The sequence below is a fragment of the Molothrus aeneus genome, chromosome 2 (genome assembly GCF_037042795.1).
Source record: "Molothrus aeneus isolate 106 chromosome 2, BPBGC_Maene_1.0, whole genome shotgun sequence".
NCBI lineage: Eukaryota > Metazoa > Chordata > Aves > Passeriformes > Icteridae > Molothrus > Molothrus aeneus.
In genome coordinates, this window is record NC_089647.1 from 112,361,408 (window position 1) to 112,482,003 (window position 120,596).

At 44.8% G+C, this 120,596-nt stretch overlaps 2 protein-coding genes across 2 annotated transcripts; one reads left to right on the forward strand and one right to left on the reverse strand.

Annotated features, from left to right (window-relative positions):
- The first annotated feature begins 26,428 nt into the window (after positions 1 to 26,428).
- On the forward strand, positions 26,429 to 29,953 carry LOC136571423 (trefoil factor 2-like). Its single transcript, XM_066571799.1, has 4 exons — positions 26,429 to 26,606; positions 27,524 to 27,670; positions 29,068 to 29,217; positions 29,946 to 29,953. The coding sequence occupies exons 1-4, from the start codon at positions 26,429 to 26,431 to the stop codon at positions 29,951 to 29,953; spliced, it is 483 nt and encodes a 160-aa protein (XP_066427896.1).
- Positions 29,954 to 39,079: 9,126 nt separating this feature from the next.
- On the reverse strand, positions 39,080 to 98,950 carry ABCG1 (ATP binding cassette subfamily G member 1). Its single transcript, XM_066545539.1, has 15 exons — positions 98,866 to 98,950; positions 95,694 to 95,937; positions 61,629 to 61,746; positions 60,757 to 60,889; positions 59,317 to 59,367; positions 57,161 to 57,306; positions 56,290 to 56,413; positions 54,580 to 54,694; positions 53,594 to 53,742; positions 53,329 to 53,430; positions 52,068 to 52,236; positions 51,196 to 51,296; positions 49,545 to 49,703; positions 47,436 to 47,554; positions 39,080 to 46,097 (listed from the first exon to the last, which is right to left on the reverse strand). Exons 1-15 carry the CDS (start codon positions 98,905 to 98,907, stop codon positions 45,869 to 45,871), a joined length of 2,001 nt encoding a protein of 666 aa, XP_066401636.1. The 5' UTR covers positions 98,908 to 98,950; the 3' UTR covers positions 39,080 to 45,868.
- Positions 98,951 to 120,596: the final 21,646 nt, after the last annotated feature.

Below are 120,596 nucleotides of genomic sequence, written 5' to 3' on the forward strand. Positions count from 1 at the left end.
TGTCTGAGGAAGCCAAAGTGACTTCTGAGGGGTGATGTGGTATTTTTTGGGGTTCCTCGTGGCAGGAGGAAAGATGGATCTGACTCTATGTTTTTAGAAGGATATATTATATTATATTATATTATATTATATTATATTATATTAACTATACTAAAGAGTAGAGAAAGGACACTTACAGAAGGTTTAACAAGATACTAACATAAAACCTGTGACTCTCTCCAGAGCCTCGACACAGCTGGCTGTGATTGGTTATTAAGTCAGAACAATTCACATGAAACCAATCCAACAATGACCTGTTAGTAAACAATGTCTAAACTACATTCTAAAGCAGCAAAACACAGGAGAAGCAACCAGATAATTATTGTTTTCATTTTTCTCTGAAGCGTCTCAGCTTCCCAGGAGAAGAAATCCTGGTGAAGGGATTTTTCCAAAAATATGACAGTGACAGGGTGACATGCATTTAACTTGCAATTGAAATGCTTTTAATACATCCTGCACTGGGTACATCCCAGCACAGAGGTGAGGATCTGCCCAGCTCTGCTCTTAGGGGAAGACTCAAATCTGTAAATGCAAATTTAAGTACTGCAAATTTAAAGGTACTTTTTAAGTACCTTTAAAGCAAAAGCACCTAAATGTGGCTCTTCACTTCTTAGAGTGCCTCCAATACCCAAACAATGCAGGTTGAGAGCTTTCACTCTAAGGGCTGCACTGTGCATCCTGCTGGTGCTGCTTCCAGCCTGGTTGGATCCCTGGAAGCTGCACACACATCCAGCATCTCTGGGAGAGCAGCACTGGTTTGAGACCTGCAGGCCAAATTTATTTCCTCCAACAAAAAGCCCTGTTAGAAGCAGTATCAGAGTTGTGAGCACCAAGAGCCCCAGATTACATAAAGCACAGTAAGAAAGGAGCTTGCCTGGTGTGTTTGACTTTAGGGAAGGTACAAGGAAGTGTTTCTTATCTGGACTGCAAGAGCACATTTGATCATTGCCTCTAATCTCTCTTTTGATGTGTTTAACACCAGCAGAGGCTTCCAAGTTTGTTTTGTTGCTTTTGTCACACTTTGTTTTCTTGCTGGTGGAGCTCCAGCTCCAGCAGAGGACAGCAGGCTGTGGCCCCAGCATCCCCACCAGGTGTATGAGTAAGTTTTTAAGTAGTTTGCATCATTTTTGGCAAGGGAGAGGTAAAAAAGGCAACCAATCTTATGGGTTGTCAAAATACAACCAGACCAGTATTTCTTGATCAAAAGAAAACTGACTCCATCACCAATTCATTTCCCTGAAGAGAGCTTTGATAGTCTGAGCAATGCAATTGTAAAATGCAATGAGCAAGAGGAAAAAAGATTATTGATTTCCCCACCTCCTAATGCTGGAGTGTATTTACTCAAGGTAGATGCAGGCACAGGGCTGGCAGCTGAGACAGGAGCCTGGCTCTGCCTCAGGCACCCACGTCAGAGCTCTGCTCTGAGGCTGCCAACCTTAACTTGGTCCCCCTGGAGCTTTCAGGTGAGACAGGGAAGGCAGGGAGGGGGGAAAATGATAAGGGAAGAGAAAAGAACAAGAATGCCTTGAAGCACCACAGCATGAAGCACTTAGAGGAAATAATTTGCCCTTAAAAGCACCAGTAAATCATAATTCATTCCTACACGTTTCTCACTGTTTGAAGGATGTTTTGCATAGGGGGTCAAGTGGAAAGGGAGTTTTAGATCCTTTTCATACAACTCCATGTGTCATTTGTTTGGCCACCTTTCCTCTAAGCAGCATTATCTCTGTCAGAAACAAATTTGAAATGCTCATAATCATGTGAAGCCCACAGCAGATGGCAGCATACAGCAAAACTTTGCCTCCATCCTCTGTTAACAAATAAATAAATAAACGGTGCCCAGTTCATGCCCCAGCCAGCAGCAGTGGACAATGCAAATGCAGTCACAGCACTTGTCACATTTTTGGCTGCTTGAGGAGAGGTTACTGAGGAGATGGAGCTCCCCCAGCAGAGGAGGGGACTCTCAGGCACCTGGGAGTGTGGTCAGAGCATCCCCAGCCCTCCCCAGGTCTCCTCTGGTGGGTGCTGGCCCCAGATCCCCAAACTGTGTGAGTGCTGTGTGCTAGTGCTGCTGGCTTCTCATGCTGTGGGATGCCCTGGAAATCACAGCCTCAGCATTCCTCGTGCTGTCATATATTGTTATTTTCAAAATATTAAAAAAATTACAGTGGAATAGCAGTAAGATGTCACTGCAGAGCTGGCTCTGATCCAGAGAGATCTGTTGAGCAGTTTATTATCCACATCTCCAAACACCTGTCTATTCCCATTGGAGGCTGACTTTATAATTGGACATGAACAGTGAAAAAGAACCTTCTCCTTAGAAATTATTTTGTCACTCACCAATGACAGGAAGAAAAAAGTTTATTTAGAGGTTTAGCAACCTTCCTTTTTATTAACACTGTTAGTGCACACCTAGCACTAGAACTGGGATGGGATCACAACTTACAGGCCTCAGGGCAAAATAAGATAACATCACATAAAAATATTTCTGCACAGGTTCCTGATGCTAGACACTTACAGCCAGGTACAGATAATTTTAAGAAGCTGTTAGGGAAGTGGAAGTTAAACTTTAGAAACAAAATACTTCATTGTACCGTGGCTGCAATGAAGAGGGAAGAGAAAGGTGACACCTATTCAAGATTTCCTTTACCTCCTCCTGTCACTGTCAAATTTTCTGAAAAATCCTCTTTGCCCAGGATTTTTCTCTTGAGAGGCTGAGAAGCCTCTGAGAAAAGGGAAAACAATATTATCTCATTTTGCTTCTCCTGTGTTTTGCTGCTTTGGAATATGGTTTGGAGATTGTTTACCAACTGGCCATTGTTTGATTGGTTTCATGTGAATTTTTATCCAACTGGTCATTGTTTGATTGGTTTCATGTGAATTGTTTTTACTCAATGACCAATCATGGTCCAGCTGTGTCGAGGCTCTGGAGAGAGCCACAGTTTTTAATTAGTATCTTGTTAAGCCTTCTGTCTGTATCCTTTCTCTATTCTTTAGTATAGTTTTAGTATAGCATTCTTAAATATAAAATAACATCATAAAATAATAAATTAGCCTTCTAAGAACATGGAGTCAGATTCATTCCTTCCTGCCACGGGGGACCCCAAAAAATACCACATCCTTCTCCTGCTTCTCCTGCAGAAAGAGAAAAGGATGCCCATGGCAGCTGGAGGCTCTGTGTCCCTGTCCCTCCCTGGCTCTGCATCCCCACATCACCCACACAGGATAATCCCTGATTTTTATAGCCCCTCCTCTGCAATACCCCAGATCCTCTCCACCTCTCAGACACCTTCTTGCCTCACAAGCCCTTTGCTTTCTCCACAGGTCTGTGTCCCTAAATGCCAACCTTCCCTCTGCTGGCTGTCCCTCCTGTCCCCTGGCCAGGAGGCAGGGCAGGCACCAGACCCCCAGCCCAGCAGCTGGTGCCAAGGCAAACCTGCCACATCCCTGCTTTTCCCTCAGTGGGAGCTGGCACAAAACTTGGCAGATGTTGGTGTCACCGTTTCAGGAGTTTCTCCTGCAGTTTCTGCCTCAAATTCTGTCCAACAGGATGAGGGGTGTTGTGGTTTGACTCCAGTCCCACGCAGCTGCCTCAGGACGAGGAGAATCAGAAGGAAAAGGTGAAAATGTGGGTTGAGATAAGAACAGCTTAATAGCTGAAAATAATAATATTAATCAAAGCAACAACAACAGTGAAAAGGAGAGAGGGAGAGAAATAAAACCCAGGAGAACCAAGTGATGCCCAGTGCTCACCACCCAGTGACCGATGCCCAGTGCTCACCTCCCAGTGACCAATGCCCAGCCCAGCCCCAGCCCCTCTCAGACAGCTGCCCCCAGTTTCTGCATTGAGGATGAGGTTCCACAGCATGGAATATCCCTTTGGCTTCCTCAGATCACCTGTCCTGTCCCTCGTGGCTCCTTGTGCAGCTCCTCACTGGCAGAGCATGGGAGACTGAGAAGTCCTTGTTTTAAAGTGATCACTACTTAGCAACAGCCAAAACATCCGTGTGTTATCAACATTATTCTGCTGCTAAATTCAAAACACAGCACTCTACCACCTACTGAGGAGAAAATTAACTCTGTCCCAGCCAAATTAATTCTGTCCCAGCCAAATCCAGGGCATGGAGTGACTGGGGGACTGGGCAGCCCAGAGGGAGGAGGGCAGATGTGCTCCCCACTTGCAAGAAACAGGCAGAACCCCAAGGTATAAGAAAACTTCAAGCCTTCATTCCCTTCCTAAGGCAGTGTCACTGTCATATTTTCTGGAAAAATCCCTTCACCAAGATTTCTTCTCCTGGAAAGCTGAGAAGCCTCAGAGAGAAATGAAAACAATAATTATCTAATTGCTTCTCCTGTGTTTTCTGCTTTAGAATGTGGTCTAGAGATTGTTTACTACCAGGTCATTGTTTGATTGGTTTCATGTGAATTGTTTTTACTTAATAACCAATCACCATCAGCTGTGTTGGACTCTGAAGAGTCAGTCACGAGTTTTTCATTATTCTCCTTTGTAACCTTCTGTCTGTATCTTTTCTCTATTCTTTAGTATAGTTTTAATATAAATACATAAAATAATAAATTAGCCTTCTAAGTACATAAAGTCAAACTCATCTCTTCACCTCGTCCTGGGGACCCTACAAATACCTCAAGGCAGCATCCTCACCTCCTCACCCATCTGGCATGGAGCCTCTTGTCACTGTCACAGCCCCAGTCAGTCCTTGAGCATCCCTGGGCTTGTCCTCCTGTCCCTGCACAGGTGTCACTGCAGCAGATCCCGTCCCCTGCTCCTTCCCAAGGGATCCACAGCCCCCCTGGCCACCTCACCCTTCACTCTTGGGGAACTGAACCTCCTGGGGGGTGTTTGCAGAGAAAGGAGGGAGGCAGAGAAAGGAATGGAGCCTCGAACTGCAGATAGGATTGAAAACAAACGCCTTGGAAAAGTGAAAGAGCTTTGAGTTTGTGGTTTATATCCAGGACCTTCTGCTCCATCTTTCACAGTCCAGGAGCTCCCAAAAGGCTGTGTTTGGTGGAGATTGGGCTCCACAGAGAAGCTCAAGGCCAGGTCAGTGGCTGCAGAGGCAGAGCACACCTCACTGCCTCGGGGGCTGTGGGCACTCAGAGCTGCTCCCCTCCCTGCCAGCAGCAGATGGAGCAAACTGGGAGCATCCCAGGTTGTGTGATGACAAATGCCAGGCCTTTCCTCTGGCAGCCCTGCCTGCTGTGCAGTGCCAGATGTGCTGCACCTCTGGATCAGCCCTTCCCAGCTTTCTGTGCAGTGCCAGATGTGCTGCACCTCTGGATCAGCCTTTCCCAGCTTTCTCAGCTAAGGGTCACAGTCATTTGAAACAAAGTCAGGACCACCTTGGACCATGCAGCCAAATGATTTTTTATTTACAAGTAGAGATGCTCCTTTATTTATGGGACTGCCCTTTTCCTGTTCACCCATGTGTATGCATGGACACCTGTTCATATTTATAAAGCTTTCCTTTCTTTTTCCTTTTCTCCTTTTCCTTTCCTTGAAATTTCCTTTCCTTGAACTTTCCTTTCCTTTCCTTGAAATTTCCTTGAAATTTCCCATCATTTCCTTTCCCTGAAATTTCCTTTTCATTTTTGGCAGCTGCTGTGCTGGCCAGCAACAGCTGTGGTCACTGACAGATTGGGACTGGAAATTCAGAAATGCTGCTTCAGGTAAATAATTAATCCCCTTCCCACTGCAAAGGCTGATTCTGGGACCTGAAAAATCCTGGTCCCTGCCTGAGCTATGGATTTGCTGGCGAGGGGGGTGATGACTGCTGTTCCTGACAGCCCTGTGAGTGCTGCCAGCATCCCTTTGTGAGACACCAGGGGTGTCACTGTCAGACCTGTCCTCACAGGGACCTGCATGACAGGGGGATTTGTCACTCATGAGAATCACACAAACACACACAGCTCAAGTGTGAGCCCTGCAGCAGAGCAGGGATGGAGCCAGAGCCATCCCAAGGACAGGGAAGCTGTTGGGAGAGAGCTCCCAGCCCACAGGGCATCCTTCCCCTCAGGAAGGGCTCCTGCAGTCCAGCAAGGGCTGCCTGTTCCCAAAAGGGCTGCCTGTTCCCAAAAGCTACCTTCTCCTAAAAACTGCCTGTTCCCAAAAGCTGCCCTTACCCAAAAGCTGCCTGTTCTCAAGAGCTCCCTGTTCCCAAAAGCTGCCTGTTCCCAAAAGCTCCCTCTTCCCAAAAGCTGCCTCTTCCCAAAAGCTCCCTGTTTCTAAGGGCTGCCTGTTCCCAAAAGCTGCCTGTTCCCAAAGGCTGCCTCTTCCCAAAAGCTCCCTCTTCCCAAGGGCTATCTTTTCCCAAAAGCTACCTTCTCCTAAAAGCTGCCTGTTCCCAAAAGCTGCCTGTTCCCAAAAGCTCCCTCTTCCCAAAAGCTGCCTCTTCCCAAAAGCTCCCTGTTTCTAAGGGCTGCCTCTTCCCAAAAGCTGCCTCTTCCCAAAGGCTGCCTCTTCCCAAGGGCTATCTTTTCCCAAAAGCTGCCTGTTCCCAAAAGCTACCTTCTCCTAAAAGCTGCCCGTTCCCAAAAGCTGCCCGTTCCCAAAAGCTGCCCGTTCCCAAAAGCTGCCTGTTCCTAAGGGCTGCCTGTTCCCAAAAGCTCCCTCTTCCCAAGGGCTATCTTTTCCCAAAAGCTGCCTCTTCCCAAAAGCTGCCTGTTCCCAAAAGCTCCCTGTTTCTAAGGGCTGCCTGTTCCCAAAAGCTACCTTCCCCTAAAAGCTACCCATTCCCAAAAGCTGCCAGTTCCCAAGAGCTGCCGGTTCCCAAAATCTCCCTGTTCCCCAGGGCTGCCTGCACCCAGCTGGTGCCTGCCTGGGGTGACCCCTGCACCCCAAAGCTTGGCAGGCAGCAGTGTCACCTTTTGTACCCCACTGACGTCACCAGCCCTGCAATGTTGACTGAGCCCTAATCAGTCCCTATGGATAGCAATTACTGCAATGAGTGTAGCATTTAATGAGCTCTCTTCAGGCCCTCTGGAAGTTCCCAGGAAGCAACAGAAACCACAGGCACACACGGGAATGGGGCTTCTGCCAGGCTTTTTTTGTCAATGATGGTTTTGCTGCTGAACTGCAGCTCCCCCAGATCCAGAATCCCAATTTCCCCAGTGCTACAACCTCTGCAGATTATCTAGCAAGGCAGGGAGAGCCTGGAATGGAAGGACTGCACCACTGCTCTGCCTTTTACCTGAAAGCACAGGGACCAAATCCACCAAACACTGGTAAAAGAAAGGAGGTATAATAACAAGCCCCTCTGCAAATCCTGTCTCATTTGGGGCTGCACATATTTGCCTCACAAAGAAAAAAACAATTTCTTCCTTTTCCCCCCCATCACTTGCAGCCCCTGTTCATTTTGTCCCCTGGATCGCCATCACTTGCATAATTTAAGAAGCAAATAGAAAATATTGCTGCACACACATATAAAAGCATTGATCTGGTGATTCACTGTATTGGAGAACTTATTTAGCAGCTGGCAGAGCACACACCCAGTGATAAATGAGAGCCAGGCTGGTGAGAATGCCCAGCTTGATGGTTGAACTTCCCTTTGCCCAGGATCAGCCACTTGCCTGCTTTGAATGTGCTAAAAACATGTTAATCAAAAGTGATTAAAAAAATTAAAACAATTAAAAGCTCCACAATTAAAATCAGTGTGTTTGAGTGAACACAACCAGTGTCAAATAAAAGCCTCAAAAGGGATTTTTTTCCTTTGGATACATGTCCTGCCCAAAGCCTGCAGATGGGCATTATCCTGAATCTCTGAAAACTCAGGAGTTTCTCTATCAGCATCCAGGAAATGTAAAACCCAGCATCTGAAATTAGCCTGGACTCCTGCATAACACTTCATAGGGAAGTGATGCTTCACTACCAAGAAATATTAAACATTAAGTGAAGATTATGCTTATAGCTGTAAAGTTATGTGCAAAGGTGAAATGTAGCTCAGTACAGGACCATGGTGGACATGATGGACACAGCAAATGAAGAAAATTTGAGCACTGTTCCTCAGAAAAGGAGGGGGGTAAAGGTTGGGACACCAATGATTTGGGTTTCTCTGAGCTGTGGTAGCACAGTCACACAGAGATCTGCTGTCCCAGCAATGCTGCTTGTTGAACAGATCAAAAATCACATTTTTCTGAATCAGATTAGGAATTATTGGAGCTTCTTTCTTTCTTGAGTTGGTGAAAAGCTGATTTAAACCATTCAGTAGCTCAAAGGGAGCAGCCTCATCCTACCAGCAGAGAACTAGGGAGTAAAGCTGTGTTGATGCTTTCAAATTCTGTATGGGAGCCTCTCACTCTGTTGTGTATGTGACATCAGGAAAAATAAAGTGGCTTTGAGAACATACCCCAAGGACTGTGCTACAAAAGATCAAATCAATTTTCATTCTCCAACATAAATGAACTCAAAAAACAAGCCAATATTCAGAAGGGAAAAGAGATTTCCTAAAGGTTTAGTTAATCTGCAAACAGTGTAAGGTTTATTTAAATAAGTTCCTGGGGCATCATCCTGTATAATCCGTGCTTTACACAGCTCAGAAGGGTTTCTTATGGAGAAAGCTTTAAGGTTTCTTATGGAGAAAGCTTTAACTTTAAGGTTTCTTATGGAGAAAGCTTTAACTTTAAGGTTGTGGTGGTGTTCGCAGGGGTCCCAGGATGAGGGAAGAGACGAGAATCTGACTCCTTGTTGCAGAAGGTTTGATTTATTATTTAATGATATATATTATATTAAAACTATACTAAAAGAATAGAAGAAAGGCTTTCATCAGAAGGCTGGCTAAGAATAGAAAAAGAAGGAATGATAACAAAAGCTTGTGGCTCAGACACTCTGTCCAAGTCAGCTGACTGCGATTGGCCATTAATTAGAAACAACCCCACGAGACCAATCCCAGATGCACCTGTTGCATTCCACAGCAGCAGATAACCATTGTTTACATTTTGTTCCTGAGGCCTCTCAGCTTCTCAGGAGGAAGGATCCTAGCAAAAGGATTTTCCATAAAAGATGCCTGTGACAATAACCTATTTCACTAGGCAGCCCTTTGCTCAGAGGATTGACCTGTGTTGTTCCATTTCTAGTGACAGTGCAGCCCTGGGCTTGTGGCTGCTTTGGATCCAGGTTTGGATCCATCAGTGCAAGGGCAGGTGTGGCCCTGACAGGAGCAGAGGCACCAAGGAGAAGCTGACAGCAGGACCCTGTGACATGGCAGTGGTTTGGAAACAGATGATCTTTGAGGTTCTTTCCAAGCCAAAGCAGTCAACGATTCTGTGACATGCAGCCTTCAGGGGACAGCCTGTGCTGTGGTGTCCCTTATTCCAGGGCTGTGGCATGGGAGGAGGACTTGGGAATACTTGGGGAGGCAAATGCCAGTGTGTGCCCACAGCAGAGATCTCCTGAGCATGGCTGGGGAGCAAGAACAAGGGCTAGGAGGAGCTCAGGGTAATCCTGGAAGAAAAACAACCCTACCTCCAGGTCATTAAGTACACAAATTAACCAGAAAAAAATCAATTCCTTTCTGCTGCAGCAAGCTCAGGCATGGATGTGCTCAGATGCTGGTGGAGGGAGGAAGGGGAATGGGAAAATTTGTCCTCTCAGCACCCCTGGATTATGGGAATCTTTTAAACAGCAGCATTGTCCCAGCTGTGCACAGGAACCAGGGCAGGGCAGAGAGGCTGGGCATGGATGGGGATGCTCACACTGGGGTGCTGTGCACATCCCCCAGGTCCTGGCTGGTGCTGCAGATGCCATGGGCTATTAAGGGTGCAGACAACCAAACTGAGCCCTGAGGAACAGCACTCAGGGACTTGGGCATACCCAAACGTGCTCAGTTTGCCAAGAAAACATAAAGACCTCTGTCTCTGGTAATTAATCCCTTTATATTCCTGTCCCAATACTGCTGAAGAAGAGGAAAGCTGGAGGAAAAATGGAGTTTGCAATTATCAGCCCCTCCCATGCAGCCCTCAGGACTGGCTCCTCCAGGTCAGAGATGGCCCCAAACCAGGGACAGGCAGGGCCCAGCCATGGCTGGTGCAGGTTCTGCCCTCCCTGTGGCCCACTCAAAGCTGAACTCCTGCTCCTTTATCCCTGGGCACTTCTGGTTTCAGGAAAAATGGGGGAAAAGTGCTGGGCTGTGGCTTCATCCCTCCCCATCTCCTGCAGGAATCTCACATCTCAGATGGGTTTTACTCCCATGACTTCAGCTCTGAACAATCAACCACACCCCACAGCACGTGGAGGAGAATTTTTTGGACTCCATGATCTCAGAGGTCTTTTCCAACCTAATTAATTTGTGATTTCAAAGCCAGTTTTGCTAACTTTTAGGTTTGTTATGGAGGACTGGAGAGGAAAGACACCATCTGAGTTTAGCTGGATGGCAAGGGGGTGAAGCAGAGAACCTGCTGAAATCTGCTTTCATCCTGCTGCTTTGCTGACTCTCCTGTGAGGAAAATGAGGTAGGAGCAAAAGGCTGGCTCCCAAAACCAGGGCAAGAGGCTGATCCAGCAATTCCAGCCTCATTCCTGCAGGATCACACACTGACCCAGCACAAATGAGGGGCTCAGGAGAGCCCTGCTGCCTCCTGGGGTGTGTAGGGAGGTGAAAAAGGGGTCTGGCCACCTCAGTCTGGGGTTGTTGTAGCATTTTCCTGGAATCAGGGGTGGGGCTTTGGCTGGGCTGTTTTCCCTGGTGACCATGAGCAGTCACACCAAGCCATCAGTGACCCACACTGAGCTTCAGGGGACTTGGAGTCAGAGGGGTAACCTGCAGTGCAGGAATCCTGAAGCTGTTAAAGCAAATATTCACTAGGGCATGAGCAGTTTTTTAATTTTAAAATGTCTAGAAAGGCAAAAGGATGCTAAGAGAAAATGATTTCCTTCTCCTAAATCTCACCCTCCTTTGAGCTGTGGCATGAGAGGGATGAGTTCAGAACAGGAATGGCCCAAACTTTAGTAAAGGACAGGATTTAAGGCACATCTGCTTTGTAGGGGTCTCTATGCACAAAGCCCAGTGGATTTAACCAACTACAAAGAGGAAGAAAGAGAGGAAGAGGTTATTTAAGGGTTCATTTTCTCTCTACCAGTCCCACAGACAGGTGACTCACATTTTTATATCCCAGAGGAACATAAAGATGACAGATGGAGCACACAAAGCCCTTTGTCCTCATCCTGTCCCCACTCACCCCCTTTGCTGCCACCATGGCACAGGAATTGGTCTCTCCAAGGACACAAGCAAATTTGTTTTCTTTCTTTCTATTAAAGGGTGAAATGAATGAGGTCAGGAAAGTCCCAGAAAGTCCTGTTGGCACTAGGATGACCCACCTAATGTGAATGGCAGCCAAATGTTCACGCCAGGGTGGTCCCTGACCCTGGTGACATCTAAAGCAAATTAATTTCACCTTTCCATGTCCAGACAGGCTCCTTCAAAAAGGGAGAAAGCTTCATTGCCAGGGTTGCCCTTTAAAGACCTTCCCAGCTGTCCTCTCACCTGAAATCTGTTTGGGAGCTGTTTTTCAGGAGCATTTCAGCTGAGGGTATCTCATCCTTTCACACCATCTGCAGGTCTGTGCTTCCCTAAGGGCAGCAATGGGCATCCCTTGCTTTGAACATTGCAAATCTCATTGAGAGCAATGCAAACCAAGAAATTCACCAAATTAGGGCTTGCAGTAGTGATTATTTTGTTACATCATGCAGTTACAATGGCCAAGTTTAGATCCAACACGGGAAGAAAACCTCTGACTAAAAATTCCTGACCAGTGTGTTCACTCCCATAACTGGTAGGGAACGTTCTAATCAAAGTTTGTATAAAACTACTCTTAGGAATAGCAAACAAAGCATTTACTAAATAACAGTTACTCTGAACAGATCCCAGCACACACAGCAGGGCTTGTAGAGGTGGCAACAAATAATTTAAATCATTGGCAGGAGTTTTTTTCTTACTGCTAATGCAATTTTATTAAGTAAAAATATCTTTAAGGGGTAAAGGGACTGAGCCAGGCATTTAACTCCAGTCTAGAGGAGAGAATGAGGGGAAAAGCTCCAATCCTGAAACCCTCAGGTGAGAGCAGCAGGCTGGGGCTCCCAACTTCCAAGGCTTCATTCTGGCTCACACAATTCCCCTCTCAGCTTCTCCCCTTCTTAACGCCAACAATTAAATGGGCTTTAGGTGAAGGTGGCTGCTCCTGTTGCCAAATGAGGAGGAACATCCAGCAGGCAGGGAAGGGTTCCTCAGAAATCAGTCCCCTATTTTTACAGGGGCCTCATGTTCTCCACATTTCCAAACCTCTCCTCTGTTATCGAGGAGGTGAATAAAGAGGTTTTGAACCACTCCAAACAAAGTCCAACCAGGCTGGGACTAAAACCCAGAAAGAGCATTTGTACAGCAGAGGAACAGTGGGTTCCAACAAGCAGAAACTCATAGTTCAGGTTATTAGCAATTAATCCCCACTGGCCTCAGTGGGTGCAAAGCCCTTCACAGGATGGGTCAGGCTCATCTGGTCCCTCCTCCCTGCCCAAGCAGGGGCATCCCAGAGCACAGAATTGTGTCCAGTGCTCTGGAATATCTCCAGTGAGAGACCCTTGGCTGCACCGTGCTGTGTGCCTGGGCTCTGCACTGGTGCCAGCTCAGAATTTAACCCAGTGGCTCTCTAAAGCTGCAGGAGGGGGACTTTTGCCACCAATTCAGCATTTTCAGTGGGACAGGGCTGGTGAAAGAGCTGGGCTGCTTTCCTTTGTTTACCTGCCTGGCATGAGCATGCCTGTAATGCTGGGCCAGAGCCTGCTCCAGCTTTGAGCAAACTGGTTTAACTTTGGGAGAAAAGCAGAGTTTGTTCTGTGGCTGCTGAAATGAGAAGTGCTGTGAACTCCCCCTGAATCCACCAGGTTTCCATGCAGTTCATCAGTAGCAAAGCCTGCTCTTAGCACATCTGTTTGTCCTCACAGATGCTGCTGCTGCTGCTGTTGCCCTTCCAGAAGCCTCAGTGGCTTTTACCAGAGCCACTGGATGTCACCAGCATGGGCTGACACCAGCACATCCCTAGCTGTGATAGATGAGTAATGTGATGATTGACTCTCACAATTACCAGACAAATATCAGGTATATAGGTTAAAAAAAAGGGGGGGTTTTTTTCACCTCCTGTGTAGTTATCAAGGGACAGCTGGAGTTGGGATATTTGGGAGGGTTGGCTTTTCACTTTGGTGACATCTGACCTCCAGTCAGGATTTGAGGAAGCAAACTCCACCATTACCCTGTCTCAGTGTCCCAGTTCCTTACCCAGGTGTACCTATAACCCCTCCCTTCCCATCCCTTGCCCCTGCTAAGTGCTGTCCATCAATCTTAACATTCCAGCAAGGGCATCCTCTGACTGGCAGAGTTCAAAAGATGCCTCTCAGCCCTGGGGACATTGGGCATCCAGGTGTCATTTGTCCCTTGAGACTTCCCCTCCCTTACCTGGTTGGTGGGACCCCTACCCCTTCCCTGCCCCTGTCCCCGGGGTTAAAAGACACAGCGACCACGTGGCCCTTGGGTTCTGTTGGAGCTGGTGCTGCATTCAGAGGCCTGGGTGCCAGGAATAAAGCTCTGGATCAAAACCCTCCAGCAGGACCCATCTCCTTTTCCTTCACCATCGCCTAAGGCCTTTCCACCAGAGGTAAACCTGAGCTCCTGCTTGCCTGGACTTGTCCCAAGCGCCAGCTGCAGCATCCAGCCAGCCAAAGGTGTCTCTGAGGTGAAACCACCACAGCTGCCACCCTTGGTCAAGCACCGAGGGTCAGACGAGCCCAGGCACGTTCCATCCAGCAATATTGGGATTCAATCCCACTGGACAGTGAAGGAGTCAATGGACAGGATTTTGGGGGGGGCTAAAGGGTTAAAAGGCAAAACCTCCATGGTGTGGGTGAGCATGTGGTGGGGAAAATACTTTGCTCTCAGCACCATAACATTTTCTCTATTCAGTCTTCTGTTGTATTTTTGATAAGATTTAATAAACCTTTCTAAATTAAAGTGAGTAGCTATTTCTCACACCAGCCCTGACCCTTCCCCAGCCTCCCTGCACACCACCCCAGCTGCCTGAAACCATGCCTGTGGTGGTGTTCACAGGGGTCCAAGGAAGAGGGAAGAGACGAGGATCTGACTCCATGTTTCAGAAGGCTGATTTTTTATTTTATGATATATATTATATTAAAAATATACGAAAAGAATAGAAGAAAGGATTTCATCAGAAGGCTAGCTAAGAATAGAAAAAGAAAGAATGATAACAAAAGTTTGTGGCTCGGACTCTCTGTCTGAGCCAGCTGACTGCGATTGGCCATTAATTAGAAACAACCACATGAGACCAATTAAAGATGCACCTGTTGCATTCCACAGCAGCAGATAACCATTGGTTACATTTTGTTCCTGAGGCCTCTCAGCTTCTCAGGAGGAAAAATCCTAAGGAAAGGCTTTTTCAGAAAATATCATGGCTCCACATGCCCAGCCTGCTGCCCAGTTATTTTTGCTCTCCCAGTTCCTTTTCCTCTCTATTCTGACTTGCAGCCCTTCATCATCAGCTCCCACAGGACTATCAGTAGCATATCTGTCTGACACAGGCAGTTCCACTGCTATAAATTCTCCACAGCCCATTGAATAGAGACCTTTTAATTAGGTTTTAAGAATTTTCTCATTAGTGGAGAGACATTGAGAATTCAGGTCTCATTTATGAAAAGCAAAATATGTTAGAGAGGGAAGCTGCTTGGTTTACTGCAGTGTTAGAATTTCCTCCCCATATTTATGGGCATGGATTAATTGCTGTTTTGCTGCTGTGGACAGAAATCCATTTGAATTCATATTGAATATCTTTAATTTCATTTTATTATGCTACAAATGATAGATTTAACCCAGTGATCCAACGTGAGAGCCCTCTTGGGTTACTGCATTGTCTGTTTAACATATAGAGAAAATGTGAAGAAAATCTTTCATCATTAACATTTGATTGCTCTGCTGTTTGCACCAAACTAGCTTTATGTTCTCACTACCAAAGAGGTTTTCTGGCTTTCACTTTGCCCTTGAGAAAGGACTTCATATGAGAGTGGGGAAGGTTGAGGCAGTGCCACACCCTTGGCAAGTTGTTGGGAAGGATGAAAGTTTGACAAGAAAGTCTCACAGATATGTATGCTTAGCAGAAAGATTTTTGAACGTAGAATCTGATGAAGGAATAGAGATGGAAGCAAGTTTTGATAGAGAAGAAAAGAATTGCTGGGCCAGTCTGACTGGATAACCAAGGAGGCACAGGGTGTGTTAGTTAGAAGGGGTTTTATGGCTTAGAGCAAAGGATAAACCCACCCCAAACAAGAAGATGTTTTTACCAAGCAGAAAGACAGCACAGGCAAACAAGGCAGCAAAGTTGCAAGTAGAAAAAAGGTCTCAGAATTTTCCACTGCAAGAAAACTGAAAAACATCTTCTAGCTTAAACTGCAATGTACTGACTTTTAGTGATTGGAGAACAGTAACATGAATATGGTAATTACAGTAGTTATGACAGGCTATAGATAAAAGTTCAGGTATAGATTGGTTGTACTGCATGAAGATGCTCAGCAAAGAACAGTCTATAATGCATTGGAACCTAAACCAAAGGGTCTCCAGGCCTGCCTGCAGCTGGAGCTGACAGCTGTAGGCACAGCTCTGTCACCCACCACCCTGGGCTGCTGCAACCTCTTGGATGGAATAAACTGCATTTTGGAGAGTGCCTGGAGTCCTGCATCCCTCATTTCAGCTCTTACAGCAAGCGTGGACGGGCAAAGCTGTGCTGCCTTGGGCCCTGGACACACTTTAGGCCACAGCAAGAGGGGAAGTGTCCCCTTCTCGTGTCCTCCCAGCTGCTGCTGCCACAGACTCAGGGAATTCATGAACCAGCTGTGATATTTTTGGTCTTTAAAAGCCCAGATGGATTTTCCCTCCCAGGAACTGTTGCAAATGGCTTTTTGTTGAGGTGACAAGGACCCCTCTTGTTTGCCCTATCCCAAAACACCTTCAGGAGGGGAAGGGCTGTCACAGCTCTGTTCTGCCAACACAATCCTTGCAGGCCTCAAGTTTCTGCTTCAGTCCACTCATCCTGACAAAACTTCATGTTGGAGAGCCCCCAGCCAGCTCTAGCAGCCGAATTTTGATCCTGCTGGGTGCATTTGGCCCAGCCCTTGCTCCTCAGCTGTAGATCAGAGTGGCTGCAGCTCTTTTCCTTTCCTGGGGTTACTCCAGGTAAGCAGGACACAGCAAGGGCAGCCTCAGGTGCCCTTTCCTGTGCTGGGGCATCCTTCATCCCAGCTGGAAATCTCCAATGTGCTCCTCTAGGCTGAGCTCTGGCTTCTGCAATGCTCTCACCTGCAGTAACTTTTTGTGAAAAAACCACAGTAAAATAAGACGTTCTTGTTAAGATTTTTCTGTCTCGAGAGATTTTTTTTTTCTTTTCTGATTCTTGCCAGAACTTTACATTTGTTCATTTTGTATGCCCAGTCTCTTTAAAATCTTTAAAGTGAAGATTTCAAAGGAATTTCATAGCTAGCCTTTCTTTTTTCTGTTGAAATTTCTACTTACTTTCTTTCTACTTTCTACTTTATCATTATTTTGTTAAATCCCTTGAAGAATTCAACTGAATAGAGACCCAGTTTTCCCCTGAAGTAGCTCTCCCAGGAATTATCATATATCAACTCTTGCTAACACTGGAGCTTAATATTTCTCCCTCTATTTTTAACCACATTGAATTGATGCAGAAAAACACTTCCTAGCCAATATTTCCTCCCCTCACAGTCATCAATGAAAAGAGCAGTAAGTGAAACTTGCTAAAAACAGCAATAATCTCGACTGCACTCTGCCAGCTCTGTAGGTAATTTTTGCTATCAGCTCAGCTGAGCCAGCCCAGGTCACTTTCTGACCTCAATTCTTTCCCAGACCCTGTCACACTGCACGTCCCTCTCAGCCTTTCCAGTCCTCACCATCAGCAGTTCAAGCAATATCTTTTTGCTGCCCACTTTTGAAACCACTAGAGCAAAACTCCTCTGAAATGACCTTTTCCTCCCACACAGGGTCTTAGGCTCACTGATTATTTCCTAAGTCTCCTGCTTCTCCTATTTCAGGCATTTCTCATTCGTATTTATCTCTTTAGCTATTTGTATCAGAAATAACCTTGCAGCCCTTTGCCTGCATTGCCTGGTTTTCAAAGTTTTGATCATTGTTCCCATTGTAGCAAATGAGAGCCATGGATTTTTTTTTTTTTTTTATTTCATGTGTCCCAAATAATATTCAGTCCTTGACATGTGAGGTGAAACCCAGAGCTCTCAATCTGCTCTAAGAAACTGCCAGAAAAGGAAAGGGGTAACATTTCCTTTCAGCTGGCAGGGTGAATGGCTGCTGACCCCTGCCTGCTCCTGTTTACACTGCTAATTGCTCTGACATTAATGAATGAATTATGCTAAAGTCATGTGTGAAAAACGCCAATCACTTGTTTTTAAAATTCCATAAGTTTAATGATAATAAAATGGTTATAAAAATAATAATATAATTAGAGTAATAATAATTTGGACAATTTGCATTAGGACAAAACAAGACAATAGAGACAAAGAATTACAGACAGCCTGGGTACCCTTTTCTGGGCAGCATAAGCCCGAGAAAGGACACACTTTAACAGAGGATTAACCCTTAAAAACAACAGCCTGTTGCATATTCATACATCTCATACATGATGCATAAATTCCATTCAAACACAGGATTCTGTCTGGTCAGTGTCAGCTTCTTCCTCTTTATCCTGACTGTATCTTCAGGGCTGAACAAGGCAGGAAGAAGTTCATTTCTTCTGATAATGGAGCAATAAATTCTCTTTCTCTGACAGATTCAGGTGTCCTGTGGCTGCTATCTTGGTGTGAGTCCTTTCTTTAAAAAAAGTATCTTACATTGCATAGTTTCTATTTTAACATTATGTTATAATCTCAAACTATACTTAACACACTACTTAAGAAAATGAATACAGCATAACTTTCTAACATAACACACATAATATTCATTTGAATGTTTGCGAAAAGCCAATCACAAAATACTCCTTTTTCACAGATGCAATATGGGCAATGTGTATCAGCTGTTTGATGCCATTGCCCTCAGAACATCAGTGTTTGGGGCTGCTGGGTGGTCTCAGTGACCCCCTGGTCCCTGTCCCTGTGTGCAGTGAGAGGGGCTGGCTCAGTCCCTTGCAGCTGCTGCTCTTTCACTGCACTGTAAGAATCCCTCCAGTCACTGTGGAAGGGAACAGACCCAAAAGCCTTCTCCACGTCACAATTGATGCTGGATTTGGGTCTTTCTTCTGGGAATCACAGCCAATCCACAGATGTGGGGTTTGCTTCAGGTTTTGGTGAGTTTCTGAATGATCTGTGAAGCCTCACCCATCAGTGTCGCAGACATCTTTCATGAAAAATCCTTTCTTAGGATTTTTCCTTGTGAGAAGCTGCAGTTTCAGCAACCAAAAGTAAACAATGGTTATCTGCTGCTGTGGAATGCAACAGGTAGACCTGTGATTGGTCTCCTGTGGGTGTTTGGATTTACTGACCACTCATGGCAGAGCTGGCTCTTGCTCTGTCTGAGACACAGATCTTTGTTATTCATTCTTGTCTATTCTTAGCTTAGCTAGCTTCTGAAGAAACCTTTTCCTTTCTATTTCTTTTTAGTATAGTCTTAATGTAACATATATCATAAAATAATAAATCAAGCCTTCTGATCATGGAGTCAACATTCTCATCTCTTCTTCATCCTGAAAACCCTTGTGACCACGGTCACACATCAGCATTTTACATTCTCCAAACCAGGACCAAATTTTACCAGATTCAGTATTAAACTCAAGCTAGATTATCTTGTCTTTGAGCTTGAAACTTTCACTAGATGATTTGAAAAGGTGTCCTTGAGAAATGGTGAAAATCAAAAGATGCAATGATAAAATCGTGGGATTGGCCAAACTAAATCAATCCCTCCCTAGCCCAGTTTCCTGAGCCAGTTACAGGTGCTCACAGGAGATCTTCAACAAGAAGCAAAGATAATCCAGTCATACACTACATAATTCTCATTTCCCAATCCTGCTCCATCATTTTATTAAATGCTTTCTGGTTGTTTTATTCTGAGAAACGATGAGTAACTTTTGCTCAAGTCCAGCCAGCCACAGGCAGTGACACTTTCCAAAAAATACCCTTCCAACCTCCAAGGATCTGCAGCTTAGACATTTCCTGAGATAGATGTGCAGTTTGGGGATTTAACAGCCCCAAACAATATTTGTTCAATGAATTCATCCAAGTCAAAAAACAAACAGACTTGTGGGAAGTTTTAGCATCCACAGCTGAATTGCATCGTATCCCTGTGCTGTGTGATGAACCATCTTCCTTCATGTGCTTCTAACTTACCACTGAGACTTTTATGTTAGATGAGACCATGAGCTGTGCCCCCTGTGACCTGTCTGGACCTGGAGAGGCCTGGTGTACACAAATATTCCTGATGGGCATGCTGGCCCACACTGCTGTCCCCTTTCACAGGGACCTTTTACAGGCTGGAGATTGAGAGCACAGGATGAAAAAGTAGACACAGAGTGGGTTTATAAAATGGAAAAACTTTGTAAATCTGTGATTCTCAATTCCTTGCCTAAGGATTGTTAATCTGGCATTTTCTTTTGTCATGGTTGCTAAGCACTGAGCTGTTGTTTTCTCCAAACTCCCTGTTATCCTCCATGTGCTCCTGCCATCCTCACCCTGCACTCACAGGAACCTCAGTGTCACAGACATCTTTTATGAAAAATCCCTTTCCTTAGGATTTTTTCTCCTGAGAAGCTGAGAGGCCTCAGGAACAAAATGTAACCAGTGGTTATCTGCTGCTGTGGAATGCAACAGGTGGATCTGTGATTGGTCTCATGGGGTTGTTTCTAATTAATGGCCAATCACAGTGAGGGGACTCGGACAGAGGGTCTGAGACAGAAGCCTTTGTTATCATTTCTTCTTTTTCTATTCTTAGCTAGCCTTCTGATGAAATCCTTTCTTCTATTCTTTTAGTATAGTTTTAATGTAATACATATAATAAAATAAAAAATCAGCCTTCTGAAACATGGAGTCAGATCCTCATCTCTTCCCTCAGCCTGAGACCCCTGTGGACACGGTCACACTCAGTGATCACAGCCAGCTCAGGGTCCTTTGCTGGAGCTGAAAAGGTGGGATTGCCCCTTTCCCAGGTGTGCATCACTCCACATTTCCAGATGTGATGCCTCACATGCCACCTGTTAGAGATGGATAATGAGATGATTGGCTCTGGCAATTAAGGGATAACTATTGTGTGAATATTAATAAAAGCTTTAGTGATGTATGGTTATGTTATTGTGGTTTAGATGTCCTCTGTTCTCCCCACAGTTCCCTTTCCCCCCTGTATCGTTGCCATCAGACAGCCTGGGCTGTCCAGGACAGGTACAAAGAAGCTGCACAGGTGTCCCTTGCATGGGGCAGCTGGGAATGGAAAAGCTTGGGGGTGCTCAGGGGGTGGGCATGGCAACACCTGAGCTCCAATCCAGTGACAAGAAAGCAGTTTGCACTGATAAATGGCACAGAAGAGCTGACTGACAGACTCTGGGAGGGCCAGGGCTGGCTGATGCAACCCCCAGGGGTATAAAAGACTGAGCATCCATCCTGAAGATGAACTGGCCATGTGGTGTGCACGAGGGGCAGTTCCCAGCACTGCAGCTTTTTCCTTATGTAGTCCTTTGTTGTATTTCTGTCAAGGTTTAATAAACCTCTTTAAATTTTCAAAGTGAGCAGTTGTTTCACACACATCCAACCCTGCAGTCATTCCATTTTGCACAATCCATCAGAGCAGCTGCCCCATATTTTCACTGCCACTGAAATCCTATGTCACCAACAGATTTTACTCTCTCACCTCCTCTTTCAGAGGTTTTTGAGCCCGTTAGGCTGCAAAGGTCCCAGCATAACTCCCTGCAGGAGCCCTCTCATGACCTCTCCCTGCAGTGAAAACCATCCTGCTCTCTGCTTGTTTTAATCCAGGAGAAAATTTCCCCATCTGGCCTGGGATGATTTAGTTTCTAAGATCCCAACTCTCTTCAAAACATTTTTCCATAGCTCACTGCTCTCATGAGCCAGAGGGCTTTTCTCAGCATCTCTTCTAATTGCACTGTCTCCTTTTTAACCCAGGGCAGCCAGAACGTCACAAAGGGACTGGGACAGAACCAGAATTGTGTTTTCTCCTTTGTGCTCCTTTCCTAATAACCGCTGAAAGCAATTTGCCTTTTTTTCACTTTGAATATTCAGCTGGCACATGCACAGTGATGGGAAGCCCTGTGAGTGACAGCAGCTAATTTGCAGCCCATCTTGGTGATTATATCTTAGGTTACTCTTCCTCTCTGCACTTTGCTTTTTATTTCATTTACCGTTTATCACCCAGTCAATCTTGTAAAATATTTTCACCCCTGTTCAGCTAGCTGCACTTAAAAAAAATATGAAAAATAATTCTGAATCATCAGCATATTCATTGCTTCATTATTCACCAAGCTTTCCTGATCATTTATGAGTATGTTGAGCAAAAATCCTCTCCTCTCCCCTGTGATTGCTGGCCTTTGTCTCCTCTCTGAAGTTATTTGTTTACCTCTTTCTGAATTTACTTCTCTGCAGTATTTTTTTCTATTATCTTTATTTTACTTTTAAAAAAAATCTTTTTTCTTCTAGTATCTTCCTATACTCTCTCATTTAATTATTCTGGGTCTATATGTGTGCCTGAGGACATCCTTCTCATATTTTTTGTTTGATGGTAAATATTTACTGAGTTTTTCAGATTGTGTCTTTCAATAGCACCCTGCTGTTTACCAACACCTCACACATTTCACTCTTCCTTTAAGCCCAATTTAATAAGTCTTCTTGATTTATTTTTCCCTTTTTAGATGGTAGCAGGTCAGGATTTGGGTTCCCTCATTGCCTGTGGCATGGTAAACTGGAATGCATCATAACCATTATCATAACAAGACCTTTCAGAGGCCACATTTTGAACCAGATCTGCATTTTTTAGGAGTTTCTTTCCTTCTCTGGGTCACTACATATCTGATGGGGTCTAGAAAATAAACAAAATACATATTTCCCTGCTTTGCTGGCTCCAGCCAGTGTGTCCTCTTCTCCACAGGCTGGTCCCCACCTCATTTCAGGAAGGATAAGGATTTTCTGGGGTTATTTTGGTGCTCACAGAAAATGATGGCAATGCTGAGATCACGGACTGCTTGGAGATCCCAGAAGCATTAGGGAAAATTACTGGCTCAGATCAGTATTTCTGAGCTGGCACTGGGCTTTGCAGTCACAATCAGACCTTTTTGTAGTGTATTGGATGCTGAAATTCAGGCTTTTAGATCTGACTCAGCTCTGAGTTACACATTTGATTCACTTCAGTAATTAAATCTTTCTTTTCACCTTGGGCAAGGATGTTTGCCACAGAAATGTGACAAAAGTCCTCTTCCAGCACTGTCTGTGGTTTGCAGGAATGACATATTCTTTGAAAAAAATTCCCCTGAAGGAGTTTGAGCTCACAAAGTTCAAGTTGATTTTGACAACTGCATGAACACATCTGTGGCATGGATCTTTATCAAAGCCAGGGATCTCAGGGGTCATTTTGAACTGTCCATTTTCAAAATGAAGATGTAGGGTTTTCTCTGTTTGTTTTTGACCCCTCAGTGTTATCTGATATAGATATTGTCCTGGTTTGAGGAACTCCATGTGCCAACTTAATATTTTCTGTGCCTCACACAGCTGGAAGGAGCAAATTGCAGACACCCCTTTCCTTTGCCGCTGATTTTTTTTCTCTGTTATGATGATTTATTTTAGAGAGCACTAAAAACTTGGGATTTACTTTGTGGGCTGATCAGCAGTGATGTTGGCCCAGTGACAGATTTCTTCATGTCAGCATCCAAACGAAGAGTTACCACAAAAAGAAATTCCCTTCAGGGAAAAACACTCCCTTCAGGATGAAAATCAAAGTTGTACTGTTTGCTTGTTATTTTAAGTGAAAAGAGATAGGAAAAAAAACCACCCTTATCCTTCAAAAATTCTGGATTAGGAGAATAAAGAGTTGTAGGCTGCCACCATTCCACAGCAAGATCCAGCTGTGGTTTCTCCTTGCTGGGGAGGAAATGAGAGCACCCCAGTGCAGCTGAAAGGGACCAGGGGAGGATGATGAGGGAGGATCTCGGGTTTGGTGTTGCTGGAATGGCTTTCAAGGTATTAAAGAGTCTTTTTTCTCAGCTCTGCCACTGAAGAAGTCAAGATTCTTCAGCTTTGGTTTTTCAGGTTGTTTATTTTTTCTTATCTAATTTTTTTTTTTTTTGACTTGCTGAGGTCTGTCCAGCAGGTTGGGTTGAGGCACACTGACCGCCCTTGGGGTGGTGTTAACTTTTTATACTAGAAACTACATGTATTTTATTTACAATATTTTTTACTTATTATTTTTTATTTTTATTTTTATTATAAATATTTTTATTATTAAATTGTTTTATTTATTGTTATTATTATTATTATTACTACTTATAAGTAATACTTATTACTTATGTTAGGCAGTTTCTCTCTACTTTAAACTAATCTAAAATTGTCACTGTTGCAGCAGGTGATGGAGGAAAAGAAGAAGAAGAAACAGAGAACACTTAGATTCAACACACTTAGATTCTTTTATTTTGCTTCTTGAACTCCAAAATTCCACATTTTTACTTTGTGATAAATTCACTAACATTCTGTTCAAACTTTTGTGGTTTGTAACTCTTCACACAAAGCTGGTGATTGTTTCTGTGGGTTAAAATCAAAGGCACAGCTGTCTTTGACTTTGAGCTTCCTGCCAGGGTCTCGAGTCTTCTAGGGCAGCCAGAGGAATGGTTTGGGTTTTGACAGGAGGACACAGAGCCTGGAGAGGAGGAAGGAGCCTGGAGAGGAGGAAGGAGCCCTCCAGGCCCCTCCTGGCCACGGGCACCTGCAGAGCCCGAGCTCCATCACAGAGTTACCGAAAGCTTTAGGCAGGTGCCGGCCTCTCAGAAGGAAACACATTTACAGGGAAACCCCAGATAATTTTCAAGGCTTTGCTATATAAACATATTAAAGATCTTTAAGTAATCCCCTGGCAGAAAGCAGGCAGCCCATTCCCTGTGCTGTGTTTGCTCTGAGATGCCAATCAAACGCTCTTTCCGCAGCGAGAGCTCGGGGCCAGATTTGCCTTTGTGCCCGCAGCTGGGATCGGGCCCAAGGGGTGACAGCCAGCAGATAAGGGCTTGATTAATGTCCAGAAAGGAGCAGGACCAACAAACTTATCTGCAGTTTCAGCTGACTCACACGATGGGCTGATAATCTGCTGAGAATTCCATGGTCCTCCTCAGGATCGGGATCGCTGCTTTCCTCCTGCAGCCACCCTCACTGCCCATCTCCCAGGCTCTGGAAAAGCTCCCCATGATTTCTCTGCACAAGGCATCATGGTGGACCTCTGCACATCAGGGGAAAACTGGATTTTAAAGTTTTCAGTCCATTTTCTCTAAGTGATGGAGGTGAAAATGTGATCTGTGCTGCTGAGTGATGGAGCTGCTGCAGCTCCAGCTGCCTCTTCTGCCCCTTCTCCTCCATGTCCCTCTTCTCCTCCATGTCCCTCTTCTGCCCCTTCTCCTCCATGTCCCTCTTCTCCTCCATGTCCCTCTTCTGCCCCTTCTGCTCCATCTCCTTCTTCTGCCCCATGTCCCTCTTCTGCCCCTTCTGCTCCATCTCCCTCTTCTGCCTGCAGCCTGGGCTCTTGTGACATGGAGGATACTAAAATATCTAATTTACAATTACTACAAAATATCTAATTTATCAATTGTGGCTGTCAATGAGAAATGCCTCCCATGTCTGAAATAGGGATGGATATAAATAGAGTTCACACAAGTATTGAATAAGTTCACCTTTAGGAAAAAGAACCCTATTATTTTTTTCCCTTGTAGGACAAAATCCCTCCCACTTTGTTGGAAATACTTTTCAACAAATAAACTTCCTCCAAAACACAAGCATAAGAAGCTGAAAGTTCTCACTTTGAGCTTTGTAATGGAAAGATGCACAAAACTAATTCATATGTAATATTCAAAAGCAAAAAGACACAATTCTGTCAAAGATGCAAAAAGTGCATTGAATCTCTTTATTTTGGTGATGACCAGGAAGGGTCACCTGGTGGTTTTCCCATAGGAAAAGTGATGCTGCAGAGCACCCAAGGGGCTGCAGCCTGCCCTGCCTGCTCTGCAGGTGCCTCCTGTGGGGAGATGGTTCCACCATCCCACTGCTTCTCCCCCCTCCCTGGCCCTGCTCTGATTGTTTTTAAGAGCTGACAAGTAGCTAGAAGTTAAGAAATGTTACAGTAAATGGTAGGAAATTGTCCTACCATAAGGAAGATAAAAGCCTTCAGCAGTCCAAGTCCTAAGGCCTGTTGTGCCAAAACAACCCAAAGGCTGCCTGGGAGGCCACCTTTGAAACCAGGAGAAAAGCAATCAGGAAATTATTAGGTCAAACACGGTGCTTCAGAAGTTTGGTTTTGTCAAAACCAATGCAGGTGGTGTTGGATGGGTTGGGAAATGCTGCTCCTCTCTGGGGATCAGGCAGAGGTGATGGGGACAGCCCCTGAGGTGGCACCTCCGGAACAGGGCCTTGCACAGGGCAGCAACTCCAGAATGAAGCTGGGGCTCTCAGGACTGATGCCTGGGTGGGCACAGCACCTGTGGGATAGGCTGAGATCACACAGAAACTCTCATTTCTTCTCTGGTGTCTCTATGGTGTTGGACCTCTGGGGCTTTTGGGGTTTGGTTTTTTCCCTGCTCTTACCTTCTTTTCCTAAATCCCCTTGTGTGGAAACCAACAGTGGCCTTAGGTGCTCAGTATTTCTCAGCCACACCTTCCATTTTCTGTGTTTATGTATTTTTTCAGGTGCACAGTGCTCTCCTGAAGCTTGGAGGTATCACAGCTCCAGCCCTCCTCCCTCACCTGATTCAGAGTAAGCATAAAGCCAGGGAAAATCGAGGCAGAAAAAGATACACTGAGTAGAAAATACATGTACATGTTTTTTAGTAATGACTGGAAAATAAAACTGCCTAGAGGCTTAAAATGCTCTAAAGGCAATGAAATAAGAGCACAATGAAGGTTGGCACTCAGAGAATCTGGCAGCCAGAGGCACCCAGCAGCATCCATTTGATTGTGGGATCACGTAATAGACATGGATCTATAGGTACGTAACAGATATGTGATCAACAGCTCATGGGAGCCCAGAAATTTATCTCTGGGATATCACAATATGCATGGCAACACTTCCTAAGCAAACAAAAGAAAACCCAACCTTCTGGGTGAAGCTTCAGAGGGAACAATGTTATCAGAGCCCGCTGGGCAAACACGGGGAGCGCATAAAACCCGCGGCTTCCAGGGAAGGCAGCACCTCTCCTCCTCTCCTCCTGCCAGAGCCATGGATCTCAAGGTGGTCTGTGCACTCTCCATCACCCTCATCATAGCCCTCAGCACCCTGGCAGAGGGAAGTGCACCTCCAAGTAAGTACCCCCATGTGCTGCTGCCCTCCAGGTACGTGTGGGACCCTCCTCCCACCGAGGGCAGCCAGAGCCTGTCAGCTTTGGCAGGCCAGACAGAAAATGGCTTTCTGTGCTGCTGCTCATCCCCAAAGTGGAGCCTGCTTTTTAGTTTTTATCAGAGCGATCAATAGCAAAGAAAGATTGCAGCTGGACTCGTGTGTTGTTGGAATAACCAGGAGCCCGCTGCAAAGGCAGAGGTGGTCACTAGAGCAGGACCGGGGCTGGAACAGGAGCCAGCTTTGCCTAAATTTTCTTCTGATATTTGGTTTATGCTGCTTTGCCACGTGAATACAGTTTTAAAAGAGTCTATCTGCCTCCTCATTAAAGGCAAGTCATGTAGGCATCTCCAGAAGTGGAAAGCAAGTCACTCAATGGCAGCTGGAGGACAGCTCCAGAATTTCTTGGTCGTGGCTGACTGTGCAAATGACTTAAAAGCATTGTTGCAGCTATTTGCACACCATCCTATATTTTATAATATTGCAAAGATTTGGTATCTTTACACCTATTTGAATATCCACTGGACCCTTAAGTCTTTTCCTCTTCACATGAGATGGGCAAAGCAGCAAAGATTTAATAGCCTAATATTTGAAGTTTTTGGGATTTCCCATTTGGTGTGGTCAAATTGAAGTCCACAAACCCCACTTGCTTGGCTGCAAGTGAGACCACAGATTCTCAAAATGTGATGTACAGCCCTGACCAAAGTTGGTAGTGGTGTAAAAGCAACTTTTAAACCATTCAGGTTGTGGTCTTAGCAGGGGAGAGAAAAGATGGAAAGCATCTAGGGAAAGAGCATTGCTCCCAGTGAGCATTTGATAAACACCCCTCCATGACAGCAGTGCAAACCGACACCTGTAACTTTCTCCTTCTGTCCTGAACAGCAAAATGCCAGTGTAAAGTGGTTCCCAGGGAGAGGACAAACTGTGGCTACCCAGGGATCTCAGCAGCAGAGTGCAAGAAAATTGGCTGCTGCTTCAACGCCTCAGTCCCCAGCGTGCCCTGGTGCTACAACCCCAAACCAAAGAAAGGTAATATCTCTGCCAGAAACACTGATTTACCTCGTGTTTGATAATCCAGAAATGTGTACAACCAGGGAGCAGTTCTGCTTTTCTCCTTAGGCAAGAAAAGCGGGCACAAACCTCTGTTAGGGGACCAGTGGCAGTAAAATGCAAAATTGAGCCTTACTTAGCTGTCAGACGCCTGCCTCATCCTCTTCACACAATATATTTGCTCTTCCTTCAGGTTTCCAGTTATCAAACAACCTGTGCTGGTTACTCAGACACATTTCAGTGTCATTTGTGGTCTTGTCCATGGGTAGAGCAAGGGATACTCAGCACTTATTTAAGTGGGTTTGCTGTGTGGTTACACCTGTCAGCACCATGCTTCTATTTTTTACCATTATTTTCTCAGAGGGGATAACAGGTGCTCTCCTAGTCTTTCTAGGATTAGCTGGATATTTTACATAACTGTGTTAAGTAATGGAGTGTAATTAGCTGTGTTAATTAACTCAGTGTGAGCTACATTTGCTGGGCTGACAGCACACTCCTTCTTAGGAGAGCTTCAGAGCAGTCTCAGCAGCTGCACAGGTGGCATGAAAGGAAATGAGGGTGCAAAGGCAATGTTACCCTACAGAAGAGCCTGATATAAAGTGGAATTAGTCAACAGGGATCAGAATTACAGTAGGAAAACAGTTTGGCTTTTGAGCACTGCCTGCAACTCTTGTGAACCTTGAAAAATGAGCAGCAGCAATTCTATTCTCATAGAATTGCTTTTCTGAGCAGAACTGCTCCATGAGAGGAAAACTGAAGTATTCAAGCTGGGTGGTATAATCTCTTTACTTGGGATTTTAGTTTTAAGTGCCTGGAAGAGCTGTGATTTCCTCCAAAAACACTTATTTCCTTTCTGTAGCTGAAGCTGGCATGCAGAGAAGGGTGGGTGGTCCTTTCCCTGTGTTAGCCAGGCTGCTCTGGGGTTACCATGGGCTCAGGTCATGGGCATACCTGCTCTGAGGCCAGTGTGTGTGTTACCCCTGCAGGACACACAGGACTTTTCACCCCAGTGCTGCATTTAGGATGGGCTGCTCCCAGACACTTCCAGGGTTATTTGAATTTTGGCTCCTCTTATCCCTGGGGCACAGCAGCAATTCATCACCCTTTGAAATTTATTTTGCCTAGGAGGCTGGGTGAGGATTTGAGTGAATCTGGTGGTTGAAATTGTTTCAGAGAAGGTCATCATGGCCATCCCATCTGCCCAGTGCCCTCACCTTTGTGTCCTGCCTTTTATTCTGAATTATGGCGCTGGGCAGACAGAGCACGAAGTGACACAATCTCCTTCCTCCCTTTGTTTTTTTTGGTTTTTCTTTTTGTTTTGTTTTGGTTTTATTTTGGTTTTTTTTTTTTGTTTTTTATTTTTTCTTGCTTTACAGTGAAGAAAGTGTGTCCCAATGATCCCTACACCAGGATAAACTGTGGCTACCCTGGCATCAAGCCCAGGGAGTGCACAAGGAAGGGCTGCTGCTTCAGGGCACACCCCGCCGGTGTCCCCTGGTGCTTCTACCACCGCGTTGTGGAGGAAGGTAATGTCCCACTGGAGATGTCCCCTGTGTCCCTCTGGGTGCTGCTGGCAGTGTCCCTGCCCTGCCCAGGCCTGCTGTGCTGTGCCAGCCAGAGAATCCTAAAGATGTGAGAAGAAAAAGGTGGCTAAACCCTAAAAAAGCAGCTTCTTGCACAGAGTGGCAGTGTCCCTGCCCTACCCAGGCCTGCTGTGCTGTGCCAGCCAGAGAATCCTAAAGGTGTGAGCACAAAAAGGTGGCTAAACCCAAAAAAAGCATCTTCTTGTACAGAGCACTCTCTGTACAAGGGTGCTGCTGATGCATCTGAGCCAGGGGTTTGTGGGCAATGTGAGCTTAAGACCCCAGCTGATCCCAGAACAGAGGTGCAGCCACCCAGCTCACATCCGCCTTATGACGAGAGATAAAAGGCTTTGCCTTGGAAATGTGGAGTGAAACTTACAGAAATTTCTGATCCCCAGCTAACTTTGTTTTAGTTAGCATTGACCTTTCAGCATCTTTAATAACCAATATTCTCAGCCACACTGTGTTCTGTAATACATGCAACTCACCATAATTTGGTTTTACTGCTCTGGATCACAATTGGCAATCACGTCTACATAGGAGGGTTGGTTGAGATGGCTAAAAAATTCCCTTTTGGGTGTCCTACATTGAGGCAAAACTCTTCCTAGCATCTTGTGTGATTTATGGAGAAAACATGCCCCTTAATCTGCTTCTCCTCTTTACCTCCCCAGCTTGTTAAAGGAGAAACTTCCATGGAGAACTTTGCGACTTTGGATCTACTCCAGCGGAACGACAGACGGAGGTCCCAACTCAGACTTTGTATTTTGCAACAGCCATGATTTCTAGGCTGGTTTTTTATCTGGGATTGACTCCTTTCTGATGAAAAGTTACTGGTAGCTTTTATTCTCTCTGTAGGCTAGCACTGCACAGGATTTCACTGTAATAAAACAAGTACAACACAACTTGTGAGGGCTTTTTTTTGTTTTGTTTTTTGCTGTCTCTATTTTAAAGCTGAGTATTTCTCCGTTTCCCAGGAAATTTGGCATGTCAGCAACCTGCTGATGAGGGAGCAGGCACCAGTGCTTCCAAAAGGAACACAGCACTCAGCTTTTTGTGTTAGTTGCTCTTCACACTTGCAAGTGACTGCTTGAATTTGTCAGCTGGCATCACACGGCCGCCCATCCTTCTGAATGCTGGAAATATTCAGAGTTTGCCTTTATATAGATTTAGCTGTGGGCTTGGGGCTTTTATTTCCCCTTGGGACATAGGGAAGGTGCCTTTGATAGCTGGTCTGACTCAAACACCTCCTGCTCTCTCATCTCCTTGTCCCTGGTGCTCACCACGAGCAGGTGACACAGGTCACACTCAGGAAATGTCTCTGCAGCACTAAAAGCAGCACAAAGGATGCATTAAAAAAAAAAAAAAAAAAAAAAGTAAAATAAAATAAAATAATTAAAAAATAAAAAATAAAAATTAAAAATAAATTTAAAAAAAATTAAAATAAAATTAAATAAAATGAAAAAATAAATAAAATTTAAAAAATAAAATAAAATAAAAATAACATAAATAAAATAAAGTAAAAAATAAAATAAATAAAATTTTAAAAAATTAAAAAATAAAAAATATAAACATTTAAAAATTAAAAATAAAAATAAAAATAAAATAAAATAAAATGAAAAATAAATAAAATAAAATAAAATAAAATAAAATAAAATAAAAATAACATAAATAAAATAAAGAAAAAAATAAAATAAATAAAATTTAAAAAAATTAAAAAATAAAAAAAAATTAAAATTAAAACAAATTTTAAAAATAATAAATAAAATAAAGTAAATAAAAATATTAAATAAAATAAAAAATAAAAAATGAAATAAAAATAAAATAAAAATAAAATAAAGAAAAATAAAATAAAATAAAATAAAATAAAATAAAATAAAATAAAATAAAATAAAATAAAATAAAATAAAATAATAGAATAAAAACTAAAAGAACCCAGCCCTGGCCTAAACCTGAAGTGCAGCTGCTGTGTCTCACCAGACACAGGAGAAGCTCCTGGTGCTGAGTGTGGCTGCTTTCTCCTGGGCGTGTTTAATGCTCAGCACAGCAGCTCGAGTGCTTACCTGCTTCAGCTGAGTGAGAGCTCCATAAAGAGCCTCTGGGGAGCTGAGAGCAAAGTGGGGACCCTGAGAGTGCTGCAGCAGCAAACTGTGCTCAGGGCTCAGCAGGGGAGAGCACCTGTACAGGGCTGTGCTGCAAGGAGGGAGAAAATGATGGAGACACTGAATCACAGAGCCATAGAATGGTTTATTTGGAGGGACCTTAAAAGGTCCTCTAATCCAACCCCCCTGCAGTGAGCAAGGACATCTTCAATTGGATCACATTGCTCCTAGCCCCATCCAATCTGTCCTCGAACTTTTCCAGGGATTTTTCACTTTTCTGAGCAACTTGTTGCAGCCTTTCACCACCCTCACTGTACAAATCTTCCTCTTTTCCCTGCCTCCTTGGAGGTTTGATTCACCCCTGCACACTTTAGTGGTGAGTTTATCCAGGCAGGTAAAAAATTCATCAACCACTTCCAACAGACTCAAAAATATGATTTGAATATGGTCCATGTTTATGCTGCCCATATTACCCAGTATTACCTGTTGTAATATGAGCAGTGTGCTGAAGGTCTTTGGGAGTGTTTCAAAGAATCACAGAAAATGCTGAGCTGGGAGGGACCCACAGAAATCAATTCCAGCTCCTGGCCCTGCACAGCCCCAAGAATCCCCGTGCCTGAGAGTGTTCAAACACTCCCTGAGCTCTGCCAGGCTGCTGCAGTGACCAGAACCTGGGGAGCCTGCTCAGTGCCCAGCCATCCTCTAGGGGAAGAACCTTTTCCTAATACCCAACCTAAACCTGCCCTGACACAACTTCAGGCCATTTCCCCAAGTCCTGTCAGTGTCAGCACAGAGCAGAGATCAGTGCCTGCCCCTCACAAGGAGCTGTGACTGCAGTGAGGTCTCCCCTCAGCCTCCCCTTCTCCAGGCTGAGCAGACCAAGTGCCCCCAGCATCATCCCTGGGCATGATGTCACCTGCAAGAACCATGAACCATGCTCAGGAACCATGAACCAGAATTCCCAAGAGCTGAGCCAGCACTGGGGTGGGGATTATAAATCAGAGTTAGCTGCTCACAGCACCAATATTCATTACCTAAGGGTATGGCATCATCACTGAGTCCAAGGGGATGATGTCAGTTCTGGGAATTTACGTTCGGGAATGTGATAGATGAGTAATGCCATGATTGACTCTCACAATTAATGGGTAAATATCATGTATATAGGTCAAGAAAAATTTTATAGGTTTATAGTTATGTTTTACTCCCTCACATGGGTATCTGGGTTGGGACATCTGGGAGGGCTGGCTTGTCACTATGGAACACCTGACCTCCAGTCAGGATTTGAGGAGATCTCCACCACTGGACAGTGAAGAAGGGGTTGATGGACAGAACTTTGGGAGGGGTTAAAGGGTTAAAAAAAAAAAAACCTCCATTGTGAGGGGGCTGAGCACATGGCAGGGAAAATCTTTGCTCCCAGTGCTGTAATCTTTTTTCTTTATTCAGTGTTCTGTTGTGTTTTTGATAAGGTCTAATAAACCTTCCTCAACTATGAAAAGTGAGTAGCTATTTCTCACAGGAAGAGCTCGAGGTCTCTCTAGGTAGACTGTTATCAACACCCACACAAATGAACCTGAAAAAAAACTGCCTAGAGTTCTAAAAAGGAATATTTTTGGTGAGAAAATAAAGCTGGCAGGATCAGAATGGAAGCTGCAGCCACTGAGGGTTCGAAGATGACAGGCAGAGCCAAGGCAGAGCGAGGTGAGATCCCAAAGCAGGAGTGCACACCAAAGGGAGGTGTGCAGGACCTGCAGAGATGTAGGTCCTACAAAAGGAGGGATCTTCTTCTCCTGAGGGCTCCCCTCACCTGGATCAGTGTCCATGGGCCTCATTCACAGCCTCAGGGAGAAAAAGCCTTGAATGGAGACTCACCCTTTGTACCTGCTGCTGTGCACAGCCACATTGCCATGCGGGGACTGCTGAATAAGTGTGAAAAATGCGTATTTTATGATTGGCTTTTCACAAATATTAAAATTAATATTATGTGTTGTGTTAGAAAGTAATGCTGTATTTATTTTCTTAAGTAGTATGTTAAATGTGGTTTTAGGTTATAACATAATGTCAAAATAGAAACTATGCTGTGTAGGATACTTTTTTTAAAGAAAGGACTCACACCAAGATAGCAGCCACAGGACACCTGAATCTTTCAGAGAAAGAGAATTTATTGCTCCATTATCAGAAGAAATGAACTTCTTCCCACCTTGCTCAGCCATGAAGATACCATCAGGATTCAGAGGAAGAAGCTGACACTGCCCAGACAGAATCCTGTGTTTGAATGGAATTTATGCATCATGTATGAGGTGTATGAATGTGCAACAGGCCATTGCTTTTAAGGGTTAATCCTCTGTTAATGTGGGTCCTTTTTTGGGCTTATTTGCCCAGAAAGGGGTACCCAGACTGTCTGTAACTCTTTGTTTCTATTGTCTCATATTGTCCTAATCCAAGTTGTCCAAATTATTATGACTCTAATTATATTGCTATTTTTATAACCATTTTATTACTATTAAACTTTTAAAATTTTAAAAAACAAGTGATTGGCGTTTTTGACAATAAGTAAACAAAATACATAATATTTTTCTGAAGGGGCAAAAAGCAGGTCAGCGTTGTGATTTTCGTTGTGATTTTCGTCAGCAAAGGTGCTGCAGGAACCCATTTGTGTCAATTTGTGGCACAAAGGCTCTGTGCTGATGGGGCCATTACGCAGTGAATGACGTTGGAAATCCCAAATACCCAATAGTCCCAAACTGCAGCCATTGCAGCTGAGAGCCACCACAGCTCCAGCTTCCAATAAAGGCTGAACATAGCTTTGTTTACTCATTGTGAAAAACGCCAATCACTTGTTTTTAACATTTTTAAAGTGTAATAGTAATAAAATGGTTATAAAAAATAGTAATACAATTAGAGTAATAATAATTTGGACAAATTGAATTAGGACAATATGAGACAATAAATACAAAGAGTTACAGATGTCCAGGTACCTTTTTCTGGGCAAAATAAGCCCAGACAAATGTTAACAGAGGATTAACCCTTAAAAGCAACAGCCTGTTGCATATTCATACACCTCATACATGATGCATAAATTCCATTCAAACACAGGATTCTGTCTGGATTCTTCCTCTGAATCCTGACAGCGCCTTCGAGGCAGGAAGAAGTTCATTTCTTCTGATAAGAGGGCAATAAATTCTTTTTCTCTGAAAGATTTAGGTGTCCTGTGACTGCTATCTCGCTGCGAGTCCTTTCTTTAAAAAAAGGATCCTACATAGCATAGTTTCTATTTTAACATTTTTTATAACCTAAAACTATATTTACCACACTACTTAAGAGAATTAATACAGCATTACTTTCTAACACAACACATATCATATTCATTTTAATATTTGTGAAAAGCCAATCACAAAATACATGCATCTTTCACATCTGACATTGCAGATTGATTGCAATGGTGCTTCAGTGAGTGAAGGTGTTCTGCTGGCTTTTAAAGCAATTGTCACCGAGGGAAAGGTCTGGGAAATCATTCATGTTGAAGTAATCAGGAAAGCTGTGCTTGGCTGTCAGGGAGAGCTAACAGGGGAGAAAAATGGGACAGACAAGGAGCTCAGAGCAGGTGGGTGCCAGCAACAAAGAACAAACCTGTAGCCATGTGAACACGGGATTTAACTGCTAACACCTCCAAAAAAAGGTGTTTTTTTAATGTACCACTTCCTTCAGATGCCATTCCCAAATGAATGGATCCCATCCAGGGCATGGATCCTGCTACTGTGTCACACAACTCCTCTGGCAAAAATGAAAGATTTCAGACAAGGTGCTAAACTGACGTGAAAAAGAATATGGGAACTGAAATCTTCCTCTGTTGAGAGCAGCTAAGTCACACACAGTGCTGCCTCAGGTCTCTGTGTGAGTTACTGGCTTTGTTAAAGAGTGAAAACTCAACCACGATCACATTTAACAGCTTGGAGAACAGAAAATAAAACACGAGAACCAGGCCTGGCTCCCTGCGTTACAATCAGGCAGAATGATGATCTCCAGATCCAGATTCAGTTTCCAAGAGGTTGCCCTCACTGCCAGACTGAGCCGAAAAATGAAAATTCACTACTCTGGGGTGATGGCTGCTAAACCTTCCTTAGGAAAAATGTTCAGGTGAGAGTTTCAGAAGCTCTCAGGTGATTTTTCCAAGCAGCTCTATGCCAGAAACAGCAGTCAGTTATTCCATTATTACTGTGCAGGCTTTTTCCCCTCATCTGAGCCTTCTTCTGAAGCATTTCAGAGCTGCCAGTGCTGGTATATGAACATGAGCTGCCCAACTCCCATGCACGGATGATCCCTGTCCCAGCACATTCACCTGGTACACAATGGGACTAAAAATGTGTCCTCAGTACTAGAAAAAACAGCCAGACAAACAGACTTTGCTGCAAAATATTCGTGCTGCAGCACAGAATGCATTCAGGCTCCAGAAGCAGCTGGGCTGTGGAAGAGGATGCTCCTTTTTTCCAGTGTTTGCCATCCTTGGGTGCTCCTTCCCCTGCTTGTGAATGGTAAATTTTCCCATTTTTCACTTCATAAAACTTCATTTCATGAAATTTCCCTGTACCAGAGGTGGGCAGGGTAAGAAAACAAAGTGCTTTTCTGCTGGAGAGCAGAGTTTCTCTTCACCTAGCTGGGATAACTCCTTGTGCTTTGTGATCTCCCTTTGCACACCCAGAAATCCCCCTTGGAGAAGCCACTAGACAAAGAGAGGCCCTTGTAGGGTCCTTGTGGGGTCCTCAGGCTTCCCCCAACATGAGCTTTGTCTCAGAGAATAACAGAAGGTTGTTTTGGTAAACAGCAGTTTTGGGGGATTCAACACTAGAACACCACAATTGAAATGAGAATCTGAAAGTCTTGAGTTGAAATATTTCACTGCAGCTGAGCCAAATGTCTGAACTGCAGAAAGATGTTCCTGCAGTAGCTGTTGCAGAAATTCTAGGGAATTCCCAGGGTCTGACTTGCCACCAGTGTGGACTGACACTCCAGTCTGGGGTGTTTTCAGGAAGCTACATGAGAAGAACTTTTGGTAAGTAAAATCCAGCTCCTCCCTGCTACAAAATGAGGTTTTCCCTGCTTCCTACCCTTTTTGAGACTTGGCATCATGCTCCATCCAAGGAATGCTGCACCAAGACACAGAACATGAGTTTCAATGAGCAGATGGAGCAAAATCAAAATATTTACTTTCACTTTTGTTTCTTCTTTAAGTACTTTGGGGTTACTGTCTGATTCTTTCACAGGAGAAGGACAAAAAGCACCTGCAAGACTCTTGATGAAGCCACAAAATCTGCTTCAATATTTGACTCTACAGATGCTATGGGGAGAAGAAAACAGGTCCTAGGAACAGGTGGAGCTTTATTCTGTCTGTCCAGCAGAGCAAAACAGTCAGTGGGACAAGAGAATGACTCTGCTAGAAAGATCTGGGGGAAACAGTGCAAACTCTGAGTGGTGTTTGAGCTGTCAGAAGCTGACAATGGATTGGCTTCATGTCTTGATAATGTTTTCTGTCTGTGGAAGAGAGAGAATTTGACTTTTTTCTCAGCCTTCCCATGTGTGTTCGGGCACAGCTTGGACAGGAATGTCAGGAATCCAGAAAAGCCATCACACAGAGTTAACAGTGCATAATGAAACTCACAGATCTTGAAAAAATCTACAGGGCACAGAAAGGAAAAAAAAAAAAGGCACAGAACCAAATGAAGCCATGAAATTTAAAATGCACCAAACAACAGAAATGGATGCAATTAGTGTCAGTTTGACTAATCCAGCCCTTGACAGCTTTCCTGCCCCTAAATGAAACTGGCAAGCCCTTCCTGAAGGTGAACCACGGGCAGATGTCAGTGCTGGTGGCTGGCAGCACCTGCTCCCTGCTCACCTGGGCAGGTCCCTGCACCCTGCCCTGCTCCATCTCTCACTCCACCCACCCCCTTGGCTTCCCATCCCTTCCAGCCTGCATCCCAAAGCAGGATTTCAATGGGTAGCTGTTAGAAAATGAAGTTTCCTTTGGTTTCAAACACTCTTTATTTTATGCATCCATTTGGAGAGCACGGTGGATGGGAACTGCATGTGAGGTATATTAATTTTTGCAGTGCTGCTAATGAGAAGTTTATGGTTGGGTTGTTTAATAGCATTAACTGCCACATAGAATGCTTAAAGTAATTTATGTTGCTACTCAGGCTATGAAGGACTCCTGTTCCTCCTCTTCCCTTCCTGATATGTGGACAAAAATTGGCACTGGGAAGCATCAAATTTTTGGGAACATAATTCTTTCAATTTAGTATTAATCCCAGGGCTGTAAAACATAACATAAAGTATGATCTCTGTCATCATGAGAAAACTGTCTTGAAAATGTAATCCTACTGCATCCTTAGGGCAATCCATGCTTTAAGCATCACTGCTCATGTTATTTTTGAGTTGGTACTTGTAAAAGTTAGGGCAGTTTCATTTGAGCTGTGGTGAGCAAGGCAGGGAATTTGGTTGCTGGGGTGGTCTGGATGGGTGGCACAAAGACAGTGATGTTGTCTAGGCTTGGCCTCAAATCCAACACACAAACATCAAGAAACAGCCTTAAAAATGCCTGGAAAACCAGCCAGGCAAAGTGAGTGTTTGCCAAAGCACAGGACACCAACCCTGAACCCTCCTCCTGGCACTGGCATTGCCCTACAGGGTCAGGATTTCTGCCCAAGGGTTTCCTGCCAGTGCAGGAGGCAGCAGCAGAAACAGTAATGTCACTTCTTGGCCAATGTCACTTGTTGGCCAATGTCACTTCTTCTTCAATGTCACTTCTTGGCCAGTGTCACTTCTTGGCCAATGTCACTTCTTGGCCAGTGTCACTTCATGGCCAATGTCACTTCTTCTTCAATGTCACTTCATGGCCAATGTCACTTCTTGGCCAATGTCACTTCTTGGCCAGTGTCACTTCATGGCCAATGTCACTTCATGGCCAATGTCACTTCTTGGCCAGTGTCACTTCTTGGCCAATGTGGATCATCAGGAGAAACACAAGAAATGGAAATACTGACTTTCTAAACCTGCTGAAGAATTTCCTGGTGCCAGAAATGCCCTGAGGGCTGCAGAACATCCCACAGGTGCTGTGGCAGAATGAGGGAGAGCAGTGTTTGCTAAAATGGGAAATGGACAGGTGGGACTGGAAGGATGAAACAGAGTTTTTGCTCATCTGGGAAGAAAGGAGGAAGAAACCCAGCCATTCCAGAGTGCCAAGCAGAAGGCAAACAGGGAATGATCCTTTCCTGCTTCTTGTAATGAAGCAGCGCAGGGAACATCTTCCTCTTGCAGGTAGCAAGGACAAGATGAACAGATAAGTCTGTGGAAGAAAAATTCATCAAAATTGGATGAAAGTACAAAGGTAATTCATTCCACTGGTTCAGGAAGTCCTTCAGTTGTGTAGAGTTTCTCAGAGAAGCACCCCCTGATTTGGGGGTGTCAAAAGCCTTGTTTGGGTTGGAAGGGACCTTAAATATGATCTAATTCCAACCCCCAGTGTGACAGCAATTCATGGATGAGTACTGGATATTTCTGTAACCCACTTGTATTGGGGGTTACCTGAAAGCACCACAATTGGAAACAGGAATCCCATGTCCTTGCTGGCTGCCAGGATCAAGGAGCAGGCAGTGAAAATGTACCACTACCAACACATCTTCCCTCAGAGTGAGAACAGGAACAAAGGCATCTGTCTGAAAATAATAACACTTTATTTGATTTTTTTCTCTGTGTGTGTGTGTGTGTTACATTATCATAAATGTCCTCTAGTCTCAGAAAACAAAGCCCTAAGTCTGGAAAATAATGCACATACAAATCTCTTCTTACAGGTATTAAGTATACAGAAATATACAAAGATTTCTCTATTACTGTAATATATCATCAGAATGCCCCACATCCCACATTTTTACTCAGGTCCACTGTACCAGGAAGCATAAACTACAAAGGTAACAAGCAACCTGGAAAAGACATGGTTTGTATAATATAATTACAATATATGTATATATATATCTACAACAGTGCAAATATATCACAGCGTGCAGGCAGCAATAGTCTCTAGAGAAGCAGAATAAAATTGATTCATAGTAATGCAAATGCATTACAGAAACAAGAGACAACAATGACATATTAGATATTCAGAATATGCACACTTTAGCACGCTGATTTAAAATCATACCTTGCATTGACTCTTGCTTTGAAAAACAAAAGAACCAAATGTTAAATAATTCAGTAACAGGTTCAAGGGCAGAATCTCACAATAAGGTCAACTGACTCAGAAAAGGTATTTGATAAATCTTTACTGACACAGGTGAAGGCTTGGCCCCACTGCAGGACTTATCTCCTTCTTTTAAGGTACATCATCAGTGTAATTGTCTCAAATTTAATTTTCTTTTGCCATAATTTAAGAGAATTTTTTCCATATTTTTTAAAAATATTATTCAACAACTAATTCACATTTGGAAAGGTTAGTATAATTATCACTGAGGCCAGGAAAGATTGTTTCTGGAAGTAACAGAAAGGAGTTTGTATAACGATTACCCCAAAATAAGCTACAACAGGGTCAGAAAATGAGACATCACAGATGCCACTGAAGTAGAAAACCCCGTCAACCTTTAAAAGTAGAAGCTTCCATGTTGCCTTGCAATCTGCTGAAAAAGACATTTTTTAATTTTTTTTTTGAGTAAAGCACACCCAGAGATCCAGCACATTGGGGTTTTGGTAGCTGAAAGAAGCCCCAAAGTCATCCCTCCACCTCTACCCATCCTGCACTCTCCCCATGAGAAAGCAGCTCATTCTCACACCCAACCTTGACAGCAGCCATGAACAGCCAGAAAAAAGGGACACAAGCCATTGATAGGCATGGGCTGAGCTGCATGGGAGCCCCCAAGGGGAAAAAAAAAAAAGAACCAGCAAAATCTGGATGTGTCCTGAAGACACAACCAGTGCAGAGAATACAGGCTGAGCCATGGCCACGTTTTGTGCCATAGGAGACACATCCTGGATGGTCTAAATCTCTTAAAGAAAGGTTCTACAGCTGACAACTGCATAAAATGATCCTTCTTCATAAGATTTCAAAACAACAAAAAGACTGCAGCTAAATTTTGTGCTCTACAGTACAATTACTCCTTCAGAAACTCCATGTGAAGTATGTACAGAAACAGAAATAAAGCATTAAACAGAATTAAAATGAAACTTGCCATGTTTGCAGGCTCAAACCTGAAACTTTTAGACATGTAATGTGAAGAGTGCTATGTGGGCTGACAGAAATCACTCAGTGGGACACCCCACACCAACCCCTCTGTGCATTACGGGAGCAGGAATTTGAGAGGAGGGCAGCAGGAGTCGGTCCCTGAAAACGCCACTGCCCCTGTTGACAAATGGCAGAGCTCCTGATTAACTCCAGTGGCACTCAGCACTTAATGCATGCACTCCCCAGTGCTGTGTGGCACTGCAGTGATCAGCCTGTCACAGGCTGTCACAGAGAACATGACACGGTGTCATTTTCTGCCTGCTTCAAGTTCCCAACAGCTTTTCACATGATCATACATTGTAAATGGATGTGCACACAGAAACTCCTGAGCAGTTGCACCCTATGGGGCTGTTCTGGTAGGAAATAAAGAAAATCCAAGGAAGGATGGAGATTCTCCTTAGTGCTGTATTCACAGAAATATTTTTTATTGTCTTTTGCACAGCAGTAACCAGATTAAGATCTAGTTGGGCTTTGGCCCTTCTAATTTCTCCTTGAATAACCTCACAGTATCCCTGTAGTCCTGCTGGGCTGCCTGCCCTTTCTTCCAAAGGTCAAACACCCTGTTTTGTTCCCTGAGTTCCAGCCAAAGCTCTCTGCTTGGCCAGGCCAGTCCTTCTGCCCCTCTGGCTCCTCCTTTGACCCATGGGCATGGATGTCCTGCTCCTGCTGTGCCTTTAGGATTCCTTCTTAAGAATCTCTGTGTCTCCCTGGACCTCTTTGACCTTCAGGGCTGCCTCCCAAGGGGCTCTGCCAGCCCAGCTCTCAAGCACAGTCTGCCCTGCAGAAGTTCTGCTGCCACCCCTCCATCTCCCCAAGAACCAAAACCTCTCACTTCAAAACCTCTCCCCAAGAACCAAAACCTCTCACTTCAAAACCTCTCCCCAAGAACCAAAACCTCTCACTTCGTGTTCCCTGTGCCCAAGAGCATCTCCAGCTACCCCATCTCCCACCAGCCCTTCTCTGCTCACACACAGGGCCAGTGGGGCATCACCAGGGCCTGGCTCCCTCACCAGCTGGGTCAGGAATTACCTCCCACAGGAGGAACCTCCTGGGCTGTTTCCTCTCTGCTGTGCTGTATTTCCAGCAGACATTTGGCAAGTTAAAATCTCCCACAGGAAAAGGGGCATTGGTCTCAAGACTTCCCATGGAACATTTCACCTGCCTCTCCATCCTGGCTGGGTGGTCTGGAAGAGATTCCCACCAGGATATCTGCTGTGCTGGCCTTCCCCAATGCTTAGAACCCCAAAATCCACCCAGCACTGTGTAAATAGGTCACCTCTATGAGGAGCACTGGGGTGGCACAGGTCAGGATGTTCCACACTTCCTCACAGGAACAAGTGTTTAATAAAACATTCCTTTCTGCTGAGAACACTGAGTTTGACACAGAAGTGTGGACAGAACTGTCAATCACCTGAGACATCCAGTTCTTGGACTCAAGCTCATTATCTCCCACTTACATAACCAGCTCTCCCTGCTACATGTGCACATATTCCTCTCTTTTAATTAAAATAGGTGCTTTGTGCTCCAAATTCTGAGAGCTGAAGAGGATTTCAGCACCAGTGCCCTTCCACTCCCTTTGACCAGATAAAGTTTGGCATTTTCTACATCCAGTTCTTTCAGGATGGCCTCTGATTCTGACCTGTAACAATGGAACCTTCTCAATTTCTTAAGAGTAGAATCTGCTTTTCAAATCTTTTATTTAATTGTAAATAATAATGCTCCAAGTTATTCTTAAAAACCTTCAGGGTTTTTCACATTATATGCAAGTTTCCATGAAGAAAAACAACAAAAGAATTGTGAAGGAGCTAAAGCCTTAATTAATGCACACAGTAACCAAAGCAATATCTCAAAACAAGTCAAAATAGAACAAGGAGGCCAACAGGGCATTAAAGTCTTCCTGCAGTCCCAACAAAAATCATACATTCAGTTTTCAAGTGAAACCTTCAGCCTCTTACACAGCTTTTAGCCAGGCTGTGACAACTTTTAGTGGCTGTGCCACTGGTAAAAGTGGCATTGATTTCAGAGAGTTTATGGCTCTTTATATATGGCTATAAAACTGAGGACTTGAAAATCAAACATTTGAAGCCTTCAGAATCTTGCTGGCCTTGTTATTCTTCCAAGTGAAGCCTCCAGAGCTTCACAAAGTGCTGCTCAACACAACAGCACCTGCTCAGCCCATTAACCTGGGGATGTGTTTCTTACCAGCCCCTTAGAATTTATCTCCGCATAAAGAGAAAAAAAGCCAACCTGAGACTACATTAAAAATCTCTGCAGTAGATGAAGATATAATTGGGATGGATTTTAAATGCTTCTGTCCCAAAGCAGTGACAAAAGAGAGATCATCAGTTAATTTGTGAGCTAGGGAGAGAAAAAATTATTATCTCATCTATGTGTATCACTGAGTCTCCAGAGAATTACTTCTTTACTGGGATACTACAGCCTGAAAGCATTCCTAAGAATAGTAACTTCCGTCTAAATGCTGCCAGCAGAAGGCTGGAAAAAGCATATCTAACCAAAAAAAGAGTGACAAAAATATTCCCAGAGCAGGAATTTTCTCAGGAACACCCGTGGAGGACCAGATTTTTGGCTGCCATAACACAACACACAAAGTTACAGTAAAGGAGCACATGCTGGAGGCTAAAGAACATAAAATGAGACAGCCTAAAACCAGAGGAACAGGCACAGATAACAAGACAGCATCCAAGGAATTCATACAGCTAAAGTGGTCTAGATGGGAGAGAAAAGCATCCTGCAAGATGCCAGTGTGGGAATGGAGCAAAGTCACCTCAGCTGAAGCACTGCAGGGATTGCCAGGGTGTATTTGGTAAATGGAGCTGGTAAACACAAAAAACATCAACCCTGAAAGTACTCAGTGCCAGGGATGTCACACTCTTTGAGCTCAGCCTGGACCAGAAGTCTGCAGCCCAAGAGGAATTTGGCAAATGTCTTTGTCTGCTTGCAAAAAGTGTTTGAACTGCCTGTTATAGTCTCAAATATGTTGTGAGTCTTGAAATAACCAAGGCACGTTGTGCTAAAGGGATTGCAGCCTGTGCCTTGTTTAAAAACTGCTCACAGCTATGAGTATTGTTTGGAATAGCTCAAATTCTTTATTTCTCAAATCTGACAGCCACATAGGTTTGTACCTGCTCGTGATTATGCCTGGAAAAGCTGCAGAGCTGTACAAAACCTTTTTGAGAAAGAACAGCAACAAAAATTATGTAAAGAGGCCATGCAAGGAATTTGGGTTTTTCTTCTACAGTAAAGATTGGTTTTGCTTTCACAGGTAAACCTTATTTTCAGGGAAAGTTCAGCTAGCCTTCCTAAAACATGTGACTTGATTTAAAGCCTTCCAGACCCCAGGCTTAGTTCAGATGTCCTGAGTTTAACAGATACATGCAGTCTGTGTCTGTATTGGTAAATCAAACAGAGCCTGGGCACGGGCCAGGAAAACTGGGAAACAATTTTCTTCCCTGCTAGATGGGAAAGCTGCAGCCCAGCAGAGCCAGAGCTTTTGCAGACAGTGTTTGGGCTGTGTAAAAGTCAATGCAGGGGCCATTCCTGTTAACCCCAGCTATTTGAGGGCTAATAGAGCTGGGCCTGGCACTATTTATTCCACTAGGATAGACACAGCCACGGAGTCTTGGAAAAGTTTGTGAATTTTTGACTGCTGGGAGCCAGAAGATGCACCAGGTCCCTCTTATCTACCCTGCTGCCATGAGCTGCAGGGCTCCTCAAGGGTTTGCTGACATTGAGCTGCCTCCAACCTGCAAAAGTTCAGCATCCTGATGGGAATAATGCATTTACAGAACATTCAGGCCTCACTCAGGGGTCTGGGACACCCGGATAAATTCACAGTCATGGCAGAAAGCCCTGCAATTTGCACCAAAGCTCACCAAGGTGTCCAACATGAGGATGGTGGGTTCATTTTGGGTGGAAAATCCAAACCCATGAAAATCAGTGAGAAAATTCACATCAGCTTGGAACCAGAATCCCCCCTGCCAAATTTACAGAGGTGAGATACCCAAAATAACAGTTTCATTGGTGTTCAGATCAATTGATTCTCATGTTCTGCAGGTAGACTTAGGGATGAGAACAAAACTGCCTGGCACAATGAGAGCTGCAGCATTTCAAGGTGATTTGTGTGTTTTTGGGAGGGTCCCACACAGAGGGTGTTGCAGATACAATGAACACCTCTGGATGAGGCAGTCACAGGTGTTTTAACACAGCAGCCCAAGCTTTAATCTGTGGACAGCTCTTGCACTCCTTTAACAATCACTTTAGGGACAGATCCTGCTTGCACAATTTAAATTAAAAATAAGCCTTGGAGTGCTTTGATTTTTTTCAGTGGCAGGAGGTAGATCAAACAGATAACGAACAGAGATAGTATCCCAAAATATCACAAATACTAAGGATTTAAAGACACTGCAAAAGAATATTTTTTTCAACCATTCAGTGACAGCTTGACCATGTCTAACTGCATGTGCTATCCAGTGCTGCTTCCAAATGGGACCACAGGTTTAGTGCAGATTCAGAATCTGCCTTTTCCTCCTATCATTACAGTTTTCAGATATGAGACCAGCTCGACAAGTAAAGCACCAGAATTCTAAATTCAGACAGAAACAAAAATAATTACTTGAATCACTTTAGGTTTCTTTTAAAAAAGTATCCATATTAAAAAGTTATCTTTACCTTATTAATACATTTACAGACTTTTAGCCAGAAGGGGGTAATTCTGTGGAAAAGAATTGCAAAATAATACATAGAAAACTGCAAAGATGAAATTTAAAAAGATGAGATAATCCTATTTTCTTTGCATTCCTCATTTTGCATCGCACTACCTTGTCAACTAGAGATGACATTACACTATTCTGGCCACCAGGATCCTGGTGACCTTATCCCAAAATTGGTTTTCATAAGGAAAGCTCCTGCAGCCAGGTTTCTTGTGACAGTTACATTGCCTCTGTATTGATATCCTGTGGTGTAAAATTCCCTTCTAGTTCTTCTTCCTAGTTAAAGCTAGAAAGTGTAATGAGAACATGACCCAACCCAACTGGACTGATTGGCTTAACACTGGATGTCCACTATCCCATTGTGGCTCTCCATGGGCTCGGTCAGGACAGCATCTGGCTGTCCCCAGCCTGGGGACCAGCCTGCCACAGTGAGACAATGTCAAGTGCCCTCTATTTGATGTCTAAAGTTCTCCTACTGCCTCGGTTCAGCTGCTTCTCCTTTACCTCTCCGCTCGGATTTTGTATCTGAGGACAAAATAGGCAATCAGGCGCAGAGAGAAGAAGAAAATCCCAAGAACGATGAAGTCCAGGTAAAGTTTGGCATTTTCTACATCCAGTTCTTTCAGGATGGCCTCTGATTTTTGGAAGTGGCAGGTGTCATCTTTGTCACAGTGCAGATCTTCTCGATCCAGTCCGTAGATGGAGAGGATGACGCCTTCGAAGCCGTACCTGGAGAGAGGAAGGAGGGATTACAAGGAAAATCCTGGTGATCTGGTTAGAAGTGCAACACAATCCCTGTGAGAGCTCAGCTGAAACGCTGAGGGGTTCAATATTGCCCTGACACATCTGTCTTGGGGCAAGTTCTATCCCTGCTGCAATCAGGCACATCGCGTGTCACAGGCATTTTATGTAAGAGGGAACAAGGGCAGGAGTTTTGCCTTTGATGCTTCCAGTCGGTGCACAGAGCAATTTCTCCAAAAGAAAAATGTTAATTCAGAAAGCAGCATGATTTCAGCTCATATCCAGAAATTCCCCATTTAAAAGTGACATCATTATTTTGCCTTTTTAAATCTTTTAACAAGCAACAGGGATACAATTATAGCTTGGAGTCAGAAAAATGTTAAAACCAGCATCAATCTAGAATGTCTCTTCTCCTTCCCTCTGTACATTTACAGTTTCACTGATAATGTTCCCAGCATTTGCTTTTGCAAGGAGATAAACCATCATGGATCTCATGCCTATGAAAGCTCCCTCTGGCTTCAGGAGAGCCCACATGAGCCAGGCAATGATTTAAGGCCTTACCTTGAATTCTAAGTGGTAATTCAGGGGGTGCAGTCTCATTATCTTTGATAGGAATCTGTGTAGGACCTCACTTGGCAACAAAGAGGATTTTTTTTGCCTGGGATTTCTCAGTAACAGTGCAGCTTGGGCAGAGTGGGGGAATGGGGAGTGGGAAAATTCCCCTCTCCTAATTGCAAATAAAAACCTTTCAGTCTCTAGTCTAAACTATCCCTCCAGAGGTTTCCTGGTGGGAATTGCCCCATCCTAAGACAGCTGAGTCAGACACAGGCACAGGCACTATAAGGTGCCTATGGATCTTAAAGCAGCAGTTTACATTAGAGGTGACACAAATCCTGTGCCTCTTGTGGCAGTGCTACTGCAAAACTCAAAAACAGGCCTTTATCCAACAAACCTATCTAGGATACAGCAGTGAATTATACATTTTCCTCCAAAATGAGGTGCTGACATCAATTTCTCAGTTGGTGATGCCTCATTATTTCATACATCCACTACTGCAAAATCCAGGAAGATTTTCACGCTGTGCAATCCCACTGAATTCAAAGGGACTGACATGGAGTTGTGGCCAGCAACCTGTTCCTATTTATTTCACAACATCAACAACTTAAAATGCAGAGAGATAATGTGGTTTACATCACATGTATGAGTATGTTTATACTCTAAGAGAACATGCTGAGAACAGTCCTTTTGGCACCCAAAATAACCAAGCAAGCAAAGGCAAACAAGCAGCATGTCCAGATGGGAGGGTGAAGGCCTCCCCAGCAGTACCTGACATAGGAAATGTAGGACATCCACTGGAGGTATGTTGGGATGGTATCAAAGCTGACAAAAAACCCAGAGAACAGGAGGACTGGGATGGCAGTGACTGGGCCCACAAAAGTTGCCACCTGTGAAGAGAAGGAACAGAGTATTTCTTGCCAGAAAGACAGAGAAAAAGCAAAAATTAATTTGCTCTTCTATTACTCCTAGGAAAAATTCTACTGCCCCAAATTATCACAGTTTGAAATAGTATAAAATTGAGGATTTTTTTTTCTTGTGAGGGGAAGAGCAGAAGCACAGGGATCATGCAGTAAGGCTATGCTGGTCCCCACAGGGTGGCACAGAGAGGGAATCAAGTGTTCTACTGCTGAAAGCTTGACAGCATCAATGCATATTGAGGTCAGAATCATCTGTTCTGCTGTGGAATGGTCACCTCAGCACATCTCCTGCCAGGAGTTACATGGCCAGCTTCCAGCCATGCCAACAGATGCCACTCTCCCTTCCTTTCCAGAAATTTGGATTTTGGGCAGCCTTTTCCTACCTTTCTTTCTACAGCTTTTCTGGATGTGCATGGAAGAACCTTCTGAGCTACTGTGGAAAATTTCCAGTTTGTGGGGATGCAGAAACCCATCAGTCCTGCAGTTCCCAGGAGCTGCTCAGTCTGGGATGGACAGCAAGTGAGAATCCACCCAAGCAGGGGCAGGCACAGCCCCTTCAGGTGGGGCAGGAACTTCAGAGCCTCCCATCCAGGGCATGTCTGTGCTCGGGGGTGAGGGGGGAGCAGCAAGAACTCTGCTACAGCAAGAAACTCTCTGCCTGTCACCTCTCAACAAACGTCTTGGGGACACAGCAGCCGTGACAGGGAGCAGAGTTAGGGCACAGCAGAACTCCTGTGAGACCACGAAACACCATCAGTACTGTTTTAAAGTTGGAAAATGTAGCTGGGGCTGTGTGTTCTGTTCCCATCTGTCAGAGCTAGGGCAGTTCTCTGCTGTTCATGGGCAGTTTTTTCTTTCTCTCTCCCACAGCCAATCCTCCCTGCAGGAGATCTCTGCTGTCCATGGCCACTGAGTGTCCCTGCAGGGCTGATCCAATCCCATCATCCCATGGGGAGATGCTGCGCCCAGGGGAGGAGCCAAGCATTCCTACCTGGATCCAATCTGAGGTGCTGGGACAGCCCAGCAGCCTTTGCCCAGTGCATTGCCAGAGGAGCAGCTTCTGCTGCCCTGCATTGCCAGAGGGAGCCCAGGCCCATCTCCAGCAGCCCTGGAGCTGCAGAGGAAAACTCCCCCCTTGTGCAGGATCCCTGCTCCAGCAGAGCCACAGCTGGCACTGCAGGAGGGCTGAGCCCCCATGGGATGGGGCTGTGCCACCCCCTGACACACAGGGGGACAGGGACTGCTCTGACTCTGGCAGTGGAGTTTTTTTTGTTTGTACTATTGCATTTGTATTTTTATTTTTACCTTAATAAAGAACTGTTATTCTTACTCCCATATCTTTGCCCGAGAGCCCCTTAATTTCAAAATTATAATAATTCAGAGGGGGTTTGCATTCTCCATTTCAAGGGAGGCAGGAAGGCTGCCGCTATGACTGAATGGTGCCACCACCCTGACCCACATGGGGTCAGGTCCTGTTCTGACTCTGTCGGGTTTTTTTTGTTTGTACTATTGCATTTGTATTTTTAGTTTTCCTAGTAAAGAACTGTTATTCGTACTCCCATATGTTTGCCTGAGAGCCCCTTAATTTCAAAATTTTAGTAATTTGGAGGGAGGGAGTTTGCATTCTCCATTTCAAGGGAGGCAGGAGGGCTGCAGCCACCATGGGATGGCACTGCTGCCACCACCCTGACCCACAGGGTGTCAGCTCCTGTTCTGACTCTGTCAGGGTTTTGTTTTTGGGTTTGTTTTGTTTTGGTTTGGTTTGGTTTTGTATTATTGCATTTGTATTTTTATTTTTTCCCTAATAAAGAACTGTTATTCCTACTCCCATATCTTTGCCTGAGAGCGCCTTAATTTCAAAATCATAATGATTTGGAGGGATAAGGTTTATATCTTCCATTTCAAGGGAGGCTCCTGCCTTCTTCAGCAGACACCTGCCTGTTCAAAGCAGGACAAGTACCTGCAGGGATGTGGAGGCTGCCCCTATGAGCAGGCCCAGTGACTGAGCCACCAGGGATGTCATGGTGCCCAGGGCAGCGAAGAGCACGAAGCGCAGCGCGTCCGAGGGCTGGGAGGTCATCCAGTACACGATGCTGCAGTAGGCCACAGGGAACATGATCTGCAAGGACAAGCACTGGCAGTGAGCCCCTGACAGCCAGACACTCACTGACACTCGGAGGGACACAAAAATGTGGGTGAGTGTCACAGACATCTTTTATGGAAAATCCTTTCCTTAGGAATTTTCCTCTGAGAAGCTGAGAGGCCTCAGGAACAAAATGTAACCAATGGTTATCTGCTGCTGTGGAATGCAACAGGTGCATCTGTGATTGGTCTCATGGGGTTGTTTCTAATTAATGGCCAATCACAGTCCAGCTGGCTCAGACTCTCTGTCCCAGACACAAGCCTTTGTTATCATTCCTTCTTTTTCTATTATTAGCCAGCCTTCTGATAAAATCCTTTCTTCTATTCTTTTAGTACAGTTTTAATATAATATATATCACAAAATAATAAATCAGCCTTCTGCAACATGGAGTCAGATCCTTGTCTCTTCCCTCTTCCTTAGACCCCTGTGAACACTGTCACAGGGGGGTTCCCATTAATCCACAGCTCTCAGCCTTTCCATGACATGACAGGTGGAGGATACCTGTCTTTCTGCTTGGGCATTTAAAAAAGGATTCCACTCCCAACCCTTCACCCTCCTGTGTCACGGACGTATTTTATGGAAAATCCTTTTGCTAGGATTTTTTCTCCTGAGAAGCTGAGAAGCCTCAGAGGAAAAGAAAAACAATGATTATCTGCTGCTGTGGAATGCAACAGGTGCATCTGTGGTTGGTCTCATGTGGTTGTTTTTAATTAATAGCCAATCACAGTCCAGCTGTCTCGGACTCTCTGGTCAGCCACAAGATTTTATTATCATTGCATTCATTTCTATTCCTTTATGGCCTTCTGATGAAATCCTTTCTTCTATTCTTTAGTATAGCTTTAGTATATCATTTTCTTTTAATATAATATATATCATAAAATAATAAATCAGCCTTTTGAAATGTGGAGTCAAGATTCTCATCTCTTCCCTTCTCCTGAGTCCCCTGTGAACACCACCACACTGCCTTGAATGAGGCTTGGAGTGACTCAGGGCTGCCCTCCCCACTCTGCACAGCTCCTGAAAGGGGCCTGTGCTCAGCTGGCCCTGGGCTCTTTCTCCAGCAGCACTGACACAACCAGAGCACACAGCCTCGAGCTGCACCAAGAGAAATCCTGGTTGGACAGCAGGGAAAAGGTTTTTCCAGCAAGGGTGAGAAAGTTCTGGAATGGCTGCCCGGGGAGGTGGTGGAGTCCCCATGCCTGGGTGTGTTTAACAAAGCCTGGATGTGGCACTGGGTGCCAGGGTTCAGTTGAGCTGTTGGGGCTGGGCTGGACTCGATGGTCTTGAAGGTCTCTTCCAACCCAGGGATTCTGGGAATTCTGATTCATCCCTGAAGCTTCACCAGACACATCTGGACATTTTCCCCACTGTTCCAATGGATAAAATACCAGTACTAATCTTCTTGGCAAGAGGGCTTGTCATTCATGAACTGAAATGGTTCTGTTTTATTGAAGAGTAGAGCATGTACCTGGAATGGAACATCAGCCATGGTCTTGGCCAGGTAATAGGCTTTCAGGCTGTACCAGTAGTTCAGATGCTCTCTGAGAAATACTCCCATCTCAAGGGGAACTGCAGAGAACACAGATTATTCTGTCAGATTGGCAGGGTGCGATGCTGCTTCACATAGAAACAACTCAAATGTTGTTAAACACATAAAACCAAGATTTATCCCTGTCTAATCCTGCACTGCTGCAGTCCCAGGGTGGGACTAGAACTCTCAGGTTTTTGACAGAGCAGCAAAAGTGTCAGTGATTTGTAATGAGATATAAAAGGTCAGCCCCTAGAGCTGCTCACTGTTGGGACTATGGACCAGTCTACTCAGATGATCTGAACTTCCCTTAAAGAGGACTTTTCAATTAAAAGTGGTGTCAAAACTTAAAGAACTTGGTTATTCTTTGTGGTCCAACAGGGAATCCAGAGTAACAGAGCAGGTATGAAACAGTCCATTCTGCAGGAATTTGCTTCTGACACCACATGAATGAGCTGATTTTATGCAGGAATCATAACTTGGAAGCCCCAGATAAATTACTCCATCCTCCCTAAGTCCAACCACGAGCTCAGGGCATGGCTGAGATGCACTGGGATAAGGAGAAATTCCAGTCCAGGACTATAACACTGAACTGTCTGTGCTGGAAAACACTGGGAAAACTGGGCAGGGAGCAGAGCCACTGGCCCAGCCTGTTCCTGCTTGCACAGCACTGCTTCTGGGGGTGCAAGGTTTATCCCCACACCTGTCTTAGAGGCAGAATCCCAAGTCAGCTGCTGTCTTACAGCAACCCAGACACATTCCAGCATTCCAGCAGCCCCTCCCTGTGCTGTGACACAGCACCCAGCACTCACAGGTGAGGACAGTGGGCATGAGAGCAGCAAACATGAGGAACAGCATGGAGAAAAAGAGGAACCCCGAGTTGCTGAGGACTTTCTTGGCCTCATTTCCGATGCCCAAGTAGAGCAATCCGATGAGCAGCCCAATGCCAATGTGTGAGGTGATCCTCAGGTGTGTCAGGACCTGTGGTAAGCAAAGAGTGGCATTTATCAGGGAGCCTGGGCTCAAAAACAGTGACAGTGTGGCTGAAATTGGATAGATTGCAGGAAAGGAGCACTTATGCCCAGAAAATCTTATATAGAAACCATGGAGTGGTTTGGGTTGGAAAGTTAAAGATCACCAAGTTCCAATGCCCTGTCATGAGAAATGTTCATTTCCTACAAAAACTATGAGCTTCCCACGAAAATTTCTTCCAGGTAACAGAGGCAGGAACTGCAAGTGCTGCAAGCTGAAATCTCCCTGTCTGACAATATCATGGAGCCACTGGCTCTTATTCTTCAGGGGAAAGAGACTTTCTGACTAAAAGATAAATTTCCCCAGAGCAGAAGAGAAGCAGAAAAGGCATTTCAGGCTTGTGTAGACCCAAGTAACTTCATCAGGAATAAATTAGCTTTCTGTGCCTTCTCTGCAACACAGTATTCTCACAAGAGGCTGGGAAGAACAAGAGAAATAATAACATTGGGAACAATTGCAAGCCTTTAGAGTCGGGCAGGAAAAAAAATTATTAAAAACAACATTGTCCTTCAATCTATGCATCAGCAAATCAGTTGCAGTTTCTCCTGATTTTAATCCATTAACTTAATTAATCCCTGTTGACAAATGCACTTATAAAAAGGAGGAAGGGAGAACAAATTATGGCAAAGAAGCAAAGTTTTTATCTACCAACTTTCATTTACAAAAATGAAGATTTTATGTGGTAACATTACATCACACTGAAGTTATTATCTCCTCCATCCTGAATTTTCTGGAAAACCTAATTTTGTGACACAGCACTACAACTTCCCACTCACTTTTCAGTAGGATTAATAACTGTATAAGGGACCTGCCAGCACAGAGGGGATTTGAACTTTGGGTTTTTAGGCCAGGTGCTTCTGAGTAGAAAGCTGTCATTGACAATGAAGATGGCAGAGTTAACAGCAAGACAGAGAGATCAGCCTCTTCCCTTTGGAATTCTGTGATAATTCATGGGTGGGCTGCTGGACAGGACCTTTGAGGAGCCTCCCACCCAGCTGGACAGACCTTTTGGCCACAGAAGTTATTACAACTTATTCTTACCGAGTCCCTCATGATGGTGAGGAAGGTCCTTTTGAAGAGGATGCAGAACTGGGTGAGGCAGCTGGCAGAGAAGCTGTGGCAGCCTTCCGTGGAGGAGGAGTCCTGCAGGAACACGCACAGAACAAACCCCTTCCCCTGCAGCTTCGCTTTTCATTCACAAACGAAAGCCCACAGCCCACTCACATCAGCTGAGCCTGCCCAGAGCCTCCTCCACCGAGGGAGGGTTTAAGTGCCCTGCCCTTCCCTGCAGAGATGCACAGAGTACCTCCTCAGAGGGCCGGTGCCACAGGAAGGGGTTCAGCTCGTGCTCCCCAGGCGCGTCTCTCTTGTAGTCGGAGTCACAAATCCTCTCCCTGACAGCCCTGACCAGGCGGCTGCTCTGGTCCCCGTACTCACCCGAGGCCACTTCCATCACTGAAAAACACAGCTCGAAGTTACTGCTTTGCAAAGGGTGAAATTACAAATTACTGCTTTACAAAGGCTGAAGTTACTGCTTTACAAGGGTTGAAGTTAGAAATTACTGCTTTGCAAAGGCTGAAGTTACTGCTGACCAGGTACAAGCCTTGTTGTTAAATCCCCTTGATGCACTGACAAAACCAGATTTTTAACTTTTTAATTTTTTTTTAAATTTTTTAAATTTTTAAAATTTTTTTAATTTTTTTTTTTTTGTACAGGCTTTAAAATGCCACGTGCAAATTCATATCCATACACAAACAACACTTAAATGTTTTAATTTATCTTTCCATAACTCTTCAGAGAGATCTCTTCATCCTGGAAGTTAAATGAACCAGTTCAGAGGAAAGGCAGTGAATACAGAAAATAGACAAAAGTCTACTTTTGTGGCACTTTCCATTATTTTTAAAATTAAGAACCACACTGAAAAAACCCTCAATGCTCTAAGCTGTACTACTGCTCAAGATAAAAAGAAAACAAACAGAAAACTGAAGCCACTTTAAAAAGTTACTAATATTAGTTACTATGAAACACTAAAGAATACACTTTATCTTTTATTTCCTGGACTTCTAACCGAGAGCAATATTCGCTAAATTGCACCACTAGGTGGCATTCAAATTACTTTGGAAAAAAAAAAAATCTGATTACTTTTACTTTGGTTCATATATGGATAAAGCACATAAGAATATACGTACAGAAGTATAAATCACACCATGGTTCCCTTTACCCTGAAGGTGATAAAATGATAAAATGATAAAATACAAAATAAATGACATAAACTATTCAAGCTGTCCTTACCAAAATCTGCTGGGTTGTGGTAGGTTGGACAATTCAGCCCCAAATCTCTCAGGTAAGGGACAAGGTTTGTTACCTTCCCACGGTAAATGCACTGACCTTGACTTAGAACATAGAGCTGGAAAACAAGAAGAAAAAAAAAAAAAGGAAATAGAAAAAAAAAAGAAATAAGAAAAAATGTGGAATAGTCTCAACCAAGAATAACCAAGTTCTTTAAGTTTTGACACCACTTTTAATTGAAAAATCCTCTTTAAGGGAGGTTGAGATCATCCGGGTAGACTGGTCCATAGTCTCAACAGTGAAAAGAAAAAAGAAAAAAGAAAAAAGAGAAAAGAAAAAAAAAGAAAAAGAAAAAGAAAAAGAAAAAGAAAAAGAAAAAGAAAAAGAAAAAGAAAAAGAAAAAGAAAAAGAAAAAGAAAAAGAAAAAGAAAAAGAAAAAGAAGGGAAGGGAAGGGAAGGGAAGGGAAGGGAAGGGAAGGGAAGGGAAGGAAAGGAAAGGAAAGGAAAGGAAAGGAAAGGAAAGGAAAGGAAAGGAAAGGAAAGGAAAGGAAAGGAAAGGAAAGGAAAGGAAAGGAAAGGAAAGGAAAGGAAAGGAAAGGAAAGGAAAGGAAAGGAAAGGAAAGGAAAGGAAAGGAAAGGAAAGGAAAGGAAAGGAAAGGAAAATAAATAAGAAAAAAGTGAGATAGCATCAAAATATTTGAACCTGTTGCCTGATAACATCTCCTTGTCCCTGTGGGAAGAACACCTTGGGAAGATCTGTCACCACTCAAAATTAACTTTGCATGGAATCACAACTAATGGAAAATGTAATGCCTGGAGCTGGAATTCTGCACACATGGCCTGCAGGACTTCAAACACATTAACACAGAAACACACTCATTCCAGCCTTTGGCACATGCTGAAAATAGGCAAGGAGCTGGAGAGCCAAGCCATCTAATTTCCACACATTATGGATATTTTGGGCAGGGATGGAAGGAGAGCTGGGACAGCACAGCAACAGCAAACAGCTCCATCACTCTCACTTTTAGCCACGATTTTGACTTTAAATAAACCTCCCTGCCAGACTGGCAATCTGCAAGAGTTTGTTCACCTGTGGTGGTGGAGGTTTTCTCTCAGCTCTCACAGGGCTAATCTAAACCCTCTGACAAGACTAAAATACATTTTTTATCTAGCCTAAACACATGTGGTCCACATGCCATTGTTGGCTTGGAGAAAAGTTCTCTGACTGACTTAATTTCAATTAATTTTCAATACTAAGTTTGATTATTATTATTTCATGTGTATCTAGGATACACAGATCTATTGCAGACATTGACACTGCAGCTCTCCTGCTTTTATATTGCTCTGATTTACTTCAGTGACAGCCCTGTGCAAGGGTGAGGGCATCATAATCACCAGTGCAATGATCTTGATAACAGCAAGATTCTTCACAAACATTACGCATAAATAAAGGAAACAGGCAGAGAAGAAGGAAAAAAATAATAAAAAAGTCTATTTTGCTGTTATTTATTTAATTTCTTTATATGATTTGTAGCCATCAACCAGAATTATTCACGTTTTTTTGATTAAAGAGGTGGTTATGCCTTTTTGATGGGTTTTGGGTTTTGATGGTTTTTTGATGGTTTTTTGATGGCTTTTTGATTAAAAGGTGGTTATGCCTTGAAAGCATAAGCACCCTGACCTACACATGCAGAGAAAGTCTGAGAGCAATACCTGGTCAAAGAGCTCAAACAGTTTTGCACTGGGCTGGTGAATCGTGCAGATGATGGATCTGCCACCCTGGGCCAAAGCCTTCATCAGAGAGACCACCTGAAAACATGATGCACTGTCCAAGCCACTGGAAAAAAAAACCCAAACAAGTTTATTATCCACAGGCACCGCTCAAAACCAGCACATGCATTTGCTACAAGGTATCCCATTATTATCCTTTGACAAATCTTCTCTGTAGCAGTTTCATTTTATCATATGCCAACCTTATGCTTGTAACTTCTCCATCAGGCTTTTAATTAAGTTGGAAGCATGCCTGAGAATGAAAAAGAGTATTGTCAAAGCTGCCTTAAGGGACTTCTACATTTTAGGGCTGCAGATTTAAATGCTCCCAGCTTTAATGAACAGATACATATTCATAGCTTTGCCAGCCTCCTCCCAGACTGATCACATTCATTACCAAAAGTCACATTTTAAAATGTTTACATTCAAGCAGTCTTTGCTTGAAAAATAAAATCCATGCCACAATATTTTCCTCTCTTTTCCTTCCTTTCCTTCCAGGTTGTGAATGCTTTAAATATTACCTACAGCCCCACAGTCCAGCAGTTTGTGTCTGCTTTAAATATCATTTACAAACCTACAATCCAGCAGTTTGTGTCTGCTTTAAATTTTACTTACAGCCCCACAGCCCAGCAGTTCCAGCAGTGACCCAAGGCACCAAGAACCCAAATCAAATTATTTCTTGGCCTAATTCAGCGCTTGCAGACAACACAAAATGAGCTTTTTCCAAGGATTTAGAGGGGAATGGCTTTTCTGTAGCTGTGTTCTACTATGCAAAAGCATTTTTGTCTATGTTTGATTTTTGGCCTTGAAGTACCTGGTGGGTTCATCAAAGAACATGACAGGGGGGTTGTTCACCAGCTCCAGAGCAATGGCCAGGCGTTTCCTCTGGCCCCCAGAGAGACTCCCAGTCCTCGTGTTGGCACAAGTCAGCAAACCAAGGGCTGTCAGGATTTCCTTCACCTGGAGGGAGCAGAACATTCCAGAGTGTTGGAACATGACAAACCTCCAGCCCCTTCACTGATGTTCATGGAGGTTGCAGACCAGCTCCCAACTTTGTTCCATCGCCCACGTAAAGCCTTTTCCCATCTAATGTATTTATTAGTCATTTATTAGACTCAGTGTTGACAGGTTTTTCTGCCATTTACTGTTTTGACCCAAATTCTGCTTGTTTGTCCTGCATGACCTCACTCAGTGAGGAGGTGAAAAAGGAGTGGAAATCAGCTCTTCTGTAGCTGTGTATTTATGGGTATGGCACTGACATCAAAAGAGCTTTGCAGCCTGTGAGGGGCTCTTACACAGTGAAACCAAGAAGCTTCTTTCAGTAGAACTCTGGGGCTGTCTCTACCAGGGATCTATAACAAAAACCAGAGGATTCTGTGGAGCAGTGACCTGCTTTATCTCATCTCTTCTCCACAGTCTCCTCTTTCAAGTGCAGCCATTGATTTCAAGTGTTTCATTGCACTCAGGGTCAATGCAGTTGTCACAGGGACTCTCAGATGTTTGGGATTCCCTCAAGGCACAGCCTCAGGAGGGCACAGCTCGTCCCAGGGCTTTTGGAGCAAAAGGAGGACAATCCCAGGCTCTAGGATTTTTTCTGTTTCAGTGACTGTAGATCTGGGCTGGCATTCCTATATATGGAAAATGGCTCTTTGGCTTCAATAAAAGCATGGACACAAAAATGAGTGAATCCATGAGCTACATTGCTCATTCAATTAACAAACTCCACCACCTCAAAGGTAGAAAGCAGCCCAGACATTTAATACTTCACTGAAGCTTAGGAAACAGAGCCCACCATTTTTCAAAGCATCAACTGCTTGGATGGAGAGAGTTTTCCAGAAAGAGTGCCTGACCTGGTGAAAATTGCTGACACCAACCAGGGCCTGACCCTTTGCTTGTCCTGATTTTGATTTCCAGGAGTTCTCTCTCCCAGAAAGGGGGAGTAAAAAATGTAACAAAACCCACCAAGCCTTGCTTCTCAGAGAAAAAAACCCAACTGCCTCATTCCCTTTATCTCTGAGAAGGGTAAACAGGACTCAGGCAGCACAAGCAAGGACAACTAGAAACATAAACTGTGGTTCACCTGAGGATTTTCATGGTCCCTGCTTTAAACAGGAGTCTGCAATCCTGCTGGCACAAGTGTATAAATTCATAACATTTATCTGTGATAAACATTTATTCTCCAATTTACAACAATAAAACTAATTATCTTCTCCTGCACATGAACTAGAAAATTCTTCTAGCATGTGTTGAATAAACAGAGCACAGATTTTAACTCAAAGAGCTGCTTGTAATTACAGTGACAGTGTGAAAAAGTGAATTAACTTGCTTGGCCTAACTTCACTAAAGTGTAAATGAACTAAGGCTTCCAAAGTAAAATTAAGTTAACAGCTGTTTCTATAGAAATATATTTTCCAATAAGAAAATAACCTGTGTTTCTTTTTTTCACAACAAGTTGATTCCTATAAGTTTCCCTTTCTGATTTTCAAGGGTTCTTTTGAGTCTGAAGAAATGCCCATTGCTCCAATTTGGAAATAAACACAGGGAAAGGACAATCACAAAACCAGCTGATCTACCTAGGAAATTGCCACAGGTTTCATATTTCAGGAAAAGTTGTGCTTTTCTCCATGGATGGGTTAGAGGAGCACAGGTCCTCATGCAGGTCCAGCTGGGTGATTTATCTCACCCCACATGAGATGCACACTGGAGAACCCAAGGTGCATTGACAGGAATCCTGCAGAACCTGTGGATTTGTTTCAGTAAACCTTTCACAATTTTCCAGTCTTGTACTGAAAGCAGCTTTCATGGAGACTGCAGTGAACATTCCCTCCTAATGCACATGTCAGCCTAGAGAATATGAATTATTCTGTCACTGCAAGTCCAGTGCAGCTCAATGTCAGATAAAAATGTCTGCTTTACAGAGCTCACTTCTTGGCATCCCCCAAATTCCAGTTTGATGGGCAGTGTACGTACCATTTCTCTCCTCCCTTCATCTTTCTCTTGAAGTTTCAGATGAGCAGATACCTGGAATGCAAAACAGTGGAATTTGATTTTGAGCTGCTCTGAAGCACAACCACCACTGAGAGGAGATGTCTCAGGCACAGCAATCCAAGGTATCACTTAAACAACTCCTTTCAACCCAGTCAGAAAATCTGAACTTGAACTACAATGTTCCTGTCACAAGCATCACATTTTTCTGTGCAGTAAATAACTGAGTTTAATTTGACTTAGGAAAAGCACCTGAGAGAAAGTGTATTAAAAAAAAAGGCCATTCTGCAAGTCAAAGAGCTTTACAGGAGGATGGGGGAGTAACATATTTTGCACATCCAAAAACTTCCCAGATAATCCTAGAAACAGAGTTTATTTGTGCTTCATTCTCACTGGAAGGATAACTGAACTCTGCCATTCTCCAGCATGCAAACAAGTGAGCACAGAAATAAATAATCTTGTGAAAGATGTCATCTGCTGTCCTGAAAGGCAGCTCCACAAAACATCATGATTAACCTTTCTTAAAAGCAATTAAACTGTTAGGTAATTATTTTTTGTCAGAGCCTTGATTGATTAATTTTAGACAGCAACTATAATCTGGGCCAAATTCTGCAAAAGGGGTCCCGTGGGATTCTGATGAAAATACTCAAGTAAACAAAAGAGACAAAAAACTTCTCCACAGAAAAGAGCCTTTGCAGAAAATCAGCCACATAAAAACTGGAGTGATTTCTCCTGGCCTAAAAATTTGTGAATTGAGCTGGCACAGTGTGAGCAACCTGAGCCTTGTTTTGATAACAATTTCTGAGAAAAACTGGCTCATTTCTCAAGCTGAGCTACAGACATTTCCAGACTAACTGGTCAAGCTGGCAATTCATAAACTTGCTGATGTGATGCAAAACAGTGAGAAGAATTAACATTGCCTGTGCATCTTGGACTTATTCTGTTCCTGTTTTTTTTTCCCCATGAAGAAATGAAAGAGATTTTATAAAATGCCTTTATTTTTAAAAAAAGGCACCAAAGAGTAGAAGCGGCAGAGAGATCACACTGAAGTGTAAATACCAATTTTCAGTCAGAGCATGAAAGATGGGGAGAAAGAGAGAGAGATGAGGTTACTCATCCACCACCCAAGCAAACAGATGGTCCCTACAAAGGCTCATTTGTGAAGAATTTCAGGTTCCATTCTCTAGATCTAAGGAGCAGACACTTAGATCTCCTTCCAAAGCATAATGCTGGGCACAAACTGGAAATTATAAAGCCAAAGAAGGATGAGCCTGAAATGGAACTGAAGGCATCACCAAATTCCGAGAACTCTCACTGAGCGGGATCGGACGGGGATAACAATCCAGGGGCAGGACCAAGGGCACAGCACAAACCATTCTCCATTTTCTGCTGCTCAGACAAATTAGAGCAAGGAAGCAAGCTCACCATCATAGCTTCCTGGACAGTGAGGTGAGGAAGGAGCATGTCATCCTGCATGATGTAGCAGGACACCTTGCGGAAGGAGCGCAGGTCGCGGGGCTGCCCGTTGATGAGGATTTCTCCTTTCATCCCCGTCTCTCTGAGACAACAAAACAACCAGAGGTGAATATCACCATCACTTGTGCTCCCAAATGACTCAGCACCTGGAAGTCATAGGCAGTTGCTGCCACTGTGAAATAAATCTGGTAGACTGGATAGAAATGAAATTATTTCCTGATTAGGCTTTCTTTCATAAAAAGCTTCATGCCATGATGCTGAAAATTTTACTCAAAATTTATGCTGCCATATATAAATCTGAAGAAATATCAAGAACTTGAATTTGAGGGGTTTTTTTAGGTTTCTCTATCCTGTTCCTTATGCCCAAATGACAAGACAGAGACACCTTGTATGTCCATACAGGAGGGGATTCAGAAAAATGAAGCACAGTCACTGCATTTTGGTGAAGAAGACATCAACATTATGAAGTGGTGACTAAAAAGAGTAGATTTTTCAAGTGTTTATGTGATTTTAAAAAACATCACAAACATAAGACACTGAGTCAGATTTGTTACGCAGCCAAAAAAGGAGATTTTCTTTATATGTGTGTTTTTTGGATTTTAAATTGCTTTTTATTTTTGGATCAGACCTGTTGAGAGATAAATCCCAAGTGACCAAAACAGGACACAGAGGAAAAAAGATAAGCAAAAAGAATCTAATTAAAAATCTTTGAAGTGCCTGTTTTTGACAAACTCCAGGCCAAAATTTCTTCTTCTGTTGTCTCCAAGGAGCCCTCAGGCTCAGTGATTTTATCTTAAATTGGGATTTTCATTGGTACTTACCTGTATCCTGCCAGAATATTCATAAGTGTTGACTTCCCAGCTCCTGAAGGTCCCATAATTGCAACGAGTTCTCCACTGCTGAACTTCCCTGAAATTCCTTTCAAAAGGGTCTTATAACCTGGAAGAAGAAAGAAAAGCTCACTGAACCCTTAATCACATCTGGAGAGCAATGAAAGTTCATTTCCACTGAATATTGGTGACAAACAGGCATCAACAGCCACCTCCTGAGGGGCTGATGCCAACATCAGCATGCTGCAATGTCAAAAATAGCTATCAAAGTAACTATCAAAGTAACTATAAAAATAACTATCAAAATAACTATCAAAATAACTATCAAAAGCCAAATTGTGAGTGGGAGCAGCAGTTCCTGCCATGACACAAATGGGATTACAGGGTCTCACACTCTTGCCTCACTGCAGGATGGTTTTTAAACAGGGCTATGAAGCCTTGTTGCCATTCTCTAAGTGGCAGCAATATAAAATAGTGAAATGCTGTAATACTATAAATACTCCGAGTCCTCCCAGAGTATTTTAGCAGGATGCTGTTAAAATATTCAACACTCCAAGTTAACAGTCTTGGAGCAGGCTGCCCTCCAATCACGGCAGCTTCAGTGCCAAAATTCTGCCCTCTCACCAAAACAGCAACTTCTTAGAGAGAGCAACAGCCAAGATCTCAAAGACCTTTTTCCATAAAAGAAATGGAAAAATTGTCCTGCATGACAGGAAACTCAGCAAAAGGAGATACACAAACTTCCTCATTCTCTTGCCACAGTAACTCTCTTACCAAAGGAACTCCAAAGGCTTTTCTAGACAGGGAGACTGACCACAGGAACTGTGAAAACAATTTCTAGGGAAAATTTATAGTTAAGAACATGCAGGGCATTTTTCTCATTTAGATTAATCCATTCCAAAACTTCATGCCACCATAATTACATCCTCAGGCAAGGATGTTCTAGAGTGACAACACCACCTCCTTCGAGCATTTCAACTTATTTCTGATTTAATTATCTTTGCCAGTAAACCTTTATTAAAAACCTTAACTCCATGTTATTCTAAGTGTAAGCAAACTGTGCTCCAATGAGAATTCCAGATTTGGACCAATTGCATCCACCTTGCCCTGCAGGATTTCCATGTGAAGGCACAAAAACTGTGTAAGGAAGGTGGAGAGAGCCCTGACCAGCATTTAAATTCTTCAGGATCTCTTTCCTTTTTGTCTTTTTTTTCTTTGCTTGCTTACTTTATTTTAATTAGAAGCTAAAGCTTCTAATAATAAAAAAATGCTAAGTAAGGTGTCAAAAGCCAATCTCACATGTTGGCAATGTTCATGTGGTTCATTTAAAACCAAAACAGAAGGGTGGAAAATCCATTTAAATGCAGAGTCATGGTTTGGCAATCCATTTTGCCACCCTGGTGGATACGAAGGCAGGATGTAAATCCCACATGTGAACTATCCCAGAGCTCTCATGATGAGCACAGGCTGTAGCTGGAACATGGAAATGCTGTAAAAAAAACCTCATTGTCTGCCAGCTCCTAGAAAAAAAGAATTGTGTGTTATCTTCTCATTTCTCCTTCTTCCTAACATCATTATTTGTTTTCATCTCCACTTATTCTCTTCAAATTTTCTTCTTGTCAATATTCTCAATTCACACTCCCCCTATGCCACAAGAGAGGTAATTTTGCACCAAAAACAATGTCATGCTGCTGTCTGATCTCCCAAATCCACAGCAAATCCTCTTCCCCAGCACACCCAGCCCAGGGGCAATTCAATAGACAAAAAAATCTCTCTAGAAATATCTGATCCTACAATACTCATGGCAGAATAGAATATAGAAATAGAAATGTAGAATAGAAAATGTAACTGACCAAATGGATCAAAACAACCATTTCCTTGAGTGCCTTTTTTTTTTCTAAACAGACCAGTAATTTTTCCCTATAAATCTTGCCTTCGACCTAGAGGAAACAGCTTGTTTGGAAGGCACCAGGGTCACAGGTACAAAAATATCAGAGTATCCACACAGCCTGTTTGTGGCACCAGTCCTGAAAAGGAAAGCAAGGACAATCTATCAAAAGGAACAGCAGCTCTGAGGAGAGAAATCCGTGGCACCCCACAAGGTCAGCCAGCTTGTCCTTCACACCAAGGCCCCCATCCACAGCAGCATCTGAAGGCAAAGGGCAGGGAACAATCAGGCCTTTCAGGCATGGCAATATTTAATAAACTGGAAATGCAGGAACAAAGTCCTTCATTCTCCCTCTTCAGTGTAATGAGAAGCTGCTCACTTCCAACCCTGTTAAACCTGTAAGAGACTTAAATATTAGAATGTGCCGCCAATTATTTGCATTATGCACCAGGCAGTAAATATTGCACACACTCGTGAGGGAGGATAAAAATTGTACACTGCCATCAGTGAGGGGCATGCAACCTTAAAATACAGGCTCAGCAGCTGCAAACATGTGGAAACACAGATATCACTGCCTAAAACTGAAACCTTTCCTCTCCCCACGTAGGACTGCGAGATTTAACATTACACACATTAAAGTCACTTTTCCAGAGTTTCACAAGTGATGATTGGTTTATCTTTAACTGCAGTATTTTCCCCCTCATGACCTTCATGTGTTCCTGTCCCTCTGATAGAGTTTTCCATTTTAAGTATCCTGCACACGATGCTAAATCAGAGCAGGACTCATCACAGAGACACAGAATCAGCTTGAAAAAGACCTCCAAGAACATCAAGTCCAAGCTTTGACTGATCATCACCCTCTCAACCAGCACAGAGCACTAAGGGCCACATCCAGTCATTCCTTGGACATTCCTCCTCCTTGAGCAGCCCCTTCCCCTGCCTGACCACCCTTTCCATGGAGAAATTCTTCCTGAAACTCTCAGCAAGTCACTTGCAATACAGTAAGGAATTGTGATTTAAGAAGAAATAGAAGAAAAGCCCCAAAACTATGAATATTAGATTAGGATCCTAATCACTGGCATTTTAAGTTGCTACAGACCCAAACTCGTCTCCTCCTTTGGCTGGAAGTGCATAATAAGCTTTTCCATTACAAAGGTTAATTTAGCAAACCCACAAAAAGATTTGACACTGTGGCAGCAGTGTGGTGCCCCAGTATAATCCTTTATGAGGAATTAAAGTCCCCTGAGCAGCCACAGTCTCCCCTTTCAGAATATTGAGGCTAATCTTCAACTGAATCAGTTGACCTAAAACTTCTATACGGGGCCACATGTGCTTCACGAGAAACAGATTATGCATTTGGAGGGGATTGTGTTCTCACAGTGAGGGACTGTTCCACATCCACCTGCCACACATCAGGAATTTCTCACTGCCTTCAATCCTAGCAGGCCTGTCACCCTGTTCTTCTACAGTTCTTCTAAAGTTCTTCCAAGCCTTCTGATGTTTACATTTTTGTAATGGAGTTTCTCACTCGTTTCTCATGTAAATAATGATTGTTTTGCATTCCTTTCTGGAGGAGGAGGGAATTGATGGTCAAACTGTTGGTTTGACCAGTGTGGTTGGAGAGATGGCAATTTCATCCTCCAATCCCTGGAATTGGAATTCCAATTCCAAGCTTTTGGAATTCTATAAATATCAAGGTCCAGAAATAAATGTGCCTTTTTTTGCCTTGGACATCTCAGCTGTGAGTGTCGTTCATTTTGTGTCATATTGAGATACAACCACCTTGTTTTCCACAGTCCCTGCAGCAAGCATATGGCAGAGCTTGGAAATGGCAAAGTTTGGATATGGCAGAGTTTGGATATGGCAAACTTTGGATATGGCAGGGCTCGGATATGGCAGAGTTTGGATATGGCAGAATTGGGATATGGCAGAGTTTGGATATGGCAAACTTTGGATATGGCAGGGCTCGGATATGGCAGAGTTTGGATATGGCAGAATTGGGATATGGCAAAGTTTGGATATGGCAGAGTTGGGATATGGCAGAGTTTGGATATGGCAGAGTTGGGATATGGCAAAGTTTGGATATGGCAGAGTTGGGATGTGGCAGAGTTTGGATATGGCAGAGTTTGGATATGGCAGAGTTTGGATATGGCAGAATTGGGATATGGCAGAGTTGGGATATGGCAGAGTTTGGATATAGCAGAGTTGGGATATGGCAGAGTTTGGATATGGCAGAGTTTGGATATAGCAGAGTTGAATGGGAGCTCAAAGCCAGCTCAGTCCAGGGTGGGTGCACACCTTGGGCTGTTCAGCTCCAGTTCTCTCCCTGTGAAAAGTGCATATTGTATGGCTCTATGCAGATATTTACTGTAGGTATTTTGTTGTATTGATTAGTAGTGCTGTATTAATGTTTTAATTGTATGGTAAATGTAGTTTTCTAGTTAAAAGGTAACTTTTGTAGTTAAAACAGGAACTATGTAAGTGGGATTTTTTTTTTAAGAAAGGAATGAGGTACTCACACCAGACAGCAGCCACAGGACACCCCAATCTTTCAGAGAATAAGAATGTATTGATCCATTATCAGAAGAAACTAACTTCTTCCCACCTCACTCAGCTCTGAAGACATCATCAGGATTAAGAGGAAGAAGCTGACGATGACCAGACAGAATCCTGTGTTTGAATGGAATTTATGCATCATGTGTGAGGTGTATGAATATGCAACAGGCTATTGCTTTTAAGGGTTAATCCTCTGTTAATGTGAGTCCTTTTTTGGGTTTATTTTGCCCAGAAAAAGGTACCCGGATGTCTGTAACTCTGTTTTTACTGTCTCATATTGTCCTAATCCTAATTGTCCAAATTATTATTACTCTAATTATATTATTATTTTATGACCATTTTATTACTATTAAACTTTGAAAATTTTAAAAACAAGCGATTGGCGTTTTTCACACTCCCTTTGGACTCAACTTACACCAAGAGCAAGTGCAGAATTGCGACTTTCTCCTCTTTCACTTCTCCTAAAATTGTTTCAATTTCCAACAGAAATCAGCCTGGATCTTTCAGTTTTCTTATGTCCCCTCCTGAATTTACTGTGACACAACCTCACAGCCTTCTAGTGAGGTTTACAGGATGATTACCAATATATATTTAAAAATATGTATTTAGGGGCTGAAACCCATGGGAATTTTAATATCAGTTTTCAAGAACTATTTAAAATACGGATTTGACATTAACACGCCATCACAAACCAGAACAACCCCTCAGCAAATTTCTCAGCCCAACCCCCTAAAAATAGAACACAGCAGAAACAAATCAAAACTGCAACAGAAAACTCTGGCGAGTTTTCACAAACACAAAACTTTTTTGGCCTTAATTTCACCTCACATTACATTCTGGAGCTCAAATGCTTCTCCAGAAGAGCGGAATGTGTTTTGTTTTCCCACGTTAGGATTTCCCATGGAATCAGTGAGGCACTGTGGTATTTGAGCAGATTCACAGCTGAACCACCTGCCTGGCCTGAGCAGACCTCCCTCCCAGAGGTGGGATTCCCTCCCTGGCTGGCAGCAGCACAGAGCCCACAAGAGCCCCTTTTTCAATGAATGCACAGAGGTGACCTCGTGTCTCTGATCAAGACACCAAGGGAGCTCCCTCTGCTCAAATCAACAACATTTTTTTACTACTGGAATCAGCAAGTAAGGGAGAAGCATGTTGATGGTGTTATCTGCTTCCTCGTGGATTTTACAGAGGTTTATGGGGAGATCTGGTTTTCTGATTAATCACAATTTCTGTGCCATTCCCACAGAAATTATGATTAATCTGGAAAGAAGCAAGCCATCCCCTCCTCACCCTCAGGGCAGGAATAATGCTTCAGGATGTGTCTGAATCAGCACCAATTAGAACATAACCAAAACCCACTCCTACCTCACAGTGAATTTCCTCAGGTAAACACCACCTCTGGGTTTTTGACTGAAATGCTTCATTCATTTGCATGTCATTGTCAGTAATCCTCATTTGTCACTCAGGGAAATGTCACACACACTCGTGGAAGCTTCTAGGTGCTGTAACCTCTTTCTGCCTCCATCAGTGGGCACCAGACCCCGTCTCAGGTCCCGGGTGAGCACAGCAGGCTTTCCCTGCCCGCTGCAATTAGAGCAGGATTTGCCCTTCCCAATGTATTTGAGCTGCTTCTCTTTCATCACAAGCTCTTTTGGAGGCAATCCCTGCTGGAGCCCTGCAAGTGCCACTGGCCTGAAACTGCTCAAAGGTTTCTCAGAGCATTGACTGAAGTAAAAGGGAGCAGGGGAAATTCAACTCAAGCAGCACCAGTTTGGCAAAGCCACAAACAACTGGAAACTGAGCCACAAAGAAATCAGCATTTGGCACTTAAAAATCGAAACCACAGGCATCATAACCTGCCCTTTCCACACTCCCTGCCAGGCAGAAATGAAGCATTCCTTTATTAAAAATTAAATAATTGTACAAGGACTATATTTCTGCATTTTTTAGATAGGATGTATTCCTGCTGAGAAATATCCAGCTGGAAATACAGAAGACATCTCTGGCAACTACTGTATTACTTACCTGCCTTCCTTTAATGCTTTCAATAAGAAACATGCTTTTTAAACAGCAGTTTAAATTTCAATCCACAAATATCTTACTGTACTATCAACCAAATTGTTTCTTAAATCGTGGCAAGAAACCACAGCAATTTCTTGGCACTGTATATTGACCCATTAAAGAATCCCCATTGTATTTTTCTGTTCTAAAGCTTGTTAGCTCAGCCCTCACCTCCTCTTACATCAATTAAAAAATTCCCAAACTTATGCAGAAATCCAGGGAATTCTCCAGCACTAAACTGAAATAAGGGGACGTGGAGCCAAGCTGTCACATCTTTCCCCTTGAGGCAGGAGCAAGGAATCCTCCCATTAAGGAAAACACTCCTGGAAAATTCATGAGTTTGCTGCTGCCCCTGAGATCCACCAGAGTCCCACCTCGATGCCAAAGGCCATTCCCTGGATTATGAAGTGGACAGGAACTGCCCAAGTAAGGGAAATGCAGGATAACTTGGTGCCATGCCCCACTGAAGGTGGAGTTAGTGACTTGTGGCTGAGAGAGGGACCTTGCAGAAGTCCCCCAGCCTCTGGAAACATCCTCAGGTGATCTGGCAGGAATTTCATTTGTAGATTCTTCAGATTTCCATCAGGAAACTGAACAGCTGGGAAATACTGGCAGAAAGTTTATGGAGAAGCACAAGATGAGAAATACACACAGAGATAACAGCTCAAGGCCAGATTTACATTTGGAGGTGCAATGAAACATTAGTTAGGAAACATTTTTCCTTATCATTTTTACATCATCCTCTTCCAGGTGTGAATATGCCAGAAAGAAATTCCTTTGCCTGTTCCTTTCTCAATCTCTTATTCACTTTCTGCATCTCAGCCCTTTCCTCACTCCTGAGAAGCCACCTCAGAAAACATCTTTGTATTTACTAGAAGGGACCACACCAATCTGCTTCATCCAGTGATTTTTCACCTAAAGCAACATTAGACCAAAGGGAGGGTGTTTCCCTAAGCTGGAATATAGTTTGCCATTTATTTCTAATTCTGCTTTAACCAGCCAGGGCACTGTGTTCCCCACCCATTACATGAGTACATAGCATTTTCCTCTCCCTGCTATCAACAGGGTTTGTAGATGCTTCAGTTTGTAAATTCTCACTTGAAAGGGATTATCTGCATCAGATGATGATTATTTAAATAATTTGGATTTTAAAAACCCTCTTGATGCAGATTATTTAAATGGAGGCTCCTTTCCCAAGCTCCACACTGAGTTCAAACAAGCTTAAATTAAAGTGAATTACAGGTACAGATACTTGGGAAGAAAAAAAGCATCTTTTAATTCCCAGAAAATCTGGGGGACAGAAACAGCTTTCCTGACAAACAGAGTGAAAAAATATATTGCTTTAATAACAGGCACCTTCCTAATTTTATACTGGTTTGAACTGTGCCTCTACAAAGCCTGGAGGGGCAAACTCACACTAGAAATAATAAAAATGTTTAAGCCCACCAAATAAAACCTATCTGTGAACTCATATGTCACTGGTTCATCATTTATGTCACCCACTGTGTATCAAAAGTGAGCAAACCTTTCCCACTAATAATTTTCTCACTCTAAAACTTTCTAATCAACACATCCAAACATTTCTGCTCTGTTCACACAGTCTCTCTTAGACAATAGGATTCTCCATTGTCTAAGCCCTGAGCCCAGCTTTAGGACAATTAAGGGAATTTGTAATTGTAATGTATTCTTGTACCTTGCCTCAGAGAAACGACCTTGGTTATGTAAATGTCTATAAAACAGCAAGCCAGGCTCCAAAACATCAGCACAGAGAGGGCAGAGAAGCCAAGGGAGTGCTTGAAGTAACCAAATCCAGTTCCTCTGCCTCACAGCTCGTTCCAGCTCAGAAATGAGGAATTCATTCCTCACAACCTAAACGAGTAAGTCTTTCAAGCTTTAAAAAAAGAAAAGAAATCCCCCTGTGGGCAGCAAAGCTCTTTCTTTGCAGTGGACTAAACTGCATTTCTTAATATAGCCCACAGCCAGGCCTTGTCAAACATATTGCTCTTGATCCACAGCCGATTTCCCACTTAGTGCTCGTGAGGTGGATTAGTCCTAACTCAGATGCAGGGCTTAGCCCCGGCTCACAGCAAGGCTGGGGGTGCTCAATCTACCTAATTTCACACATCAAAATGTTTGATGCTTAACCCAAATTCATTTCTAGGGCCCATAAATTATCAGTGGATAGGAACCAGCACAGCAAACTGCTGATTAATTCTATTTATTTTGCATTCCTGCTCTGGGAAGGGATAAATAACCCTGTGGAAATGCCTCTGTCTTCTCTACAGTGGGAGTTTAGGACAATTAGCTTAGGTGAGCCTCTTGATGCTGTGAGAAATCCCATCCACTGCCAAGAAAATGATGGCTGACTTCAGCACCTTTTCTGTGGGTTGAAATGCCAGTTTGATTGTGGTCCCTCATTTGCTTGCACCATCACAGCAATTGCACACTCCCAAACTTCAGGCTGGATTGGAACTCCACACCTTCAGATGCTCATCAAGAAGAGCAGCCTGGCCATGTTCAGGATGCACAAAGGTATCAGATGCTGATTTCGCTCTGATAACTGGGGGCAGTTCACACTCACAAGAATTTTTTTCTTCAAGCTATCCCCTAGCTCCAGCACACAGCCCTGTGCTGGTAGCACTGGGTTTAAACTTCACCAGAACATCTCAGAGCCTGAAAAAACCCAAATGGGCTTTGGAAGGTGTTAATCAAAAGCTAAACATTTGAGGACAAACTTAAAAGCAGTTTTTGGATTTGGTTTGTGTGAATGCCTAACGTTAGACACCACTTCCTCCATGCTGAACAGTAACTTCCTTCTGTGGCAAGTCAGAAAAACACACAATAAATTGGAGCCTAAAGAGTGATTGCGAGCCCCCAAGCCAAGATTTATGACATAAAATCCCCAGTAACTGCAGGTCATGTTGTATAATAGCAGAGAATGATGAGAAGATGGCCAATCAGGCAAGAAACCAAGTTCCAGCAGAGGGAGAATCTTAAACCAAGCTGTAGATTATAGAGAATCTGCAAAGTCCTTTAATTTCATTGTTCTCTCAGATCCATGGACTAGATATTAAACTTATGCAAGACACTGGATGTGACAGTTCACATTGTGCAGTCAAACAAAAAAAGCCCTGACTAAGTAAAGATTCCACTCCTTTGAAATTCTGAAATAGGAGTTATGAGCACCATGTTCCTTCTCTGTTATCCTGGCTGCTCATCACATTATTTCAGTATCTGAATGCTGCTCTTCCTCTGAATAACTACTGAGTTATTACTCTGTTAGGCTTGCAAGACCTGCAGCTCCCTAATTTTGAGTTTGAAGGTTTAATAGACCATACAACCCCTCTCCCCTTATTTGGAGAATCCAAACCTCCAAGGGACAAAAAACAGAGGTGTTTGAAGGTGGACACAGAATTCTGGTTTTCTTGATAAATGATAAATGTTCTTGATAAATGTTCCTGATTTTCTTGATAACATTTTCTTGATAAATGTTCCAGCAACAGAAGAGAGGAACAAAGTGTCACCAATATTGTGGCAAACCTCCTTGTCCCTGTTACTACTGCTTACACCTCCCCACTGTGCTGGGAGATGGATGGGTTTGTGCCAACACCCTTTAATTCCATGTTTTTTATGGTTCTCACCAGAGCAGAAGCATCTAAGCAACCTGTGTTTCCTTGCATTCACCTTTTATGCCTCTTTTTTATTTCATTCTGCAGCCTTCTAGTGAGGTTTACAGGATGATTACCATTACATGTGAGTCCAGGGGTCTTATTCTTATTCTTATTCATTTTCTTATTCTTATTCTTATTCTTGTTCTCGTTCTCATTCTTATTCTTTTATTCTTATTCATATATTGCTATTATTTTTATTATTGCTATTATTGTTATTATTTTTATTATTACCATGCTACATCCATGTTAAGATTCAGTTCTTGGGTTTTTCCCCTGTGGAATATTTCTGCCTGAGAGAGTTAAAGCTGCTCCTCTTCCCTCCACAGGCACATGGAGCCATATGCCTGCAGCCAGGGATAGAGAATGACAATTAAATAGGTCATTGAACGAGAGTAACCTTCAAACACGAATGCAAATAAATCTCTACTTGCAGCAGGACCTGATGGCTCCAGAAGCAGTTATTTACATGTTGAAGCATTTTGGAGATCTGGGGCATAGCTTGTACTTTGCCTGTACAGAAAATAGCTACCCTAATTTATCTTCAACCCTTAGGAAATATGAAAGGAGAAAAAAAAAAAAAGTATGAATGACGCACAGCTTCATCTTTCCTCTGAATCTAGTGGAATTGTCTTTTCCAAGCAATACCCACAGCCTAATCTTTGTTTGATAATTGCTTTTTGCTGCTTTTTTTTCTTTTTTTTTTGGTTTAATTGCCTTTGTTTCTATTACTTCAGCACACAGGAAAGGTCTTTCCTGACAAAAGCAAAGCCAAGCCAGTTTGAAATGAAAGGCTGACACATTCCCTGGGATGACAAACTGGAGTCACGAGCCTGATGCACCGTGAGATGAAAGCTGTTTATGTGTGACAATCAGGCAGAAAGCAATTTCTCATAATTGCAGTACCTTCATACATCAAGGTACAAACAGTGTTATTCACAGTCTTACAAACAAATAAAACCAGAATCCTTCACAACAGCCCCTTCCTTTTGGAAAAAAAAAAATAAAGCAAGAAGGAGGGAAGGGGAAAAAGCAAAAGTAAAACTTTGGCTCCGTCCTCCTGTCCAGCTGTGTAAGGGTTAGAGGGGAGTCCTGGGGCTTTCCAGGGTTACAGCAGAAGCAGCTGAAGGTGTTCAGCACCTCCTTCCTCCACACTGGGGCTCATGGCAATGTCTGGTCCAAAGAGCTTGGTGCACAAAGGAAAGCCTCCTGTGATCTGCATCAGGCACTCTAGGTAAAATGGGATGTGATGAGATGTCTCCTGTAAACTACACAGGGAAAAAAAACATTTTCTCAGACTGTTAGAAACAGAGTTTTGTCTAAAACAGCCTTCTGCCATGGTTCACACGCTCACAAGACAATGCTTTGTCCCCAGCCTTCAGACATGAGGAGAGCCATTTATTGGATTTTGAAAAATGTTTTCAGCCCTAGCCACTGCAATTTAAAAGCTGCCAGGGAGCCTGAGATCAAGAAAAAAATCACAGATCATTAGTCAGCTCTGGAAACTCAAAATGTTACATTTTACTCCAAACAAATTCCATCTTTTCACATCAGTCCAGCTCAGCTGCACTAGTGATGGCAGGAACCTTCTCTGAAGCACAGGTGATCTGAGCCTCTGAACACCCTGCACATCCCTGCCCTGCCTCTCCCCCCTCCCAAACCAATTCTGCAAACTGCAAATGCACTTCCATCCCCTCGCATGCCCACTGCTCCTGCCCCTTCCTCTCCCACAGGAAGGTGAGGAGCACTCAGAACCAGCAGAACCCTCTGAAACACACACAGGGCAAGCATCAGAGCTGTTTTAAAAAGTAAATTTTAAGCTCTGGCACTGAGCCTTTAACCCTACTGTGGAAAATGTGTATTTTATGATTGGCTTTTTGCATATATTCAAATGAATATTATGTGTGATATGTTAGAAAGTTATGCTGTATTCATTTTCTTAAAATTAATAAGAAATTAAATATAGTTAAATAAATACATTGTTAAATTATTAAATAAATTAAAACTAGTTAAATAAAATTCAATATAGCTAAATGTTAAATATAATTTTAGGTTATAACATAATGTTAAAATAGAAACTATGCTATGTAGGATATTTTTTTTAAAAAGAAAGGATTCACACCAGGAGAGCAGCCACAGGACACCCCAATCTTTCAGAGAAAGAGAATTTATTGCTCCATTATCAGAAGAAATGAACTTCTTCCCTCCTTGCTCAGCCATGAAGATGCTGTTAGGACTAAGAGGAAGAAGCTGACACTGACCAGACAGAATCCTGTGTTTGAATGGAATTTATGCATCATGGATGAGGTGTGTGAATGTGCAACAGGCTGTTGCTTTTAAGGGTTAACGTGTCTCTGTTAATGTGGGTCCTTTCTCAGGCTTATTTTGCCCAGAAAGAGGTACCCAGACTGTCTGTAACTCTTTGTTTCTATTGTCTCATATTGTCCTAATCCAAGTTGTCCAAATTATTATGACTCTAATTACATTACTATTTTTATAACCATTTTATTATCATTAAACTTTTAAAATTTTAAAAACCAAGCGGTTGGCGTTTTTCACACACCCAGGAGCAGAGACATGGACAGGAACTCGTGATGGGAAAGCCTGGGAGAGCTGTGTCAGAGGGAGCAGGGGCCGTGTTTGGGAGAGCAGCCCCGGTGGCAGCAGGACATCCCTGCTCCCTGCCATGGGGACAGCTGCAGCACGAGTCCTGGGAGGCTTCTGCTTCCAGAAATACACCCAGTGCTTCTCACCACTTCTCCTCCAAACACTGCAGACGTTAATGAGACAGAAACACAAGGGAATGTATTTATTTTATCTCCACACTAATCTGGTAAAAGATACAACCTATGATCCTGAATGTAAAAACAAAGGGAAACCTGAAGTGTGTGCAGAAATAAACCTGGATTAGTTCCACTTCTCACATTTTGCTTAGAATAACTGCGTTTTACCTGTCTCTTCTAGATTACTTACACTAATGAAGTTGCCCAAATTAAAATACAAAAAAAAATTAAAAATTATATTTTTGTTGTCAACAAAGTAAATATAATAACCTTTAAACACCTCAGAATTAATTATCATCTTCTGTAGCATGTCAGACCTGAATAAGTTACAAACAAAAGCCACTGCATGGGGCATTGCTGGTTCTGGAGTGGAAATTAGTAGAATGAGCACCTTTCACTACTCTGATTTCTGCTTTTTTTTCTGCATTTGGAGAAGTTGGCAGCCTCACAAGGACATACATCCATTGCACTACCATAAACTCCTGAATTTCCATCTGTTTTTAAGAGCTCCAGCTGACCTACAATTTATGTTATGGATTAGTTGAAGCTTATAGAGTAGCATAAGCAAAGCAGGAGTCTTGCTGCCAACCACATATTATAAGCAATTAAATGTTTCATCAATAATATGTCCCATGGAAAAATCAAGAGTTTTTAAGAGAAAAATTTTTCACACACAAAACAGCAAAAAAAAAATATATATATGCACTTTAATTGGAGTATAAACACCATCCATTTGATTAATTTTGATTTCACAGACTAAAAAAAAATCAAATGTACACACTAAAATTATTTGAGGTTTAAAAAAAGGATGAACTTTTTTTGATTCACATTTTCAGGACATACTAAAATAAGGAATCAGAGTCATTCAGCATTTTAGGATACCTGTCTTTTTGGAATTATCTACAGAATTATTATTGAAACAAGGTGGGAAGCAGTAACTCATATCACAAAAGCCTGACTTCCACTACAGGTTTTCCACCCTATTCTGAGGCAGAGAGAAAACTCAACTCTGAGTTTTGGAGGTGGATTTTTTTTTTTGCTCAGTTATGTTCTTAGCATATTATTGCATCTATATCTTGGCATATTATTCTTGGCATTTGGTTATGTTCTTGACCAGCAAGAAGTCATTCCAGAGGGCAATGGAACTCACTGAGGTGAGGGTGATCCAAGCCCAAGTCCTGGAGCTGGATCAAGAACTTCACCTTGGGTCTCACAGAGTGGTGCCCTGGTCACCGCTCAGCTGGGCTTTCCCCCTTCCTAGCTATAAAAATCCTCCACCTAGCAAATCTCCTGCATGAAAATGTAGCCAGAGGAAAATTCAGTGAACAAACAACAAGTTTCTACTCTGCTGCACTGTCATTTTCCAACAAAGAGGGGATATTGAGAATTTCCAGAGGGATTTTCATTACAGGCTCATCAGGAGGCCCTCTGTGTTAACAGCCTTTTTTCCCCTGGATTTTTTACCCTGCACTGGTTCATTTCCCAGTAACAACTGTAACTTCTTTTGACATTTTCTGTCCTTCTTTACAATTAGGTTATTCAGCTCTTCAGTGAAGAGGCAAAGGGTAAGCTATGGGCTGATTTAAGCTGGCTGACTCAACTGGTCTAATTAGACAGGAGAAATTTGGTAGTAAAAGCAGCTGCTTCCTCCACAAACTGGAAGTCCATCAAAAGAAATGAGCTGTTTTAATGGCCTGAAGACTCATGTATATCATTAGTAAGAGAGACACACTTTAAAAGTGCTGGTCTTCTCAAACCCTTCTAATTAGATGTCTCTGTAAACCATATTCCAGTGCACATCTTTTCTCCCAAAGTCAAGGCAACATGTTTCCATTTTCTCCTGACCACCAACTAAACTGACAAGGACATTTCAGAAAAGTGTTTGGATGCATTACCAGAAAATTCAGCTTGTCACTTGAGGTTTCTTTATTCCCTTATTATGACTTTGTATCACTGGCCCAGCTGTACTTCACTCCTTCTGTAAGTTGTTTATCTCTGCTACCTATTAACACATCAGTACTCACAGGAAATAAAGAGGAGACAAAGATTCCAGGGTGTTTACACAGTTTTCCCCACAAATACTGTCACTTTAAATGAAATAATAAAGAGACACAGCCAGAAGAATATCCATGTCACCTCAAAACATGCTTTGATCCTAAAAATCACAGGCACTCCTCACTCAGCCCCTGCCAAACAACACAGCACCACTAAAACCAATACAGTGGCACAGAGTTGTGCTGGTTCAGAAGCTGCCACAGGCTCAGGGATCAAAAGCAGGGACTCGTGACAACCTAGAGAAAAGGCAATATTGCACCACTCAGAAGAGTGCAAGATGGAAACCCTCCATGTAGTAACACTGATCTACCAGGAACTCAGGATATCAATCTGGGGTTTATTTTAACCAGCTGCAAACACCTGTGATGTAAACATTAAAAGTGAGCTGGATCTGGCTGGGACAGAGTGAATTCCTGCAGAGCAGCCCCCAAGGAGCAGTTCTGGAGCAGAATTGGTCACACGCTGATTTTGGCTGTTGCTGGGCAGGGCTTGCACCAAGTCAAGGCTTTCTTTTCTTAGAGTGGCCTGGGGTGTGCCAGAAGCTGGGAGGGGACACAGGCAGCTTGGCTTCACTAATTAAACGGCCCTGATCTTCATAATTTTCAGCTTTTGCTCTCCCCTGTTCTGGGGAGACATTGGAGGAGACATTGAGGGAGGGGCTGAGAGGATGCTCAGGCACAGGCCAGGGCCACCCCACCACAGCTACTTCCCCTAGGAAATTTGGAGACTCACTTGTCTGGCACCTTTTGGATGAAATTCAGAGTACCTCACAGTCTGCTGACCATCAATGAAATCTTTTGTCAATTAAAGGAGCCCAGGTTGCTGTATAATTTGTCCATGTGCTCTTACACACCAGGAACCTGCATGGGTTCAAAGGAGCAGCACCTCTGCTGTGAGGAAAGGCCTGGAGAGCTGGGCTGACTCAGCCTGGGAAGGAGAAGCTTTTGGCCACCTAATTGTGGCCTTCCAGTGCCTGAAGGGAGCCAACAAGAAAGATGGAGAGGGTCTATTTAAAAGGGATGGAGTGACAGGACAAGGGGGAAATTGGCTTCAAATTAAGATAGAGTAGATGGAGATTAGATATTAGAAAGGAATTCTGCCCTGTGAGGGTGGGGAGGATCTGGCACAGGCTGCCCAGAGAAGCTGTGGCTGTCTCATTCCTGGAAGTGTCAAAGCCAGGTTGGACACTGGGGCTTGGAGCAGCCTGGGACAGTGGAAGGTGTCCCTGCCCATGGCAGGGGAGTGGAACAAGATGATCTTTCATCTCCCTTCCAGCCCAAACCATTTTTTCTGTGATTCCAGGAATGTGTTCCCTGTTTCTCACTGCTGTGAGAAACCTGAGGAAAAATTTGCTCTATTGCCTATAGATACAACAGCTCATGCAATCCATGTTTCTTAAAAATACCTTAAAAATAAATAATACCTTAAAATAATTCCAAATCTCATTGTCACATGAATTACACACGGTGGTAAAGCAATTGTGGTCTGCCAGGCTGCAGACAATTCTCAGGGCAGCACATTCAGTGCCATATGGGCAATGCACAAGTTCAGAGTTTTGAAGCAATTCTTTCCTAAGTGCATGTGACAGAACAAAGCACAGTAATAACAGCTGTAGCCTGCGTGCAAATGGAAAAATAAGCACCTCTAATATTGTTGGTTTTCATTTCAGTGCTGGCTAAAATGCTTTTGATCATTGTGTGCAAGTGATGAATGCACCACCTGTGTCTTTTTTTGTCCTTGTGCCAACAGGTGAGATTACCTTATTCTGACAGGGGCTGCAGCAATCTGGGTAATGGCACAAGTACAGAACATTGCTCTGTTACCAGATCACAACATTTTCAAAATATTGCCATGTTTTTAAATCCCTGTGTGTATGTGTTAAAACTGAGTCACTGCTCCACTTCCAGTGAAGACCTGAGTGGAACCCAATACTCTGCTTTTAAGCTCTGCTATCTGGCCCCAACAGATGAGCTTCTACCTCTGTACTTGTGATATCTGCAACAGTTCCTGTGCATTTACAGCTGATATTACTGCACAGCAGCCTCCACATGCCCTGGTTCCACATTCTTAGTCTACCGACATCAAATATTAAGCTCAAGATCTTGGAGCAGGGACAGGATCTTACCTACTCAATTCCTGTCTCCCACACTCTCCATTTATTTGCTGATGATAAATTGTCCTTATACAACTGAAGGGTTTGCTGCAGTTCCCACAGCACTGCTCTTCAGTCCCTCATATGTCACCATGATGTTTTCTGAAAAATCCCCTTTGCCCAGGATTTTCTCCTGGGAAGCTGAGAAGCCTCAGAGAGGAATGAAAACAATAATTATCTGATTGCTGCTCCTGTGTTTGCTGCTTTGGAATGGGGTCTGGACACTGTTTACCAGCAGGTGAATGTTTGATTGGCTCCATGTGAATTGTTTTTAATTAATGACCAATCACCATCAGCTGTGTCAGACTCTGAGGAGTCAGTCATGGGTTTTTATTATTCATTCTTGTTAAGCCTTCTGATGTATCCTTTCTCTTTCTTTAGTATAGTTTTAGTATAGCATAATATAATATAATATAATATAATATAATATAATATAATATAATATAATATAATATAATATAATATAATATAATATAATATAATATAATATAATATAATATAATATAATATAATATAATATAATATAATATAATATAATATAATATAATATCAGCCTTCTGAGAACATGGAGTCAAATTTCTATCTCCCACCTCGTCCTGGGGACCTCACAAACACCACACTCATATGTCAGTAAGGCAAAGGTTACAAAGAGTGGTTTATTCAAAACAGAATAAAAATTAAAATTTGGCTTTGCCCACAAAAATCCCATCATCTGTTATGTTAAAATAATTTTTGGGGAAACTGCATAAGGCATGCTCTGGTGGAGGGGTGTTTGCTGAACCTAAACCAGAAAGTACTTTCAGAAATGATGCAGAATCAAGGGCAGAGAACAGGGCATGAGTCCCAAAGTACATAAACCCCAAAAATGAGTGAGGGGTTTATGAGAAACCCCACCAGACCTGGTCTGGTGGAAATAGCATGGATGGCTCAAAACCAGACGTTGTCCCCATGAATTCCAACAGAGCTGTTCTGTTTCTGTCCCAGCAGAGCAGGGACAGCAGGGGCTGGGGTCACCCTGGAGATCACCCCTGATGGTGCAGGGGGCAGAAGTGCCTGGAGGCAATGCACATGAGGAGAACATGCAACTAGCTGCCTTTGGGGAGGTTTACAGCTGTCACTTTTTCCATCTTGCAGAGCTGCAAAGAAAATGGTGTAGGAGGATGGCTCAGGATTGCTCTTCTCAAAGGCTCCCTCCCGAAATGGGTGCCTACGCTCTAATACTGACTAAGCTGCTGGGCTTTGCTCCTGATCTCATTAGATAATGATACTGCAATACAAAAGGAGAGGTTAATCTTGACTATATCCCCAATCTCCTTTCCTTGTGTACAGCTGTAAACACCCTGGGAGCATTTGGAGCCACCTCTGTGGTTTTAGGGTCAGCACTTGCACAGAATGGCTGCAACTGTGGATGGGGGAGCTGGAGCAGGGACAGGTGGGACCAACCTCTGAATGGGCAATTCACACCAGTCCCGAGGTGTGGGAGTGCCAGTGTGGCCAGCAAAAATGCCATTACAGCTCTTGTCACCCCTACCCCACTCTGCTCACCCTTGTCACCCCCATCCCACTCTGCTCTGTGCAGTGATGAAGCGACCACAGAGCACTCCTGCTCACAGCTCTGAGATGTGCCAGGGGTACACAGGGTGGATCCTCCCCAGGCTGACCACAAACAGACAATTCCCTCCCCAGCCCATTCCCTTTCTCCCAACAGAGGTGTTCAGGGAAGGCAGAAGCAGCCACAGGGGAATGTGGACACCCAGCATGTGCACAGAGCTCTTCCTGGGAAGATCCCATAGCTTCCAGCTGAGCATCTGCAGTGCTGTTATTGGCCTTCCTGGTGCAGTTAAGGAATGCTTCCAGTCCCCAGGAAAATCAGCCAGAAGAACATCTCCACCATTTCCCTGTTCTCTGCACCACTCTCTTGGTGGCTCTTGCAAATCAAAACACATTATTCTACTTAAAACCTCGTTATTTTCCTTCTGAAATACAAGATACACAACTCCCCCCAGTTTTCACCAGCAAACCACTGTTGAAACAAGCAGAAGTAGCAACCATTTATCTGGCACATAAACATACTCTCCTTTACACCCAGCAGGAAAGCAAGCTCCAAAGATTTCCTCAGCTAATGAGGAAATTCAGACAATGATGCTGTTTGCAGCTATAAGCAGGCAAAATAACCCAAACAGGTCTGAATTGGACCCACCACTGCTACACATGAGAGATCCAACCAATTCCTTTACAACTTCTAAAGGAAACAAGAACAAACCACAAACAATCTGATTACCAGAGAAATTACTGGGAGCAGAAAATTACTCAACTTATGTAATGTAATAAGTCCCTATTGAAAAGCATCTGCAAAATGCTGCCATTTCTTCATGCCATTCCTTTCACCACTTACACTCAGATAAAACAGCTTCCATTTTACATTCATTTTTCCTGCTATTTTAGCCTGTTATGCTGTTAATCCAGTAGCAACAGACCTGAACCACTTTTAAGCAACTGCTACTTTCTTGCTTTTCATTAAAAAAAAAAAAAAATCAGGTTGCTGCTGCTTTTCCATAATTACATCATCTTGTCACTACAAAGGAGGAGGAGGAATATACACCTCGATTAAAATGTTATCTTCAAAGTGTTTGTTGCAGTGATATGCAGCCAGTTTTAGTACATAAATAAATACACCTGAGTGTAGGTGCATACATACATTTAAATATGAGAACAGGTAACCTATAAATATCTATATATAACCTATATATATCTATATATATATAGATATAGATAGAAATAGATATGGCCTGTGTTTATATATATACTCACTCATTTTTACAGGTATCTATAGGTAAATTAAATGCACATATAGTGAACATATTTATATCTAGAAAGACAATGCACATAAAATACATTTGTGATATATTACTTTTAGTGCTCTGAAAGGAGGCCCTCTGATGTTTTCAGACATGTCTGTATGGGATGGTGTCTGCTGACACATTTCACCACTACATAAACATGCCTTGAATGTTGGTGACATTCAACACTGATATTTAGAACTAATTTCATTGGCTTCTGTAATCTTTAGATTGTTGCTTTAGCAGTGAAACATACAAATAAGTGAAGAAGTTCCTTCTGGGTACCATTCATCAAACTTTATTAATTTCTGTTAATTTGGTCCAAAATGTTCTATCATAAGACAACAGCCCTGGCAGAATGCTGATACCTGTTCCTTGGCTAAACTCTGTCCAGTGTGTCATTGCAGTGATTCCAACATTCCTTTGGGCCTGTACTTTTAGAGCAGCACAGTTTGAGCATCCAAGAATTGTAGGTTGGCTTTGAAGTTATTTTTATTTACTGTAAAACGTGTGCCACCCTTTTGTCCCAATTCAGTTTGCTGGAGGAGCTTATTTTTACTGCCTGTCAATAAGAATCAGAAGATGAGTGCTAAAATGTCACAGCCATGCCCTATATGGGAAGGCCTGCTTTATTTTTATTTGTTTGGTTGATTTTATAATGTGAATAGGATGTATGGGATTCAGGAGACTGATGCCCATATTTCTGCTGGGAGACTAAAGAGTAAATCTATTAAGTACTATCATGTATATTCAGAAATTTCATCTTTCTTTTGGTGTCCTCAGATGTCAGACCACTGCAAAAGGCACAATCATCCTCCATGAACACCAAGTCTGACAGTGACCCCAGGGTTCCCAGGTAATTCACTGGTGAATACTTCAGGTTATGCATTTCTCCTTCAGGTTTAATGCATTTCTCCTTCAGGTTATGCATTTCTCCTTCAGGTTTAATGCATTTCTCCTTCAAGTTATAAATTTCTCCTTCAAGTTTAATGCATTTCTCCTTCAGGTTATGCATTTCTCCTTCAGGTTTAATGCATTTCTCCTTCAGGTTATGAATTTCTCCTTCAGGTTATGCATTTCTCCTTCAGGTTATGAATTTCTCCTTCAGGTTATGCATTTCTCCTTCAGGTTATGAATTTCTCCTTCAGGTTATGCATTTCTCCTTCAGGTTTAATGCATTTTCCTTCAGGTTTACATCATCATTCTCCCAGGCAATAAATCAAATATCAAATCCTCCTTCAGGGCTGTCTGTCAAGCTTCTCTGACTGTTTGTGATAGAGCAGCTCACACATATTGTCATAACTCAGCCTGTAAGACAGCAGGAGCTGATTTATTCTAATCACAAGTGCAGCAGCTCCATTTCCTATTTGCAGTCACTCACAACTCCCCTGAAACTTTCACAGGAGAGGGGTAAAAATGTGCCCAATGTGAGTTGCACTTCAGTGATGATTTACACCACAGGGAAACTTTCCATGGGCTGAAACAAAAGACTGGCCAGCCATATTATTTCATTTATTTTTAAATTCAAAGCTTAGAAAAATCAAATCAGCTGAGAAGGTCTAACAATGGTCTTTGCTCAGTTATGTGATAAAAGACCAGGCAGAGTGGGCACAGAGACTGAGTTGAGGCTCAGAGGACAGAGCCCACTAAACTGGGCACTCTGAAGAGGCTAAAATGGAAAGGACAGGGCTGCTGTTCCTGGAGGAAATCCCACCAAGATGTGTCCCCAAGGAAATTGTCTCAGTGGAATGCTGAACTTTACCATGGCATGCAGGGGGAACAGGAGTTTGGGGTGGTGTGAAACCAGCCATGGGGTGGCCATGGGAATTACAGACAGACAAACATCCACCACAGCACACTCAGGGGACTTGGCAAAGGCAGGGAAAGGGATGGATCAGGGGCTGAGGAGGAGCAGGCCTGAGAAAGCAGATGGAAATGAGGATTAGAGGGGCCAGGGGCATGTCAGGAGGCAGCTACCCCTGCCTGGCAGAGCTCCTCATCCCTGCAGTCCAGCCTGCACTCCTGCTAAACACTGCTCCCAAACTCCTCTGGGGAATGTGTCACCACATTTCTCTTCACAGAGAAAAGCAAAGCACAATTCATCCCAAGAATATTTCTGAGATTCACATTCTCTGAACCGCAGAGAAAGGAAAAACAATTCTTATCCCATTTACTGCTCCTGCGTTGTTCACAAGTGGAATGCACCATGGAAGATTGTTTACCTGAAGAGAACTGATAATTGGATTCTGGTGTGTGTGTTTTGATTCACTGACCAATTGAATCCAGGTGTGTGTGGGGCTGAGAGCCACGAGATTCTGTGCAGTTGAGTGCTTGGCAGATTCAGTTTAGATGTAATGTAATATAGTGTAATATAATATAGAATAATGCAGTATAATAAAGTAATTAATTTGTCTTCTGATGAGATGGAGTTCTCCTCATCATTCCTCCCCTTTTGTTGGGTGCAAAAGTCTCTATGATAGGAATGCCCTCACCTCTGTGAGCTCATGTGCAGGAGACATCACCATGGACCCAGTGGTCAGCAGCAGAAATTTTTCCACACCAGGTGCTGAAGCAAGAGGTTGCAAATCTGAGGGGTTATTGGAGGTCCAAAAACTGAAGGAGACCAAAGTCTGAGGGACTGATGGGATGGACAGCATGTCCAAAACCCACTGGTGGAGAGATCTTCCGTATGTGTTTGTGTGTGCAACCCACAACCAGCCAGAGAGGAGGGATTCCAGGGAGGCTCTGGGGCTGCTCAGCTTTGCCCAGGTGTCATCTGAGTTTAGGAGGGTGCTGGAGAAGCCCTCTGTCCTCCTGCTGGTCCATCCAGCTGCCTGGGTGTCCTGCCTCACCACCAGCTGGACTTGCAATTCCAGAACCAAGGCTGCCACCCACCAGGGCAGGAGGAATCTCCTCATGCCTCAAAGCCCCACCAGCTCCAGCTGCTCCTAAGAGTCTCATTTTTATTACTGATAATTACTGTCATTATCATTGGACACTCCTTGTGAAGAACTCAGCAGTTCTGGTTACAAACAGACTGACCCAGCTTCTTCCCTTTCCAAAAGCTCTCCCATCGTTCATCTTTGTATTTATCTACTGTCAATTTGTTTCTCTGGGGAAAATTCTTCTTCAAGAAATTCTGCAAGACTCAGGGTCAAAATTAAAACCCATGGGAGTAACTTTTCACTGCCAGCTGTGCACAGATGTGCCCCCCTGCACTGTCCTTGGCTTTCTGGCTCACATTTCTCTGGTGGCAGCATCAGAGCTTCACCTCTGCAAGTGGAGAAGGAAATGGAACTCCATCCCAGCCAGCCACCCACAGGCTTCAGCTTTATAAGCCTCAAATAGAATTTTAGACATCAGCCCTTGATATTCATATGCAATAAGCTGGCTGCAGTTTGTGGCTTTTTGACCCAGAAAAAGAAAATGCTCTTCCTCTAATAGCAAATATTTAGCTCCAATCCCCTTTCTTTTAATTGGGTACTCATTTACCCATTCCAGCCCTGCCATGCTGGTGTTATTAGAGTGCTTAATTTTCAAAGCACTTGAGGTAATAACTGCATCATGACTAAAAAAAATTATACTGGCCAGGCTCTGCTGGTGCTGCCCCATTCACTTGACTGCTTCAAAAGCACAAAACAGATGCAACAGGGCAGAATTTAGCTCCATTGCTTAACAAGAATATTAAAAGCTTCAGTTTGTGGTGGTTTTTTTTTTTCCTTTAAATTTCATATTAACCAGGTGCATGGCTTCATTTGAAACTCCTTTCTTCTGTCTGGCATAAAAGCCTACCCTCTAAAGCTCAGCAGGAGACAGAGCACAGGTCCATTCTCATTTACCCAGGAACCTGACCACTGCATATTCAATCTTCTCCTCTCTTTTGTAGCAGATGCTCTGCAATTATAAACAACATTTGTCATTACTCTAAACACGTGAAGCCGGAAGAAATATGATTCTTACACAAAAGATGCAGGCTGTACATACTAGATGAGAGGCAGATGGTAAATTAGCTTGTAAAGCCAAGGTCTCTGCCATTTATTTTTATTTGGAACAGATACATAACCAAAAAAAAAAAACCCTGAACAAACAAGCGGTTATCTCTACGGCTATCGTGTAATTCCATGTAGTTCTGCCTGGTAAGAATCTGGATGGATTTATCCCTGTACCTTCTGAAGAAAATTAAGTCTGCAGAGCGCATCTGTTCCCCCCCACAAATCAGCAGAGCCTAAATGAGCTGCAAATGGGAACAGAAGCTCAGCAGTGACAAGAAGGCCCAGTGAGGACCTGCAGGGTGACTGGAGCCACATTGCAGCACACATCTCCAGCCACACCATTTCCATTTCCTAGACAGAACTCTGTCTGTCTTTGCTTTGTCCTCCTACCAGAGACACTTGCACAGCACTGGTACTGCTGCATTTTATGCCACCACTCACATTCAGATCAAATATTCTCTCTGAAATCTTCTTTTCCAGGTGACAAAGTATCCACAGCCCAAATTAAACTCAAACATCTGCACCAAAGCACAGAATTCACAAGGGAGCAGCTTTCAAAATAACCATTAATGGGATATTTCAGCAGGCCTCCTTGCAGTTACCTGTAGGGAGTTACTGAGCTTCAGAGAGTTACTGAAAACAGCCAAAACTGTTTGGCCTCCTCTGTCTGTGCTGTTACCCTTCTCCATCATACCTGGGGATGCACAACTTAAAGAATTGGTTGAAAAGGGCAGTAATTCTTCCATACATGGTGTATTATGTGTTCTTCTCATGAAGTTGGTGAAAAAGTGACTACATCTGGACAATTTGGAGACCCTCAGTTTTTCCATTTCCTAATAGACTTTGATATTAAGAAGATGATGTCTGTTAAAGATTGCTCCTGGCCTTAATAAGGAACATTCTGCCGGTCCTAGGCACTAAAGTTCTGAATGTAAACTACTTTCACAGAAGAAAACTAAATTTTCCACATGGTAAGTAAGAGTGAATTTGTTGTCCTTCTGTACCAGTGGTGCTAACCAAAAATTTCTGAGTCCAAAGCTGGCACAGTGGGCAGGCAATCTGAACCACCAGCACCTCAGCTTGTTGCTGTCCCAAGGGTTTTGATAAGAGATAAAAGGCCTTGTGCAGAAATTCCTGATACAAGATTTGGCAATATTAATTGCATGTGATTTCCTTTAGAAGGAATACTTAAAAAAAAAAAAGGGGGCATTTTGTCATCTGACCTGGATGTCATGTTTGAACAAGGTATTTTATTAAAGCTCTTAAATAAATCAATCCCACAAGAAAGTAGGTGGTCAGTTCTCTCAGATGCCTGCAGCAAAGGAAGGGACTCTGGGCACAGTGACACAAACTCCCAATTTCTTTTTGACAAAAAGTCAGTCTTATGTAAGACACATGTCCTTCTGCACCTCTCCAGGTGCAAGTCACAGAGGTTCTGGGGTTAAAGCATCACTGGCTGATTTAGGTTTTGCCTCAAGGGCTTTCATTTTGAGAATGAACACCCACCTTTCAGTTTGCAATGCTTTAATTATGAATCCAAATCAGTTCGTTCCCACGTGCTAATCATGTAAATTTTGCTGGGGATCTCCTTGCATGTTGTTTCTTGTAAGTCTTGACTTGTTATTTTAATAATAACACCAAGCACTGTTTTCTCATAGAAGACAAAGTTATCCCTCCAAAGTTGAAAGGGTGCAGATGTGAATTATAAAGCAGCTGAGTTGAGTGAGGGCCTGCCACATTCTGAGTAGTGTCATGCTCTGACTGTCCCCACAGTTTACCTACATGAAAAATGCTACATTGTGAGAAACAAATAATAATAATAATTTCTCAGAGGATACAAAGCTGAACTCTGAGATATTAAATCCCCATAGAACAAAAATCTGCCCTAAAGAGTTGGTAAGCTCAGACCCCAAGGACTTCCAGAAGGCACTTTCCAAAATGGCATCAAAGTGCACAACAAAAACTGAACTTCACCAGCATTTTTACTCAAGTCAGCTTCTGCTTTTGTCTGCTCTTGTGATTTCTCTTTCCTTTCAGTGAGGTTGTGGAAAACCCTGATGAACCATGTGATGTCTGAGGTCTCCAATTGCAAAATGCCTCTTGCTTCATCTTTCCTCAGCCTTCAGATGGATCTGCAGACCACAGAAACCAAAGTCTACTTTGAAATGTGACAAAAGTACACCCAGATGCTGGTGCTTGTTGCCTCTACCTCCTCAACGCCTCGAGCAGGGCATGACCACCAATGGGCAGAGGATAAATCATTTCATCAAACCCCACTCAGAACACAGCAAGTTGTAGTAAAGGGTGTCAGGGTGAGTTACAGCCAGCCCCCAACACTTTTTGTGAGAGATGGAAACAGCAAAGATCAGAGCTCAGACACCAAACAGCTCACTGTGACCACTTCTGGCATATGAATTCCAGAATGCTTTAATTGGTAACTCTCTAAAGCCTCCTTCCTCAGCCACAAGTTTTCACAGCAGCAGTTAATAAAGTTTATTCTATCAAAACATTAGCTAGAATGAAAAATAGTGAGGTCATTGTAATGTTTAGGTTTAACAAACAATACAACAGAGAGAAAGATGTTCTGCTTTAAGACTCAGTGACCAAAAAGCACTGAGTCAAACTCAAGGCACATTTCTATAAAAGCTCCAGGTCCAAAAAACTCTAAACAAACAAAAAAACCCAAACCCCAACAAAAACAAAGCCACAATAACAATGGATTCTGCTTGAAGGAAAACAAGTAATGCTGAAGTAAGAGCATACTCAGCTGGGAAACAGTAGAAGGATCAGACAAAGGGGCTGACCAAGATTTGTTCCCAATAACCTCTATTTTACAGAACACATGCAAAAGGACACTGGGAAGAGTTATTTATCACTTAATACAACACTGTGAACTATCCCAGTAACAGCAGCTACTCAATGTATTTTTATCGTCTTGACACAGTTTAAGTGTTAAAACAAAAACTACACAGATTTTATCAAGGTTAAAACATGTGCTTAGAAACCCTCTGCTACAAAATCATGCCTAATTTTAATTAATTTTGCCAACACTTTGGGCCACTGAAAAAGAATTTACACAATATTTGCCTAAAATGAGCCTTTTACCAGTATTGCAGTTGGTTTCAACCAGCCTAACTTGTTTATTCTTCCTAACATATGGATCTTGATTTGCACAAGAGATGAAAACAACTCTCAGACAAAGCAGGCAAAAAAATGGTGGAGAACAATACAACCCATCTGGCAGAGAGAGATGAGGGGGGGGAAAAGGAAGGAAAAAAAGGAAGGAAATTTCAGGGAAGGGAAAGGGAAGGGAAGGGAAAGGGAAGGGAAGGAAAGGAAAGGAAAGGAAAGGAAAGGAAAGGAAAGGAAAGGAAAGGAAAGGAAAGGAAAGGAAAGGAAAGGAAAGGAAAGGAAAGGAAAGGAAAGGAAAGGAAAGGAAAGGAAAGGAAAGGAAAGGAAAGGAAAGGAAAGGGGAGAGGAGGAGAGGGAGGAGAGAGAGGAGAGGAGAGGAGGAGGAGAGGAGAGGAGAGGAGGAAGAGGAGAGGAGAGGAGAGGAGAGGAGAGGAGAGGAGAGGAGAGGAGAGGAGAGGAGAGGAGAGGAGAGGAGAGGAGAGGAGAGGAGAGGAGAGGAGAGGAGAGGAGAGGAGAGGAGAGGAGAGGAGAGGAGAGGAGAGGAGAGGAGAGGAGAGAGAGGAGAGGAGAGGAGAGGAGAGGAGAGGAAGTGGCGGAAGTGGCGGAAGTGGCGGAAAGAGAAAGACAGGGAGGAAAGGGAGGAAGGGAGGAAGAAAGAGAGAAAGAAAGAAAGAATTAGAGAAAGAAAGAGAGAGGGAAAGAAAGAGAGAGAGAAAGAAAGAAAAAGAAAAAAGGGGGGAAAAAAGAAAGAAAAAGGAGAAAGAAAGGAAAGAAAGGAAAGAAGGAAGGGAGGGAGGGAGGGAGGGAGGGAGGGAGGGAGGGAGGAAGGAAGGGAGGGAGGGAGGAAGGAAGGAAGGAAGGAAGGAAGGAAGGAAGGAAGGAAGGAAGGAAGGAAGGAAGGAAGGAAGGAAGGAAGGAAGGAAGGAAGGAAGGAAGGAAGAAGGAAGGAAGGAAGGAAGGAAGGAAGGAAGGAAGGAAGGAAGGAAGGAAGGAAGGAAGGAAGGAAGGAAGGAAGGAAGGAAGGAAGGAAGGAAGGAAGGAAGGAAGGAAGGAAGGAAGGAAGGAAGGAAGGAAGGAAGGAAGGAAGGAAGGAAGGAAGGAAGGAAGAAAGAAAGAAAGAAAGAAGAAAGAAGAAAGAAAGAAAAGAAAGAAAGAAAAACAAAACTCTCTCGGAAAGTGGGTTTTGCTCGCTCCCGTTCTGCATCTCTCCCTGCCTCCTTCCCGTCTTAGCAACAGCGGCGGAGCAGCCGGCAGCGCATCCCGGGTTACTGCAGTGCATTGCCCGGCAGTAACCGCGCCGGGCGGGCATGCGGCACCTCCACCGCACTGCACCTGCCCCCAGCAGCGCCGGCCGGCTTTTTCCGACTCCCCCGGCACGGATTAGCACATCATCCAGGCCAAATCCTCCCCTGCCGGCCCCCCTCCTCTCCTGCGTTTCGTTTGGCTATCTCCGGAGGGATGGGAGAGAGAGGGGGGTGTGGGAGATCTTTGCGGTGAAGTCATAGAGAGGACGCTGCAAAAAAATTAAAAAAATAAAGAGCCCAGCTAAATAAAAAGAAAGGGGTCTGTCCGAGTGTGTGTACCAGAGCTAATTCCTAAGACGGCACCGAAGCAAATCGGCAAAGCCCAGGCTGTTTAAATCTCTGCTGATGGTTTGACAGCGGTGAAGTTTCCATCTTATGCAGAGAACGGCATTAACATCACACGCGGCGCTCGGAGGCAGGGATCGCGCTGTTCTGATGACACTGTCTCGGGCTGTGACGGCCACTCCTGGCCTTCCATGAATACCAACCAACCTGCCAAGGGCTCCGTGCTCCCCCTCGGACACCTCGGAGCCGTCCGAGCGCTTCATTCCCCTCCTACCGCTCAAAGCTGCGGAACAACAACCTGGACAGCACCAGCACCGCTCCGCTTTGCTTCCACGGGGTTGGAGCCGTCAGAACAAACCCAAAATAACAAGAACTGGGGCGTTTTCTGCTGAGCACGAATTTCTGCAGTGAAAATCCCCGGGTGCACTGTGCCCGGCCGGAGCCAGCTCCCTCAGAGGTTACTCCAGACCAAATCCTAGCAGAGCTCGAACGCAGCACAAGTGACTCATTACAGCCCTAAAAATAACAACGGAGAAATTTCCAACTAAAACGTTGCCTAATTAACCATGAATACTGAGAAGTGTGAGAGGGGAGGGGAAAAAAAAAACAAAAAAACAAAAAAAAAAATAAGAAAAGCAATCCCTGAGTTGTTGTGGTGTTTTGTTTTGCAAGCAAATTTATTACTATTTTCTTGCTGGATGCACTCAATTATATAGGCAGAACATTTCCATCTCCATCCTGTATTATAGCAAACCCACCTAGAAACAATAGAACAAATGTCCTTTCATGGCATACACAGAATGTATGTATCTTTCTCAAGTAAAGCTGAATGACTTTGACCCAGACAGAAAGCTCCAAAGTACTTTTCATGCCCCCTTTGTAGAGGGGACCATACATAATTCATCCCCAAACCACAATTCAGATTATTTCATGGTGCTTTTAAGAAAAATGACAGAAACCCAAGGCACTGACTTTTCTACCAAATCCTCTTGCAAACAGTTTTCAGGAGGCCTAGTATGAAAACCTACACGTCTGTAATTTTTCTGTGAACCGGTGAAACCAATTTCTGTGTTCTTGTGATTTACATTTCAAACTGCAGCTTAAACATACAGCTCAGGAGCCAAGACCCACTTCCATCTCTTCCTCAGCCCTTAGATAAATGGCTTTGTGACAAGGCAGTGAAACTTTGGCCGTGTTTTGTTCCAAAGCTCTGCAGATCTTGCTTTTCACATTTAAGGATCCACACTGGATGTAACACAGGACTCTTTCTTTTCCCCTCCAAGGCAGCTGGGTCCCTCATCCTAAAAGAAAGCAGAAGTATCCTAGGACTAAGCAGCCCTATTATTTCTACCAAATATGCTGAAGTTCCCTTTTTCTGTCTTTGCCAGTCCATCTTAACCTCACAGCAGTTCCTCCAGGAGCCCTGGGGCTTTCTGAAATCATGAACCTCACTGACCCACAGGAAACCACCAGGACGTGCTTGAACACAGCCTGGATTCAAAGACTGGGACACATTTTCAGTTCTGGAAGATCCTTAACCTCACAAGTCACTCAAAAATCCCTTTCCTTCAAACCTGAAGGAATGGCTGTTTCTACTTGTTGGCCAACTCCCTAAAGGCTTTATGGGGAAAATGCCAAAGTCAGCTGAGACCTTCTGAAACTTTTACCTCCTTAACCTCTCCCAAATTCCCATATTGGCAACAGCTCCTACTGAATGGAATGGGTCAGATAGAGCAGCTTTGATCAAGGACTGACCTGCCATATTCCTTCCCTGTTAATCCCACTGACCTCAGGGGAAATTACAGCAGGAATTAATCAGCTCCAGAGTCACACCAATCTCTGCCATGAGTCTGATAAAACCTCAGAAGGAGAGCAGCATTATCATATAAACATTAGAATCAAAATGCCCTCCCTGTATTTAAAGAGAAAATGATATTTAATAGTTTAATTAAGCAGTTTAAGGCTGAGACAAAAATAAATGAAAAATTCCAATCTGAAGTCTACTATGGCTTATTTAGCTTCTTTGTTGTTGACAAGCAATGCAAATTCACCTTTCTTTGGGCTTTTAATGCAAAGTAAAAGACATGACATACCATGAGTTGCATTGCCTGAACAATCAAGCTAAGTACAGAACACAATGGCAGCACTACTAATTATTCCTCCTCCTGCTCATTTAGAGCCTAACCTTAACATTACTTTGCAATGCCATTTTGACTGAAGGGAATTGCTCTTCAGCTGATTCCTGTCCAACATGCCGGCACAAATTGTCTTTGCAAGGGAACTGCACTTCTGCCTTTGTGATCCAACACTCTTGAAAGGTTTTAACTAATTCATTACAGTCATAGAGAATGATGTAGAAATAGTAGATTTTCTTTTTCAAGCTCCATTTAAGAATAGAAACACCATTAATTAAAAGACATTTTTGAAACAGCATTCCTTATCTCTTCTTACCACAACCAACACCCAAGAACAATGTGAACTGAGAGACATCTCCTTTCTTTTTTTTCCCCAGCATATTTTCTGCTACTCTTCTCATAAAAAGTGAATTCAAATATTTCACATTACAGCAATGAGAGAGACATTTAGCACAGGGAATCCACAAGGAGTGCTGAACTCCAGCACAATGTTTGGAGGTACAATATTGCCCTTCTCCTGGGCACTGCAAAGTCCCAGTTTCCCACTGGAACTATTCTGAATACCTTATACCTGCATAAGGTATTCAGAGTAGTTTTATATGTAATGCACTCAGCTACAAATCCACCAGGTTTGAACAGAGATATCCCAAATTACACACAAAAAAATCTTCTACTTGCAGAACCACTAAAATAAATGAGAGAATCTGAACCGTTTGGTTCCTACCTTCATTGGGGACTATTTAAGCAACTTACTTTTCTATTTCTCTAATGGAAAATATTTTCTCTTAAAACCAATATATTGAGCCAGTCCCTGGAGGAGGGAACATGGCTGGGAGGAAAGTTTGGTTCTGGAAGGTTTCTATAATCTGACCAGCAACTCACTGAAACACTGGAGGAAGAGACCTTTGGAGGTCACCTGGCCCAGCTTTCCATCAAAGCAAGACAACCACCAGCTCCAGATCAGATCAGCAGCTCAGCCACGTGTCCCCCACTGTCCCTGGGTGACACATCCCAGTGCTGCAGCTGGCAACAGGAATTTATTTCCTGGTGTCCACCCCGAACCACCCATGGGCTCTTGTAATTTATCATCTGGCACTATTGGCAGGAGCAGCCCAGACTCCTCAGCTGCTCTTTGTAGGTCCCCTGAACCATTTTTTTACCCCTTTGACAGGCCCTTTCCAGCTTCATATCTCTGCTGATACAAAGCACCCAAACTGATAGAATATTCCAGCTGTGCTCTCCCTGATGAGGAAGGAGAAGGGTCAGGGCTCGTCTCCAGCTGGGAATGGCCTCAGCCACACGATGTGGTTCAGCTCCCTGGCTGTGAGAGCACTCTTTGGCTCACTTGGCACTGGGTGCAGACCTCCCAAGTCTGTGTCAGCTCCTTGGCAAGCAGAGGAGAGCCAAGCCCTGCTGGCAGACAGCAGCTCAGCCACTCTGAGCCTGTCCTTGGTGGTCCCAGGGGTGACACGAGGTGTGAGAGCAGCTGAGGAACACCTGAACCCCTCCACACAGCCAGCCAGGAGAGTTCAATCTCCTCTTTCAAACCCAAATGTGGTGACACAGTCATATAACCATAGCCCAGAGCTAAATACCTCCACAGGTCATTTTCAGCAGCAGGGTGTTTTGCCAGGACATTGTTTTGTTCAAGCCAAGTCACCCAGGCATGTCAGAAAATCTTAACAGAGGTTTTGGGTATAGAATCCCTCAATCAATTCTGGCCAGCGAGAAAGAGATTCAGTTAGAAATCTCAAGCTTTTAAATCTTAAATGAGACATTTTGGCATTGCTCCATTTCTTGGAGGACAAAAAACCGTCAGTGTTTTGTGCTCATTCTGATAAGATAAAGAATAATTTTGAATGTACCAAAGTTGCTGCCAAACCAAGCTATTCTCCTATGGACAATGTAGCTCCATGCAATTTTAGCAAGCAATTAAAAGAAGGCCAGTGGGTCTACATACAGTTTTGATGTTGAAAAACCCATTAAAGCATGAAATCTGCAGATCTTTCAACAAATGAATAATTGTATGCACAGCCTGTCCGCATACAGTAGCACTTTCATGGCAACAGCTCCAGAGCTTTTCATACCATACATGTTTAGACTATTGAAGCCTTGGTGTTGTGATAATGATACAATTTACAGACAGCAGCCAAGTACTTGGTGAAACAATTTCAAGTGGAACCTTTAAGCCAGCGGATTTGTAGTTTCAGGGCCAGTGCAGTATCAAGTATGGCTCAGGTGAGGGCTGCACTGGCAGGGCCTTATCTCTATAAAGAACTAAAGCACACAACCATGCCAATTTACATTACTGGGAGAGAGTTCCACAAGGAAGGGCAACTATGGCATTTAGTACACAAAATTCTCCTGAAGATTTCAATATTTTTCTCTTGGGCCGTACTTCTTTTCACTGGCAGGAATTTACTGCATGACCTAGTTTTCCTTTCAGAGAGGACCAGCCACACACACGAAAAAAAACCCTAAAAAACAGAAAACTCTCTAGGAAACACATGGTTACACAAAGCCAATGAAGGCATGAAAGGAATTGATGGCAAGCAGAGGAGAAAGGACAGAATCACCTTTTAGAACTGGAATCAACCAAGAACCTCTAGAGAAGAGAGTTGAATAATCCCTTCTTTCTCCCAACGCTTCTCTTCTTTGAGAAGTGTCCAATATCTATAATTTTGGTGTGAACTCTCTGCAGTGTGTATCAGCAAACCAAAACGCATCCTGGCCCTTGACTGAACCCCAGGATTCAGTCCCAGCAGGCACCAGTGATTTCATCACAGAAATTATAAGCTTTGAGAGACCCATCTAAGCTGTAGAGAAACCTAGAGCTCACAGCATTTCTTTCCAAACACAGCCCTTAAAGAAAACAGTTTTTATCCTGGTGTCTAATGCCTTGTGAAATTCTGAGATACTCACTGTTCTGAAAGAGTACTGAAAAAACAACCACCTCACAAAACAGCCAATTGCAGGAGTAAAAAAACAAAGCCTCCTCACTTCCCCCACCCCCATCTTTAAACTCCTGCATGCTCTACCCACCCTCAACAATAAATTGTAGACAGGCAAGATCACAGGACAGATATTTGGCAGCACAGCAATACTATATTTACTTCAGATCCTCAAGAACTGGGAGGCAGAAATGAGCAGTTGTATGAACTGCTGCCTCTACAGCCTCCTGTGGATGAAACCTTGTTTTCCTCACCTTTCTTTCTCCACCATGGCCCTTCCTGGATGGAGTAGGACAGTTCTTTAAACTCAATGTTCACAGCTGGCCTGCGGGGCAGGTAGGAGAACCTGTGAGCTTCTGTCAGAGCATTGTCCACTTTTTTTAAGTGTCCATTGATGAGATGGATGTCCTGGGTGTCTGTGCCATTGGAGACCACCTCGTCCACTGAAACACACACAGACTTGGGCTCGGCCATGGTGCAACCAGAACTGCTGCCACCCTGCAGGGAAAGTGGAGAAAGTTCACAGACTTTTGTTAGGAACACGTTTCAAAACCTTCTGCACCAGAATTGTTCTTTAAATAGCACAAAAATCCAGCTGTAATGTGCTGAAAGGTGAAAGAGGAGTAAAATAAAGCAATCTTTTGTTGGTTCTTTTGCCTGAGCCTTGACAGAAGAGGTAAAAGAGCTCTTGCAGCACATACAGCTCCTTTAGCACTAGTTTGTCTTTCAGATCTTGCACCAGATTAATACATTTATAAGTTCAGTCCCCATTGTATTTGGTTTCTCATGCACTCAAGGAATTTGGTTCTAGTTACTCTGATTCCAGGGCTTGGTACAGAGCTGAAGGGGGAAGGGAGCTGGCTGAACAATTATTTGTGCCGACATTTCAACAGACAGCCACTCAAAATATCTAAGAGCTCTTGCTCCTCTAGATCAGCCTATGCTTTTGTCAAGGTGAAACTATATTTCTGAGAATTTTCAAATGTACTATTTCATGCTTTATTTTCTCCTGCACTGATAGTTCTGGAGACTTTGCAACCTGGGACGACAGTATAAGTTCTTTTCTGGAGGTCTTTTAGGAAAGCACAGTGCTTTGCACCCAAAATCCTTGAGTGCTTTCCATGCTTGATAGTGATAACTAATGGAAATCTTATCAGCCACATGAGCACACAAACCCTGCTCCAGTTCTTGCACCACTGACACTGTAAGGTCAATGTCCTGTGCTCACAGCCATCCTTCTTGCTACACTTTGCCTATCACAGCACTCTGTGCAATTCCACTTGGCACTTTTTGGACTAAACCTCCTTCCCCCCCCCCCCCCCCCGCTCTTGGTCATGACAATGGCCTTCCACCCATCTTTCTCTTTTTTTTTTTTTTTTTTTTTTTAATTATGCCTACACAATTTGGATCTTTTTGGATTCCTTTTACCACCACAGGTGCCTTGCACCAATATGAGCAGGATGTGTGTAAGCTCAAGAGAAAAACATTCATGAATTTTCTTCAGCTAAACAGAATTTTGAACAGTTTAAAGGCTGTTTAAAGGCTGTTCACTGTCATCTGTTGTTTGGTGGATGGCTTAAGCAGAGCCAAACATCTGCACAGTTGTCTATTAGGAAATTTAGTGTTTTTTATGTAGATTTGTATTGGAAAGGACTCCTGTATATGGCTGATATGCAAAGCTTTCCATGCTGACACATAATACAAAGTTATCTCCTGGAAAGCAGATGTGCTGCACTACTTTTTAATGCATGAACACAAACAGAGCTGAAGATCTTGCCATTGTTTCCCTCTATTTGTCTAATTCAGCTAAGAAGTGACACTGCCTCCTCTTGCCTGTGCCACTTCCATTTCCCTCTCATGGTTCCCAGTCTTCCCATCTTTGCTGTAACACCAGCCCAGCTCAGATCAGTCACTTGTCATGAATGCTGACAAAAACATTTAAAAAACCTCAAGTCCTACATAATCACTGATGAAAAAAAAAATACTTCTGCTTAACCACTCCATAGCTGGCATCTTCACGTTCTTCACGCACAAGCCCCAAGTTCTGGATGAAAATAATCAGCTCTGCTCACCACATTTTCTCAAGAAAGAGATTTTAATCATGCTCTCAACTTACTTAGAGGTCAGGTATCCACTAACACTTACTGTCAAATTCTTAAATAGTTCAGTGCCATGGTATGTAATTTGAACATAACAAGGGTAATGTGAAACATCTTAGAGCTCAACAATCAAAGCAGGGGAACTTCCCTAGAAACGTTGGGAAGGCAAGTTAACAATATTCTTCCCTGAATGTTTTCAAGGCTGACTCTGGCACTCATAAGCTCTTCTGTTCTGAGGAACCACTGGGCACTTCCACACAATCAGAGGGAATATCCAAAAATGAACTCTGAACGAGTAGGTCACCTTGATTATCTAGGTGACAGTCAGAGCTTCTCCAGTTTAGATCCATTCCAAAAAAAACATCCTTTGGACAAGACCCTTGCCTCTGACTACTCAATCACCCGAGAGTGTGAAGCCAAAGATTTTTGTTACTGGGACATTAAACAATTTCAGTCACTGTGTGGACCGAACTGCCTGTTCACACACCTTCCTCCTCCAGGGACCACCCGCTACAGGTGAGGATCCCCCGAGCAACCGGGATGGTCCAAACGCCTCCCGGGTTTCACCTTCGCTTGGAAAAAGCTGGGCAATGCCGAGGCTACGACAGGCACAGACTCAGCCAAGGCACAGACACACCTGAGCCCCCTCTGTACGCCCCAACACCTGCAGCGCTCTCTCCTCTCCGCTGCCACCCCGCAGCGATGCCCCAGCCCCGCATCCCGAGCCCTGCGCTCGCAGGACCGGCGGCTCCGCAGCACCGCGCTCACCTCTCAGCTGCTTTTGGACACTTTGGGCTATTTCCCATGTAGTTTGGTGGAGCCGGTGAGGAGCCGGGCCGCTCCCGGAGCCCGGCGGGGACGGCAGCGCCCGGCCGGTGGCAGCGGCAGGACGGTCCCGCGGGCTCTGCCCGCTCCGTCCCCCGCCGGCCCCGGGTGTTATGCAAAGGTTACGGTCCCTCCGCAAATCCGCCGGGAAGCCGGCGGGGCGCAGCGGCGCAGGGAGCATGCTCGGCGATAATCCCCCCGCCTTAGCTACAGACAGAGGTAACCAGCGGTCAAGTCCCGCCGTGCGCCGCCAGCCGCTCGCACACTCGCATCCTTCATCCCGCATCCTTCGCCCCGCATCCTTCACCCCGCATCCCCCACCCTGCGCATCCCTCAGTCCCCATCCTGCACCCCGCAGCCCCGGGTGTACCCTCCGACCCTGCCTTTCCCTCGGGAATCGTCTCGGGAGCTACCCGCGGAGCCCCGGCTCCATCTCCGTCCCCCAGCCCCGCGCCTCGCCCCCCGCCCGGCGCTGGCAGAGGGAAGGCAGGGCTCGCCTTACCAAAGCGCTGCCCAGGGAGAAAGCCGCCATCAGACATGCCATGTGCACCGCTGCCCGCCCGGCTGCCGGCAGAGGAGCCCTCCAGTGCCGCCTCTCCGCCCCGACTGGCTGCGGAAGGCGGGCGGGCCGAGATGGAGCTGGGGCCGCCCCCGGCCCGGCCCTCCCCCACCCGGGGATGGGGAGAGCGGAGGGCTCGGGGCACCCCTCGGCACTGGGGAAGGTGGGCAGCGTGTCCCCAAGCCGCTGGTGGCCGTGGCTGTCGCTCTGCCCAAACACGCGGCAGACGCTTGTCCCCAGGACAGGGGCACCGAAGGTCGCTCGCCGGGGTAAAGTGAGGAGGGCAGCCAGCATTGTCCCCACGCTCCAGGCAGCGACAGCTTCCTAAAGAGCTCCCCGGGGCTTTCCCTGAGGAAATGAGGAGTAGAAGCACCATCCAATATCGCCTTGTGCGTCCCATCTTCATGAGGACGAGGCAGCTCCTCTGGCCCTGGGACTCCTGCCCACTGATTTGTGAGCGAGCCATTGTAGTTCAGGAATGGAGAGGAAGGGAAGTTGTCACTGAGTTACATTCTCCATTCATTTACTCCTCACACCGAAGACCTGCATTTCAGCGAGCTCACACAGTCACTAAATCACAGAATGGTCAGGCTGGAAGGGACCAGGTCCAACCCCCCTGCTCCAGCAGGGCCATCCCAGAGCACACAGCACAGGATTGTGTCCAGATGGTTCTGGAATATCTCCAATGAAGGACACTCCACACCCTCTCTGGACAATCTGCCCAGTGCTCAGTCACTGCTGAGGAAAGTTTTTCCTCATGTTTAGGTGGAGCTTCCTGGGCATCAGTTTCTGCCCATTCCTCTTGTCGCACTGCTGGGCACCACAGAGCAGAGCATGGTTCATCCTCTGACACCTCCCTTTGGACACTGAGGTCCTGCACAGGAAGGGCAGTGTCTGGTGCTCACATGGCACTAGGGCTCTGCTGACTCTGCTGGCTTGGATCTGGATCCATGACTAGGCTTGGAGGTGGATCCATTGGCTCTGCCACCGGGGGACAAAAAGCTCTGCCCCAAGAAGCCAGATGCTGAAAAATCCACAAACCATCTGAGTGTTCCCACTCCTGCTGGGACTGTTTTAGGTGTGTGCTGAGGCTCCCTCTCGATTCCTCTGGAAGCAGCAGAAAGTAAGGATAAAATACAGCAGCGGTCTGAGAACTGGTTTCAGAGCAACCACCAAACATGACACACAGGAGTTCGTAATCTGAGAGGAATCTTCTAATCAGGGAGCTTCCCAGAGTGGTTGGAACTCGTGTAGCATTGTACAGACATGGGATAAGCCTCACAAAGCCCTGGGAGGCAGGTAAGTATTTTATTCCTGTGTTTACCACAGGCAGCACGGCGCTGCAGGGAGGCAACTGCTGCCCAGAACATCTGTGCCAGATCAAATGTGGTCCCTGCCCTGCAGTGTCCTCCCTCCTGACAGTGGCTGCACAAAAAAGTGCTTCAGCACAGGGTTGGCTTCTGTCAAATGTCTCCCTGATGCTCTCCCAGCCCTCAGCTTTTCTTGGCTCAAGGATTTCCTGATGTGATTATCTCTCCAGAACGGGCTAATAGCCCTCAGTGGGAATCTCTTCCATGAGGGAAGACTCCCCCTTGGAAACATGCAAAATTCACCATCCACTGGTTGCAGTCTCCTTGGCAAGGAGACTCTTAAGCTCAGCCTTGAATTCTGTCCTTTGGTGTTGCAGAAAGTTATTTACTTATAATTCATTTATTGGGGAAGAAAAATCTACCTGCTGTGGAATACCACTCAAACATGGATGGACCCCCTCCAGAAGTCCTCACTGAAGGCTTAAACTGTGCTTGAATGGACATTTTAAAGACAGTTATCACCTAATATTAGGAATAAAGAGAATTTATGATGCATTCTTCCAGTGAGGATCCCAGGGATTTAGCTAACTTGATTTGGAGCACATGTTTGTAGCACCCACAATTTATTCAAGCTTGTCTCTTGTAGTTTCCCTTAGAACATTGCAAAAGCTGCATTATCTCCATACAGGAGCTGAAAAGGGCTATGAAATACTGATGTGTGTGTTTAAGGCATTTACAGGGTAAAAAAACCCAAAACTTAAAGATATCATTATTTTAACTTTGAGGTGGAACTAGAGACAGAGGAAGCCATACCCTGATCCTAGTGAATGTGTGATGCAGATGTTTGCTATCCTGTTTTAATTCCTAAAGGCTGAGAGAGAAGCAAGGAAAGCAGCATAAAAGCTGTAGCAGAACTGAAATGTCCAGTCCTGAAATCTTCTGCACAAACCAAGTTTCAGCTCTGTCCATGAGAAGTTTGTGGTACCAAGGTGCTGCCTTCCACCAGAGTTTTTCCTAGGCAAGTGTAAATGACCAGATCCCCGGGACTTATTTTTATCATGGTGGCTGCAGTATCAGTATCTACAGGGATTTCTTGTAAAACACTGAGACATAAAACAGGTTTATCAGAAACCAAGTTCTATTTGGTATTTTGGTATCTATTTTGATACCACACAGGGAAAAAAAAAATCATTATGTAAGAAGAAGCATGCTAAAAATAGCAGTCTCCTGCATTCCTACATTCCCTCATTAACTCTTCCATTAACTTTACAGGTGATCCCCTGATCCCTGCGGACAAAAAATATCAAGAATACAACTCTGTGTAAAGGGGAAAAAAAGGAAGTAAAAAAAAAAAAAAAATTGGAGAGTTAAAACTGTGTTAAAAAAAATCCAGGACAAAAAAAAAAAAGGAAGTTAAAAATGAAGGTGAGGACAGGCAGACAGGGACAAAACCCTGACTCCTAAAATAGATGAGGAAATAGTAGTAGCTTCCAGGCTTTACAGCAGGATAAGCTTTACAGACACTAGACTGGTACAGCTTTCAGGAAAGAAAAAGAACATTGCAAGCAGAAATGCACTGGGAAGGTCAGGGAAAAGTGGAAATGCACCGATGGCAAGAGAGGGCAGATGTTCAGCAGCAGAGCCAGGGGAGGTGTTTTAGTGCAGCACTGCTGGCTGGGGTGTCTCTGCAAGAAGTGGTTCATGTGTGGCAGTGCTGCAGCCTCGGGAAATGCAAAGGCCACTGTGGACTTGGGTGCTGGGATAAAACACATGGGAAAAGTGCAGCCAGAGTGTGGAGGAGGCAGATGGGAAAAAGAAAGTTAGAACTGTCAAAGGCCAAACATTTGAGATGGAATTTTCACTGCAACTGTACCCCAGCTTGACCAATCTGCCACTTGCTGTTATTTGAAGTTGCTGTGGGCAGGGTTGAAGGAGTTTTGTGGAGAATACTTCAGGAGAAATCTTCCTAAAGAGTCAAGGTAAGAGGAAAAATTGGCCACTGTGAAATTGTCATGCAATGATTTGCTGGAAGAAAATGCCAAGGAATGCAGTTTGTGGTGGACAGAGGATGATTTTGGCATTTGAAACCACAAGGTGGTTTGGATGGCTTCTGGGCTATGTTAGCTGTCTTCTGATGCTCTGTGACCTTTATTTCTGTAGATTTATTTATAATCTAGGAGAATAAAATGGAGTTGGGGGGGGGGGTTATGAATCACCAGCAAAAAGTCTTGTGGCTCTTGTCAATTCTTATTCTATGGAAATAAAAGTGGAAGGAAGACAGACTTGAAGAGGAGTAAGATGAGGTTAAGGAAAAATTGATTGTTTGTAAACAACAGCCCCTGAATTTGTGTCATGGGGTAGGTATGAGTGCACAGTAGAGAATAAGAGAGAAGAGGAAAGGAAAGGAAATTTCAAGGGAAGGGAAGGGAAGGTTTGGGAAGGGAATTTTGAGGAGAGGAGAGGAGAGGAGAGGAGAGGAGAGGAGAGGAGAGGAGAGGAGAGGAGAGGAGAGGAGAGGAGAGGAGAGGAGAGGAGAGGAGAGGAGAGGAGAGGAGAGGAGAGGAGAGGAGAGGACGGGGCGGGGGGGGGGGGTGTGTGTAAGAAGTCAATAGGTGAGTATAAGAGAAGAATGAATTTAAGAAAAAGGGAGGTTTTTGTCTCCCATGATGTGGGATTGATTGGAGGTGCCCGTCTTGTGCAGGAGCCACGTGGTTTTCGTTTGCGTGTTGGGGTCCCGCTGGGATGGAGCACCCTGATCCTTTGCAGTGCTGCGTTGCTGAGATTGACAGTAGTTGCGCATATTAGCACCGTTCCTTCTCCTCCCCTTGCTTCTTCATTGTTCAACCGTGCCGCCGATGGCAGAGCTCAGCTGTTCCTCCCATTGGCACCCAACAGATACTATACTACTGTAAGCCTGCTTTTCCACTTCCGCTTAACATGAAAGAAAGCACGCAGTGCGTGCCAGTGCCGCGTGTGTTGCATGGAGTGCTACATGACAGCAGTGGAAAGCGCAGAACTAGAAGCGGCGCGCTCTTGCTCGATGCCGGGCAAGGTACCATGGGCCGACTCGAACCTGCATCCGCAAGGCTTCCCACAAGGCCTCCCGACAAGGGCCCGAAGGCACTGAGCCAATCGTTCAGTCCACTCCCCCTCCCGCAGCCGGGCTGCGCATTCCCGCCCTGAGGCCGAGCCCCGACACCCGGCCGCGCTCCGCTCTCACACCCGCCATTCTCACCTCTCCCACGCAAACACACCACGCCCCACACACCCACAACTCTCTCCCAAAAACACCACCACACGCAACAAACAACCCCCTCACCCAACACACACATCAACACCCACACCAACACCCTGCACCCACACCCCCCAACACACACCCACGACGACACACACACGCTCACCACAACAAACAACAACACACCCGTCCGCTCAACAAACACCCATGCCCCAACACCTCGCCCCACACACACACACACAACCCACGCCCATCGCCCCCAACACGGCCCCGCTCCACCAACACAGCCACTGCCCTCCCTCAGCGCGGCACCCGCAGCGCCTCAGGCGCTCAGCACAGCCCCGCTCCCGCCTCCCGGCCCAGCGCGGGAGGAGACACCGCTCACCCACAGCGAGGCCCTTGCAACTCTGCTTCTCCTGCTCATTCTCCTGCTCTGACTTTCTTGGTAAAGAATTTGTTTAAAAGGCCAGTCACTTGGTTTTAAAATTTTGAAACGTTTAATAGTAATAAAATGGTTATAAAAATAGTAAAACAATTAGAGTAAAAATAAATTGGACAAATTGAATTAGGACCAGATGAGACAATAAATACAAAGAGTTATGGACGTCTGGGTACCTTTTTCTGGGCAGCACGAGCCCGAAAAAGGACACCCGTTAACAAAGGATTAACCCTTAAAAACAATAGCCTGTTGCATATTCATACACCATGATGCATAAATTCCACTCAAACACAGGATTCTGTCTGGTCAGTGTCAGCTTCTTCCTCTGAATCCTAACAGCGCCTTCGAGGTAGGAAGAACTTTGTCTCTTCTGATAAGAGGGCAATAAATTCTTCTCTGAAAGATTTAGGTGTCCTGTGGTTGCTATCTCGCTGCAAGTCCTTTCTTTTTAAAAAAAGTATCCTACATAGCATAGTTTCTATTTTAACAATTTTTATAACCTAAAACTATATTTAACAGAGTATTTAAGGGAATTAATATAGCATTACTTTCTAACACAACACATATAATATTCATTTGAATATTTGCAAAAAGCCAATCATAAAATACATGCATTATTCACAGGATTCAATTAATTCCATTCAATTAATATCCCCAGGTGAGTCTCTTTTACCCATGATTGTGTTTACTGAGTGGTGTCTCTCTGCCCTTAACTCATGGGCACTGTATTTTCTCTCCCCCGTCAGGGGACACTGACACAGTGCCTTTGGTGGCTGCCTGGCATCCAGACAGGGCCATCTCAGCCAGCCGCTGACGCCAGGAAGAGCAGGGCCTGTGCTGGATCTGATCAGAACCCCCTGGATCCTGTTTGACTTCTGCCACTAGACCTGAAATGATCTTGGGTTTAGTGGGGAATGAATGTGCACACAGGGTGAATTCATATTGGAGACCAAAACATAAGGAGAGGTGGAGTTCGCCCGCCATTCCCCCCCATATTTCATACATATTTCATGTATCATTTGAGTAACTGTCTCTGGTGTAAGTTGGGATATGGTTCTCCTGGCACTTCCTAAACGTAAGGCACTTCGGCCAAATTACAATTTTATAGGGTGTAAAAAAAGGAATTGGAAGGTAAAATTTCACATATTTTTAATAAAGTCTTGTAACAGTTAAAAGATACTGAATACCCTGAGGATGCTTTGGTTCTGGCTTCAAAGTTTCCCTCCCCTGAAGGTTTGATTTCACAGCTCTGGTCCTCCCTGTTGTTCCCCTTCCCTGCCTATTGGAACAACAGTCCAATCAAAATTCCCCTCTGAATTTTGTCATGTCTTTCTGTCCATGACATTAATGCTTCCCTAGCCATACTGGAAATACTCCCATCATGCTCTTTGAGAAGAATGGCATCAGTCAGTTGAAACACATCTGCCTTCAGATCTATTTCATCCTGAAGAACATCATCAGTCATTCCTTTCAGGTTAGGTATACTCTGTATCATGGGTGGGATCCATCTCCAATTTTAACTGCCTGCAAAATTGCTATATGAGCTAATCATGTGGATTCTCTTTCAAAAGAGGGAGGATCTTGGAGAGATTGGAAAGAAATCGCCAAAAGAACATTCAGGCTTTCCTTCTTAAACACTGACCTTGCTCTGGGGTGGATTCTGGATCCAGCTTGGCTTCCCTGTCCCCAGGGGAGGGCTCCAGACACCTGACATGGAACAGCCATGGCCAGTGCTACAGACATGGATGCCCCCTGAGCTGTGTCTTGCACACATTTGTCTTCAGCTGACACTTCCAGCAATAACACAAGAGGTTTCCCATGCTCATTTCACACTGGATTTTATCAGCATTTTTACATCTGGCTACTGGAGCATCCCCCTCCAGAGATGCCCAGGCAAAAACCTGAAGGGCAGAAGAGCGAGCTGTGTGTGAGCACTTCAGCTGCAGTTCATTGCTGTGCCTGCTGCCTGTGGCACTGCTGGCAATCAGCAGGGGGACAGCCTTGCCTGTCATGCAAGGGTTTGCTTTTTCTGGATTTTTTGATTTTTGGTTTTTTTGGATCAAGCAAACTGAATGGGAGTAGCAGTGGGAAGAAGAATCCCCAGGGGCTTCGCTGAGCTCTGCAAGAGCTGGTGCTTCATTACTCTGTGCCTAAGTAGCCCTCAGTTGCCAGCTGATCCCAAGATGGGCTAGGAGAGAGCAAGAAAACACACTGCCAGCCTTCCTGCTTGGACACACAGAGTTATTTGGTCAGAGATTGGGCAGAATTTCTATGAACTCACTGCTTGCAGCTGATGTAACCAGAGCATGCTCCCAGCCTTTCCCTCAGCTAGCATGAAGGAAGAAGCAGCAGATTTTGCTTGATGCTGGAAGCAGACAAGGGCTCTAGGGAAAAGGCCCCCAGCACAGAGGCTCTGTTGGACACCTTTCTGCATCCCTGCAGTGCAGAGCCCCTCCAATCATGCTGCCCTGCTTAGAAGCAGAAATGTGCACCCCTGGCTGCCGCTGAGCACTGGAAATCCCAGCTGCCATTCAGGCATCCCCTCTCCCTGGGCTGCAGCTGGCCAGAGTGGAGCCTCAGGCTCTGGGCACAGGGCAGCAAGTGAGAGCACTGACGGCGTGAGAGGCAAGGGAAACCTTCAGCAAAGCTGTTGGGAGCAGATCAGGGGAAGGAAATATTCTGGCAGGCTGATGGAAAGGCTGCAGCCTCCATTTGCCAGGCAAGGTGGAATAAGCTCACCCCGGAAACGGGAAAGAGAAAGAACTGCAAAAGGCATAATATTTTAGGTCTTCTGTTTTCTGATACCCTGTGACCTTTACTTGTGTAGATTTACTTATCATGTAGGAAAATAAATACTGGGGGGGCAGGAAGCATCAAAAAGTCTTGTAGGTCTTGTGAATTCTTGTAGTAGGGAAATGAAAGTGGAAAAAGCACAGGTTTGAAGAGGAGCAAGATGAGGTGAAGGAGAAAAATGTTTTTTTGCTTGTGAGGCAGTGAGTTAGTGTGAGGTGCTAGGTGTGAGTGTGCAGTGGAGAATAAAAGAGAAAAGGAAAGGAGGAGCCGGGGGAGGGGGGAGGGGGAGTAAGAAGTAGGTGAGTGTAAGAGCAGAATGAATTAAAGGAAAAGGGAGATTTTGTCTCCCATGGTGTTCGATTGGAAGTGCGTGTTGTGTGCAGGAGGCGCGTGGTGTTTGGTTTGGGTGTTGGGCTCCCGCTGGGATGGAGCACCCTGATCCTTTGCAGTGTTGCGTTGCTGGGCGGTGTGGAGGCTTTGAAGTGCGACGGCCTGCTGGGTGTCAGCTGTCGGCGGCCATTCTGATGTCCCCACGATTCGGAGCCCTTGTGGCGGGCGGGGGCGTTGCATGGAGTGCTCGAAGCTCGCTGTCTCGGCGGCAGAAGATGCGGAGCCGCTGGAGGCCGGGTCGGGCTGGGCTCGGCGCTGCGACTCGAACGCGCGGCTCAGGAATGGAGGGGGCAGGCCCCGAAGGCGCTGAGCTAAAGGCGGCATGTGCTCCGCCTCCCTGCGCCGGCCAAGTCGCACAAGTGGCACCCAAAAGCACCAGCACACGCAACAAACAACGCAGCCATCCACTCCCTGCCCCAACCCCCACACCAACACCCTGTACCCACAGCCCCGACACACCAAAACACCCACTCCCCCAACACACACACACCCCACACCCGCACAACGCTCACCCAACAAAACCCCAACACACACCCACACGACACACACACGCTCACCACAACAACCAGCACACCCGTCCACTCAACAAACACCCATGCGCCAACACCTCGCCCCACACACACACACAACCCACGCCCATCGCCCCCAACACGGCCCCGCTCCACCAACACAGCCACTGCCCTCCCTCAGCGCGGCACCCGCAGCGCCTCAGGCGCTCAGCACAGCCCCGCTCCCGCCTCCCGGCCCAGCGCGGGAGGAGACACCGCTCACCCACAGCGAGGCCCTTGCAACTCTGCTTCTCCTGCTCTTTCTTGGCAATTAATTCAATTAATTCCATTCAATTAATATCCCCAGGTGAGTCTCTTTTACCCATGATTGTGTTTACTGAGTCGTCTCTCTCTGCCCTTAACTCATGGGCACTGTATTTTCTCTCCCCCGTCAGGGGACACTGACACAGTGCCTTTGGTGGCTGCCTGGCATCCAGACAGGGCCATCTCAGCCGCTGACGCCAGGAGGAGCACAGGGCCTGTGCTGGATCTGATCAGAACCCCCTGGATCCTGTTTGACTTCTGCCACTAGAGCTGAAATGATCTTGGGTTTAGTGGGGAATGAATCTGCACACAGGGTGAATTCATATTGGAGACCAAAATATAAGGAGAGGCCTAATTTCCACCCTGCCCCCCCCTACTTCATACAAATCATTTTAATAACTGTCTGTGGTGTAATTTGGGATATGGCTCTTCCTAAACCTAAGGCACATTGGTCAAATTACAATTTTTTAGGTTGTAAAAAAAACAGGAGGGGAAGTTGTAATTTCACATATTGTTAATAAAGTCTTGTAACAGTTAAAAGATACTGAATACCCTGAGGATGCTTTGGTTCTGGCTTCAAAGTTTCCCTCCCCTGAAGGTTTGATTTCACAGCTCTGGTCCTCCCTGTTGTTCCCCTTCCCTGCCTATTGGAACAACAGTCCAATCAAAATTCCTCTCTGAATTTTGTCATGTCTTTCTGTCCATGACATTAATGCTTCCCTAGCCATACTGGAAATACTCCCATCATGCTCTTTGAGAAGAATGGCATCAGTCAGTTGAAACACATCTTTCTGCATCCCTGCAGTGCCGTGGCCCTCCAATCATGCTGCCCTGCTTAGAAGCAGAAATGTGCACCCCTGGCTGCCGCTGAGCACTGGAAATCCCAGCTGCCATTCAGGCATCCCCTCTCCCTGGGCTGCAGCTGGCCAGAGTGGAGCCTCAGGCTCTGGGCACAGGGCAGCAAGTGAGAGCACTGACGGCGTGAGAGGCAAGGGAAACCTTCAGCAAAGCTGTTGGGAGCAGATCAGGGGAAGGAAATATTCTCGTTGCCTCCATTTGCAGGCCAACACGGAAATCAGCCATGGCACCAATCTCCTCAAATCCTTTAGCTCAGCCTCCCTGTGCTCTGCCAAATGATGGACTCAAGCACCTGCCAAAGGAAGACACACACACACATCACCAGGGAAGGATAGGCAGAAGGAAATGCCTGAAAGGGAAAGATTGATGCCTGGAGGATTTGACTTGCACTCAGTACTTGAGAACTGTTTGCAAAGGCGATTCTCAGCCATTTACCAAACTCACCTTTTTCTCACCAAAAGCTGCAAGCAGCACCTCTCCCACAGCACCCTGCCCCTGGGCACTCAGGCTGGAGATGGGAAAAAGAAAGAGTAAAAGGCAAAAATAGTTTAGATGGAATTTTCACTCCAATTGCATCTCAGCTTGACCAATTTGCAACTTGCTGTTAATTGAAGCTGCTTTGCCAGAGTTGAAGGAGTTTTCTGGAAAAGATTCCAGGAGCAATCTTCCTAAAGAGTCAAGCTGAGAGCAAAAAGGAAATGCCCACTGCGAAAGGCTCATGCAACTATTTGCCAGAGCCATACTGCAATAACAAGATTTCGTCGTGGACTGAGGATGATTTTGGTGTTTGGAACCACCAAGTGGTTTGGATGGCTTGTGGAGTATGTTTGCTATCTTCTGATGCCCTGGCCCAGTTATTTCTTGAGGTTTATTTATCATGTAAGGAAATAAAAGTGGGAGAAAAAAAAGCCAAGTTGTCTCGTTGCTCTTGTCAATTGTTGTAGGGAAAAAAGTGGAAGGAAGAGAGGTTTGAAGAGCAGAAAGATGAGAGTGAGAAGAAAGGAAGATGTTTTGCTTGTGAGGCGCTGAGTTAGTGTCAGGTGTTGAGTGTTGAGTGGAGAAAAGGGGCCAAGAGGTGAAGGAGAGAAGAGGGAGGAGGTAAGTAAAGAGTAGATGAGTGTAAGAGAAGAATGTATTGGCTAAAAATGGGAGCTGGGTAGCCCCTGACTGCCAAATTAGAGGTATTGCCAATTCAGAATGAGAGATTTTGCACAGTGCCCAGCCAATGGGGGCCCATCAAGGTTCAATGAAAGCAAGCATTTGTTGCACTGCCCCCACAGCAGGCAATGGCCAGGGTAACATCAGCCTTGACAAACACTGGGGTAGTTGTGCCACAAGTGTCTCCTCCCATGGCACTGCCACAAGCTGCTGCTGCTGCAGCTCACCCCATGGCACGGGCCAAGCGCTGCCAGAGCTTGCAGCACCTGCGGGAGCGGCTGATGCCCTGTGCTGCTGCCTGTGGCTGCTCAGAGCCAAGCATCAAGTGCAACCAGACTGCAGGGTTGGCAACTGGGGGGAATTGAACCTGCACCCTCAGTGCTGCCAGCACAGTGCTGCATCTCTCTGAGCCACACCACCTCCCTCTGCTGCACTTCCTTCTCTTGGGGTGCTGATTCCTGTGCTCACACCTCTCTCCGCCTCTTTGCCCTGCTTGGCTGTTCCCCAGGCTCCTGGCTCTCCCAGGAATCACACATGCACTGGCCACAGGCCAAATCACCCATGGCACCAATCTCCTCTAATCCTTTCCCTCAGCCTCCCTCTGCTCTGCCAAGCCATGCACTCAACCACCTGACAAAGGGCGACAAACACAGCACCAGCAAGGCTTACGCCAAAGGAAATGCCTCACAGGGAAGATTGAGGCCTCCAGGATTCCACTTCCACTTACTACCTGAAAGCTCTTTCCAAAGGCAATTCCCAGTCATCACCCAAACTCATCTTTGTCCACTGAAAGCCCCAAGCAGCACCTCTCCCACAGCACCCTGCCCCAGAGCGCTCACCCTGGAGATGAAAAAAAATAAATATCAAATTCAGTCACTCCTCCATTGCCGGAACATGCCTGACGGGACACAGGCATGAGTCACTGCTGTATAGTATTCTGGGGGGGAATCTTTGGGTGTCTTTCCCCTCACAGTTTTGTGGGGTTTTTTTTGTTTTGTTTTTTTGGTTTTTTGGTTTTGGTTTTGGTTTTGTTTTGTTTATGAATATCACCTTCCTCTTTTTTCCTGTGTGAAGTGGAACAGCTTCATGAAATCCACAGTTTCACCACAGGCTGTGCAGCTCATCTGCAAAGGGCAGGGGACTCTGAATGAGCCCACCTGCTGCAGGTTGGCTGGAACAAGAATGGCTGTGCCTGGCTCATGGACGCTCTGACCCTCCAGAGCAGGAGAGAAAGGAGTCCTTTTCCCAGCCTCTCTGCCTCAGGTGTTTTTACAGATGACTGGCAGCAGAAGCCCAGAAGATTTGGGATTTTCCAGTGGGATGGCCTGTGCACAAGGTGCCTGCTGAGCAGGGAGGTTGCCAAGGAGGCAGAGCTGTCATTGCCCGGGAGGGAGGCCAAGTGCAGGCCTTGCAGCACAGTGAGATTTGTCCTGGTTCTTGCAGTGAGAGTGTGTGACTGTGGCTGTGGCTTGGAGGCAGGGTCCGAGGGGTGTGTTGGGCGTTGTGTGGCTGTGTGCGTGGGGAGCATGGGAGCGGGGTGGCAAGGGCGGGGGAGACGGGACAGTGGGGAGGATGGCAGCGGGGCCGGGCTGAGGCCTTAGGGCGGCAATGAGCGGCCCGGCTGAGGGAGGCGGAGCGCGCTCCAGCTGTGGCTCCGGGCCTTGGGCCGCTGCCCGTCACGTTCCGCCGCCGCCGGTTCCAATGGGCCCAGCGACCGCAGCCCAACATCGGCTGCACCTCGCGCTTCCAGCGGCTCCGCGCCTGCGGCCGCGGCCAACTTGGAGCAGCCGCGCAACGCCCCGAGCGACCCCGGGCTCTTCCTGCATCGGCCCCCGTGCCAGGACCACAGCTGCAGGCGGCGCCATTGAGATCCAATCCAGCAGGGCGAGGAAGCCGCACCTCCAAGGGCTCCACTTCAAATCACCCAGCTCCTGCCAATCTCACCAACGCAACACTGCAAACCATCTCGGTGCTCTGCCCAAGCGGGAGCCCAACACACAACGACACTCACACGGCTCCTGCCGAGGACGTGCACTTCCAATCTGGCATCAGGGGAGGGAAAACCTCCCTTTTCCTGCAATTCATTCTTCTCTTACACTCATACATTTACTTCTTATTCTCTCCCATCCTCTCTTCCCCTCCCCTCCCTCTCTCCCTCTCCCTCTCTCCCCCTCTCCCTCTCCTCTTTTTCTCCACTCTGCACTCACACCTACCACCGTACACAAACTCAGCGACTCACAAGCAAAACATCTTTTTTCTTTTTTCAACCTCACCTTTTTGCTCTTCAAACCTGTGTTCTTTCCACTTTCATTTCCCTAGAATAATAATAATTGACAAAAGCAACGAGACCTCTTCCCTGTTTTTCCCCCCCAATTTTATTTCCCAAGCTGATAAATAAACCTCAAGAAATAACTGGGCCAGGGCATCAGAAGATAGCAAACATACTCCACAAGCCATCCAAACCACTGTGTGGTTCCAAACACCAAAATCATCCTCTGTCCATGACGAACTCCCTTTGCAGTACTGTCTGGCAAATAGTTGCATGACCTTTCACAGTGGGCACTTCCTTTTTGCTCTCAGCTTGACTCTTTAGGAAGATTGCTCCTGGAATCTTTTCCAGAAAACTCCTTCAACTCTGGCAAAGCAGCTTCAATTAACAGCAAGTTGCAAATTGGTCAAGCTGAGATGCAATTGGAGTGAAAATTCCATCTAAACTATTTTTGCCTTTTACTCTTCTTTCTTTTTCCCATCTCCAGCCTGAGTGCCCAGGGGCAGGGTGCTGCGGGAGAGGTGCTGCTTGCAGCTTTTGGTGAGAAAAGGGTGAGTTTGGTAAATGGCTGAGAATCGCCTTTGCAAACAGCTCTCAAGTACTGAGTGCAAGTCAAATCCTCCAGGCATCAATCTTTCCCTTTCAGGCATTTCCTTCTGCCTATCCTTCCCTGGTGATGTGTGTGTGTGTCTTCCTTTGGCAGGTGCTTGAGTCCATCCCTTGGCAGAGCACAGGGAGGCTGAGCTAAAGGATTTGAGGAGATTGGTGCCATGGCTGATTTCCATGTTGGCCTGCAAATGGAGGCAACGAGAATATTTCCTTCCCCTGATCTGCTCCCAACAGCTTTGCTGAAGGTTTCCCTTGCCTCTCACGCTGTCAGTGCTCTCACTTGCTGCCCTGTGCCCAGAGCCTGAGGCTCCACTCTGGCCAGCTGCAGCCCAGGGAGATGGGATGCCTGAAAGGCAGCTGGGATTTCCAGTGCTCAGCGGCAGCCAGGGGTGCACATTTCTGCTTCTAAGCAGGGCAGCATGATTGGAGGGGCTCTGCACTGCAGGGATGCAGAAAGGTGTCCAACAGAGCCTCTGTGCTGGGGGCCTTTTCCCTAGAGCCCTTGTCTGCTTCCAGCATCAAGCAAAATCTGCTGCTTCTTCCTTCATGCTAGCTGAGGGAAAGGCTGGGAGCATGCTCTGGTTACATCAACTGCAAGCAGTGAGTTCATAGAAATTCTGCCCAATCTCTGACCAAATGACTCGATGTGTCCAAGCAGGAAGGTTGGCAGTGTGTTTTCTTGCTCTCTCCTAGCCCATCTTGGGATCAGCTGGCAACTGAGGGCTACTTAGGCACAGAGTAATGAAGCACCAGCTCTTGCAGAGCTCAGCGAAGCCCCTGGGGATTCTTCTTCCCACTGCTACCCCCATTCAGTCTGCTTGATCCAAAAAAACCAAAAATCAAAAAATCCAGAAAAAGCAAACCCTTGCATGACAGGCAAGGCTGTCCCCCTGCTGATTGCCAGCAGTGCCACAGGCAGCAGGCACAGCAATGAACTGCAGCTGAAGTGCTCACACACAGCTCGCTCTTCTGCCCTTCAGGTTTTTGCCTGGGCATCTCTGGAGGGGGATGCTCCAGTAGCCAGATGTAAAAATGCTGATAAAATCCAGTGTGAAATGAGCATGGGAAACCTCTTGTGTTATTGCTGGAAGTGTCAGCTGAAGACAAATGTGTGCAAGACACAGCTCAGGGGGCATCCATGTCTGTAGCACTGGCCATGGCTGTTCCACGTCAGGTGTCTGGAGCCCTCCCCTGGGGACAGGGAAGCCAAGCTAGGTCCAGAATCCACCCCAAAGCAAGGTCAGTGTTTAAGAAGGAAAGCCTGAATGTTCTTTTGGCGATTTCTTTCCAATCTCTCCAAGATCCTCCCTCTTTTGAAAGAGAATCCACATGTCCAGCTCAGACAGCAATTTTGCAGGCAGTTAAAATTGGAGATGGATCCCACCCATGACACAGAGTATACCTAACCTGAAAGGAATGACTGATGATGTTCTTCAGGATGAAATAGATCTGAAGGCAGATGTGTTTCAACTGACTGATGCCATTCTTCTCAAAGAGCATGATGGGAGTATTTCCAGTATGGCTAGGGAAGCATTAATGTCATGGACAGAAAGACATGACAAAATTCAGAGGGGAATTTTGATTGGACTGTTGTTCCAATAAGCAGGGAAGGGGAACAACAGGGAGGACCAGAGCTGTGAAATCAAACCTTCAGGGGAGGGTAACTTTGAGGTCAGAACCAAAGCATCCTCAGGGTATTCAGTATCTTTTAACTGTTACAAGACTTTATTAAAAAGATGTGCAAGTATACTTTCCACTCCTTTTTTTTAATGCCTATAAAATTGTAATTTGGCCAAACTGCCCGAGATTTAGCAAGAGCCACAAGAGCCATGTCCCAAGTTAAATTGTGAAAAACAACAATCACTTGTTTTTAAATTTTTGAAAAGTTTAATAGTAATAAAATGGTTATTAAAATAGTAATACAATTACAGTAAAAATAATTTGGACAATTTGAATTAGGACAAGATGATACTATATAAACAAAGAGTTTTAGATATCCGGGTACATTTTTCTGGGCAGAATAAGCCCGAAAATGGACACCTGTTAACAAAGGATTAACCCTTAAAAACAATAGTCTGTTGCATATTCATACATCTCATCCATGATGCATAAATTCCATTCAAATACAGGATTCTGTCTGGTCATCATCAATTTCTTCCTTATAATCCTGACAGCATTGTCCTGGATGTGCGAGGTAGGAAGAAGTTCATTTCTCCTGATAATGGTGCAAGAAATTCTCTTTCTCTGAAAGATGTAAGTGTCCTGTGACTGTTATCTCAGTACGAGTCCTTTCTTTAGGAAAAAAATATCCTACATAGCATAGTGTCTATTTTAACATTCCATTATAACCTAAAACTATATTTACCACACTACTTAAGAGAATTAATACAGCATTACTTTCTAACATAACACATATAATATTCATTTTAATATTTGTGAAAAGCAAATAATAAAATATACATTTTTCACAACACCATAGACAGTTATGCAAATGATGGGTTTGAAATATGGGGGGAAAAACTATTCCTCTCCTGATATTTTGGTCTCCAATATGAATTCACCCTGTGTGCAGATTCATTCCCCACTAAACCCAAGATCATTTCAGCTCTAGTGGCAGAAGTCAAACAGGATCCAGGGGGTTCTGATCAGATCCAGCACAGGCCCTGTGCTCCTCCTGGCGTCAGCGGCTGAGATGGCCCTGTCTGGATGCCAGGCAGCCACCAAAGGCACTGTGTCAGTGTCCCCTGACGGGGGAGAGAAAATACAGTGCCCATGAGTTAAGGGCAGAGAGACACCACTCAGTAAACACAATCATGGGTAAAAGAGACTCACCTGGGGATATTAATTGAATGGAATTATTGAATTCTTTACCAAGAAAGTCAGAGCAGGAGAATGAGCAGGAGAAGCAGAGTTGCAAGGGCCTCGCTGTGGGTGAGCGGTGGCTCCTCCCGCGCTGGGCCGGGAGGCGGGAGCGGGGCTGTGCTGAGCGCCTGAGGCGCTGTGGGTGCCGCGCTGAGGGAGGGCAGTGGCTGTGTTGGTGGAGCGGGGCCGTGTTGGGGGCGATGGGCGTGGGTTGTGCGTGTTGCGTGTGTGTGTGGGGCGAGGTGTTGGGGCATGGGTGTTTGTTGAGTGGACGGGTGTGCTGGTTGTTGTGGTGAGCGTGTGCGTGTTGTGTGGGTGTGTGTTGGGGTTTTGGTGCGTGTGTGTCGTGCGGGTGTGGGGTGTGTGTGTTGGGGGTTGTGTGCGTGTTGGGGGGTGTGGGTAGAGGATGTTGGTGTGGGTGTTGTGTTGTGTGTGGGGGGGAGGGGTGTGTGTATTTGTGGGTTGTTAGTTGTTGTTGGTGGTGGTGTCTTTGGGAGTTGTGGGTGCGTTGGGCGTCGTGTGGTTGTGTGAGTGGGGAGCACGGGAGCGGTGTGGGAATGGCGGGGGAGACGAAGAGAGGGGCGGATGGCAGTGGGGTGGGAATGGCAGGAGGGAGAGGCCAATAGGGAAGAGGCTGTCAGGGCCGGGCGATGGGGGCTCGGCGTTCGGGCAGCCATGGGCAGCCCGGCTGCGAGAGGCGGAGCGGTGTCAATGCTCGGCGCAGAGCCTTGCGACGCTGCCCCGCCACCCTTGGGGCGGTGCCGCGGTAGCTTCTGGGGTAGCAAGTTCGAATCTCAGCCTCTCGCAGTCTCAAAGCTCCTCCGGCCAATGGTACCTTGTCGTGGCCCCGTGTCAAAGCTCCTCCGGCCAATGGTACCTTGTCGTGGCCCAGCTTGCACGGCTAGAGCCTCTCCGGAGCCTTCTGCAGCGTCCGATGGCAGCAGAGAAAGCTCCGCTTCTAAACGCCTCCAGCTGCAATTGCTCAGCCACACTCTCAGCAACGCTACACTGCAAATCACCGCGCGCTGCTCTGCACAAGCCCAGCAAAACTGAAGGCACTCGCCTCCTGCAAAGACAACCACTTCCAACCTACCACTACTACGGGAGATTACAATCTCCCTTTTCCTTACCTACCATTCTTCTCTAACCTAGCAACTTCTTACCCCCTCCCCAGCCTGCCCTTTCCTCTTCTCCCTTTTCCTCCACGCCACACTCACACCTACCCCATCCCACAAACATTCAGCCTCACTATCAACACAAGCAAAACACCATTGCTTTGCTACCAACACCCTCTTCAAACCTCTCTCCTTTCCACTTTCATTTCCCTACTACAAGAATTCACAACACAAACAAGACTTTTTGATCCTGATTACCCCCCCCCGCCCCCACTTTTATTTCCCTACATGATAAATAAAACTACCAAAAAAAAAAAAAAAGGCAGCTGGACATAAAAGAACAGCAAACATACTCCACAAGCCATCCAAACCACCTTGTGGTTTCAAATGCCAAAATCATCCTCTGTCCTCCACAAACTGCATTCCTTGGCGTTTTCTTCCAGCAAATCATTGCATGAGCATTTGCATTTCACAGTGGCCAATTTTTCCTCTTACCTTGACTCTTTAGGAAGATTTCTCCTGAAATATTCTCCACAAAACTCCTTCAACCCTGCCCACAGCAACTTCAAATAACAGCAAGTGGCAGATTGGTCAAGCTGGGGTACAGTTGCAGTGAAAATTCCATCTCAAATGTTTGGCCTTTGACAGTTCTAACTTTCTTTTTCCCATCTGCCTCCTCCACACTCTGGCTGCACTTTTCCCATGTGTTTTATCCCAGCACCCAAGTCCACAGTGGCCTTTGCATTTCCCGAGGCTGCAGCACTGCCACACATGAACCACTTCTTGCAGAGACACCCCAGCCAGCAGTGCTGCACTAAAATGCACTTCAAATAAAGCCACGACAGGGAAGAGAGCTGAGCATTGCTGACTCCCACAGGGAGGGACTGCATGGCTGAAGGACTGCTGGGATTCAGGGAGCAGAGTAGCAGCTGTGACCACCTATGACAGGTTAGTGACATGTGCCAGTCCATCGGTGGCCAAATGTGCAGGAATTAGGAGCAGCTCCTTGTGAAAGGCTTTCATGTCATTCCTGTGCACTGACCAAGGGAGTCAGGCACTGAATGAATTCCGGCTGAGACCTTTGTGATGGTGCCAAAGAATTTGCAGGGTTCCAAGCTCAGCAATCTCCAGCCTTTCTTAGCTGTGCCAGGGACTCCGAGGAGCTCCTCTCTCCAGACTGACAGACTCTCACTGCAATAACCAGGACAAATCTCACTGTGCTCCAGGGCCTGCACTTGGCCTCCCTCCTGGGCAATGACAGCTCTGCCTCCTTGGGAACCTCCCTGCTCAGCAGGCGCCTGGTGCAGAGGCCATCCCACTGGAAAATCCCAAATCTTCTGGGCTTCTACTGCGGCAGAACTCTCCCGGGCCAGGCACTCCCCACACACAACACAAGCCAGAGCCATGTCCCGGCACAGGGCCCCGCTGCAGCGCCACAGCCACTGCCCTCCCTCAGCACGGCACCCGCAGCGCCTCAGGCGCTCAGCACAGCCCCGCTCCCGCCTCCCGGCCCAGCGGGGGGAGGCTCTGATCAGAACCCCCTGGATCCTCGTTGACTTCTGCCACTAGACCTGAAATGATCTTGGGTTTAGTGGGGAACGAATCTGCACACAGGGTGAATTCATATTGGAGACCAAAATATCAGGGGAGGCCTAATTCCGCACCCCCCCCTCGCCCCCCCCACCTCCCCCATATTTCATTCTCAGCATTTGAGAATTGTCTGTGGTGTAATTTGGCCTAAACCTAAGGCACATTGGTCAAATAACAATTTTTTAGGCTTTTAAAAAAAGGAGGGGAAGGTATAATTGCACATACTGTTAATAAAGTCTTGTAACAGTTAAAAGATACTGAATACCCTGAGGATGCTTTGGTTCTGACTTCAAAGTTACCCTCCCCTGAAGGTTTGATTTCACAGCTCTGGTCCTCCCTGTTGTTCCCCTTCCCTGCCTATTGGAACAACAGTCCAATCAAAATTCCCCTCTGAATTTTGTCATGTCTTTCTGTCCATGACATTAATGCTTCCCTAGCCATACTGGAAATACTCCCATCATGCTCTTTGAGAAGAATGGCATCAGTCAGTTGAAACACATCTGCCTTCAGATCTATTTCATCCTGAAGAACATCATCAGTCATTCCTTTCAGGTTAGGTATACTCTGTGTCATGGGTGGGATCCATCTCCAATTTTAACTGCCTGGAAAATTGCTGTCTGAGCTGGACATGTGGATTCTCTTTCAAAAGAGGGAGGATCTTGGAGAGATTGGAAAGAAATGGGCATCCCCAAAAGAACATTCAGGCTTTCCTTCTTAAACACTGACCTTGCTTTGGGGTGGATTCTGGAGCCAGCTTGGCTTCCCTGTCCCCAGGGGAGGGCTCCAGACACCTGACGTGGAACAGCCATGGCCAGTGCTACAGACATGGATGCCCCCTGAGCTGTGTCTTGCACACATTTGTCTTCAGCTGACACTTCCAGCAATAACACAAGAGGTTTCCCATGCTCATTTCACACTGGATTTTATCAGCATTTTTACATCTGGCTACTGGAGCATCCCCCTCCAGAGATGCCCAGGCAAAAACCTGAAGGGCAGAAGAGCGAGCTGTGTGTGAGCACTTCAGCTGCAGTTCATTGCTGTGCCTGCTGCCTGTGGCACTGCTGGCAATCAGCAGGGGGACAGCCTTGGCTATGTCAGGGAAATTAATCCACAAACACCAGAGGTTTATGTCCAAAAATGAGACAGAGGCGTCTTTTCTGGCTTTATTTGAAAAAAGGGAGAGGCCATGGCGCATTCACCTGGGATCTCTCAAAATTTTGGAGGATGCAGATTCCTTTTTATCCCAATTTCCCGGCTGTATTTCCCTTCTCTCTTTCCCCATTGGCTGAGGTACTTGAGAGGTACAGACTGCCCAGAATGCCTGACACCAGAGATTTCCCTCTAATGTATAACCCTCCCTTTTAATTTTTAATTCTTATGGAATTTAGGCATTTTTCTTCCCCACTTTTTCTATCATCTTTCAATGTCTTATTTCATTTATCAGCAAATCTAAAGTTTATTTGTAAAAGCAAAGATCTTTTTCCATTCATCAATCAGTTGCATCCTTCCCGTTGTTTATCTTCCAGTGCTAGTTTTATCTACCAGCAGACCCACAGGTTGTTTGTAAAAACAAGGACACGATTCCTCTCTCCTATGATGGAAGAGTTTTGTTTTTCTGGATTTTTTGAAGTTGGTTTTTTTTTGGGTGATCAAGCTTAGTGAATGGGGGTAGCAGTGGGAAGAAGAATCCCCAGGGGCTTCGCTGAGCTCTGCAAGAGCTGGTGCTTCATTACTCTGTGCCTAAGTAGCCCTCAGTTGCCAGCTGATCCCAAGATGGGCTAGGAGAGAGCAAGAAAACACACTGCCAGCCTTCCTGCTTGGACACATCGAGTCATTTGGTCAGAGATTGGGCAGAATTTCTATGAACTCACTGCTTGCAGTTGATGTAACCAGAGCATGCTCCCAGCCTTTCCCTCAGCTAGCATGAAGGAAGAAGCAGCAGATTTTGCTTGATGCTGGAAGCAGACAAGGGCTCTAGGGAAAAGGCCCTCAGCACAGAGGCTCTGTTGGACACCTTTCTGCATCCCTGCAGTGCAGAGCCCCTCCAATCATGCTGCCCTGCTTAGAAGCAGAAATGTGCACCCCTGGCTGCCGCTGAGCACTGGAAATCCCAGCTGCCTTTCAGGCATCCCCTCTCCCTGGGCTGCAGCTGGCCAGAGTGGAGCCTCAGGCTCTGGGCACAGGGCAGCAAGTGAGAGCACTGACGGCGTGAGAGGCAAGGGAAACCTTCAGCA

Excerpts from the sequence above, each read along its gene's own strand:
- LOC136571423 (XM_066571799.1), top strand. The coding sequence starts at position 26,429 with ATGTTATCAGAGCCCGCTGGGCAAACACGGGGAGCGCATAAAACCCGC. Across the intron at positions 26,607-27,523 it reads AGAGGGAAGTGCACCTCCAA|CAAAATGCCAGTGTAAAGTG; the intron begins GTAAGTACCCCC and ends TGTCCTGAACAG. Across the intron at positions 27,671-29,067 it reads CAACCCCAAACCAAAGAAAG|TGAAGAAAGTGTGTCCCAAT; the intron begins GTAATATCTCTG and ends CTTGCTTTACAG.
- ABCG1 (XM_066545539.1), bottom strand. The coding sequence starts at position 98,907 with ATGGCATGTCTGATGGCGGCTTTCTCCCTGGGCAGCGCTTTG. Across the intron at positions 49,704-51,195 it reads TGGCTGATGTTCCATTCCAG|ATCATGTTCCCTGTGGCCTA; the intron begins GTACATGCTCTA and ends TTGTCCTTGCAG. Across the intron at positions 46,098-47,435 it reads TCCTACATTTCCTATGTCAG|GTACGGCTTCGAAGGCGTCA; the intron begins GTACTGCTGGGG and ends TCCTCTCTCCAG.